At 45.4% G+C, this 118,784-nt stretch overlaps 4 protein-coding genes across 6 annotated transcripts in view; 3 read left to right on the forward strand and 1 right to left on the reverse strand.

Annotated features, from left to right (window-relative positions):
* cpa6 (carboxypeptidase A6) overlaps positions 1-16,645 on the forward strand; it is a gene marked incomplete at both ends in the record, with an annotated part of 21,736 nt that extends 5,091 nt beyond the window's left edge. The window contains 10 exons of the mRNA XM_080855456.1: positions 1,985-2,060; positions 7,232-7,356; positions 8,636-8,750; positions 10,529-10,630; positions 10,943-11,047; positions 12,395-12,505; positions 12,936-13,026; positions 14,765-14,967; positions 15,915-15,999; positions 16,455-16,645. Coding sequence (XP_080711582.1) covers positions 1,985-2,060; positions 7,232-7,356; positions 8,636-8,750; positions 10,529-10,630; positions 10,943-11,047; positions 12,395-12,505; positions 12,936-13,026; positions 14,765-14,967; positions 15,915-15,999; positions 16,455-16,645 — 1,204 coding nt within the window. The remainder of the gene's footprint in view (positions 1-1,984; positions 2,061-7,231; positions 7,357-8,635; positions 8,751-10,528; positions 10,631-10,942; positions 11,048-12,394; positions 12,506-12,935; positions 13,027-14,764; positions 14,968-15,914; positions 16,000-16,454) is intronic.
* Positions 16,646-20,281: 3,636 nt separating this feature from the next.
* arfgef1 (ADP-ribosylation factor guanine nucleotide-exchange factor 1 (brefeldin A-inhibited)) lies at positions 20,282-85,855 on the forward strand. 3 transcript variants are annotated; one of them, XM_080855603.1, is made up of 40 exons: positions 20,282-20,562; positions 38,129-38,159; positions 40,750-40,906; positions 41,354-41,500; positions 42,944-43,123; positions 43,242-43,295; positions 46,174-46,510; positions 47,124-47,240; positions 47,773-48,047; positions 48,866-48,999; positions 51,017-51,251; positions 52,035-52,134; positions 52,242-52,381; positions 52,984-53,092; positions 55,978-56,179; positions 56,741-56,852; positions 57,861-58,066; positions 58,416-58,500; positions 58,764-58,929; positions 60,709-60,860; positions 61,666-61,794; positions 62,854-63,012; positions 63,570-63,714; positions 64,344-64,434; positions 64,551-64,591; positions 65,043-65,212; positions 65,770-65,921; positions 67,612-67,784; positions 68,368-68,528; positions 69,764-69,894; positions 70,780-70,909; positions 71,122-71,257; positions 71,461-71,599; positions 72,380-72,449; positions 77,905-78,064; positions 78,360-78,499; positions 79,600-79,768; positions 80,786-80,924; positions 83,559-83,676; positions 84,422-85,855. In XM_080855603.1, the coding sequence occupies exons 1-40, from the start codon at positions 20,439-20,441 to the stop codon at positions 84,599-84,601; spliced, it is 5,796 nt and encodes a 1,931-aa protein (XP_080711729.1). In that variant the 5' UTR covers positions 20,282-20,438; the 3' UTR covers positions 84,602-85,855. The 3 variants fall into 3 exon arrangements, with proteins under 3 accessions (XP_080711729.1, XP_080711730.1, XP_080711731.1); XM_080855604.1 differs by having other exon boundaries at positions 64,347-64,434; XM_080855605.1 differs by lacking the exon at positions 43,242-43,295.
* Positions 85,856-86,625: 770 nt separating this feature from the next.
* On the reverse strand, positions 86,626-110,762 carry cspp1a (centrosome and spindle pole associated protein 1a; the record flags this gene model as incomplete). Its single annotated transcript, XM_080855628.1, has 29 exons — positions 86,626-87,236; positions 87,653-87,800; positions 88,058-88,161; positions 89,814-89,871; positions 90,021-90,070; positions 90,508-90,642; positions 93,750-93,889; positions 94,469-94,592; positions 94,828-94,894; positions 95,259-95,369; positions 96,217-96,360; positions 97,580-97,729; positions 98,679-98,794; positions 99,141-99,383; positions 100,767-100,914; positions 102,145-102,256; positions 103,420-103,513; positions 103,803-103,921; positions 104,869-105,212; positions 106,011-106,068; positions 106,412-106,508; positions 106,946-107,040; positions 107,682-107,780; positions 108,478-108,854; positions 109,207-109,302; positions 109,757-109,837; positions 110,304-110,407; positions 110,525-110,594; positions 110,682-110,762. The coding sequence occupies 29 exons, from the start codon at positions 110,760-110,762 to the stop codon at positions 87,022-87,024; spliced, it is 3,780 nt and encodes a 1,259-aa protein (XP_080711754.1). The 3' UTR covers positions 86,626-87,021.
* A 1,764-nt stretch (positions 110,763-112,526) lies between these two features.
* Positions 112,527-116,345, forward strand: cops5 (COP9 signalosome subunit 5). Its single transcript, XM_080854733.1, has 8 exons — positions 112,527-112,876; positions 113,179-113,413; positions 113,558-113,686; positions 114,004-114,069; positions 114,270-114,355; positions 114,688-114,799; positions 115,489-115,637; positions 116,120-116,345. The coding sequence occupies exons 1-8, from the start codon at positions 112,740-112,742 to the stop codon at positions 116,208-116,210; spliced, it is 1,005 nt and encodes a 334-aa protein (XP_080710859.1). The 5' UTR covers positions 112,527-112,739; the 3' UTR covers positions 116,211-116,345.
* Positions 116,346-118,784: the final 2,439 nt, after the last annotated feature.

A 118,784-nucleotide genomic window follows, 5' to 3' on the forward strand; every position in this document is an offset into this window, starting at 1 on the left:
TACTAACTAACTAAATGTAACAATATTATAACCGACTATCCAAATGAAATGTTTGTATAAACAGAAATGTAGATTTCTTTGAATCTGACTTCAAAGTTGTCTTCAAAGCAGCTTCTTTTTGTCTGATGCTAATGCATATTTGTATGTGTAGGCGGGCATGTAACTACTGTAAATTGAATTCTGGTAATTCAACACCTACAACTGCGAACTTGGTAGTGGTAGCAGTTCAAACAAAACATAATTTAAGTCGACAACAATAACCCTGTCATGACATAATTATGTTTTAGATTTGTCCCCAGCTAAAAGCTAGGCTTAGAAAGGTCGAGCCTCATTCTACACAATTATCTGTCATTTTCTTTTCAATGCGGGTTGAGTTGCATTAACTGGAGACAGTGGCAGGGCCTCTTTTTTTCTTTTTCTCTCTTTTCTTTCTTTCTTTTCTCCATCTAAGACTATGGCTGTCAGTGACGTGGCCTCCAAATCCCCTACTTATAGCTGGCTCTGCTTTCATCTGGCGGTTTACATTAAGAGCAGACCTCTCTGTCTGTCTGGCTGCAGACATACATCAACAGGGCTAGCATGAGGGTGCCACACCCAAGTCTTTATATCGACAGTGCCCACCTTGCCACACTACACCACACCATAAGCTCATACGTCACCACGGCAACAATGAAGGCAGAAGAGGTGTGGCAGGGTATGCCGGCTTCGGTGTTCACTCCGAGTCTGTGGTCAGGATGACACTGATGCCATCTGGGACACGAAAGCAGGTGGTGTCAATCTGGTGTGTTTCACATGGGATATGTGTCACCCCAAGGGATGTGTGTCACCCCCACACCAGTCCTAAGGGGTAAAAAGAACATCTAACACTTTTGTGGTTTTGCTTGATGCAAATTTGTCATTACCTACAAAGGTATGTTGAAATATACGCGAATGAGAGTAAATTCATACAATGACGTGTCTTTTGGAAAGCATGTTTAGTCTGAGTTGTGTTGACTCATCTAACCTGTAATTCTATCTCCAAATAGTAAGGCAGATACCTAACCAGTATGAATCCTCTCTGTCAATCAAAACCATGTCCTTGGGGTTGCTAGCACCTACCTTAGCCAGTTGCCTTACAGGAATTAGACTGGAATAGTACTTCACCAACCCTATGATCTCTGTATGTCCATATGTATGTTACTGACCTTCACGTGAGTGTCCCTGTCCTGACTGAACAATCCCCAACACCGCATGAGTGCTTCACCAACCCTTTGATCTCTGTATGTCCGTATGTATGTTACTTCACATGAGTGTCCCTGTCCTGACTGAACAATCCCCAACACTGCATGAGTGCCTTGGCCTCCCTGTCAGGTGGAGTCTTATTTAGACAACAAATCTGCAGAAAGGCACTAGCCTGGGACTTTAATGGCTGCCGTTTGTAGCCTCCACCCCATTCATTGACCTGTTTATGTGACCGTGTCTTCTTAACGGTAGTGTAACCATGTTTTATACGTGTTTAGCTAGTCTTTTATAATTTTTTGGCATGTCCACTCCAGTACTTGTAGACGCAGTGAACACCATAGCCTGGACGTCCCTATTAAAATGGTTGAAGCTCTGGGTCGTTTGAAAAAGACGACTGAAAAGAATATCCTCAGAGATTGGTCCTGTAGCCAGCAGGACATATGTCTGCACATTGTTACACATTTTGAATAGACATGTTTGCGAAAAATTTCCATTATTGTGGGTCAACCTATTTTAGCATCTGAACCGTTTACATGTTGCATCTTCAGATCCTCTGACTTTGTTTTAGACATTTGGTCTTTGGGAGTCTTACTATGTGGACTTTTATAGGTTACAGCTTCCCTACCCTTCTCTTCTCTTCCTGAAACACAGTTGGATGCACCACAGAAGTGGCCCTGTTTTGTTTTTAAAATATAATTTTTTTATGTCTTAAGTAAGTACTAATGTTATGTTGTGAACTTACAGCGCTTATTTGCCTTTGCAGCGACAAGGTCTTCAGAATCACACCAGACGGCCACGAAGATGTTGAGCTTCTCCAGAAACTCTTTCAGAATATGACCGTAAGTCCAATCCAATCATTCATATCACAGACATTAAGAATTACTGTAGCTTTTTCATGTTCCCTCTACATTAATTCCCTTCAGATATTACAACGTCAACAACAGGCCTCCAGCATAAAGCTGTAGAAGGCATCCATCTGGTTCATGTTACATGTGATTAGTATGTGATTCTGTGCACTTTACAGCCAGGCTTTAACGGTCTTGTGTTTGAACAATGACATGGTTGCGTGTTTCAGCAATGCGTGTGTGTCTTTGAAGAAGGATAAACACCTTCTTGGCTTCATATTTAATGTGTGCTTTGGGGGGGGGGGTGGCTTTTCATCACAAAAGGTTGCTTTTCCTTTCATCTGCATATTATAATAATAATATATTCAGGGGCCCATATGGGTTAACATGGTATTAAGAACCTTTTTGTAGTACTGCTATGAATGAGATCTCGCTCAGGGCTGAATTCCAATTCACATTAAAACCAAAATATTTCATAAAAAGTATTATTGGTAGTAATAAAACATTAAAATGTAGTGCAATAGTGTGGTGCATTTGATACATGTGTAGGGCTTATCAAGTATGCAGGCTCTGCATTAGATTCTAAGACTGATAGCATTGAATAAAACATAACTGATTCATAACTGGACATTGATTTTTGCAATACTTGCACCAATCTTTTTCAAGCTTTATGATGCTATTTCCTATTAACATAATGAAAAATGCATAAGAACAATTCTGCTAACTAGCAGTTCGACAGCTCTCTAGGACCCTGACCATGGGAGATGGGTACGTTCACCACACAACTAAAGCTGTGTCTTGTGATCAGCGTGTCCGTACTGTGCTGGACATCTTGGACACGTGTTGATGATAAAATGCAGCCTTCATTCAGTTTGTCACACTGAAGGTTCTTAACCAATTTGCTCAGCACTTCACTGATAGCAATAAAACTGATGAATCTGTTATGACAGCGTGCTGAAGGCCCATATCACCAATACCCACATTCCCAATACCCACATTCCCTCCCAACGTGGATGATATGGAGAAGTAGAGTTTATGGAATGAACAGTCCTGGAAACCGTTCTGTTATTGTGGGCATACTTGCAAATCTACTCAATAATATTGTCTTTCCGACCTGGCAATAATTACCCTGCCATGCTACCATGCTACTATGCTATTTTATTGCTTTGGATGAAAACGTCTACTTAATACCGCACCTTTACTATAATTTGCCGTAGCCGTTCGACGCAGGGAGCAGCTCTGCACCGGTGGTGTAAATGCATCAGCACACGGTCCAATGAGGAAAAAAAGAGAAAGTCACCACATTCCTGCCTATACGACTGTGTGAACACCGTGTTACTTTACCACACATTGCTCGAGGACATAATGGCCGGCCATGGCTACTTCAGGGTCAGGTTGGAAAGTGTGAGAAGTCAAAGCTGAAGGTCTTGTCTGTGGTCTTGCCCCCTGAGGGACACACAGCTCTGTTTGGACAGCTGCCGCTCCCTGTTTCCATTTGCACAGGCGCGGCTCCCTCGCAGCCCCCGGCACACTCCTCGCCCACTGGGTGTCACGGACGGCTCCCGGAATGCCGTCTATGTTTTCCCAGACTGTTACATCACCAATCTCAAAAGGCCGCTGACATTTTATTGGGGTTCTCTTTTATGTCTGTCAAGTCCTCAACTCTCCGAAGTGATTATAGTGGAAAGAGCAGTCCTCGTGTTTGGCGATGGAGGGTGGGGAGAGGTTATCTTCCAAAAAGCTGATAATTCTGTGACCTTGCAAATATCCCAGTGTCACATATTGAGTGCAACGTCAATATGACAGTTTTTAAGAATAGAAGAGTGACAGAGATACAGTTCAAACAGAGTATAGGAGCATGGAAACATGGCAAGCCCGAGCACACAATGAGCATCACTCCTCGTGAGCCGAAATGGAAAAGGCAGGTGCGTCGCTGGACTGTCCAGCCGACAGATGGTGACATCTGACATAGCCTGGCAGACTATCAACTGTCCACACCTTTTGACTTACCCTATCCAAACAGGCTTAAAAGCCTAAAATATGAAGTCTGACCATTCCTAAAGTCTTAAATTCATGAGTATTCACAATGGGTTGAGCTTAAGTTTTCGTTCTTCACATCTCAGATGTCTGTTTAAATGGAAAAGTGAGAAACACAATGTTAATCCTCCATGACGTGGCACGAAACACTCTAGAGACACAAAGACAACCATCAACAGACAACAGCCACATAGTGTATTTATACGGTTAGGTTATATAAATAAACATATAGAAATAAGAATATAGAAAGAAATAAACATAATGTTCTAACCCTCCAAACCTGCACAGTCCCTAAGAACAAAACAGGTGCACCCTAACACTCCCCTCTGCACTGAACAGTCGCTCTGAGAACCAGATGAGCTGAAACTGAACTGAGCTCAAATGAGCTCCTCCTAATCTTTATGTTGGTTGAGACTATGCCAACTATATGGAGCACCCAGCTGGGAACTGAGTTGAGTTCTCTGGGTCATATACAATCCATAGCTCCACATGCTCCCACCCTCTGCAAGCCATTAAAGCAGTTCATTAAGAAGCATGTGGGCCAGTCGATAGTACAGCTCCTACACTCTAGAATGAGATCCAGCTGGAAGTGAACGTGGGCTTATAGAGTGGACTCACACACACACACTCACACTCACACTCACACTCACACTCACACTCACACTCACACACACACACACACACACACACACACACACACACACACACCCAAGTACATGTGTGCATACATTTATACACATGTAGATGCAACTAACGCCTTTACATATGTGCACACACACACACACACACACACACACACACACACACACACACACACACCCAAGTACATGTGTGCATACATTTATACACATGTAGATGCAACTAACGCCTTTACATATGTGCACACAGACACACACACACACACACACACACACACACACACACACACACACACACCCAAGTACATGTGTGCATACATTTATACACATGTAGATGCAACTAACGCCTTTACATACGTATATGCACACACACACACACACACACACACACACACTGATAACTGCTATCTTTGAAAACCAAAATGTCCGTTCATCCAGATGTTTTCTCACCTTCTTCATGTCTTAACCTCACATCCAGCACCCTGCACACTGAAGCCTTTAAATACAAGTTCAAATGCAAAGTCTTCAATATTGAAAATATGATCATATTTTGCATTCCTTTTATTTAAAAACTTCATAATATCTTAAATACAACACTGCTTAATGTACTTATGGAAGGAACAGAGAGAGCTTTTACCCAGACAGAGAGGGAGGAGAGAGAGAAAGAAGAGAAGAGAGAGTGAGAGAGAGAGAGAGTAAGGGAGTGAGAGAGAGAGTGAGTGAGAGAGAGAGTAAGCCTTGGCAGTCAGATCCATCTCTGTCTCATGTGGAACACTGCCCCACTAGTATCAGGCCTGTGTGCTGTTTGCACAGTCTGGCACTCAGCACCATGTTGCCCGCATTACTAACCACGACCCAGAAGCTTTAAACTGCACAGGGGCTTGAGTGTTTACACAGGCCTTCGGTTTACTGGGGTGTGTTCGGGTTGTTATGGCTTGCCTCCGTTTGATCATCACACTCACAGCATGCAAGTGTGTGTGTGTGTTTCTGTGTATGTTTGTATGTGTGTTTGTGTGTGTGTGTGTCCACTGATAGAGCAAAGTCTCACTAACACCATGGTCTTGGGTTTGATGCGCAGAAACCACACACACTGATATAAATGTATACCGTGTCTGTTCTCGTGAAGCATCAGCAAGTCTGTGTATTATTTCCACATTTCCGCTGGTCTCATGCGGAGAAAATGGGTTCAGTTTAAATACTTTACTTCTTCTTCAATGCTTTTTAAGAGCTTAATACGCTTTATCAAGAAATATAATATCCCCATTAAAATATAATATGATCCCCATGAAAATATAATATCCCTATTAAAATACAACATAATATAATTTCTGCAGAAGCACTGTGTGGTGCAAAATGAATTAAAATTCAGAAATTGAGGGGGGGGGGGGGGGGGGGGGGGGGGGATTCTGCACTATCTACGCAACACTGTGAGTCAAGTGTCAGTAACGATCTCTGAATCCCAACTAATTAGCTTTTAGTGAAAGACAACAAGCGAAGACCGTCATAAGAAAGTAAAGGAGTTGGGCCGCCACAAACAACCAAATCAGCAACGGCTTTCAATGTTTAACAGTTCTTTTCTCTGTTGCATCTCTATTCCCAATGTTTTCAGTTAGATCTTGCAGTACTAGGACAGCATAAAACCCAGCATCATCAATAACTGCTGAAACTACCCGTGCTGCACCAACACCACAAACCAGCCCTTTACTCTCATGCCTAATTGCCTCGTTAATACGACCAAAACCAACAAAAGCGCAATCTTTTGGCAGGCTCTAAAAGAGCAGCCTCGAGCTGGAAGCCAGAGGTTAGAGTCTGGGGCTTGTGTGATGTGGGAGCCCTCAAGGCCTTTGGTGTCTGTGCTTGTGTATCTGGTCTGGGTTTTTCTGGGTCATTAGCATTAGCGCTAAGGCTGCCTGCCTCCACAGCCCTGCGGTCCAAACAGACAGAATTCCCACAGAGCTGGAGACTGACGGCTGCTCTGAGCTGTCTGAAAAATATTGATCTTTTCACCAGGTGTAGAATCAGTCCGAATCCCATCCTATCCCATCCCAATGAAGCTTGAGGCCAATGTGGAATAAGGTTCAGAGACAAAAACTTTTTTGTGCGTTGCATCCCAAGATGTCTTTGAAACATGATTTAGAGGGTTTAATCTAAAAGGTCTTGACAGACAGACCGCTTAACCATTTGAAAGAGATGTGCTGAGATGGGTTCATGGCCCTAAAGAGAGCAAAATGAACCTTTTTTTTGTTCAAAGAGAAACATTACATTTGAACTCACTTTTTAATAAATGTGCTCATGAATCAACGTTTCTTGAGAAGAGGTAGCTGTTAACTGATATTATATGTCCACTGGTTAAATGAAGAACAGATTTAGGGAACAACACTTAAGTTTTGATTTAACATATCATGAAAATGTCACGGGCACAGAGGGAAGACCTATAAACGCCCTTTCAGACAGTGTGTGTGTGTGTGTGTGTGTGTGTTGTGCTTGCAGGTAGACCTGTGGCAACCCAACAGTGCCTCTCTGATCCAGAAGGGCAATGCAGTGGACGTCCATGTGGGTCGGAATCTCACTCAAGGTCTGCACCTGCATCTCCAGCAGAAGCACATCCAGCATAAGTAATGAGTCCTCCAGTTTCCCATCTCCCACCTCTCCTGTAGGCTGATGACCTTGGTTCTTATTCCTCATTTTCTTCCTCACCTCTTCTTCTCCTCCTTTCTTGACATTATCTTCTCCTTTTTCTTTCTGGGATTGTAGCCCATATGCGCCTTCCAGATACCATATGATTTGCAATGGTATCAATGCAATAAACCAGTCTCTCCCCCTCCCCCTCCCCCTCTCCAACTCCACCCCTCCGCCAGTCAACAGGATCAGCTGAAACGATGTAGTTTATCTCACACACACACACACACACACACACACACACACACTCACACTCACACTCACACTCACACTCACACTCACACTCACACTCACACTCACCACCAACCCTACTCCTCTCTCTGCCAAAACGATGTACTTTATTTCACTCACACACACACACACACACACACACACACACACACACACACACACACACACACACACAGAGCGAGAGAGAGAGAAAGTGAGAATCATACACACACAGTCACACCTACACACAGATCTACACACTCTGATTGTAAATTTTAGCCCCTTGGGATATTTTCCCTGTCTCCCTCCCTATCCCTGTCTCTCCTTTGATTTCTCTCCTAGTATAGGTATCTAAACAAACCTGACACGCTGATGGGTTTCGGCCTAGCCAGTAACTAAAGGCTTTGAAATACGAGCCGTGTGAATGCATACAAGAGGAAGAACAGTTTGTGAATGTTGTGCCTTGCTTATCCTTGGTGGTCTGCTGTGTAGGTGACTTTGCTCTGATTTTGGAAGATGTTTTTGTGAGAATAGCCCTTGGAATTTAACTTAATGAGAACCCTCTTTTTTGCCCTCTTGCATTGTTTTGTAACCTTTAATGTATTTAAAACCGCCAATGTATTTATTTCCTCACATTTGACACAGGGCATAGTACACATCAAATCCATTTGAGTCCGAAATTTGCCACGGCTGTCACTGAACATCTGAAGATCAATACATCTGACAGAAACCATAACTCATCTTTTTATAGCTGCCCAACAATAAAACGTTGTCAAGTAAATAGTGATCACTTCAGAGTTCTGTTTTGGAAGTTGGAATGACCTCTTGAAGAGACTGGAGTGGTGGAAAGAAAAGAGATTATCTCCATGTGCTTTCACAAATGCATCATCCCCACATTAAAGGACAGGCCGGGCTGTCTTTTAATGTGCTGTGATACTCTGTGATAAACTGCCTGCTGTCGACACAGAACATCTGCTTTCAACTCGACCCCAATGTGGTTCGCAGGGTGCTCATCGCCAACCTTCAAAAGGAAATGGAAAAGCAGACAGGATATCGGTCCTCCAGAAGGCGCCGCTCGGTGCTGCAGTACGATTACGAGGTCTATCACTCCCTGGAAGAGGTAGGTGCTCCTGTCCCCTAACACACCTCTCAGACATCCACTCTCATTGTTCCAGATGTCCACTCCCAGACGTCCACTCTCATTGTCTCTGAAGATCAGAGAGTGGCAACTTTCAATTTCAGTCTGAAGCCGCACCTGAAATCATCCATGTTGAGCACAGATGTCTAGTGCTCTCTTGATCATGCATTCATTGTGATTATTTGACACAGTTCGGGCCCCTGTTTATAATTAGTGTCTGTAAGTACTACGTACTTAATATTTAGTTAGATAAGTGCACTGTATTTGTTGTATTACTATATAACAAGATGCCCCTATGTTTCTGTTTGGCTTCCGGTTAACATACATAACATGCATACACATGAGATAATAATATGCATTTGCCTGAGAATAAGATAGAAGTATTATTGACCTATTTAAAGATATCATAAAAAGGACGCTTAATATGAGGTGGGACCAAGTTTTGTTTCTTGGGACCCAGGAGACATGGCCCAGATATGGCGTGGGTCTGCGGTGGATCTGCACTGGGACAGGGACAGGTCTGTCCTGGGGGATATCCGCCACCTGTTATGGTTCCTTTCCTCCTCTGGTCCAGTCTTTGAGGTGCCCGTGACGAAGTGCACTCTGATGGGGCATCAGACGCAGCCGGCGGCTCTGCTGACGGTCACAGTCACACAGGATTGTGGCGTGCCCAATCATTTCCGAGTGACAGGGCAGCTTCAAAAGCCACCCATCCCTCCCCCTCTATCTCATTCCCAGGCTCTGAGCGTCACAGCCTAAACGTGCCTTCAGACTGTGTCTGTTCTACCAGCTAGCCGCTCGCTTGCAGTCCCCCAGAGAAGATCTTTAGCATTCAGCCTCTCTAAATCATGAACATACTAAGACGAGGCCACAAATGCATTCCATTCTCAACCAAACAACAGGTTTCAGGTCTATTTTGAGTCTATTTTGAACTCCGCTAACACATCATTAGCCGGGACAGGTTCTCTTTTGCACTGAAGCTGGGGTGCCAGTTTCTAATGCGTGCAAGCTGAGATCCTCTGCCTTTCTGCCTGGTTCAGTCATTTTCAGTCAAGATGGATGTCTTGATGAATGGCCAATGGCTCGGGTCGGACTATAAAGTAGGTGTCTACCATTCGACACCTCATATAACACACCTTGCATCTTACATACCCGTGGCCCAGATTTCACAGCAAGCATAGGATGGCTTTTGAAAGTATCAGAAATGCAATTGTTGAAACTCATTTCAGATGTTTTAAAATGAGAGAAACAGCTTGAAATCTTGATGGATATAACACACATTCAGTGCTCCAAGGACACACATGTAGTTAGTATCCTGCCTCATTGAAACCACGGTATTTAACAAGACCAGGCATCTGTATGATGCTTTTGTGGAGCAAATAAGTAGCTGTGAAAACGCAGCAAAGGGATGAAAAAGGACTTCTTTTTCATCTGTGCTTTGCCACCACACTGGGAAATATGTGCAGAGACTTAAAACTGAATTCATGACAGCTGAAATGAATGGGCCGCGGCTTCAGTGTGCGAAATGACTTAATATCTCCTAGCTCAGATCTCAGCTCTGCGTTGTGGCTGTGTTTGACAGCGTCCCTCTGATCGGGCCCTTCAATTCAAATTCAGGCCAGGATTTTATGGCTTGTTATTTTTCAAAATAATGAATTGGAATTGGCCAGATTCAGCTGATACACACTCACACTTACTCAGCTGTTAACATTTGTTCGTTAGTTTGTCTGTTTGATTTTCTCCCTTTTTTCATCCCTCAGATCCAGAGCTGGATGTTTGAGATGAACAGGACCCACTCACATCTGCTGGACATGTTCTCAGTGGGTAGATCCTATGAGGGTCGGCCTCTCTATGTGCTTCAGGTAGGAGGTGAGGGTATATGCATGCTGGGATTTGTAGTTCAGTTAGTAGAGACTGTTCAGTGTATTTATGTCCTGACAGACCAGAGGTTTGATATTGAAGTTAATATCCCCCCCCCCTCCCAAAAAAAAGAATAACATGCAACTTCACAACATGAAGAGCCCCAAGACACTGTCAACCATTAACATTTTAAGAAATTCTAATCCACTCTTGAACGTGGACTTATAGCTGTAACCTTATAGCTGGACTCTTAACATGACCTCTGAACATGACCCCTGACCCCTGGCATTGACCTGTGTGCTGTGTCCCCTCAGCTGGGGAAGAGAGGGCGGCCCTACAGGAAGGCGGTGTGGATCGACTGTGGGGTCCACGCTCGTGAGTGGATTGGGCCAGCGTTCTGCCAGTGGTTTGTTAAAGAGGTACATGTGTGTGTGTTTGTGTATGTTTGTGTGTGTGTGTGTGTGTGTGTGTGTGTGGGCCCCCTCGTTGAGCGGGGCAGACTTCTCATCCCGTTCAGGAAAGCACTGCTGACTGAGCACCATAGCTCACACTGAGCAGGTGGTTTATGCGTGTGTGTGTGTGTCAATGTGTGTGTGTGGGTGTGTTTGTGAGCATGCATGTGCGTGTGTGTATTTCCCAATGTGCGTACGCATGTGTGTATGTGTGCGTTTGCTTACTAGGGCAGTCACTATGGCTTACACCCTGGGGCAAGCCACCCAGGGAACCTGAAGCGGAAGACAACACAGAACAAATACCACCCGGGACTCCATCAGGCCCAATCCACTGTAACTACCCTGAAATGACAAAGCGCTCACACCACACACCCATAACATCTCAAGCTTGTCGGTGTAGGTCAGTGAGCTAGCCTGCTGATGCAGGAAAATAATGTTAAAAGGAGTGCACTGAGTCTTAGTAGTGTGCTGTACAGTAGCACAGTACCAGCAGTTCTAGTGGAAGAAAGAGGAAAGTAATTTGTGTATCGCAGTTTTCAGTACCTCTAATGCACCACTGTGTGGCAGAGCACAGACACGTTTCAGCAGAGAGATAGATTAACCTTGACTTGATCCTGATTACAAGTCTAGCCTTACCCCTGGCAGCCAAATCTCTCTCTACAAATCCTGTTCGCCTGCGTTGCATAACCCACGGCTTAATTAATCTTCTGCAGATATGAAAGCAGTGTGTGTGTGTGAGTGTGTGTGTGTGTGTGTGTGTGTGTGTGTGTGTGTGTTTGTCGCTTTCTCTGAAGTTAGAGCATACACAAGCACAGGTGCGGGGAGCTTCTAATACTCTGGAGCAACTGGTAACAAGCTGCAGACCGTGCACTCATGGGGCTTCAGAGGCCTCTTGTTTATGTTGGATGCACTGGAGCCTCTCACAGAAGGGCATACACTAGCACAGATCCATTTGTGCTATGTCATCCTAAACCATTTAATGCCTTATGAACGAACTGCCTTAACAAAACAACAACCTTTGAAAGATCATTGTGCTGAGTCATTTGATATGGTTGCATTAATAGATTTTATGCATCCTTTCACTGTCGAGATAGCTAAACAAACAGCTATCAAGCTATCCTTGATTATTGTACTAAGTTGTAGTACTCATGCACATCAATAATGCAAATCTATTTATTAGAAGTCATCATTTGATATTGATTATCATTTGATTTAATATTCATCATTTTGTTGCATCGTTGCTTTCCGCTTTCTGAGTGAATCTTTCTCTGTGTCCTCTGTTCAGTCCTGACTCTGTTTACTATTTTTAACCAGGCCCTGAACTCGTATCAGCATGACTCAACCATGAGACGTCTGATGAATCAGCTCGCCTTCTACATCATGCCTGTGCTCAACGTAGATGGCTACCACTACAGCTGGACAACCGTGAGTGACCTCAGCTCCCTTGTGCTTCCTTCAGGTTACTAACAACAGGACAGTTCTTGCTGTACATAAAGATCTTTAATGATCCTCTTATGACATGCGGTGGATAAGGATTATATAACATAACGGTGAAATAGTCTTTTGAAATAGTCTTTTTGCCTTGTACTAGGCTCACATACAATCCCGTATAGATAGCATGCAGGTTATTATCTCTAAGGCATCGTTAAACTTTATTTGATACAGTAAAACAAGAATGCAGGTCATGATTATGATTGACAGATGCCATGGTGAACAGTAAATGGTGATCGATCTGTTGATATTCTATAATATATTGAGAATGTGTTATGGGTGATGCTTTTAGGTTCATGCATGACACTTAAGTCATGGTTTGTCATCATGTGTAAGTAATTCCCTGATTTGAATTCATTTCCAGGATCGATTCTGGAGGAAAACGCGCTCCAAAAATCACAAGTATCACTGCCGTGGAGTGGATGCCAACAGGAACTGGAAAGTAAAGTGGTGTGGTAGGCTCAGTAGCTTCAGATCATGACATCTTTCTCACAGTGTCATCTAATTGCTCCAGTCTGCCACAAAGCAGATGGTGTGTTTATGTGGGAGCACCCATATAAAGTCTGACTCATCCTCCTCCCCATTGTTTTTGCGTGAAACGAGCATCACAGAGAAGTAAAGAAAAAAATTCAGAAATAGAATGAAATATTCAGAGCCTTCCATGAACCCGGGGCTGCTCCGTCTCCATTTTGCCCTTTAAAAGCAGATTCGCTTTGCGAGGTGTCTCTGGCTCACGTGTTCCCTTTTCTCTTACCTTTGCTTTCAGATACATCTCCCGATGCTCTGTGTGTGTATGTGTGTGTGTGTGTGTGTGTGTGTGTATGGCGCATACTGTAATTAGCGTAAGCTGCAGATTAAACGTTTGCGTGAGGATGACTCCTTCCTTTTGATGTGATATTCGGTTAGAAGACAGGGGGGGGGGGGGGGGGGGGGGGGGGGGGTGATGGTGCAGGGAGATGGGGAGGTTAGGGTGGTGGGGGGTTACAAGGTCTTTGCTCTGCCGTCTGCTAAGTCATCATGCAAAAAGGAAGCCGACTTTGCTTGTGGTAATTGGAATCCAAAACGAGAAGAGCAAATTAATATTTATAGGGAATATGGAAAGGAGGCGTATGACATTGGTTATATCCTTGGCTTTATTTTATTTCTAGTGTTTGGTGGCTCTGAATCATACACCTTATTCATATATTTTAACTATTTCCATTTTTGTTATGGTTGTTCCCAGGGATATCATGGGAATTTTCAGGAAATTCATAAATTGTCCTTGTCACTTATCAGAAGAATTGTTCAGATGTGCCTTCTGGGGGACCATGTTAAATATCCCCATTAAAGAAAACAAATAGTTCTCACCGTGGCCATGGATTAAGGAATATGAGTCAGGGAATGTCTATTATTCGTTTCTGCTAGCAGACTGTCTAGTCCACAGTGTTTCTGGAAAGACAACAGGAATTCAATGGAAACCTAATTGGTTGAAGATTTAGCATTTTCCTATGACATTATTTAGCTTGAGCTTAAGTTAGATTTTTGTTTCAGTGAGACACCACAACACTATATTTTCGGTTATAGCCATTTAATTTAGCATTCTATATTTAACCTACTCATTTAATTTCCTCTTAATTAGTGTGGGATATTGTTTATCTCAGTTGGAGTTAATTTCCCTCTGGATGGCAAGTGTGAATATTCATTAACTGCTTCTAATTTCATCGCTTTTGTGGACAGAGCACATTGCACATGTCAGGCTAATGTGGATAGCGTTATTTACTACAGCACTACATCAGAATGACACTGTTTGGTTCTCAGTATGGACTGCACGTACAAACAGCAATCTGTGCAAGATTGGGCGGTTGAGACTCACCATCCATGTTGATTTTCATTTAGATATTGGATGCAAATTACTGTACTACTATAGTATTCATGATGTTATATGCGTGGCTATGGGAGAACATATTAACGAGTGAATGAAGGAATCTTGTTCCCTCTGTACTTAATCTGTTTATTCTCTGTAATCTACAACCTGGATTAATGCATCCTGTAAATCTAGAGCATGAACTCTTGTACTCTCTATAATCTAAAACCTGGACACAAATACTAACTGTGATTCAGAACCTGGACATACATACTTTCTGTGTTCTGGAACCTTATCCCATGTGTTCTCTATAATCTAGAACCCGGTCTCATGTGTTTGTCTCCCCCCAGAGGAAGGAGCCTCCTCCCATCCCTGTGATGAAACGTACTGCGGGCCTAGCCCCGAGTCGGAACCAGAGGTGAAGGCCGTGGCCAAGTTCTTGCGCAAGCGTCGGAAGCAGGTCAAGGCCTACATCTCCATCCACGCCTACGCCCAGATGCTGCTCTACCCCTACTCCTACAAATACGCCACAATCCCAAACTTCAACTGTGTGGTGCGTCTGCCTGCATCTCATGTTTCTGTAAATACATTTGCTGTCACAATTAGGTGTTTGCTTTCAGTACACAGATCAATACTTCTGCTGGCTTTGTCCTCTCATGACCCAAGTATTACTATAGTATACGTTTTCATTCGATGATTCTGCACTGTCGATCTTGGAGGGAAAGGTGGCTACAAGTCAAGAGGCCTCACATTTTCACAGAGCACAAGGGATTGCCTTAATTAAAAGGGCAGTCTGTTATTGTAATCCAATATACTTTTGTCATATTCATCGAACCGCTCTTCGTTGTCCTCTAACTGCGTTTGGTGTGTGGACTCAAACAATCTCTGTTCGTAACAAAGAGCTGGTTCATGCTGGGCACAAAAAGCCATTGTCTCAAAGGGTCCATAGCAGTATTTTTAATAGGTTCCAGATCTTCCTAGCTACTCTACTTATTGGAGCAGTACACAACCACAGATGAGGACAGAATAATCTTTTTCAGTACTTTTTCATCGTCCCCTTCATCTAAATACTACGTACAGACATTCTGGGCTATCAATAGCACTGGATCAATTAGCCTTGCCTTAATCGATGAGACCGCTGAGAGATCATCGCAGGGATGAATATGGAATTGAGAGTCATGTCTGAGCGTTCCATGTCTTTGGCTAGGGTTCTGTTCCCAGAATACATGGGCAATTAATTACTCAGATTTGGAACATTAAGACCATTTCAAATGTCAGTCCACTTGGGAAGGAAGAGTTTCCATCAGAACTTGTTTTGCTGTTTTTCAGTTACTCATTTTCCTGAAGTGACATTCAATTAATCCGACTCAAACACTTATAACTGGACAAACTAAACACAGACATTTCAGATGTTTTTCTCAACAGACCTTTTTTTATAAACTAATTAAATGATAAGTGGTATTTCATGCCTGTTATTTCCCTCTGTTTGTCTTTAATTAGGAATCTGCAGCTCACAATGCAGTAACAGCGCTGTACTCGGCTTACGGAGTACGATACAGATACGGGCCTGCCTCCACTACTTTGTGTAAGTCTCTCACGTCTGGGTAAAGGTTGATGTGCTTCGCACTTCTCTTTTCCTTACTCGGAAAAAGTGTTGAGTCACTGGCTCATTTTGATTTGTCTCAGCCATAGAATAGAGCCAGACCACTAACAAGGAAATGAAGTCATGAGCTAGTTTAAAAATGTATATAATGTTCTCCACTGGGCTACAGTTTATGCCCATTTACAATGTTAACCATAGAATAGTGTTGGACCACCAAGAACGAGGATAATAATGTCATAATTTTTTTTTCTACTGGACTAAAACCAATGAATAGTCATTATGTTATGCAAACAGAATCAGTGTTCTCAACAGCTGTTTTAAAGACAGCTCCCATATAGATGGGTATTGAAGTCTATCAAGACAGAAATGCAAAATATCAAAACCCTACAAAATGACATCCAGGAGGTTACCCTGACAGGAGTCGTTTCTCCACACAGATGTAAGTTCTGGGAGCTCCATGGACTGGGCCTACAAGAATGGGATACCATACGCCTTCGCATTCGAGCTGCGTGACACAGGCTACTTCGGCTTCCTTCTGCCCGAGGCGCAGATCAACCCCACCTGCACCGAGACAATGAGGGCTGTGAAGGCTATCGCCTCGGGGCTTCTCAAGAAGTGCACTGGATGAGGACCAGGGGGATGCTGGAAATCACATTTAAGATTTTCACCCTACTAAAGAAGGCAAAAGTAACAGTTTTTGGGGGGGGGGGGGGGGGGGGGGGGGGAGTTTAATTTGTTTTACACATGGTATACTCTTTTAACTTTGTTGTACTGTTGACGTACCGTGTATAATAATTTACCCCCCCCCCCCCCCCAATTGCATTGCATAATTCACACCCTGATCAAGGGGAAGACCTTCTTACTGCTTGACTCTCTTCAGCACCCCCTGGGCCCCTCTCACACTCCTTAAGACAGTTTAACTATGAATGGCCAATCTGAGGGAATGGGTAACGGAGCCTGGGGCTTAATTGGCGTTCACCAGTTGATAGGAAATCAATGCTGTGTCAGTAAAAAAGATGCCTAACATGTGCAAGATCGGCAGCCCAGCCACACTCTGCTCATTATAATGGCCATGAGTGAGAGGATGGTAACCAAGGGGGCTGTCTGGAGTAATTACTTACAGGTCATCTTGAACCACAACATTCAAGTCATGCCAATCCATCAAACACAACTGCAGTCAAGGACAATGTCAGGAAGTTGTTTTTTTGGTGTCCACGAGAAGGAAAAGAGCTGTTATTAGAATTTCTACCTTACAGAAGCCTTTGGGGGATTTGTTTTCACGGATATGCAAATGTAGGTTTAGAGAACACTTTTTGTACTTACAAATGGTATCTATGTGTCAAAAATGGCTCTTCATAAACCTTCAGCTATTTGAACATTACACAACCTTTTTTTATAATAATGTATAATATGCCAAAGCAAAAACAGTGATGGTTTCAGCACATTGAGATTATTCTGGGTTACAGCACTTTTATTCTCTTTGGATTGTCTTGATTTTTGTTTATGCTGCAAACAACAGTAAGCTAAGTGTGTATTGTGTAAATAATGTATACTTACTTATATTTATGTAAAACATCAAGGCAAATTTTCAGGGACAGCTGAATGTTTCTCACATGATATAGGAATTACATGAATATTGTACAAGATTCAATTATATTCTCACTGTGTTTCTCATGTTAACTTTGATGACTGCCATATCATACTAGCAAACTAGTATTAGTGAACCTGAATACTGACTTAAAACTAGTTAAAACGAGTTGTACATCTGTGACACAAAAAGTTTGAGTTTGACGGATGACTGATCAGTCAGCAACTGCTGGAACTGCATGAAAAGAAGCCTGGATGTACTGACTGACTGGGTTAAAAAAGATGACTAGCAAATATTTCTCCAAAGTGCAATTTGGACTGTCATTGTAAATACTACATAAACACTCTGTTTGTCAGAGGATGTTTTGTAATCGAGAGGAACCTGTTTTGACTGTAAAACAGCAGTGTTTACATCAGTTGAGAAAGCGACACTCAGTGAGCACTCACTTGGAACAATAATGGCAAAGTGTCTTCTCAAAACAATTTTGTAATAAATGTATTTTATTCTTTTATACATGTGGTGTTATGGAATTTCATTAACATTCCCGTGTCTACAACCTTACAGTGTCTTTAACATTCGTTTTTAAACTGGAGGTTGGTTGTCATCACAATTCTCTTGGAGCAACTGAGCTCTTGTGTTGTGGAGAATGTGGAAATGAATATGCGATGAAGCACATTCCCGTACACACTCATGCTCCTTTTAATTTTAAAATCATATTTTTTCCAGAGTTCTTTGGGAAGGCCATTGTTGCATACAGCTCAACACAAAATCAGTCTCAGGCCAGCTCTTGTTTTTGTCAGTCTTATACATATTTTTCTCCATTTGCAACAAAAGATTGGCTCTGGTCCTTTGAATTCTAGATCTGGTTTTAATAACTTCTCCTTCCCCAGGCCTCTGTCTCAGTTTTCTGTATCTTGATACAACTCAACACCAAATCAGTCTTCGGACAGCTCTTGTTTCTGTCAGTTTAGTATATATTTTTTTTCTCCCTTTGCAACAAATGTGAATCCCTGTATTTCTGTCAGGCAACTCCTTCACTGACCTGTTACCTGACTAATGATGCAAACCATACTGTCACCTCCACTACAACAGCGAGTGGACGGTGTGCATGATTGCTGGATTATTCATGAATTCCCCAATTAAACATGTATGTTGTATTTCAGACAACTGATTGTAATTCAGTTTAACTTTCGATAGTAGTTAGAGCTCCAGATAACTTGTGGGTCATGGGTTTGAGTTCCCTTGGGGAACACTGCAAGACACTTTTAATAAACAAGTGCATAAATATGAAAATGATCCTGAGGACACAAACTTGTTGAGCTACATGTCACAATATCATCAGGCCACTGGCTTTACAAGGTTTTGTATCCAAAGTGCATTTCTAAAAGAGCACTCCAGATAATTTAAATTATAAATTAAAAGTTATCTACTCAGTGGTTGTTTTCATGTAAACTAGAACATTCTAAATGAAAATGCCAACAGGAAAATAATATTGGTGTTTTGTATCATTTCAAAAAATGTGTATTTGCCTCTTTCTGCATGCTAACTCCACTTGATTAAAAATTGCAAAGCGTAGCATTGCAGCAGTCAGGTCTGGTTGTCTGGTTCTAAATTACTGATTTTCTTTTTGGCAACATTCAGTAACTCCTTTACACACTAGCAATATGATATACAAGTCAGTCCTATTAATACCGTAACCCTTGTGTTTTAAAGGAGTTAAGAAAGTCCACCTCCTAAGGTAAGAATATAGGTGACCTTTCCCGCAACAGTAGGGGGCCTGTTCCTGCCCTGCTTTAAGGGGTGAAAATGTCAAAACCCTGGAAGACCGGGATCCTCTTATCTTCAAAAAATCCACTTTGAGACCCATGGAGTAAGGTTTGCATTCAATCCTGAAAACATGCATTGCGTGCAGTAATGCTTTTATTTTGTGTATGAGTCCACACTTTGCAGAACAGTGGAATTTACCTAAACACTGTCTGATGGGGATGGCTTACTAAATACTGCAAATTCAGTAAACTATGCCAGGGCGATTACATAATTTCAGTGAACTACCCAGAGTGTCTGAGGGAGAGGCCGTATTATTAGAAAATGCTTAACAGCTCTCGCTAAATCACAACAAAACATGGAGGTTAAGCCTCTGTGCTCTGATGCAGAGCCCGTGCAATGTCTGTGCCAGAGGTGTTCAATTTACTACCAAAGAGTTGTCAAAATGTTTACAGCATCAGGCTTTATCGTCCTGTGAATATCATACTTACATACATAGGCTTATCAATACCAACATTCACAGTGTTTATTTCATATAATCTGTTATATAATAATACTTCAATGTTGTATTTTGTAGAAACAGAGCAAGGAAGAAAATATCTTAAAGTTTTTCTAATTGAGTGCCTTTATTATGGGGTAGTCACTAATATAGTTAAAAGCTCGGGAGCAATCCCAACATTGTACTTTATTTTATAGCCACTAGCAAATATTTTCATGTTAAGAAAAATAAACAGCAGCCCATCAATGTTTCTGATTTCCATCCTCTCTTTCACGCTCACTCTCTCTCTCTCTCTCGCTCTCGCTCTCTCTCTTTCCCTCCCTCCCTCCTTCAACCTCTGCTTGACTCACCCTGCCTCACTGCGGCCGTTTTTAACGTGCGTGACGTCGTTTCCTTCCAACATGGCGCAGGCAGGTCGCTGATGGAAAACTAAGGGATTTACCCCACCTTCTGGGTTTATTTATGTTTGTCTACCAAGGCCAGAATCGGTGTAGTTTTTAAAGGAATACATACATTTGAAGAGTATTTCGCCTTTGGGACAGGTCCTCCTCGCCCCAGTTGCAGCGCGTCATGTATGAAGGCAAAAAAACGAAAAACATGTTTTTAACCCGAGCTTTGGAAAAGATCTTAGCCGACAAGGAGGTTAAAAAGGCTCACCATTCCCAACTGCGCAAAGCTTGTGAGGTGGCATTAGGTGAGTTTAATTTCATAAATCATCGTAGGGTTAGTCCTAGATTTGCACACGTCATGCATATCGCTAATCTTACCGGCAAGGTGTTGGGTTCCTACATTGTTGCAAAAATGTACTGCTAGCTATAATTTAGCCTGCAAGATTTACAAGCCTTTGCGGAAGTTATTATTTAATTTGCAAAACTAACACGACTAGACTGAAGGTGTTTACAACTGACTGTTATGTGGACATTCAAATCAATATGTTTGCAAAAGAAGCTATTTGTATGATGATCATGTGTGAGCAGACGTGAGAAATAAGGAAATGTGCAGTCTGTCAGGGCTACCTTCCTGGTCTTTTGAAACCACTAATGCCTGCTAAGTAGCCTACACATCCCACCAAATAGACAATAAACTCGTTTTTGGAACACGATTATAACATGATAAATGCACCAGAAAAGAGAGGTTGCTATTTTCACTTTTCTATAGAATCATTTTGCCGTCAACCCGTAACGTTATAGCCTATCGCAGAGTGTAGCCTATCGTAAATGAAGGTGGCACACGGTACATTCTTTTTAATCAGACTGTTTTATGTCGGGTTAAACGTTACAATATTCCAATACATGTCGGATCTTTAGTCGAATCCTGTGAGGTTCTGTTTTTTGCTTGTTAGGATTGGATGTCTGTCCGCCCCCCAGTTCCTCCCTAGCATAAACAACAATGACTTGGCTTAATGGTGAAATCTAGCTCTCGAATCTACTGCCCCACACGACCGGTGGGGAGTGGTGTCTGATATGCCACTGTGGAGGTTGCCTTGCAGTTGATGTCTGTTTCAGGAGCGATGGCCTCGCTACCACTAGCCCTGAGAATAAGCGAGGGACTGTCACATAAGTTAAGGAAGTGTCAGCCGTGATAAGTGTACTTTTGCCAGCACGTACCATCTCCAGGATACGTTTTAATTCTTGCACTTGGCAGCCCTCTCGTCCTGCCAAACCGCAGAGAAACCTTACTAGCTGATGCCTAATTGTTACCCCTAACACCTGAAATGCAGGGTATTGTTTTAAAAACTGCTCAGCAACTTCATATAATGCTGTGGTTTTACTCTAGTAGACTTAAAAAACGCTACTGAATTGTACATCCCATTCTAGACCATACCCAGTGTATTTTCCCATGTTGTCAGTGCTAGCAGATATAGGCTAAGGCCCAGACATAAGGTAGCCTGCCACATTCTGTGTTGTATTTATAGTGAGAAGCCTATCAGCCTATCATTCAAAACTGACCTAGTTTGTCAATTGGTCAAACTTGTGTATATTTGTCAATGTGTACGTATGAGGGGCGGGTGAGTGATAATTCACCTCCCACAGAAACGCACTGTCCAATGAAGCACCTTCATTCAAAATGCATTCACAAACTCATAGAACAATGACCGCTGAGCCAAGTGCTACTTCAGGTTTGCAAGCCAAGAGTCAGGGAAGGTTAGTTACAAACTTGTTTAAGTTAATACTGATGGAACCGAATATTGCTATTCTACTGTTATTTTGTATCTTCTGATTCTGTAACCCTGATGTGTACTAGGTCTCACTGAGACCTGAACCTTTAGCAACTGAACCCGTCCCCCCAGATAGGCTTCTTACTGCACACTTACTGCAATCTGTTTTGAGCTGTAAACTAAATTTCTCTCCCCACCCTCAGTCCTTTGCATAATTTTTATTATTTTTCAGAATTATGCAGAGGATGGATTTAGGCTCAGAGGTGGGGTGGGGGGTAGGCTCAGAGGTGGGGGAGATACTTTAATATCATAATGGAGTTCCTCAACCACAAATAGTTGCACAATGTTCAATGTCTGATGTCACCTTCCGCCTAAAGAGGAAGTGCATATAGAATTTCATCAGTGCAGAGGAAGATGGCGATAAGGTTCCTGATCCTGGGTTGTAGGCTAATTGTCAGTGCATAAAGGCCACCATTCTCTTAAGTGCTCTTAATGGGTTCTTATGAAAGGGTAGAGGTACTGCAAGGAACCCCCTAGCACATTCAGAGGGATTTACTGTCCAATAGGTTTGCAAGTCACAATCGATATTCAATATGATCCGTGTACTGTCTCATATCTCGCATGGGGTATTATCACCTGATTGACAACCCACTCTTAAGGTCTTCATTGGACATTTAGAGCATTGTCATCTGTATCCCAAGCTATTTGAAATGCCTAACATGAATCTAATCTATCTGCTGAGTCTGAACCTCTCCCTGGGAAACCTTAAGTGGCCGGTCTGAGCGTGTTTAGGCCACCCTGGGAAGGTGAGGTGAGGTGAGCTTTAATCTATTTATATGCAGGCCACAAGCTGACTTCCTTTTTGTGTGAAATCTTGGGTTTGAAGATGACTAAGTGTTTTCATTCAGAGAAATTAAGGTTATAAATCCACATTAAAAATGGAATTTCTGTTCCAGCTGAGGACTTGGCTGGTTTGGTAGTTAATAATTAGAGTTGGCTATCAAATTGAGACAGAATTTGCATTTCATAAAAGTGTGCATTAATCAGCGTGGAGAATGTTGACTTAAAATGCTGATGAAAACGTTTTGGTTTGCTGTGTGGCTTCAGAGGTTAATTTTCTCTAAGCGCAGAGACCCACTGCATGAGGCCAGTTCATTTCCCCAGCTCATTACTCTCTTTATCACCGTCGTTTATAGCAGGGGTTGGAGGCTCTGCAACCTCTTCAGCCATTTCCTGCTATAAGCCTAACTTTCTGTACCTAACAGTAGGTGCACTGTGTATGCACACAACAATGGTTGAAATCGGTGTAGCTCTTGAAGTTGTGCGTGTGCATGTGACCTTGGTGAAAAGTGCTGTTGGTATTTGTAGATGGAAAGGTTTTAGCTTTTAGCTCCTGGTATCCAACCAGGCCTGGGGCTCCTTTGAAGCCCTCTCTCTTGTGAAAGCAGCCAGAAGGCCTCATAGACCAAAGCTCTGTCGCAAAGCATGGTCACTACAAAACAGAACCCCTTCATTTACACCTTAAATTATCCTTGAAAGTAATTTTTTCAGTGGGAAAATTAAGAGAGCACGTTTGCAAATTAAGAACCACTTAATATAAATGAAGGGCTTTGGCATAGTTTCAGAGGTAAAACAAGGGAATGTAAGTGTATTTGAAGTGGTTTATATTTTGTAGTGGGTATTCTTCATCTCCTCATGTCAGCAGCCAACCCTGAAAAGCGTCCGGCCAGGATGCTTCCCAAACCTGGCTCAGGTCTGGCCCAGCCTCGTCTCGGCTGGATCGGATCTAGTCAGCTGTTGTAGGGGACATTTCTCTCATTCCACAGTTTTCCGCTCGCCAAGCTCACAGCTGCATGTGAGGGTATTTTGTGAGCCGCTTGTCATTTCTAAGTCGGGCTGCTGCAGCCGTTTATCGGAATGTAAGGAGTTTTTCTCATGTCTCCCAAGGAGTGGAATGTTGCTTTGGTGCTTAAAGATAAGAACGCTGGAGCAGATTTGATTCCCAGTAGAACTCAGTTCAAACTTTTTTCAAGGCAGTCTATGGTAATTGTACACACTGCTCATTGTTGCTCCTTCAACAGTAGAGTTCTGTTCTTGTGCCCTTAGTAGCAGTTAGCTACCCTTACAAATCCCTTAACAACTGAAACACAATACCCAATACATTAGTGACCAGTTGTGCCTCAACGTTTGACCGACAATTCTGGGATATTTGCAGGTGGATTGATGTGATCTAATATAGTGGATATTAGCTTGCCTTTACCCAAAATGTTGCTCATATTGAACTTGTTCAGGAGCTTTTCCTTAACCTTTGTTTTTAAATGTGTGGTAGCTATGCCTGCCTGTTACTACCATCCTTTGTTTTACGGGTCACCTTAGGCGGTGGTGAAATAGACCCATCATTGTGCTGACTACAAAGCAAAATGGTTATTTTGTAAATTAGCCTTTCAGGGTGTAGGAATAAACGAAACATCCTCATTACTGTATATTAAAACTGTACTCTCAATTTAAAAAAAATGTAATATGCTCTTTAATTAAGGATGCCTATATTATGTTATTTTGGAACTACTTCAACCATGTGTTTTTCCATCAAAGAGCAACATAAGGTGCATTAGGAGTCATTAGGCCTGCTGTGAGAATTGGGACAAAGTGGTCACAGGGAAGCGGTCACACAAGGTCATTTACTACACATATGTGTACAATTTGTCATATGGGTGTTTTTTCCAGGTCTTTATTGATGAAAATCACACATAGACGGTCACTGAAAACATTTTAATTAATTGTGTTGCTCTTAACCACTGCACAATAGGTGCACCACTGAATTGACCAAGCTATTGATGTGTAATCTGGTTTTTGCAATCAGTGACCAATTTGCTTCCGAGCTTTGCTTGAAGCTGTCGTGGGGTAAATATCTCTACCAGTGCCAAGGTACCCTCCACGATTCAAATCTAATACACCTTTTTTATCACATTCAGTGAATTGCTCCGCATGGTCCTCTAGCTGTCTGTTCTGTGTGTGTCTTCAACAAACTCTGGTGTTTATGCACAGCCCAGGCTCTAGATGGGAAACAAACAAATTGGCTCGGACTGAGCCATACACAATTCCAGCTAATCGTGATGTTGCTTCAGCAGCATGAAGGTGATGGGTGTAATTTGATTGGCTGTCAAACTCAAATATCAACAAATCGTGGACTGCACTTTAAATTGGAAATGGACAAACACAGAATATTTGTCAGTATAGAACTAGAACATTACAGAACCCTAGGTCCTAGAACTCCTGAGAGCACACAGCATTCTCCCTGGTCATCACTATCTATTATTCAGCAGTCACCTGATCGCTGCTTCTCTTCTCCATTACCGTAGTCTACCCCAAACTACATGCTTACTCAGAATAGCATGTTTTCCACAACCACAAGTTTGTTCGTTTGTCACCATAGCTGCCAGATGTCTTTATTACACATGTCACGGGCAGCCGGGCTCCCTGCATTTGATAAATGCTACCCTGGATACAGTCAGTCATGTCATGATTCTTGAGACATGCTGGGGGACTTTCTGATGGAGATGGGGTGAACACGTATTGGAGGTATAGTTAGAGTGCAGAGAGCTAGGAAAGGTTTTTATTTTCTTTATTGTTATTCAGGAAGTTATGTTCTATCTGAAATGGACTGTTTTTCTGGTGGTTCAAAGTCTTCACTCAAACTCACACAAACTGTTGGGTAGTTTCCATACTCTCTGACACACCATGCAATAGTATCAGTAAACTTCAGAGAACTTAAAGCTTGGTGGAAAGGGTCACTCACTCACTCGCGCACACACACACACACACACACACACACACACACACACACACACACACACACACACACACAAACTCATTCAGTCATATTTACACACAAAGAGAGTAATTGAAAGAGCTGAAATGAAATGAAATGATAGTGCGGGTAGAAGGGAATAGAGCCTGGCTAGGAGCCTAGACCCACTATTGGGGCATAGTTGTGGTCCCACTGTGAACATGGTAAATTAAATTTCATTCACTGGATGCAGCCTCGTTATACCTCTGGGGACTCTCAACCACCCCCCCCCCCCCCACCCCCCACCCCCTGCGCAGGTGTGGCAGCGCGGCTGAAGATGACTTCAGCTGCGCTGGTGTCTGGGTAAGCTGCCACCAATGTGAAAAGACAGCAGGTCCCAAAACAGCTTTCTGAGCTCAGGCGAGGTTCCTTCATTTGGGGGAGAAAGTCAGTGCTTCACAAAAATAAACGAGGAAGTACAGAAGTTTAAGAAAATGAGTGTACACGAGAAACGAGAGAAACTAGAAAATCAACACTTATCTAAGCGATCGGATTTGAATGGGGAAAGGGTAGCATGACCGTGACCATAGCAGAGCCTGACAACCTCACAGCAGGTATTTGGTTGCGCCGTTGAATAATCCATCGCCGCCTTGTGCCAGTGTTCCATCCAGTCTAAAACCAACGGATGAACTAATTAGGGCTGGAACACTGGCCTCACAGGCCTTTCTCTGGAACGTCTTTGTTTTCATGGATACTGCCATGCAGCAGGGTTATTATCCCAAACCTAAAGCGTTTCGTTTTTTTGTAAACTAAAAATCCTGGAGAGATGGACAACTAAAGTAAACTAATAATGATTGCTAAAATTACCAAAAAAATATATTTTTAATTGAATACTGAAAGCGGCACGAACAAATGCGTGGTAAATTCATGTAACAGCTTCTGTGGTGAAGAAATCAAAGGGAAAAATCCCACAAAGTTACCACTGATGGGAATTCACTTACATACATCCATGGGAAACAGGGAGTGGGGGGATGAACGTAATGTTTTTAACAACCTGTAAGTTCCCATGTGAGTTCTTTAGGGGTTTCTAGTTAACTATACTGGTGGGGTCAACCGTGAAACTCTATGTCATTTCGTTTGTCTGAAGTAAATGGTTGAAATATTGAATCTTTATGTGTATTAAAGGTCTGGTCTGCGATTCTGATCCCTATACACTTTTTGTCAAATTCAGTAAATTGCTCCTCACGGTCCTCTAGCTGTACCTGTCCGTGTTTGCATTCAAAAGAACTATGGTGATCGTCCACAGTCCTGACTGTAAGTGGGAAACAAACATAATGGCTTGGACCGAGCTATAAACAATCCCAGCCAATCAACATGGTGCTTCAGGAGCACAGAAGGGAGGGGTGTAATTTGATTGGCTGTTGAGCACAAATATCAGCAACCCTTCGTGGAACCGAAACCAAATCTCTCACTGCATTTTTAACAGCCTTTCAGTCTATTGTATTTGTTGAAACGTTGATATCTTCAGTGATGAGCAGATTATTTTTCACATGAAATTCCGATTAAACTTCAACTAATGAATCCTCTTGTGAAACTAACTAAAACTAAACACAAATTCACCATGTCATGCAGAAGGACGGCCTGCTACTATCCAAACAGGGCTTCCTGCTGATTTAGTTCTGGCGAAGGGAGGAGAGAAGAGAACAGACACCTGTAACAAATGCGTAGAACTGCTGGCTTCAGTCCAAACACAGATGATGAGGAGCATTCATGTTCACTCTTTCCTTGCACTGTTATTCATTCTTCAGACTGAAGACTTGTATTGGATAAATATATGAACCGAGAATGGATTGGAACCACACTCAGAATGCCATGTAGAGATGCGCTCAGAACATGTTCAATATGTTCAGTATATTTGCATATGTAGACATGTATATGTCAGTGTGTAGGGCCTGATATGTATGGATGCTGTCAAGCAGCCATAGGCACCAATCTGTACAGTTGTGTCCCTTAAGGCCCAGTCTCCTCTGAAGTCTGTCAGCAGTGAGATGAAGGGTGGCACAAAATGAGTGTTCGTACTGCGCCACAAACGGGGTGGAGATAAGTGCTGAAACACATAATCCTTGTGAAATTGGGCAACACAGGTGTAGGCTGACGACAGAACATGCATGGCGTCGAAGTCTCAGACACTGTCTCTCATGTATTCCCCGCCTAGGCGGTAGGTACTGTGCTGGCGGCCACATTCAGTCGTCTTTATTTAATTTGGCTTGGGCTCTGTGGCTACAGTATTCCTCAGGATACAAACAGAGTCCATGGCACAGCCCCGGGCTCTTCCTGAGTTGTTTAGCTATTCGTCTTTAGCACTGATGCAACGCTCCCTCAGGCCTGACAAATTGATAATGAGCTTGAGAGTAATGTGACTGCCGAGTACTGTGCTGTTGTGAGCAGCCATGTTTTTTAGTGAACTCGCTGTGTTGGTTAGCAGTATTCCGGCGCGGTGCCTTAAACAGTAACCAGCCTTCCAGCAAATGAAACAGCCGTGTCTTAAATCAGTTGGCACGGCGATGCTCTGATTAGTGGGGGTGTAAACAGAACCCATCCGTGACGTCGTCAGGGCAACCCTCTGCAACACTTCCTGATCTGCCTCCAAATGTAATTACGGCTGGGCAACCTTTGCTTTCACCTCGCACAATGGAAATGTCAGGAGACTGGTTTCACCACCTCCACCACCTCACTTCTCTCCACCTCCACCTTCACCATGGAAGCAGAAGGGGCTGCAGTAGCAGCTGCTGACGTGTGTGAGTGTGTTTTCAGGCAGAGGAGATCAGTTGAGCTGTCTTCGTCAGACTTGGGCGGATGTGTAATGTGCATGTGGCGTCAGGCATTGAACCCGCCACCTCCTGCTGTTGTGTCTTCTCGTGTGTGTGTGTGTGTGTGTGTGCGTGTGTGCGTGTGGATACGGCTTGTTTAGATTTCTTGCGTTGGAGTTAGAGACCAACTTTCTTTGTATGTTTTAATCATAACAAAAATGACAGCCTCCATAATGACTGTTTTGAAATCATCTGGTTAGCTGGCTCTATTCTAGCTTCTCTATTCGACAAACCTTATCTGGGCCCTCTTTGTCTCTAAACAAAAACTAACATTTGAATGTGGTCTGTTCACCAGTCAACCAATCAAGAAACTTCCATTGAAATGGGCATCCCTGCCATCCAGTCCTTCTGTGTACACAAGTGCACTTCACATTCTAGGCAGGGATGGCTTCCTGTGAAGGCTAAATCAGGAGACGTGACGTGGCTAAGCATGTTTGGCTGCATAGGTGAGCCCCAGACCGTCTGGCGTCTTGTGCCTTTTGAGACGCGTGCTTCGGGGTCACCTGCACTAGTCCACTGAAACAATTTGGTGATCATCTGCAAGAGAAAGACCACATGAGCCAGATAGTCAACAGGAGTTTAGGTTGAAGTGTATTGCAGAGAGAAGGCTATACATTTGTCTTCTCACACCTACACAGTATTGATTGATCGTGCTCAGATGTGCTTTCAGGTGTTCTGTAAGATGTTGCAAAGGGTAGCTTTGTTTATGGTTTAATTTGTGACGTTCAGATTCTAGTGTATGAGATGGGGTTGCGGTAGGCTTGTTTATTAACTGGCTGTGCAGATGCTTGAGTTTAGGTGGTCAGCTGTCGTCTTTTTTCCCTTTTTTATTTTAGTTTTTTTTAAAGGCAGTGTGTGTGTGTGTGTGTGTGTGTGTGTGTGTGTGTGTGTGTGTGTGTGTGTGTTTGTAACTGATGTAATACCATTAAATGCTTAACTTCTATGTCCCTGTTGTTTACTGTTTTTTGCATGTTTGTCTCTTTTTGTTGTGAGGAAATTGAAGTTCACCACACACATTAATTGTCACCAACACCGGCACTTTGAGGATGCCAATTTTACCCCGAGGAGGGTGGAAAGAAGTCATCGGTCTTATAAGGCGAAACAAGCCTCAGTCGGAATCAACGTTGCATTTAAATCTGGCTAGTCTTTTGAAATGGTAATATCTCAGCACGGTAGAGGAACGAGACGCTTGGATGTGCTCCTGTCAGGTGAAAGGGGATTGGGTTGCTAACTCGACCCGATCTGGGGACTCGTGAACCAGGGGTGTGAAGTGAAAGAAAGTAACCCCGGGCTACGGATGGAGCAGGGCTCTAGAGAAGGCCCAAGGTGGAATGGGGATTATGGAGTCTTCCAGGAGAGAGGGAGGGAAAGGCGGGGGATGAGGGAGAGTGAGAGAGGGAGAAAAAAAAGAGAGTGAGGGAGTGAGGGAGGGAGGGAGTGAGGGAGGGAGGGAGGGAGGGAGGGAGGGAGAGATAGTGAGTGAGAGATGGAGGATGCAAGAGAAGGAGAGAGGGAGGGAGGGAGGGAGGGAGAAAAAGGAAATAGTGAGAGATGGAACATGCTAGAGATAGAGAGAGGGATAGAGGGAGAGAGTGAGATAGAGGGAGGGAGTGAGAGAGAGAGAGGAGGGAAGAGGGCCTGGAGTCTTGCCTCATGAAAGGAATTCTCCGGAGGCACGCTGCGCTTTGGCCCACAGCCTCACTGCAGAATGACTTCACACAGGGAGACACACACACACACACACACACACACACACACACACACACACACACACACACACACACACATACTCACATACACCCACTAATATGCAGACACACACAAGCATAAATTGATATCGCTGAATTACTCATAGATGGAGAGCCCCGGGTCACACACACACACACACACACACACACACACACACACACACACACACACACACACACACACAGATTGATACATCTCAATGTGTTCACACACACACACACACACACACAGACGGGCTGGCTGGATCTCCAGCAGTGTTTACAGCATCTCCAGCACTCTCCCTTAGTCTCTCAGTCTCAGCCTTAGTCACGTGAGGTCACTGCTGAGGTCTTAGGGTCCTCTCCTCTTCTCCTGTTCTCCCCTCCTCTCCTCTCCTGTTCCCTTAACTGTCTGTTCTATTGTTCACCTCTGCTGTTCTCCTTTTCTCTTCTTCTCTTCTCCTCTCATGTTCTCTCCTCTCCTCTCCTCTCATCTCCCCTCTTCTCCTGTCATCTCTTCTCCTCTCATCTCATCTCCTCTCTTCTCATCTCCTCTCATCTCCTCTTCTCTCTTCTCCTCTCCTCTCATCTGCCCATCTTTTCTCCTCCCCCTGTAGACAGAGAAGCCCAGGCCTTGTTGTGTTTATGCCAGAACAGGCCACTGCTTGTCACACACCAGCAGATTGGTGCTTAATTGGTGTAATACTGTTTTTTTCATAATGTGTGTGAGTTCATGTGTGTGTGTGTGTGTGTGTGTGTGTGTGTGTCTGTGTGTCTGTGTGTCTGTGTGTGTCTGCCAGACCGAGTGGATATTGAATTAGCGCTGTGGGCTTCAACAGCCCGGAGTCAGCAGGATTGGCTTATCCAGCTGAGGGCTTCCTGGTGGAGTTGTTTCAGCGTCTCCACAAATGGGCTGCACTGTTCACACAAACATACAACTGCACATTGCTGCTGTAACTTCAGGGAAGAGGACGATTTAAAGAGGCTTTAAGCTTCATCAGAAGACCCACAGAGTAAATGGATTAGCACATATAGCTTCAGCGCCACTGATTTAATTGTGAGGGCTTTAAACACAAGCTGGGCATCAGACGTGACCAGTGTTGGTAAGAGTGGGGGAGGGCTGTGTGAAAGTGGACCGCGCGGCTTGAGGTCTTTATTTCAGATAGATGTTCCCCACACATGCACTCCGGCACTGGCCCTTTGCAGCTGGGTGGCTGTGAATGTCACGTCAAAGGGCCGGTCCTCACCCCGAGAGAGAGAGAGAGAGAGAGAGTGATGTGTGAGAGAGAGAGAGAGAGAGAGAGGGAGAGTGATGTGTGTGAGAGAGAGAGAGAGAGGGAGAGTGATGTGTGTGTGAGAGAGAGAGAGAGAGAGAGAGAGAGATAGAGAGAGAGATAGATAGAGAGAGAGAGAGAGAGAGAGAGAGAGAGAGAGAGAGAGATAGAGAGAGAGAGAGGGAGTAATGTGAAAGAGACAGGGGGGAATGATTAGAGAGAGACAGGGGGGAATGATTTGAGAGAGACAGAGGGGAATGATTTGAGAGATACTGGTCGGAGAGACAGAAAGATGGACATTACACTTACGGCCCACTTGCTGTCTGTCCCCAGCTGCTGCTGTGGTCACACACACCCAATCCCACACCCTCAACCACACACACCCTCACACACACCCAGACCCACACCCACACCCACACCCACTCCTGTCCTCAGACGGCTGCCATGTCAGCAGTGGTGTCAAAACAACCATCAAAATCACTCAGTGAATCACACACACTTGCAGACAGGCCGACACGTACACATCACACAAACAACCACACATTTACACACAACATAGACATACACTCACACACACACAGACTCTCTCTCTCTCTCTCTCTCTCTCTCAATCCCACAAGCACGAACGCGTTCACACACACACACACACACACACACACACACACACACACACACACACACACACACACACACACAGGACTGAACCCTTTTGGAGAAGACTGATGCCGTGGCTGAGACCTTGGCTTTGTTCTAGCCGGCTTTATGCTGCGTCACGACAGCAGCCCCGGCGACAGCAGGCTGTAACGACTCCTGAGTCAAGGCTGCGGAGGGCTTTCTGTCGTGAGCCGAGACCTCGGCGGCAGCGGCGGCTGTAGATTTAACAACAGAGTCCTTGTAGAAAGCATTGGATCAGCAAGGTCAAGGACTGTGCAGCTTATTTTCCCCACTGCGCACTGGGTTGAGTTAGATAGCGCTATGACACTATTTATCTAACAGATTTGCTCCAGTTGTTATTACAGTCTCAGTGTCTCGGTACTGTCTGTGACCGCATTCCACTCATTGAGCCTATTCTTCCGTGACACTGCACTCAGTGCTAAATGTAAATAATGCCTAAACTTTTCGCTATCGTCTCTCTTTAATTCCATTCGCAAGTTTGGCTAGGCTGTAATCTGTGTGCTGGTTGTGCTGTGTTTGTGTAAGCTGGTAAAGCAGCCCCTGAAAAGTCCCTGTGTTTGTTCTAAACATGGGACTATGCTGGTAACGTTCATTTCCACTACTCTGGCTCTGTTTGGATGCCAACCAGGTTACGTGACGTGACGTGACGTGTGGGCAGACTGCCTGAAAGCTGCACTTCGACATCAGCCGGGTTTCTGTTTCAACCACCTGGGCAAGAACAAAGGCTATTGCCCATGCTATCAGTTACCAAAGCTGCACAAACACATACTGCACTCTTGGTGCGTGCGTGCACGTGTTTTTGCCTGTTTGTGTATGCCTGTCAGTATCCCGCTGTGCATGTCCCACAGTTGTATGTTGTCTGGGTGTTTTTTCTTCCAAAACTTTAGAGTTTTTTTGAAACCACCAAGCCAGCGGTACACCGTGTTGGGAGTGTCAGGACAAGGAGGGGGGCTTTTAATAGGCTCATACACCAGAGCTGCCAGCCAGAGGCTACTGTTTTTTTGTGGTTTCAGCATATGGATACACACACACACACACACACACAAACACACACACACACACACACACACACACACACAGGCAGAGAGAGACACGCATACACACTAAGATACACGCACGCACGAAAGCACGCACGCACGCACGCACGCACGCACGCACTCACTCACTCACTCACTCACTCACTCACTCACTCACTCAGAGACACACACACACACAAACACACACTCGTAGATGACAGTAGTATAGGGACGGATGGCAGACGTAGTGAATAACACACACGGTTGCCTATTTGGGTTGATCTATTCTCTCACGCCCATGTGGAATGCTGGAGCTCCGAGCTCCTGGTGAGACTCTGAGCTAGAGCAAAATGTAGCGCGACTCAGTGAGACTTAGCGAGACTGAGTGAGACACTGTGCTGCGTTGGACACACAAGGGCCTCCATTGATGTTGCTGCGATGTAACCGGCACTGGCTTCAATAATATTTAAGATGGGGTCTTTGGCATCCACGTCCTAGTGGGTGTTAAACTTAAAGTAGCCACGAATGTGTGTGTGTGTGTGTGTGTTTGTCACTTTCGTGTTTGTTTTTAATGGTTGTTTTTAATCATTTTTATCTGAGGTTTAATTTTTCAATGGAGCTTGAGCATTCATTTTTAATAAGGTGTAATTAGCATGTCTTTGCTTCTAGGAGGAATGTGTTTTGGTGTCCCAATGTGCTTTTGCCCCATACACTGCCAGAGCTGATTGAAAGAGGGAGTGGAATGTGGATTTGAAATGCATCCTTTGGTGAATGTGGGAGTATTTCCAGGTCATCTAGTGTGCGTGTGTGTGTGTGTCGCATGCATACATTCTAAAGTGAGTGATTAAGCTGCATAGTTCTTTGATGTAAACTTATTATCTCCATCAACAACGGGTGATTATTTGCTGTGATGGGTGATTATTTGCAGCTAAGCCTGGTAATCATGAATAGTTTATTTTAGTGTGTGTGTGTGTGTGTTTGTAGTGTGTGTGTGTGGTGTTTGTTTGTGTGTGTGTGTGTGTGTGTGTGTGTGTGTGTGTGTGTGTGTGTGTGTGTAGGGGGTCTTTTGATTTCTTTGCAGTAAGAGTGTTTTCAAGGTCAGAATCCAGAGCATGACTCAGGCCTGAGAATATCTCTGCAGTCCTTAGTGAGGTGCAAACTAAATATAACAAGCTTAGAGTACGTCAAATTTGATTTTATCTTATCAGTTGAAATGGCATTATCAGCAAAAATGATTTGTGTACGTGCGTGTGTGTGTGTGCGCGCGTCCGTGTGCGCGTGTGTCCGTGTGCGCGTGTCCGTGTGCGCGTGTCCGTGTGTGCCCGTGCGTGTTCAGGTGAGCTGAATTAGGCATGGCAGTCAGCAGGTCTCCGGAATGTTGAACACAAAACAGCTTCTCCACGGTAGATGTCAGCTCAATTGTTGCGTTGCCATGGTATCAGATCTCCACTTAGTAACTGATAGTGCTGGAAAAGTTGTATTTCCTGCTCCGGGCAGCGAATGGCATTACAGTGTACACCTGCGCTCACTTCAGATAAGACACATGGACTTGATGGGTAATAAAGGTCAGCATTTAACCAGAGCCAAGATACCAAGCGGTTCAAAGAGAATATTTTATGTTATGAAACCGTTCAAACCTCTAAATGATAGAAATATATGGTTATGATGTAAAGGCACTTTTATTTCTGACAGCCAAAACTACCAGTGTGGGTTTTACTTTGGTTTGTCAACATTTCCTGTCACAGTCCATAAAGGAAGTAGTGTTGGTTCCTTATGTACACAGTCATGCCCCTCCCCCTCAGCGTGTTGTTCCTTTTCACTTTATATCCAGGTTCACTGGCCTCTTCCACAGTATGACCAGACTTGTGAATGAATGATCATGTCTCGTGTTTGCTAAGTATTTGACAATATGTTGTGAAGAAGGAACTTCATTGGAGTGGACAGACATCTCTGAAATGCTGTAGCCTACTACATGCATGCATCTTGTTTGGTAGTGCTCTGTCCAGAAGCACTGCCTGTGGCATTGTTGGTTTGAAACAGGTAGCACAGGTCAACCACCAGACCTTTATGAACTTCACACAACAGTGTGTGTGTGTGTGTGTGTGTGTGTGTGTGTGTGTGTGTGTGTGTGTGTGTGTGTGTGTGTGTGTGTGTGTGTGTGTGTGTGTGTGTGTGTGTGTGTGTGTGTGTGTGTGTGTGTGTGTGTGTGTGTGTGTTTCAGCAGTGTTGTAGGGGTGGGAGGCCTCTGTCCATCTGTCCATCTTTCACTCTCAATCTCTCTCCATCTCTCTCTCTCTGTCTCGTTCCTTCTCTCTCTTTCTCCCTCCCCCTGACGGAGGTGTGGAGGGGTTTAGCTCTGCCCCTCTCTTTATTGTTTCACAGCTCAGAAAAGGAGAGGAGGACTCTCTTTATCGTTCTCTTCCCTTTCTTTCCTCCTCTCTTTTTCCCCCCATCACCCCCCTCATCATTGCTTATGGCCCATAGAGAGAGGGGGTTATCTGGTCCCCCACTCTCTTTATCGCTTCTTTCTTCCTCTTTCTCTCTCGCTCTGCCTCTTCCTCTTTCTCTCTCGTTTCTCTCTTTCTTTATCTATCGCTCTCTCTCTCTCGCTCTCTCTCTTTTTTCCTCCCTCCACACTCATCATTGTTCACAGTCCTGGTAGTGAGAGAGGGGCTGCCTGGACCCTCACTCTCTTCATACATCTCACTTCTTTCATTCTTTCTTTCTCTCTCTCTCTCACCACCCCACTTATCATTGCTTATAACCCGGAGAGAGAGAGAGAGAGAGAGAAAGAGAGAGAGAGGTAGAGCGAGAGAGAACGAAAGAAGAAAAACATAAAGAGAGTGATGGTCCAGGCATCTCCTCTCTCCCAGGACTTTGAACAATGATGAGAGAGAGAGAGAGAGAGAGAGAGAGAAATGCTCACTGCCTCATTGTAAAGAATGATGACAGAGAGAGGGGGGTAGAGAGAGAGAAAGAGAGGGAGGGGTGGGAGGGAAACACAGAGAGAGAGGGAGAGAGAGAGAGAGGGGGAGAGAGAGACTGAAAGAGACAGATAGAGGGGGAGAGAAACACAGAGAGAGAGGGAGAGAGAGAGAGAGGGGGAGAGAGAGGGGGAGAGAGAGACTGAAAGAGACAGATAGAGGGGGAGAGAAACACAGAGAGAGAGGGAGAGAGAGACCCTCACTGCCTCATTGTTTCCCAGAGTAGCACTTAGTCATCCATGACCGGCGCAGCACCATGGGAACGGCCCATTAAACGGAGAGGAACTACAGGAACTTTTCTTTGTTTGTTCAGTTGATTTGTTTACATTTCTGATTTCCTCACACAATGACTAGAGTGCATTGTTAGGCTCTGTCTACAAGCTAAATAAATTCCTCTAGCTTTTTTCTCCCTCTTCATTACCTTCTATTTCTTTTGAAATGAGTTTATTAAAGGCTCAGAGAGGATATTAGAGTTCCTATGGCTCACTTTTACTGAGGCCCACTTTTATTTGCACTAGTGGACACAATGTCTAGTTCCCTTTTAGGAAGCAAGATAAGCCTGTACCTATATCATTAAACCCCAGTAAGGCCCGCATAAGACCCATCTAAACACAGAAATGACTGGGCTGTTAGCTCATAGAAGTCATCTTACCGCAAGCCAGGTAACATATGTCAGTGCCGTCACCAGTTAGACAAACAGAGAGGAGAGAAGTTTGGGCAAGTTTCTCAGGGACTGCTTTAGCAGGACGACTCTCATTAGCCTCTTGAATACTTGATGCTCTTGCAGCTGTGGTGGAGCGAGTATCTTAGGCTGTGCTGTGCTTAGGGTCAGAGGTGCTTAGGGCAGCTGTGCTTAGGGTCAGAGGTTGCCCTTGCTAATGGTCCCCTAGCAGGAGAGGCTTTTGGTTAGTACCAGTGTGCTGGAGTTGCTGTCCTGTGAGAGTTGGATGAACGGTCTTAGGAGAGACCTGTATTTGAATGGGGAGGCTAAGCAATGGCCAGTAGCAGTTCAATAATAAAGCTTTTCATTTTCAAGCACCAGCTATTTCTGTCTTAATAATAACTGAGTACTGAAATGGGCCCTGTTGATATGTGAGCAGTGTGTGTGAGTGTGTGAGAGACAGTGTGCTTGTGTGTGTGTGTGTGTGTGTGTGTGTGTGTGTGTTCGCATCACATCCTTTTCAGGCCTTGCTCTCTCTGCAGTGGAAGTTGGCAGGCTCTTCCCCCAACACTCTGAGTCACTCCCTGGCGCAGTGATGGGTGTGTGTGTGTGTGTGTGTGTGCTATGGTATCTGCGAGGGCAACACAGCTGGCATGGTCGCTGACGGCTTCCCAGACACCCTTAGCAGACTGGCGCTGATCGAATACTTATTCTGTTTAGACTCTAAGCGATATGATGTGATCATCCGGATCTGTCGTCAAATAAAAACAAAAAGACTTCCGCATTGGCTGGAGAAATTGACTGCATGCATTATGAAATGATATCCTCCTACAGAGGATCACATTGTAGAAAATTCCGGTCTGAGGGGCTCCCCAGCTGAATAACAGCACCTCCTCTGAACCCTTCAGCAGGCTTGTGTGTGGAGCACAGGTCCTTGGGTCCCAGGAGGAGGCTCTCACAGATAAGGGTGTGGGTGTGCTGCTGTTTATGCGGAGGTGCTCCGTCAGCAACTCTGTCTCCCGTATGCTGTTATTGTGTGGTTATTGATGAACCTGGATCACTCGCTTATCTGTCACTTATCTCTCTCTCTTTTCTCTCTCTTTTTCAGAGGAAATAAAGGAAGAGTCGGAGAAGTTAAGGTAAGTCAATTTCCTCAGACAGCTGCGCTTCTGCAGTGTACCCAGTGATTTAGTCAGACAGAAAGAAAATAACGGAGAGGGAAGTTAAGAGAAGGAGAGAGTGTGTGTGTTTGTTTGTGCGTTTGTTTGTTTGTGTGAGTGTGTGTGTGTGTGTGTGTGTGTGTGTGTGTGTGTGTGTGTGTGTGTGTGTGTGTGTGTGTGTGTGTGTGTGTGTTGCCTCTCTTAGTTCTTAAAAGCCCCTCTCAGTGTATTTAATGGCAGTGTGTGTGGCGGGGGGAGGAGTGCGGCTGTCCCTCCGCTGCTGGGCAACCATGGCAGAGGAATGAAACACACACGGTGCTCTCACTCACTCACCCTCAACTGCAGGCACATCAGAATACCCTTTCCCTCTTGCTGTGTGCGTGTGTGTGTGCGTGTGTGTGTGTGTGTGTGTGTGTGTGTGTGTGTGTGTGTGTGTGTGTGTGTGTGTGTGTGTGTGTGTGTGTGTGTGTGTGTCCACTGCCCAGCCCTCTGGGCATTAGTGAGCACTCAGGAAAACCTGACGCATGCACACACGCGCAAACAACATGCACCATCCGGAGCTCAAAACAAAGTCACTTCTTCAGTTTCCTGTCCCTTAGGTTAATCCTCCCTTTCCACACTCATATACACATTTGCACTTTCTCTATGCCGTCTTCTATCTCAGCAGGCTTTCAAGCAACCCAGCAACTCGTCCCAGCCACACACACACACACACACACACACACACACACACACACACACACACACACACACACACACACACACACACACAGACACACACACACACACACACACACACACACACACCTCAGTCTTATGTCCCAGAGGATTCTTTTGAGCAGCCTCAAGTTTAGCCCTCTATGACTCAATGACCTGGTTCCTATTCTCTCCCAGAGCCCAAATTGATGTGTATCTTGACCCCTGCTTTAAATACTCACAGCACACTTATTACCATCACAACCCTCCTATGACCACTTCCTGAAAGAAACACGGGTTGCTCCGAGGGCTGGGCTGGCAGGATGGCCTCACTGATAAAGCCTGTAATCTACGCGAGGACCCCCAAATTCTTGTCCCGTGGGCTTTAGGCTGCAGCCAAATTTATGTCAATTAAAAACATGACCAGGCTAATCCGCACTGCTTCCAGATCAGTGAGAGGGAAAGGAGCAGGCAGTGGAGGGTGGAGAGCAGGTGGGCCAGCCAGGGCTCCTGTCTGACAGCCAGCGTGGAACACAGAACAAGGCTGCCTGCATACCTACACACATGCACACAGACACATGCACAAATGCACACAGACACACACACACACGCGCACACACACACACACACCCACACAGACATTCTCTCTCTCATGCTCTCTCACTCTCTCTCTCTCACTGTCTCACTTAGAAACGCATGCATACTTTCCGACTGTCTCACACTCACACATATGCAGATGCACACAAAGACTGGGTCACACTCACACACACACACACACACACACACACACACACACACACACACACACACACACACACACACACACACATACACACACTCCCACATATATTGCTTCATTGTGTTACAAGTCAGCCTGGTTGATAATTAAATTAATAGTAGATGTAATGCGCATGTAAAACAAAGGTGAGTCTTGTCAAACATTGCATGACAGCATCGCAAGACTACCCCACACATACACACACGCGCTACACACATGCGCATACATACATACACACACATACTCTCTCTCACTCCCTCACATCCCCACCCACCCACCACTGCCTGTGTTCCACTGCTCTCACTGAGGTCATCTCGCTGAAGGAACTAGAACTCTCCGTCACATCAGCCAAGGCACAAACAAAGCACTTAAGCACGGCTGGGCTTCAGCCCACATGAAGGCAGCCTGGGCTAGTTCACATTCGTGGGCTGGGGATGTGGGGAAGAGAATGGACAAGTCAAGCAGAAGGGACAGTGGCTCTGCAATGAAATGATGTAACATAACCACTCTTAAAGGTGCAAACCTCGATTATTATAATAAAGTACACTGTCAAATTCAACCAATTCTACTCGCTATCCTTTAGCCTACCATTCTGTGTGTGTGTGTGTGTGTGTGTGTGTGTGTGTGTGTGTGTGTGTGTGTGTGTGTGTGTGTGTGTGTGTGTGTGTGTGTGTGTGCTCAAATACACTCTGTATACAGTCCTGGCTCTGTAAATCAGAAACAAATAAAGTGGCTTGCACTAAGCAAAAGACTATTTCAGCCAATCAACAGGTTTGCCTCAGGAGCACTGAAATGAGGGGTGCATTCATTGGCTGTTTAGGTAAAATATCAGCAATCTTTGTACCTGTTGATCAAGTACCTGATGATCAAGAATCTGTTTATTCCAAATGCAATGTTTTGTTTGTGGAGTTTTCTGGTGTGTGTGTGTGTGTGTGTGTGTGTTGGTCTGTGTGTCTGTGGGTCTGTGTGTCTGTGTGTCTGTGTGTCTGTGTGTCTGTGTGTCTATGTCTGTTTCTGTGTCTGTGTTTAGTGAATGGTTTTGATGGATGGCCTTGGAGTTGGTTGACCAATGCTGCAATCCCCTCTTTTTTGCAGTTCGCCCACGGAAGACAGCAAATCAAGTTCCAGCACTTTGCCGCCAATCAAATCTAAGACCAACTTTGTTGAGGCAGATAAGTACTTCTTGCCGTTTGAGTTGGCCTGTCAGTCCAAATGTCCACGCATCGTAAGCACATCACTAGACTGTTTACAGGTCAGTGGCTGGGATGAAATTCCCTAAAAACTATCACTGTGTGTGCGTGCGTGCGTGTGCGTGTGCGTGTGCGTGTGCGTGCGCGTGCGTGTGTGTGTATCTGTTTAACAATGTTTTATACAGTTTATTCAGTAATTACCTTTCTATGTATAGTTCAGCTATATAATTTAAAATGCAGTTTAACACATTTGCATTTACTGTACTACATTCTACAACCTCAGTTTATTGATGAAAACCACTTTTTTATCATACTGCTCATTCAGTAACCTTGAATACACTAAAAATCCACAATTGCTATGTGGATACTATAGTTGTATTTTTATTTCAGATTAACATTAACTCTAACAATGGTCTTATCCATTAAAACCCCAGTTTGTATTGTGTGTATATGCTGTGTGCTCCTGTGGTCTGTTGTTTACACACTGCCCTTGTCTCTTGGTTGGACAGAAACTGATTGCATATGGCCACCTGACGGGGAGCGCCCCGGACAGCACGGCCCCGGGCAAGAAGCTCATCGACAGGATCATCGAGACCATATGCGGCTGCTTCCAGGGCCCCCAGACAGACGAGGGCGTCCAGCTCCAGATCATTAAGGTTGGTTAGACCGTGAGAACCCCATGACACCCCCGTGCTCCCAGGCTGGTGCGGAGATGTTTGACGAAAATCAGTATGCGGATCTACTAATACCAACACTGGCACTTATATCCCAGTACCAGTACCTGCATCTGGTTAATGTTAGCCATCACTGAGTTCCAATCCAGCACCAGTGCATTGCTTTAACTTCAGTTAAAAACCTTAACGTGTAGGGCTTAATAGTGTGGTACTGATTATGATCATTCTTCTTTGCACATCTCAATTGAGTTTGTGCAAATTGCATTATTGTTGAAGATTAATAATAGGTTTTATAAAGATCTGGGGCCTAACCAGAGGCCCTATTTGATGGTGTAGATGCACCCTGTACATCTCAATCTCTCCAGATTTTTGGACTTTTCCACTGAAACATGATGTCATGATATAAAGACAGAAGAGTAGGAGTGTTTATATGCTTTAAGTGTGTACCTTCCTTTTATAATGTAATTTATTAAGGATACCATGCAAATTAATTGTGTACTTCAGACCTTGAGTGCTCTCAGCTTATCTGATAAGATGACAATCATGCAGGCTTGGAATAGCTACTTCATCGTGTTTAATAGCTACCATGTTGCATGGAACCCCACTCCTGTGCCACTTCACGGCTGCTGAGCCACACCAAGAGAACTGAGTAAATAAAATGTATTTGGTTAGGCTATATTAGCCTGGGTTGCCATGGCGAAGAGAACGATGTGAAGGGGGCCTGCCGTGGCTTCTCTGAAGGGGAAGTTCTTTTGTTGACCTGTCACATCTTATGAAACCCGAGTCGTCGGCGCCACCGCCGGTTCGTGCTTGACTGGGTCAAGTGCAGGTGTACAAGCCCTACTTTCTGAATGTGGAGCAACTGCCCAACCCAGAGTCTGTTTTCCCACTGCCCTGTCAAGTTAGACCATCATTGTTTACCCCCCGGTACTGTTGTGTAAGACTGGCTGGGAATGTTCTGGAAGAAAGTCCACTGGATTTAGAGCATGTGGGCTGGACTCAGTAGCTCTGTGTCATCACATCCCAGAGCACGGTGCTAGTGGTGTAAAACCACTTAAGGTGAAAGTGTAGGTTTAGGAGAATACTGACAAGTCGGCAAGGCAAAGATTTTTTAACTTGACCCTTGTCCTTCCTGTGTGCGAAGATTATTGTAAGATTATTATATACTCACTCTCTTGTATGGAATCTGTGCTGGTTTCGAAACAACATGGACTGGGTTATACTGAAGACTTCTTCATTTTGAAAGTACATTTCCCAGTCTCCCAGCTCACTTCTGGTAGAGTAGGGATTTAGAGCTTGGGTATTTACCATACTTGTTTTTACGAGTGATAGAAACTGAATTGAATTGAGATGGAGCATAATGGCTAGCATTGTATTGCAGTTTATTAAATTTGCCCTAATTGCACGCTCTCTCTCCTTTGTCAGGCCTTGCTCACTGCAGTAACATCCCAGAACATCGAGATCCATGAGGGCACCGTGCTTCAGGCTGTGCGGACATGCTACAACATCTATCTGGCCAGCAAAAACCTCATCAACCAGACCACCGCCAAGGCCACTCTCACCCAGATGCTGAATGTCATATTCGCCCGAATGGAGAACCAAGCAGTAAGTCCCCTCCGCACGTCTCAATCAGCAATACAGGGGGAGAAGAAACGCTTGTTCTAACCTATCTTTTTTTCTTCTTGACTTGAACTTCTCCCTTCCCCTCCTTCTTGAAATATAGCTTACAAATCACAAGATTACTTGGGCTTTGGCTTCCAGGAAGCGTGATCGTCAGGTAAAGAGTAGAGGACTGCCTTGAATTATTGCTTGATCTGAACTCCTCTGGTTTTGTGCTTTGGCTTCATCCATCAGTACCTTATTCTACAGTAGTCCTCTTACCTGATGTTGTGTTTTAAAATGTGCTTGCCGTGGCTTCAGTTCTTTTGCCTGCAACTTTGTTTCCACATCCAGTGTCATCCAGTTCTCTCTCAATATATAAGTGTGTGTATGAACGTTATTTCCATCCTTTTGAGTTGACAGAGTGTGTGTGTGTGTGTGTGTGTGTGCGCGTGTGGTGTGTGATGAACAACAGAACAAAGGCATGTTGGTGAGATCGAATTATAGCACAGTTACCACAGTTTACGAGGTTTCAACAGATCCACCACTTTCTGAAGCTCAAAACTGGCGACCTCAGTCTTCTGTTAACCTGATAGGTTAACCAAGCGCTCAAAATCTTAGCCCATGCAGCCAAATGGATGGAGCCAGTCTAGATGGCGAAAAGATGCAAGATGCAGCAGAATGAATAATGAGTTCTACAAATCAGCTTGAAAGCTTTTAACAGAAGGGATATATTTGGATATAGCCCCTTTGTAATCACCAACATTTTGAGTAGTAATTGTAATTTAATGATGCATTCTATTCTCAGTAACTGTAAATTCAATAATTTGTTAATCTAACTACATAACTTAGTTACATGTAACTAGTTACTCCTCAACCCTGGTTGTGGATTACATGGCTTTGTGCACATAGCGTGCAAAGACAAGCCGTTTGCCAGCAAGTTGGGCTTGCATAGTCTGGCTGTGAAACAAAGAACATTGATCCTCCATCCCTTGGCACTCTGGTCTTGGTATGGGAGAGACGCCATTGTGGGCCCTTGCTGTGTTTCATCTGATGTGGCTAAACTTGAGAGGTGATCGACATAGACTTGTGACCCTCATTAATTAGCCCCCTCTGCAGTATTGACGGGCCTTTGACGGGAGTTCCGTGCCTGAGCGGTTGATGCACGCCACGTCAGATCGCCATGTGATAATTGCGCGACAGGTCTGTGCCATGTTCATTAGGACAGATTAAAATGCAGAGAGTGTGTCTGAAACGCTTCCAGGGGAGTGTATTCATGAGCTGCATACTAAATGTGCCAGTGTGGGCTGTTCGCGGGCCTGCAGTTCAAAACCCTTTAGCAGCTTCACCCGCGATGCTTTGAAGGAACAGATATCCAAGGGCTGGAATCCAACTCTCTGTCTTGGCAGCCCCTGTGCCCCCACTACACCTACGCATGTAATCGGAGTGCGTACGATAACTCTGGATTTAATGTGCCAAGGCGGTGATGTGCTTGGCTGATCTCTTTGCTTAATGCATAAATATATTTCTTTAGTGAGGAACGGAAACAAAGGTTATTTCTGGTGTCTCTCTGAGCCTGGGTAGCTTTGGTGTTAACCGTGATAAATTGAACATCTGATATCTTTTCATTGGATTTATGCTTTGAGAAAACTTCCTTGACTTCCTTGTTTTTTTATCACAGGAGTGGGTCAGCATCTCAATTAGTTCATTCTTATTTGAAAACATATTTAGATCCCCTTTGTATTAATTCAGTAATGTGTCTGTAATGTATTAATTCAGTACTTTGTACCCACGGCCACCAAATCCCAATAATAGTTAAGTCTTAGTTAAGCTCATTTCAAGCCTGACTATGGTTACATACATGAATGCATATAGTACAAGGAATTTGTTTGCAAGACAAGAGACATTGTATCAAGGGTCACACAGGTTCATGCAAGGAGACTAGACAGGCTCCAGGCTAACAGACCACTTAGCTTCCTCTCAAAGAGCAACTCAGCGAGCCAGATAAGCAGTGTTGCATAGCCATTATGTTCTGTATAAATCTGTGACATGGGCTATGGACATTTTCTTTCATATCAACATAGCACAAGCCTTTCCCCGTCAGGTGCATAATATCTAATTATATGTCTGATCAGGACCACATGCACAAACCCTCTCAGACAGCCTTCTAATCACACACTGCTAATGGTGTGAAAGGGTTTGAAATGTTTAACCTTTAATAGTGTTTGCCATCTGTTGACTTGTGAAGGCAGGTGTGTTTATGCTTTTACTGTTTCTCCAAGACCTAACCATGCTTATAGGAAAAAGATACCATAAGGGAATCACATACATAAGTCTACTGTTGAGTTATACCATATAGGAATCACATACATAAGTCTACTGTTGAGTTATACCATTCTTTTACAGCCCAGCACAAGTGCATCAGTTGATGACGCCAAGCATGGATGCTTTGCTTTTGCATTACAACGGATCATTACTTCATATGCATGTCCTTTGGTTTCCATGTAACAATGCATTTTTTGACAAAAACAAGACTTAGATGATTGAAGTGTGTTGTCTCTCTGTTCCTCGGAGCTTTGAGTTCGGGGGCAGCTGTGTGTTACCTGGGCCCCCAGAGTCACCCCAGATTGAAGTGGGGGTGTCGGCTGTGCTAACAAGTCTGTAATTACAGGGGGATGTGAGGTGATGGATGCTTTCTCTGCGTTAAACTATAGTAATCTTCTGCTTTTGTTTGTGTGTTTTCTCTGTGTGTATTTTTGTGTGTGTGTGTGTGTGTGTGTGTGTGCGCGTGTGTGTGTGCGCGTGTGTGTGTGCGCGCGTGTGTGTGTGTGTGTGTGTGTGTGTGTGTGTGTGTGTGTGTGTGTGTGTGTGTGTGTGTGTGTGTGTGCGTGTGGGTGTGCACGTCTGTCCATGTGTCCGTGTGTGTGTGTGTTTGTTTGTGTGTGTGTGTGTGTGTGTGTGTGTGTGTGTGTGTGTGTGTGTGTGTGTGTGTGTGTGTGTGTGTGTGTGTGTGTGTGTGTGTGTGTGTGTGTGAATCCCTACCCCCCTCACCCCAGCTCCAGGAGGCGAAGCAGATGGAGCGCGAGCGGCACCGGCAGCACTCCCCCCTCAGCCAGCAGGAACCGGACTCCCCCCAGCAGCAGCCCCAGCCACAGCCACAGCAGCCCCAACCCCAGCAGCAGCACGCCGGTACCCCCCCAGCCAAGGCCCCCCCACCCCGGCCGCCACCGCCCCAGGAGCCCAGCGAGGGAGGGGGGAAGACCGAAGAGGGCGAGAGGGGCTCCTCCCCCTCCTCGCCCCCTTACGAGAATCCTGAGCCTGAGAACGGTTCCGAGTTCTGTGCCGCAGAGAATGAGCAGACTGAAGCCGACCAGGCCACAGCCGCGGCGCAGAGTAAGTAACGTGCACACGCAAACCGATCTGATCTCGAAACAAACACACATACCACACACACATATGTGTGCACACACTGAAGCACTGTGGAGAAAACACAGAGAACTTGGGCTGAAGAGAAACACACTTTCAGACATGCAGTGATGTGTGTACACACATATGGATAGACCAGGTAGAGCAGAACACAGGTAGAAGATGCAGACAAGTGTGTGTTTCTAACCACCTTACACAAGACCCCATCTCATCCCACCCCACCACAACCCATCAAACCCCACCCCACCCCATCCCAATTAAAGAAGATTGAAGATTTTTTTTCTCGCAGAGCAAGTTGGCCTTGACATTTTCCTGTGTTCTCTTAGGCGAATTATCAGAGAAGCGACTCGTCTCTGTTGCGTAAGACACCAGTGGTGCCTCTCTGTCTCAGTGCATTACATTAGTGAGGCGGCTATAACCTTCACTCGCTAAATGTTCTCATTACAGACCAAATTAGAAAATTCATGGAGACAGAGGGACTAGAACAGTCATATTCAGGATTGGCCAAGGACCTTAAATCATCATTTTAATCAGTTTAGTCAAATTTTTATATATATATTTTTTATATATTTCCTCTCAGGTGCAGCACAGCACAAAATGGATGCGATGGAGGGAGAAGGGACTCCGAACTACGAGGAGAAGGCTCAGGAGATTGTGCAGAGCATACTGCAGGAGGTGGTCAACACTGTGGCAGGAGGTGGGTTTGCTGTCTTGCACTGGGCCGGTCAGGGGTACTGCCAAAGTAATAGTCAGCTGTGTGTGTGTGTGTGTGTGTGTGTGTGTGTGAGAGACTGCATCTGTGAGGGCTGATGACACCTACACCCTGCCAGCTGTTTCAGTTTTCTTGTCAGCGTTTGTGGTATCACACCCGAGTAAATTACCTAAAAACAATGTGTTGCGCCCAACATCAGTACAGAAAAACCGTAAATGTTTACCACTGTTAAAGGTGATGGGTGACAAAGCAACATCATATAGAAAACACACAAAGTGACTGTAGCACAATGGTTAAACGCATTCAGTCTGTTATTTAGACTTGTATGCACTAGATATAGATGTGCACTAAATGGCAAAATCACACTTATGACTGAGAAATAGGAGGACTTCTATGTACCTTCTATGACCTTCTATGAACCTGACTTACCACCATAACTCCTAACCCTGGCAAGCACTTGAACGTGGTCCTTGCAGTTGGTGCAGTTTTTACACATGTATTTTCAACCACCCCAAAGGGACCTGCCTGGACCCTGTTCATCTGTGTTCAGATGCTAAGGAGGGTCCTGGGGAGGCCGAGCCCGAGCCTGAACCTGAGCCCGAGCCTGAGCCCGAGCCCGAGCCCGAGCCTGAGCCGGCCGAGAGCACGCCCAACTCGCTGGAGGACGAGGGGGCACTGGGGAGCGACAGCGAGAACGTGCACGCCAACGGCATCCCCGGCACGCCCATCTCGGCCAGCTTCACTCCGTCCCTGCCTGACGACAGGCTCTCCGTCTCCTCCAACGACACTCAGGTGAGACTCAAACCGGCTGTGGGGCGTATCCGGAGGAACAAGGTAAGGAGCAGCACACGGTTGAATCTCCCAAGTCATTTATTGCAACGATTCGAGGACCATCCTTCAGGATCGAAACGTTATTATAAATCCTCTTGGGAGATTCGCCCGTGTGCCGCTCCTTGCCTTGTTCCTTTGTTTGCCACTTTGAATGTGAACCTTTTTAATGTGTTTCTTTGGATGTGGGTCAGAACCCTACCATAGCAGGCTGGCGTGGAGTTGTAGCTTTCCCACTCCAGCTGTTGTGCCGGGTCCCAGTGGAGGTGTGCCACGCTGCAGGTTTTAGTTAGAACCGTAATCAAATGCACCTGGCTGTAAGGCGGTAATACCCCTTCCCTCAGGGCCAGTTTTGGCTGCATTAGGCCTGTTAGACTGAGCCAGACTCTGTGGTAGGCCTCCAGATGCAGGCTATTGCAGCCAGCAGTTAAAGTAATGGTTTCTTTTTTTTACTGGAGGAGTGGAAGATGGCTGTACTGCGGAGTGTCTTCAGGGCTGGGATGCTGCTGCAGATGTTTAACCCGCTGACGTCAGTCTGGAGTAGGCTAATGACCGAATGTGTGTGTGTGTGGCCAAGTGATTTATCAGGTGTCTTATGTTCACAAAATCATGCAGTTTATTTGGATTACAGGAGCCAGGTTTGATGAAGAGCTTGGTCGACAAGATTCTGACAATCCTAAACCACTGAAGTCGTTCAACGACAACAACAAAAAGTGTTTGCAGGATCTTTCAGCTTCATATTTGTTCTTTAATATTCAACTTCTCTTCTTTATTTGTTGTAGGAATCGGGAACTACTACAGGACCTGCACCTGGTGCTAAGTTCTCCCACATTCTGCAAAAGGATGCCTTCTTAGTGTTCCGCTCTCTCTGCAAGCTGTCTATGAAGCCCCTATCCGACGGACCCCCAGATCCAAAGTAAGCGTCCTTCCCCTGAATAGAACTCCCCTAGAAAATACAGCATGACACATGCAACTCGTACTGTTTATATTCCCCTGCTGAACATAACAAGAGGACCTAATCAGATCTGGGATGGGTTCAATACAATTTGAGAATGCTGCAGTTGTATTCACAGAGGACTGCACGTTTTCCAAATCTGATTGGCATGTTTGCGTAACTGGATTTTCCGAATCTGGTTTGTGTATGTAATTCAATCCAAGATGGCTGGTGTCCTGCATAATGTTGATGTGGAGCCGTATGGCTGTGGCCCAGAATGCATAGGGAGAAGAGACAAGGTGACAGAGGAAAGGTGCTTGCAGTTGGTGTCAGGAATAGTCCTTTCCCAGAAGAGCGTTTCTCTCTCTCTGTGTGTGTGTGTGTGTGTGTGTGTGTGTGTGTGTGTGTGTGTGTGTGTGTGTGTGTGTGAGAGTGAGAGAAAGAAACAAAGAAAGAAAGAAAGACTGTCTAATTGTGTGCATGTGTGTGCCTGTGTGACAGTGAGTGTCCATTGGTGTTTGCGTGTGTGCATGGGAGGAAGCGATGTTTCCCACAGACAAAGGCATTTAGAGAGCAGCCATTCATTTCCATCAGTCACGCATGGCAATGAAGAGCAGGCCTGCTTGTAGTGTTGCTGCAGTATTGATCTTTCTGTGTGGCAGAGAGGCCAAGGCCTTCCTCACCACCACCCCTGCCCCTCCCTCACCCACCCCCCAGGAGATTTACCTCACGACTATTTCAGCTGATAACTTTGAAAGCAGATCGCTACAGAGATAGATTTTCTGTCATAAAAGGCTATCTGAGGGCGGGGCCACAGAGTGGCCGTAGTGGGAGTGGCGTGGTCTTTGTAGTTTTTCTCATGAAAGAACCAGGGTGGTGGCTCTTTCAGATGATGGTGTAAATAGAAGTGCACAATGCTGACATACCATTTACCAGAGGCTCAAAAACAGCGATATTTATTCACAGACACTCCTCACTTTATGCCTTTATTGGTCCATCAACTTAAACGTATTAGTTGTCCATAAGGGCGAATAGTCACCTGTTGTTAAGCTGGTGCTGTGGTGTTGTTCCTGTTTGTTCCTGTTTGTTCCTGTTGGTTCGTACCACCCGCACACTGAACAGTAGCAGTGATTCAGCAGCTTGACATCCACCATATCGATTGCTCAGGGAGGGCTGGCGTGGCCGGTCTCAAAATGAGAAATAGTGTTGCACCTCAAGAATACTCATTTCAGGCTCCCAGAATGGCCTCCGAGCTCCGTGTGTTTGTCATTTATGGCTGAATTATTGTGTGTTTGGTAGATGCATGCCACAAAGTGCTGACTCATTTGTAAACTGATGAACGCATATTTCAGTCGACAGAACCGGCACGGGCATGATTAAGTAGTAATATCAGCTCTGTCATGCTTCCAGAAAACCAGCTTTTATTATGTTACTAATATTATGTCATTTGTTGTCAAATCTGGTTTAATCCAATTCTGTGGTGGGCAGTGTACAGGAAAGCATTAAATCTCCAGCCATTGTCTGCTGGGCCTGTTTGGCTTAGCACACACTGTCCCACATTGACCACATGCCATGCAAATCACTCCATCCCTATTCAAACACTCTGGTAGAATACTCTAGGCTTGGCACAAGAGCAAAGTCATGCATTCACTTACCCTAACCAATCATGTTTGTAGTAACATGGATGTAAGATCAGCCAGTTAAACCTGTACAACTATATATTTTACACTTTTATATAAACACATACAAGAAAGTATTTTTGAAGTTGGTTTTATTTTAAAAAGTATGTAAATATACATTGAATAAGGCTTGCTATCTTGAAGGACAGTGTCCTATTATTAATGTGACTGGGCCTCTTCTGTCCACCTGCTCTCACGATGACCCCAGCAGTGTAAACAACAACCAATTAAGCTTCATGCGTCCTCCATCTGCTGTGTTGGTCCTGATGCCTCGTGCCAGCGCTGAACTTTGACCTGTCTAACCCTGTCACGCCCCACAGGTCCCATGAGCTGAGGTCAAAGGTCCTGTCTCTGCAGCTGCTGCTGTCCATCCTGCAGAATGCGGGGCCCATCTTCAAGACCAACGAGATGTTCATCAACGCCATCAAGCAGTATCTGTGCGTGGCGCTCTCCAAGAACGGCGTCTCGTCCGTCCCCGAGGTCTTCGAGCTGTCGCTCTCCATCTTCCTCACGCTGCTGTCCAACTTCAAGACCCATCTGAAGATGCAAATTGAGGTGCTTTATTCCCCCCCCACACACACACACCACCACAACTGCCGCCACCATCCATTAGACATGTACTTTTTCTCTGCCTTCATAAACCACACACACTTCCACACGTCCACATCAGTCAGCTGAGCAGCTTGCTGACAGGGGGGGGAGTAGGCAGAGACGGCCAGGGATGAAGTCCTGTAATAGCACTCAACTGCAGCAGTGCAATCTCTCACTCTCCCTCCTGCTGTCTCTCTCTGTCTCTCTCCTACTCTCCCTCCTGCTGTCTCTCTCTGTCTCTCTCTCATTCTCTCTCTGTCTCTCTCTCTTTCTCAAGCTCTCTCTCTTCTCTCTTCTTTGGCACTCTGCCTGTCCCTGTATCTCCCTTTCCCTCTCCTACTGCCTCTCTCTCTCTGTCTCTATCACTTACACACACACACACACACACACACACACACACACACACACCCCCCCTCAATGCCTCAGCCCATCTCACTCCTCATCCTTGCCTCACTCCCCCTCTCTTTCCCTCACTCCCCCTCTCTTTAGCCCATTGGTGGGGATCTGCTATACTGCTAGTGTTCAGGGCGTTTAGGATGCATGTTCTCCCCACCAGGACGCCAGTTAATCTGCCACATGTTTCCATCTCAAACTCCCCCTGTTTCAGCCATTACTCCTCCTGATGATGCTGCATCTTAGCTCCCCAGACCTCTCCTGCGCTTTAATGCAGAGTGTTCTTTAAGCTGAAGTCCCTCAAGGTGCTCTTGTGTGTATAATTACTCATGTGTCGCTTGTTTTTCTCCTCAGGTGTTTTTCAAGGAGATTTTTCTGTACATTCTAGAGACGTCCACTAGCTCCTATGACCACAAGTGGATGGTCATTCAGACTCTTACCAGAATATGTGCTGGTGGGTGTCCTTGAAAGTGTCCCTCACCTAAAAAAAATAACTGTCCTTCGTTTCCGTGTGTCGTGTGTTTCCGTGTTGACTGTGTTTCTCCTTGTCTGTGCTTTCAGATGCCCAGAGTGTGGTGGACATTTATGTGAACTATGATTGTGACTTGAATGCTGCTAATATATTCGAAAGGCTCGTCAATGACCTTTCCAAGATTGCACAGGGTCGAGCGGGCCATGAGTGTGGCACGACCCCCTTACAGGTGAGAACCCCCCCCTCGGACTGTACAACTCCCTGGATGTGATATGTTGCAGCCTGGCTGAATAAAAAAAACTGTGATACTTTATTTCGGCAAAGTTTCTGTTTTCACTCCTGTTCTCTGCGTCGTCAGCCTCTACATTGCAACAGTATCTGCTTACTATCTGCTGTATTCCTAGAAATCGTTTGAAAACTTTTTATATATCTGTGGCAGAATCCTAAAATAATCTACTTTGTAAGCGAAGGGAAAGTTCTGCAAAAGGTGCTGTGTGGCAAGAAAAGTCATAGAAAAGGTTCCATATGGACTTTTCTTGCCAGAAAAGAAAGTTTCAACACAGACTTTTTCTGGGGAATAAATCCTCCAATGCAGTGGCCCTAAGCAGAATAAAAAAAAAAAAACATCAGATTAGCATATGAAGAAGTGGTATAATTTCATTTCCTGCTTCGAAACGGTTCTTTTTTTAAGACTCCTAACTCCTAATCCAGATCATCCTCAAATATTAACAACTTTTGTAATTTCTTTGCATTGTTGTGTATTTTTGAAACATGTACCTACAGTATGTGTCCTAATGTGAACCTGTGCCTGTGCCTGTACCTGTGCCACAGGAGCTGACCCTGAGGAAGAAAGGGCTGGAATGTTTGGTTTCCATCCTCAAGTGCATGGTGGAGTGGAGCAAGGAAGTATACGTCAACCCCAACTCCCAGACCAGCCTTGGTGAGAGCCGACAAAACACCACATCACTCCTAATGGCCTCTAGCTCTCACACACAGACACACACACACACATTGATTGGTTTAGCTGTGATAAAGGCTTTGACGGCTAACAGCAATGTTGGTCGCCAGAGCAACAGCCTGTGTTCCACTCTGCTGATCTGTGAGAAACGGATGAAGGCCACAGTGGAGTAACATCAGTCAAGCTCTTCTGCACTGTGGGCCGTAGACGGGGGAACACAGACCGCACTGTAGTCTTACTGACACATCCTCTGGGTCTCATGGATAAGCAGCGCTCAGAGACGCTGCACTGGTGATGGAGGCAACCACCGTTTGGGGGCGAGGCAGTTCTGGCAGGACTTTAATCTTAATTAAACAGGCTCCGGGCAGCCCTACATCAACAGTGTCACAAGCTGGGACTCCTGGGATGAAGACTGGGGTGGAGGCTGGGGGGCGGGGGGGCTGCAGTCTCCAGGAGGTGGATTAGAGGGGGGTGGGGGGGAGGGGGCCTCGGAGATGTGGATTGTGGGAAGGTTAGTGGAGACCCTGGGCCTGTAATCCTCCGGTCCTGCAGCCTGCCTAGGATCAAACAGCAGCCACGTCAGGCATGGCTGCTCCCCCAGCCCCAGTGTGCGGGCGAGGCTAATACCTCACAAAACCTTAGGCTCGAGGAGAGTTTAGCGCGGTTAAACCAGGGCATTACACGTGGAAGCCACTGAAAGCATTTCCCCACTACTCACTGCGGACCAGAGCGGTGCAAGAGGAAGCCGCTAAACGAATCTAAAGTGTTTAATGTTGTCTCCACTGTCGGGTCTTCCTACTGGCAACAAGGGCGTTTAAGTTGATATGGGAGTCACAGAGAGAATTAAGTGGTTGTTTCACCATGTTAGTAAAAAGGAAGCACTCTGGGGAACTGAATAAAATAGTGCTTCCTAACCAGGTCTTTCAGTTCCAGAGTGTCTGGGCTTTCTCTTTCACCGTTTACCATCCCAAGGCTCAGGTACTCCCCTCCATGAGTATCTAAAACTCAGGCAACCGTGACTTCGCCCCCCTCCCCTGCTGATTACTACCTCCTCTTCCTACCGCCACATCGGGGCCACTTCATTAGTTACAGCGCTAAGACGAGATCTGAGCGCCACAGCCCCTGCGGTGGTCATGAAATATAGCGCCGTGCCAGAAGATTCGACTGCTCGCCCGAGTGAGACGGAGTGCATTTCCCAAGTTTGGCTTTCTCCCAAGCCAATGTACATGCAAATTAAAAACCACACACACACACACACACACACACACACACACACACACACACACACACACACACTGTAGGTATCACACAATGCCGGCTTCCTCTGTGAGTCAGCTAATGGCTGTCATTTGTGCTTGTTTGGAAACATTTAGTGCTCGGCTATGCTAGCAGAGCCACTCTGACCTTGTTTGTTCTTTGTCTTTGGGGCCGACATCAAAGCGAGAGCAGGTAATCTTCCTGGCTAGTGTCTTGTGTATTTGCTAGACCAGACGTCATAGTGACCGTAGAACTGATTAAAGGGGGGTTCCATTAAGGCTGGAATGGAGCTCTCATTAGATCCCTCCCTGACGTAGGTCACCCAGTCCGCTGTCCTCTGTGCCTCTCTGTTTGCCTAGTCTCAGGTTTCTGGCCTTGATTCTGCAGAGTGTATGTGTGTGTGTGTGTGTGTGTATGTGTGTGGGGTGGGGTTTGCCTGTATGTGTTTGCTGTGTGTCCTTTGGCCCAAGTCTTTCCACTGTAAAAAGTCATGCCTATAATAGCCATGCTTGGCTGTATTTTATGCTGGTGTAGGAATAGTCTCCCGTCCCTTCTGTATTATGGAGTAAGTGAGCTGTGCAGTCTAGCCAGGCTACCTCCCTCTCTCTCTATTTCTCTTTCCCTCCCTCCCACCCTCCCGCTCTCTCTCTCGCTCTCTCTCTTTCTCTCTCTCTCTCTCCTTCCTCCCTCCCTCCCACTCTCTCTCTCCCTCCCGCTCTCTCTCTCTCCCTCTCTCTCTCTTTCTCTTTCTCCTTCCCTCCCTCCCTCCCTCCCTCCCCGCTTCATTATCTGAAATGCAGTTCTTGAAACGAGTAGCCTGGCTGCCATCTCTGATTTCCCCCTGTGGTGATGCACTGAATGTTTTAGCGAGTTTCCGATCCGTAATAAGTCTCCTATTTCACTTTGCAAGTAGTAGCTGTCTGCTACGCCCAGCCACCCGTTTGTTTTTACAGTGGTGTTCTTATCATCCCCCAGGCTTGGCACCGTAGGGCTGCAACCGGCCACCTCCGCACCCACTGAACCAGAGCGCTGGCTTTATGGGAGGCCAAAGTCTTTATTGGAGCAATGGCCTTCTTTAGTGTGCTCTGAACACTGACTATCTCACACACACACACACACACATACACGCACACGCGCACGCTCATGCGCGCATGCACACGCACACACACACGCGCACACACCCACACACACACACACACACACACACACACACACACACACACACACACACACACACACACACACACACACATACACACAGTGTGGCACTGCTGAGAAGCGACTGAAACCCCGGGCAGTTTTCACCCCCTAGCAATACCATTAATGAATCGTTTTGCTGTATCACTAGCTAGCTACCCTAGCTGCAGACTCTACCATTTGAATTGGCCTTTAAATCTCATCTCAGTTCCTATTCCTCTTTTTTGTGGTGTGTGTGCGTGTGTGTGTGTGTGTGTGTGTGTGTGTGTGTGTGTGTGTGTGTGTGTGTGTGTGTGTGTGTGTGTGTGTGTGTGTGTGTGTGTGTGTGTGTGTGTGTGTGTGTGTGTGTGTGTGTGTGTGTGTGTGTGTGTGTGTGTGTGTGTGTGTGTGTGTGTGTGTCTGACTCACCGCAGGCCAAGAGAAGCCTTCTGAGCTCGACACCAATGACAGCAAGCACCCGGAGACCATTAACCGCTACGGGAGCATCAACTCGCTGGACTCCACGGCCTCCTCGGGCATCGGGAGCTACAGCACACAGATGTCAGGCACAGACAACCCCGAGCAGTTTGAGGTCCTCAAGCAGCAGAAAGAGATCATAGAGCAAGGGATTGACCTGTAAGCTTGCCCTCTCCCCTGCCTGACTCAAACACCTGGGTCATATTACACCCTACTGTTCCTCACACGTGTAGGATGATGGCTCTGGAGATGGAGAAGTCCGCTCATTAAAACAAAAACACATTGTTTATAGTTCAGTTCAGATATAGTAGTTATAGTTTAATTCTTATCAGATCACTTCAGTTATAGTACAGTTATAGTTTAATGCAGATCAGTTCAGTTCAGTTCAGTTCAGTTATAGTACAGTTATAGTTTAATTCAGATCAGTTCAGTTCAGTTATAGTCCAGTTATAGTTTAACTCAGATCAGCTCAGTTCAGTTATAGTATAATTATAGTTTAATTCAGAGCAGTTCAGTTTAGTTATAATACAGTTATAGTTTAATTTAGAGCAGTTCATTTTAAGGAATGGGTAGAACTCCAGGTGTCCTAGACAGGTATAATGTCAGATGAGCTCACACCACTTGAAGAATGGTTCTTTGAGGGTATTAAATAGCAGTGTCCACAGTTGTGCTAACCGCTACATTAAAACGCCATCTTGTCTTGTCTGGCCATTTGCTTAGGTTCAACAAGAAACCAAAGAGGGGCATCCAGTACCTGCAGGAGCAAGGCATGCTGGGAACCACCCCGGAGGACATCGCCCAGTTTTTACACCAAGAAGAGAGGCTTGATTCTGTAAGCCGCCCTAACTCTCAGTCTGTATTTGTCTGTTAAATCAGTGCTGAGCAGGTACTCAGGAGTTGTATAGCAACTATCTCAAACCTCCAAGAGCCAGCTTATGACAACAATCGCTTCACAGTTACTCAAAAAATATATGCCATTGTGTATATATCATTATGTCAGAAATCTGATTTAGTTTGTAATGGGTAAATATGCATGGCTGGGTAAATATGGCACCTGACTGAAGAGTAGATCCTACTGTAAGCACTAGTTCTGAAGTGTGTGTGTGTGTGTGTGTGTGTGTGTGTGTGTGTGTGTGTGTGTGTGTGTGTGTGTGTGTGTGTGTGTGTGTGTGTGTGTGTGTGTGTGTAACTCTGCACTCTGTAGATTGTCAGCCCCTCAAGGGCAACGTCATGCAGTCTGTCTAAAATAATATTCATAACATCTATACACACACACATACATAAACACACACAGACCCACTGACACACTGGAGTAAGGGCTCCTCAGGGCTAATCTGACAGCTGGGTGAAGTGACATGAAATGTGTATTTACCACATTAGTGTCGTTTAGGGGAAAATGGAGGAGCACTGTACTCCACTGTGCCTCACTCTCGCTGACTACAGTCTGGATAAGGACGCACACACACACACACACACACACACACACACACACACACACACACACACACACACACACACACACAGGATGAGCACGCCAAAGGCCTCCTTATTGTATTGTGACACACAGGAAAGGCTGCTGCTGCTGATGTGTAGTGCACGGAAAGCTGTGCATCTATTAGATTCACGCAGACCTTGACTCTCTTTCTATCTTTCACTTTTTTCTCTTTCTCTTTCTCTCTCTATCCATCTATCTGTTTATCTGTCTGCCTGTCCGTCCATCTCTCTCTTCTCCTCGCTCCACTTCTTTATCTGTGTCTGCTTCTCTCTCTCTCTCTCTCTCCCTCTCTCTCTCTCTCTCTCTCTCTCTTTCTCACTTTGTCTTTTTTTTGACTCCCTGCAGACTCAGGTTGGAGAGCTTCTTGGGGACAACGATCGCTTGAACAAAGAGGTCATGTACGCCTTCGTGGACCAGATGGACTTCCAGGGCAAGGACTTTGTGTCGGCGCTCCGTTTGTTCCTTGAGGGCTTCCGTCTCCCCGGGGAGGCGCAGAAGATCGATCGTCTGATGGAGAAGTTCGCTGCTAGATACTTAGAATGCAACCAGGGGTGAGTGCTCCCGCCCGCCCACGCCATCATCAGACAACGCCTCCCACTGGGGCGGGCGACAGTCCCGTCATGCTGGTGGAGGAAAATGTTCTGCCTCAGTTCAACATCAATCTGTTCCTCTGTCTTCCTTTCAATCTCTCTCTATCTATCTCTTTATCGCTCTGTCTTTCTATCTCTGTATCTCTGTCTATCCATCTCTCTCCCCTCTCTCCCTTAAATTCTGTCTTTAAGTCAAATAAGCTTTATTGACATGACCAATTCAGAAAGTGTTACCAAAGCAAAACAAAATATGCAACATACATGTCCTACATTATTTACATTATATTTCTTTCTCTGTCTTTTTTGCCAGACAAACGGAGTTTGCCAGTGCAGACACGGCATATGTCCTGGCCTACTCAATCATCATGTTGACAACAGACCTGCACAGCCCACAGGTAATGTCACATCACAGTCACATCCGAGGCTTGTGGACTTAATGCATTCTGCTGGCACGCTCAGATATCACTCCAGACTCCAGAAACACTGAGAGTGTGTATCAGCCTCATCATGAAGGCGCTTATGAAAGTCACACTGAGAGGCTTTGATACGTCATATCTTAAAGTTCAAATCTGATTCACTGATTGTCTGAGGATTTTCTGAAAAGAAAGCCTTTTTCTTTATTGAAGTCTTTATCGTATCCGTGTCTTCCTTTTCACAGGTAAAAAATAAAATGACAAAAGAGCAGTACATCAAGATGAACAGAGGGATTAACGACAGCAAAGACCTGCCTGAGGAGTATCTGTCTGCCATCTACGACGAGATCGCTGGCAAGAAGATCGCCATGAAGGAGACGAAGGAATTAACCATCAAATCCAATAAACAGAGTGAGTTCTCTCCTCTCCTCTCCTCTCCTCTCCTCTCCTCTCCTCCTCTCCTCTCCTCCTCCTGTGAGCAGAGAACCGTTATTTTGATGATGTCTGATTGGGGTTGTCAGAGCTGATGTTACAGGCAGCGCAGCTGAATGACTGTTTGATGGAGTAGTGAGTCAACCGTCTGAGTCATCGGCTGTAGGTTTCATCTCCCGCTGCGTGACTCGGCAGACTGATTTAGCAGGAGCGTTTTGATACGGAGGGAATGTCGGTCTGCGCGAGATGAATGAGTGTGCTGGATTCGGGCATTAACACGATGCTCTAGGTGGCTATTACGATTAGCCCTGAGTGTTTGCCAGGATTGGGTTTGTTTTTAGGTGTGGGTTGGCTTAAAGGCACCCAGTGCAACTTTCAATTTCTAGTCTTTTTTACACGTAGTAAGTTTCAATAACTCCATACCATTACATATCGACATTCAAGGAGCAAAGATTAGACGTCGTTGTGTGGTGAGAACTGATAGAAAATCGATAAGAACAACAATCGCCGCCATTTTCTTTATTTTTTGTAACCTACAATAAATAAAGCAGGATTCCAGTCAATGGAAAAATGGCCTCTCCCCACCGGCGATTGTTGTTGTTTACGATTTTCTATCAGTTCTCACCACACAACGACGTCTCATCTTTGCTCCTTGAATGTCGATATGTAATGGTATGGAGTTATTGAAACTTACTACGTGTAAAAAAGACTAGAAATTGAATGTTTATTTTTCATTGAATGTTTATATAAAGTTGCACTGGGTGCCTTTAATGTTATTGGGGATCGGCTATGGTCAGAGAGAAGCATTAAGTGCTAAAATTGTGTTTGATTTGAATCTAGGCTCTAATTCCTTTTATCAGTAGGAAAGATACCTTCCAGTGTTAAGCACCACACAGATCATGTTAAGTGAGGATGTGTCACTGTAACATTAACAGCATTATGATGATGATAAGGAATTGATCACTTCAGGTGTGTGGAGTGTGTAGGTTGTAGCGTTTGGGACTACAGAAATGCTGTTGTACCTGGCCCAGGTGTGTCCAGCGAGAAACAAACTCCTGCTGTATAACATGTAAAGCATTAAAGTATCTTCCTCATGATGGAAGGAGTCGGTCTAAAAGGTGTAGATGTAGTAAAGATGAGGTGTGAGACATGTTTTCATTAATCCTAGATTACTAAATTGCCCCTGGTGCCCCTGGGAAAGATTGTCCCCGGTGTGGCCAGTGAGAAACACAGTGCCTGCAGTGTAACTCATGAAGCCACATAACATCTAGAGCTTTAGAAGAGTAAGCAATACTACTGAAAGTGAGGCAGAAATTGTAGGATTTTGAGTTATGCATCACTAGGCCTACAGTCCGTGTCCCAGCGTGGTTCGTGACATCCATCTGCTGTGTAATAAAGCATTATGCCATATAGGTATTTGGGAGCATAAGGGTGGCAGAGCTCTGTATGTTCTAATACAGGTCTATATTTTAATACTGGTGTATGTTCTAGTACAGGTGTATGTCTGTTAATGCGGTGTGTGTGTGTTTATACTGTGTGTGTATGTGTGTTAATGCGGTGTGTGTGTGTGTGTGTGTGTGTGTGTGTGTGTGTGTGTGTGTGTGTGTGTTAATGCGGTGTATGTGTGTGTGTGTGTGTGTGTGTGTGTGTTTATACGGTGTGTGTGTGTGTGTGTGTGTGTGTATTAAGTGGGTTGTGTGTGTTAATGTGGTGTGTGTATTTGTGTTAATGCTGTGTGTGTGTGTGTGTACTGCATAGGCGTGGCCAGTGAAAAGCAGAGGAGGCTGCTGTATAATGTGGAGATGGAGCAGATGGCCAAGACGGCCAAAGCCCTGATGGAGGCGGTCAGTCACGTCCAGGCCCCCTTCACCAGCGCCACACACCTGGAGCACGTCAGGCCCATGTTTAAGGTAGGGTTCACACACACAGAGGCACACACACACACACACACACACACACACACACACACACACACACACACACACACACACACACACACACACACACACACCTGGAGCATGTCAGGCCCATGTTTAAGGTAGGGTTCACACACACACACACACACACACACACACACACACACACATACATGCTTCTCATATTTCAAGGCATATCTCACCCATAGTAACACCACTGTATAAACCCACACGCGTTGCCCGCAGAAACACCATATTTATGGGTCAAGGTTTTAAACCCTTAAGACACCTTTAAAATCAGTTTAAACTACACCACAGAAGGACTCTTGTGAAAGTAGCGATAGAATACCGTATTAAGTCAAGAGATGTTATTCCTTTTGGGTATTCTCATAGTTGTTTCTGATATGTGGCTTTGACATTTCACCCCAGTTATGGATGCTCACTCAGTGGTGGTGTTTCATTATTGATTTGTTCATTGATTTGTTAATTGATGTTTTTCTCCTTGATTTGTTCACTGATTTCTTGATTTGTTCACTGATTTTATCATTGAAGTTTTTCTCCTTGATTTGTTCACTGATTTCATCACTGATGTTTTTCTCCTTGTTCTGATAACTGATTTACGCAGTACTGTTGTTTTTCTCAGTGATTCCCTCACCCTTTCTCTCTGACTCAGCTCAGGAGAGTTTGGAGGCTAGTTTAGTGCTCCGTGTAGTTTGATGACTCACTCCATAAAGGCCAAACTCACTTGTCTCCTCTCCTTCCTCCTCGTCTTCCTCATCTTCCTCCTCCTCCTTTGTAGCTGGCGTGGACGCCCTTCCTGGCTGCGTTCAGTGTGGGCTTGCAGGACTGTGACGACACGGAGGTGGCATCGCTCTGTCTGGAGGGCATCCGCTGTGCCATCAGGATAGCTTGCATCTTCACCATCCAGGTAACTTCATACCATCCCAGCCCAGCCCAGCCCAGTCCCAGCCCAGTCCAGCCCAGCCCAGTCCAAGCCTAGTCCCAGCCCAGTCCCAGCATAGTCCCAGCCTAGTCCCAGCCCAGTCCCAGCCCAGTCCCAGCATAGTCCCAGCCTAGTCCCAGCCCAGCCCAGTCCCAGCCTAGCCCAGCCCGTCCCAGCCCAGTCCCAGCCTAGTCCCAGCCCAGTCCCAGTCTTGTCCCAGCCCAGCCCATCCCAGCGCAGCCCAGTCTCGACAGATAGACCTCACCCAGGTCCCAGTAAGCAGCAGCTGTTTGGCCTGTGATCAAACTGTGTATGTTTGGTAGGGGGTGTCTATACAGGCTAGCGCATTTTGTAGCATTGCGCAGAGTTGTTGTCATCTAGATATCTTCATGACCAATTCCTGTGAAACCAGAACACGGCTAATTTGAGCATGGCGTATAAAACCCAACACCTAATCAAAGGGAAATGAGTTTAGAGCCGCTCAAAAGTGGTCTGTTAGTGTTAATGGTTAGTGTCATCTCCGGCCAGTCAGCAGTGATAAGATGTGACGGCCTGTCACTCAACGGTGGGAGCAGCAGGAATACGAGGCCTTAATTCACTTAATAACCAGCCCAGAAATTTGCAGAGGTTGCAGAGGCTGTGGGCGGGGTTATCATGTGTGATGGGTTCAAAGATTAAAGACACCTCTGGCAGAACTGGCATTAGCTGATAATGGGACAGCATCATTTTAAATACATTAGAAATGAAATGTGGTTTAGCGCCGTTGTTTAGTGTTGTCTAAACCTCTCTCGAAAAATGTTATGTGAAATATGATTATTAATGACGTAATCGTGATCAGTGCCTTCTCTCATTCTGTGAACCTAAGTTACATTGGGAATAACACACCCGAATACAAATCAGTATTCACTTAGCACTTACTTCTCTGATGAATATCCAAGCTAAATATGTTATTGAACTGGGTTTCTACTGGTGTACTCCCCTCTCCCCCCTCTCTCTGTCTTCCCTCTCTCCCTCTCTCTCTCCCCTCTCTCTCCCCTCCTGTAGTTGGAGCGTGATGCGTACGTCCAGGCTCTGGCCCGCTTCACCCTGCTGACGGCCAGTTCGGGCATCACAGAGATGAAGCAGAAGAACATCGACACAATCAAGACCCTCATCACCGTCGCTCACACCGACGGAAACTACCTGGGCAACTCATGGCTCGAGGTCAGCCGAGGCAGTCACTTTAGCCTTGCCCTTCAACATTTCAAACCAGCTCTCTGCTCTGGAGTGTCAGAAATATAGACCGTATGGTGGTATTTGTTGGTAGTCAATTGTCTCAGTGATTTAATGTTATTTAAACACTGGAACAAGTGGCTAATGAAAAAGTAAACTTTGCACTCCACATAGAACACAAAACCTAAAAAAAGATATAATACATATTGGATATTGGATTTTCTATCTCCCTTTGGTATACAGAGACATGGAAGCTCATTTACTTGATATTAGGGGATGCTTTAGCATAGGGATGGTAGTGCTGTTACTAATAGTTAATACTGCACACATCAGCCTCAAGAACCATTAAGTCTAGAACCTTGATTCGAGTTGAGTGTCAAGTGCAGATCCTGCAGTGTGTCAGTCAGCTTTGTGTGTGTGTGTGTGTGTGTGTGTGTGTGTGTGTGTGTGTGTGTGTGTGTGTGTTCCTGTTCTGAGTTGAGTCTAAAGTTTGGTTCTATGTGTTCTGAGTTGAGTCTAAAGTACTGTTCTCCTGGCGTTCCCTGTAGATCCTGAAGTGTATCAGTCAGCTGGAGCTGGCCCAGCTCATCGGTACTGGGGTGAAGGCTCGCTACATCTCAGGAACGGTGCGGGGGAAAGAGGGCTTCATCACCAGCACCAAGGAACAGAACTCCGACGAATACCTGGGGCTAGGTTAGTGTCGGACACACACACACACACACACACACACACACACACACACACACACACACACACACACACAATATGACACGCCAGCGCCAAGGAACACAGCTCTGACGAATACCCGGGGCTGGGTAAGTGTCGGACACATACAGAAACACACCATACACAAACCACCAAAAACATGCTTACATGCACACAAATATACTTACAAGACATACACACACACACACACAGTTCACTCAAATACACACCACACAGTTCACAGCATGGAACATGCAAACAGATGCAGTGCAGCATGTGGACATACAGCACACTGCATAAGTATCCCAGTATACAGTTAGGTGACCTGTAGGTTTTATAAGTCTTTGGTGATTTGGATACGAAAGTAAGTTAGTCATTTTGATTTTGCCCTGTTAAGTATGGCATCCATGTAAGACTGTGTAAAACAGGGCTCCATGGTGTTAGCACTTTATCAAAGGGAGAGTTCAGAGCGAGTGAACATTCCTCCTCCACTTTGATGCAGCAGCCCTGCTTTCCCTCTCTCATCCCTCACAGAGGGGGGTGTGTGCTAGATGTCTGATACCATGGCGACTTAATGACTCTGCTCTCATCTGCCTGACTTGTCGTTTGGTCCCCAGTAGGAGGGAATGTGGACCGCAAGCAGATCGCCTGCATCCAGGAGTCCATCGGAGAGACCAGCTCCCAGAGCGTGGTGGTGGCTGTTGACAGGTATGGAGACTGTGCAGTGGCTCACACATGACTGATTTCTGCTGCACGTACTGTACAGCTTTGGCTAACTGTTGTTAATTAACACTGACACATTTTTTGGGCTGGTCTCGTTGTAGGATATTTACGGGCTCCACCAGACTGGACGGAAACGCAATTGGTAAGAGCATAACAGTTTGTGTATTACACCACTTTGCAGCATGGTACATTACACTGTATGACTTTTACAGAAGAAATTAAACCAAAGCAAATTCCACTACCCATGAGAAATTATCAGTTTGATTACATTTATTTAATAATCATTGATGACGTGCGGAAATTGTAAGGATGGCAGTGGACATGGAAGTGTCTGTATGAATGTGCACAAATGTAACAAAAGTGTTAGAACTGTTTAGTAATATTCCACAACACATGACATTTGATCGTCTGAATCCAGATGAGTTTTACTTTATTTAACAATCCTTCATAGAGATGTAATGGGCCCTCAATGGAATCTATGTGTGAATATGAATGTATAAAAGAACCACATAAGCCATTCAGTAGTGTTCACTTTCACACGCCACGCAGTCATCAGAACCAATATGACGTGATTGGGCTTCCCCTCTCCCTAGTGGACTTTGTGCGTTGGCTGTGCGCCGTGTCCATGGATGAGCTGGCCTCGCCTACACACCCCCGCATGTTCAGCTTGCAGAAGATCGTGGAGATCTCCTACTACAACATGGGCCGCATCCGCCTGCAGTGGTCCAGGATCTGGGAAGTCATCGGAGACCATTTTAACAGGGTAACAGTCCTCTCTGTTCCCCGCTGCTTAGATCCTGAGTGCCTGTCTCAATAGTAGAACAGGGGGAAAAAGGTTGGATGTGTTTGCGTATTCTTCTGGTGGTGAGTGTGGTGGTGCTCAGAGGAGCAGAGGCATCTTTTATTCAGCTAGGGTTTGTTTCAGAGCTGTGTGTGTGTGTGTGTGTGTGTGTGTGTGTGTGTGTGTGTGTGTGTGTGTGTCTGTGTGTGTCTGTGTGTGTGAGAGAGAGAGAGCAGGTTTGTTTCAGAGCTGTGTGTGTGTGTGTGTGTGTGTGTGTGTGTGTGAGAGAGCGGGTTTGTTTCAGAGCTGTGTGTGTGTGTGTGTGTGTGTGTGTGAGAGATAGCAGGTTTGTTTCAGAGCAGTGTGAGTATGTCTTTATAAGGTGTGTGTGAGAGAAAGACAGAGATAGAGTGAACAAGTGGTGAAAGTGAGCGATTAAGAGGAAGTGTTTGACAAGCCCAGACGTGAGTGATGTGTTAAAGAGAATAAAAACAAGATTTGTGTTAATGTGTCTCATCTCTCTCTATCCCTCTCCTCAGGTTGGTTGTAATCCCAATGAGGATGTGGCCATCTTTGCTGTGGACTCTCTCAGGCAGCTGTCCATGAAGTTTCTAGAGAAGGGGGAGCTGGCCAACTTCCGCTTCCAGAAGGACTTCCTGCGGCCGTTTGAGCACATCATGAAGAAGAACAGGTGAAAGACAAAAACAAGAGAGAGACCCAGAGATGCATTACTCTCTAATAAATAAAACATGCACCCTAGAGAAGGAGAGAGAGAGAGAGAGAGAGAGAGAGAGAGAGACTAAGAAATACGCCACTTTTTGAAGCATGTTGTTATAAGCTACTACATTCTTTAAATAGATTTTCCTGGCATATGGTCACAGTGGCATAAGGTAGTTACGACCGGCTCAGGTGCAAGCTTTTATAATGGGGCCTAGTGAACTCTACTTACTATCGTGGCGTTCCCTTCTCCCGCCCCCGCTTAAAAAAAAAACGCTAAATAAAGATGTTTGTTATCGATGTAGCAGTAGCAGTAGCAGTAGCTTATAACGACATGCTTCAAAAAGTGGCAAATTGGCAGCAGCGCCAACCATGAACAGGCCCACGGGGACCTGGGTTCGAGTCCGACCCGCGGTCATTTCCCGATCCCACTCCTTACATCTTTTCTCAAGCTCATTTCCTGTCACCCTTGAAAGCCCAAAATAAATCTTTAAAGAAAAAAGTGGCAAATTGTTGCATACAGTCTAGGTTCAGTAGTTTACTAAACTAAACTTAAAGGACAGCAGTCTTTTTATGTACCGTCGGCTAACTCCTTTAAGGACAGTGCCCATGTGGGATTGGGTGAGTCAGCTGCTGTTGTGGCTGTAGGGGCTACAGATGTGTTAGCACGGAAGCTTAGCCCAGTGTGTGAAGTCAGCAGGAGCCCAGTCACGCTCCTGAGCTCAGAGGCACCGCCAGACAGCAAGACACCATCTGAAGGCAAACACCTCATCAGACACTGCAGTCTTTAACACACACACACACACACTCACTTAGACAAACACACACTCACTTAGACAAACACACACACACACACACACACACACTCACACACACCCACACACACTCACTTAGACAAACACACACCCACACACAGACATGCACTCCCTTTGGTTGCGGCTTCAAAAGAGATGATTTAGTGTGAGCAGGGCCGGGATGTTTGAATAGAAACGTGTACAGAATAACTGCACTTACTGTAGAGTGTGTGAGTGAGTGAGGCAGAGATGGGGAGAGAGGAGGATGGAGGTAGAGAGAGAGGGAGGGAGAGGGAGGCGGAGATGGCGAGAGAGAATGGGAGATAAAAAGAGATTGTGTATGGAGAGTGAGGGGTGGTGTGAGGTCAGTCAGGCCTCGCAGTGTGTGTTTGTGAGGTCAGTCAGGCCCCTGCAGTTTGTGTGTGTGTGTGTGTGTGTGTGTGTGGTGTGTGTGGTGTGTTTGGGTTTGGCTAGGTTGTGTGAGCTCTCTGAACTGCCAGGCCTCTATTTATCAGAGCTCTTGAGAAATAATCAAGCAAGCCCCGCCATTCTCCTCAGCCTTTCTGTCACCTGTATGGCTTTCTCTCCCCAGTATTCTTTTGCCCCCCTCTTTCTGTTCTATTCCCTCTCTCTTCTACCCCCACCTCCCCCCCCATCTGTTTTATCCCCCCCTCTTTCTGTTCTATCCCCTTTCTCCCTCTCTTGATCTTTCTCTGTCATCAAACTGTCTGTAGCCATCATATAGAGACAGACACATTCCCATGAGCTCCTCAGTAGAAAAGAGAGCTTCTCATCTTAAGAGATGACATGTCAGCACTGACCCCTCTCCCTCTCTCTCCTCCTCACCCCCCATCCCCCTCTCTCCCTCAGATCTCCCACCATCAGGGACATGGTGGTGCGCTGCATCGCTCAGATGGTGAACTCCCAGGCCGGCAACATCCGCTCCGGCTGGAAGAACATCTTCTCCGTGTTCCACCTGGCCGCCTCCGACCAGGACGAGAGCATCGTGGAGCTGGCCTTCCAGACCACCGGCCACATCGTCAGTGAGTAGAGCACAGACAATGTACATAGGCAACGTTCTTCTGTATAAATAATGTCCACTATGCTGGAAACCTCAATGAACTTATTAGTGTATACTGCTAAGTAATCTGTGTCGACAGGGCAAGATTGCATCCATAGAGTCTGGTACCATGTGAGACAACTTGCGTGCACACACTGATGCTCACACACTGATAATATTTGAGCTATCCGTGCACGTTGAATGTCTTTAGATATGTGTGATCTGAATCAGTAAATGAGAACATATATTCATCAGAGATTTAGTTCAGTTACATCCCTCTGCCTTCCCTACAGCGCTGCATGCTTTTATCCCAACTAGTAAGAGTAATGTTCGAGCATGCAGGCTTAAAGTGATGTGTTGGTGTGGTTCATATACTTTATGGTTTCCTTTAATGCTTGATCGTTATGACGTACAATTTCACATGCTGTTTGTAGAGTATTTCTCTTTGATGTAAGTCCTTCGGGGCGGAAGTACTGGTTGAAAAGAACCTCTTTCACTTTGATGTTTCTGTGCGTGGCAGCGCGTGGCTGCCTAAACTACCCAGTAACTGACTTTTCCGTCAACAGCGAATGTATTTGAGAAGCACTTCCTGGCCACCATCGACTCCTTCCAGGACGCTGTGAAGTGCCTGTCTGAGTTCGCCTGCAACGCCTCCTTCCCCGACACCAGCATGGAGGCCATCCGCCTGATCCGGCACTGCGCCAAATATGTGTCCGACCGACCGCAGGTCAGTGCTGCAGGGACTGGGAGTGCTGGAATTACCACCTTTACTGATCTCAGAGCAGCTTAATTGTTAGCGCTGGGAGGCTACCAGGGAGCTTATTGCGTCCTTTTGACTCTCCCTGTACGGCGCTATTGGATTGTGTTCTCTACTGAGATTATGTTTCTGATCATGTTTAATAAGTAAGTAGATGCATGAATAATTATCATCAAGATTACTGACTCGAGTCCATCCTCTATTAGAGCTACTCTAAAATCTAAATTAAAAGCAGCGTCAGAAAACAAAAAAAATGAAAACATTTGAGCTTAATTAAATTGACATAGCACCTCAGGGAAATTGAGGGACCATGTTCGAATAGGAAATAGTAGCCAGCCTTGCAGCATGTTAAACTATGTCTCAGTCTGTGACTTGGCTGGGCTGTGCTGTGCTACGCTACGCAGTGCTGTGACTGGGCTGTGCCATGCTACGCTATGCAGTGCTGTGACTATGCTGTGCTGTGCTACACTACGCGTTGCTGTGACTGGGCTCTGCTGTGACACGCTGCGCATTGATGTGACTGGGCTGTGCTACGCTACACAGTGTTGTGACTGGGCTGTGATGTGCTCACAGTTTTCGATTGGACTGCTGTAGCAGCTAGCGGGAATGGGCTGATTTGGTGTGCTTTAGCGTGCTTTAGAAGGCAGCCCTGTCGCATGGTTGATGCTTCTGAGTGGGGATTAGGGATTTCAGCCATAGAAGGCTACTGCTACTGCTGGTGTGATAGAGGGCTGTGTGTGTTTGTGTGTGTGAGAGAGTGAGAGTGTATGCGTGGGCTGGCTGGCCAGATTGAGTGGAAACCTCCAGTGATCTGTAAATACGGCTTAGTGTGGGTTTCTCTCCATTTATTTACTTATTCACTCCACCCTCTGCATCATTTGGAGGGATCTTCTCTCTCTCTCTCTCTCTCTCTCTCTCTCTCTCTCTCTCTCTCTCTCTCTCTCTCTTATACTCTTTCTCTTACTTTCACTCACCCACACCCTATCTTTGCCCACTCTCATCCTTATTTGTCATCCTCTTATTTTCTTCCTTCCTTCCTCTGATCTTTCTATCCTTCTTTCTTTCCTTCTTTCTTTCTTTTTTTCTTTGAGGCTACCTTTATTTCTTTCCGCTTCTCTTTCATCCTCCATTCTCCCTCCTTCTCTCTCCCTCCCACCCTCCCTCCCTCCGTTCATCTCCTCTCTCTCTCTCTGTTTCTCTGACAGTCGTTCAAAGACTACACCAGTGATGACATGAATGTGGCCCCTGAGGACCGGGTGTGGGTGCGGGGCTGGTTCCCCATCCTCTTCGAGCTCTCCTGCATCATCAACAGGTGCAAGCTGGACGTCAGAACCAGGTAATGAGAGAGCACCCCTCCACCGTATCTAAGTGCTCACACTCACACACTGCAATTTACCCCATTACACATCATCACCACAAGTGCTCCCTCATGCAGTGTTATAAAAAAAACCTGCACTCTAATTTTAGGATTGAAACATGATGTTGGGTGTACTCAGTATCCCACTGGGTATGAGGTGTAATAACAGTCCCATTCACGCATCTATTTTAGGACGCTTTGTAAAAGTGCTGTCTGTTATTCAATTTGAGTGGGTGAGCTGGGTGGGAGGCCACTTGTGTATTTTGATAGACACAGGTGAGAGTGAAATAAAATATGGAGATGGAAATAACACAGTACTACCCCGAAGAACTCCAACAGAGTGTTTCAGAATTGGCGTACATAGGCAACGTTCTTCTTAATAAATAATGTACACTATGCTGGGAACCTCAATGACATTAGCTTATTACTGTGTAGTGCTTAAATGCATCTAATGCATATCATTTATTTAATCAATAATCAATGTCCCTATCGGTTTCAAATTCTATGGTTTCACACCCAAAGCTTAGATGAATATTTGTCTGAAAAAAATAAAACGCTACCCACTCAATACAGACACAGAGGCTTTTCAAGACAGATAATCACATAAGCACTACATCTAAGCTGTACTGCAGGATGTGAGCACCAGCCAGGCTTTGTCTCCTCTTGTCCTTTTGCATGTTTAGTCTGTCAGGTTTTAAACAGGAACTCTTCTGCTCTTTATGGCTTTGTGAACAGCTGGGTTTTAAATGAACCCATAAAATCAGATGTGCTAAAACATCCAGTTTGTGGAGCCCCTCTGGGATGTTTATAAGGGGGACGTTTTACCATCATGTCATACATGGTTTGTCTATGTTTGATGCACAGGGGCTTGACCGTGATGTTTGAGATCATGAAGACCTACGGACACACCTTCGAGAAGCACTGGTGGCAGGACCTGTTCAGGATAGTCTTCAGGATCTTTGACAACATGAAGTTACCCGAGCAGCAAACAGAGGCTAGTGATTGGAGATTTTAGCTCCGCATTGCACACAAATCAGTCAGACACAAATAAAGCTCACAAACAAGAAGGAAGCGTTGATGCATGCAATGTCGAGCAAGAGAGAGAGTATAGTTCATTGATTCAAATTGATTCAGCTTTTTAAGTTAAAAAGAATGTACATTTAATTCTGTCATTTTAAAATGCATCCTGTTTGTCTGCACCTATAGAAGGCAGAGTGGATGACCACGACCTGCAACCATGCACTGTATGCCATCTGTGACGTGTTCACGCAGTACTTCGAGTCCCTCAGCAACGTCCTCTTCGATGACATCCTTGCCCAGCTCTACTGGTGTGTCCAGCAAGGTGAGCAGAATATATATGTTCACTCCCTGGGTATCAAATGCATGACCTTGGGTATGAAACGCATGACCTTGGTATTGTCAGCACCTTATTCTACCCGTTAAGCCTCTGGAGCAGATCAGATCATCATCTTGTGCGGTCATGGGTAACCATGGTTTTGGAGACTCCATCTCACAGGTCTTGCATCTGCTCTGGTTCCATTGCAGATAACGAGCAGCTGGCTAGATCAGGCACCAACTGTCTGGAGAATGTGGTTATCCTGAACGGGGAGAAGTTCAGTCTCGAGACCTGGGACAAGACCTGCAACTGCATGCTGGACATCTTCAAGACCACCATCCCGCACGCGTAAGAGTTCATCCAATGCTTCTCAACTGGCCTGGCCCGGAGATCCACCATTTTCCATGGTTATTAAGTTTCGACCCAATTTTTATGGCCTAGAATTAAAGTCCCGAGGCAACACACACTCTCTGGGACCCGTTCAGAATGATTCACCAGTTGAGAAACAGAGTTAAACAACAGGGCCGATTCAGCCATACATTCAAGTCAAGGGCTCAAGTGCTATGCCCTTTGTATTGAGTGAAGTACTGAGTTTAAGTCAGCCCTTTCCTGCCATGTAAACTGACTCTAAGGCTCGTAACAGGGAGGCTTAAATAAACCCTTAAAATCAGACGGCCAAAACATTGAGTGAGTGAAGTCCTATGCGTCCAAGGGCAGATCAGGCAGATCCTATGCGTCCAAGGGCAGATCACGCAGACAGAAGTCCTGTCCGTCCAACTGCAGATCACTCAATCCTGTAGGTCCAAGGATGATGACCCAGATCCTATGCGTCCAAGGGCAGATTACGTAGACAGAGGTCCTGTCCGTCCAAGGGCAGATCCTTGAGTGAGTGAAGTCCGAGGGCAGATCCTGTAGGTCCAAGGGCAGATCATTGAGTGAGTGAAGTCCAAGGGCAGATCATTGAGTGAGTGAAGTCCTGTATGTCACATCACATCACATAACGCAGACAGAAATCCACTGAGACGTCCATCAGTGCCACAAATGCTTGTCTTTGTTGTCGACTGTTTAAGGTCTTATGTTGACTATCACAATCCAAGTAATTTCTTTTCTGTTTTCTCAAATTCTCAGGCTCTTAACATGGAGGCCAGTCGGAGCTGAAGGCGATCATATCACACATCTGGACTCTGACAAGCAGCTGGTACGTCAAGAAATATCAAATCTTTTTCATAAAATGTCTTCACGTGAAGTATATACTGGCCTGGTTATATTTCTGTAACCAAGTAACAGAGAATGGTGCATTGCAAAGTAGTTAAACCAAGCAGAGCTTAGGTAAGGCAAGTCTATTTCTACAGCACATTTAATACACAGACGCAATTCAATGTGATATGCATATGATATGAAGGTTTTGTTTATAGAGCTCATAGTGGATTTGAAGTTTAGTTTTTCTTCATTTGCGTTCAGCTTTCCTGCAATCTCTTTTCAAGGCTTTTACTGTCAGGGTGTTTCTCCATGGGGCTTTCTCTTTGCTCAAAGTTTTGTTGACTTTTACCGGTGCAACAACATCCATGACACTACACAAATATTCCAGCTGAAGTTATCCAGGAGCACATCTATGCAGTCACGGTTGGCCATGGCCTCCATAAACTGAGCACTAGAACTATCGTTTACAGAACTTATTTGAAAACCTCCGGAGTGATCAGTAAGTCAAAGAAGACACTGAAATGATCAGAAAGGGTCAAGTCCTTAATCATAACAAAAAAATGTCAAGGTTCAAATGTGTGTGTGTGTGTGTGTGTGTGTGTGTGTGTGTGTGTGTGTGTGTGTGTGTGTGTGTGTTTCAAAAGAAGCAATTTCTCCTCCTTCTTCGGCACGTATTCATAACACCAAAATGTCTTCTTGTCAGGGGCTGCTCAGGGATGAGACCTGAGTTGCTGGATTTGGGGAACCAGCGCTTAACCCAGTGGGCTACAGACAGGACCCAGTTGCAGGATGTCGTTTGGAGTTTAGTTTCCTTTTATTTTCAAAAAACACAAGATTCCTCGAAAGAAGAAACTACAAAAACACAGAAAATCAAGAACAGGGCAAAAGGCCATAAACTAAATACTACTAATGTGCTTGAGAGCACTACAAAACAATGTGCTTGAGAGCACTACAAAACAATGTGCTTGAGAGCACTACAAAACTATGGCGCTTGAGAGCACTTCTCTCAACCATGGGGAACAAAGACAATACAACGACCAGAGACAGAGCAGGGAAACTAACCAGGTATTTAAAGGTGAGGGCACATAGTTAGAGGAGGGCACACAATGGGAAACAGGTGAGGGCACACAATTGGGAACAGGTGAGGGCACATAACGAGAAACAAAGGCACATGTGAACACAAACATAAAGTAAAATGTCCTTTTGGCCACTAGATGCCGTCAATTTGCCAAATTACGGCAATCGCCGCCCAAAGTCCTGACAGAACCCCCCCTCTAAGGGTCGGCTTCCAGACGACCCAAAGAAAACTCTAGAAGTCCATACCGGGTGGGTGGGGGGGGTCCAGGGTAAGGAGCCAGGACGGCGGGGACTCAGCAGGGTCAGAGTGTCTGGTGGGCGGCCGGGCGGGCGGCCAAGCAAGGGCAAAGTGTCTGGTGGGCGGCCGTGCGGGCGTCCACATCGAGGCAGTGTGTCTGGTGGGCGGCCGTGCGGGCGTCCACATCGAGGCAGTGTGTCTGGTGGGCGGCCGTGCGGGCGTCCACATCGAGGCAGTGTGTCTGGTGGGCGGCCGTGCGGGCGTCCACATCGAGGCAGTGTGTCTGGTGGCCGGCCGGGCGGATGGCCACAGCGAGGCAGAATCTTGTCGGGTGGACGACCAGGACGAGGCAAACGGTCTGACAGGCGACTGGAAGCCTTGATGGAGCTGAGGAGACCAAGATGCCTCTCCTTGGCCAGGAACTGGAAGACCCCGTCAGAGGATGAGGTCAGGGTTGTAGCACCTGCGGTGGCTGGGGTTGCAGGACCAGTCGCTGGGGTTGCAGGACCAGTCGCTGGGGTTGCAGGACCAGTCGCTGGGGTTGCCTCGGCACCGGGACAGCCAGGTTCACCGAGGCTGGCAGCACTGGATACTGGGACTGTGGAACCTAGGACAGAGGAGACAGGGGCAAGGGTGCCTGGGACGGGGCCAGGAGCGCCTGGGGCAGTCCCAGCACATGGACTGCCTGGTTCACTTGGGCTGGCGGCATCGGGGCTGCCTTCTTCGCCGGGGCTGGCGGCATCGGGGCTGCCTTCTTCGCCGGGGCTGGCGGCATCGGGGCTGCCTTCTTCGCCGGGGCTGGCGGCATCGGGGCTGCCTTCTTCGCCGGGGCTGGCGGCATCGGGGCTGCCTTCTTCGCCGGGGCTGGCGGCATCGGGGCTGCCTTCTTCGCCGGGGCTGGCGGCATCGGGGCTGCATTCTTCGCCGGGGCTGCCTTCTTCGCCGGGGCTGGCAGCATTGGGGCTGCCTTTTTCGCCGGGGCTGGCGGCATCGGGGCTGCATTCTTCGCCGGGGCTGGCAGCATCGGGGCTGCCTTCTTCGCCGGGGCTGGCAGCATCGGGGCTGCCTTTTTCGCCGGGGCTAGCGGCGTCGGGGCTGCATTCTTCGCCGGGGCTGGCGGCATCGGGGCTGCATTCTTCGCCGGGGCTGCCTTCTTCGCCGGGGCTGGCGGCATCGGGGCTGCATTCTTCGCCGGGGCTGGCAGCATCGGGGCTGCCTTCTTCGCCGGGGCTGGCAGCATCGGGGCTGCCTTTTTCGCTGGGGCTAGCGGCATCGGGGCTGCATTCTTCGCCGGGGCTGGCGGCATCGGGGCTGCATTCTTCGCCGGGGCTGCCTTCTTCGCCGGGGCTGGCAGCATCGGGGCTGCCTTTTTCGCCGGGGCTGGCGGCATCGGGGCTGCATTCTTCGCCGGGGCTGGCAGCATCGGGGCTGCATTCTTCGCCGGGGCTGGCAGCATCGGGGCTGCATTCTTCGCCGGGGTTGCCTTCTTCGCCGGGGCTGGCGGCATCGGGGCTGCCTTCTTCGCCGGGGCTGGCGGCATCAGGAACGGCAGCAGCCATCATCCGGAGAGCAGGGTTACGGGCAGCATCTCTCTCCAGAGCAGCAGCAATGGCGGCCTCAAAGCTGTCCATTGAAACACGGTCGTAGACCCACAACATCACCGCCTGAAAAGCCCTGAGGCTGGAGCACTCCGGGCCTTGCTTCTGCCACATTGCGGTTGCCAATGCCAAAGCCTTGCCTGAGAGCAGGATTATCATATAGGCAATTCGAGACCGGTCGGAGGAGAGGGTGATGGGCCGGCAGCTGCACTCCAGATTGAACTTGAGGAGAAAACCTCTGCAGCCACCTGGATTGCCATCGTAGGGTGGGAACCGAACTGAAGGTGGTTGGTCCAGTTGTTGTTTCCGATGGTCCAGTTGTTGCTGGTGGCGAGCTAAATCTTCCTGATGGCGGTCGAGATCCTTCTGCCGCTGCACCAAGACCTGCTCGTGCTGACGCAGCGCTTCCATCGCCTGCGCCAACCTCATGTATTCCTGTTGGGCACTACCTGCTGGGTCCATGTTGCTCTGGTCGTTCTGTCAGGGGCTGCTCAGGGATGAGACCTGAGTTGCTGGATTTGGGGAACCAGCGCTTAACCCAGTGGGCTACAGACAGGACCCAGTTGCAGGATGTCGTTTGGAGTTTAGTTTCCTTTTATTTTCAAAAAACACAAGATTCCTCGAAAGAAGAAACTACAAAAACACAGAAAATCAAGAACAGGGCAAAAGGCCATAAACTAAATACTACTAATGTGCTTGAGAGCACTACAAAACAATGTGCTTGAGAGCACTACAAAACAATGTGCTTGAGAGCACTACAAAACTATGGCGCTTGAGAGCACTTCTCTCAACCATGGGGAACAAAGACAATACAACGACCAGAGACAGAGCAGGGAAACTAACCAGGTATTTAAAGGTGAGGGCACATAGTTAGAGGAGGGCACACAATGGGAAACAGGTGAGGGCACACAATTGGGAACAGGTGAGGGCACATAACGAGAAACAAAGGCACATGTGAACACAAACATAAAGTAAAATGTCCTTTTGGCCACTAGATGCCGTCAATTTGCCAAATTACGGCAATCGCCGCCCAAAGTCCTGACACTTCTGCTATCCACGTCTCAGTAAGAGACAGAAAACCACCGTCCTAAGACACACTATGATGTCATTAAGTAAAAATGATGTATTGGCTGTAGTAGAGGGAGCTCTGTAGAGATAATAGGGGTCCTGGGGCAGTCTGCGGTTGGCGTGATACAGGTAACAGACAAGACTGGTTTACCCCATCAACTGAATGCACTCGATTCCTTTTATTTCTAATTAACACCGGAATAAGGAACATTCTAGGCATACTGGGTCCCAGCTTGTTCTCATAACAGCTGTCAGTGTCGCTGCCAAATGTGAGTCCCTGCCTGATGTGAGTCCGCATGCGCAAACACAAACGGTTCACGCATAATGTGGGTTTATTCACTAGTATATTTAATTGTGTTGTAAACGGTGACAAGCGCATTTGTTTACGTTTGAAATCCACCAAGGTTTATGATGTTACGCTTCAAGTTTATTTAATTATTAGTTAAGCAGTGCATTCATTACTAGTAACAGTAATACAACATAGCCCCATATGTTGACGTTGAGCCTTTTGCTGTTAACCGTTTACAACACAATTAAATATAACATTAAATGTAACGGTATTATGCGTTAAAACCAGCCCCATATGTTGACGGTGAGCCTTAGCTGGTCACCGTTTACAACACAATTAAATATACCAGTAAATAAACCCACATTATGCGTGAACCGTTTGTGTTTGCGCATGCAGACTCACATCAGGCAGCGGACTCACATTTGGCAGCGACAGTCAGTACCATCTTTACTGTAGCAGGGACCCTGAACACATGACGCAATGCTATCATTGCTTTGTACCCTGCCGCTGCTATCAGTAGTGCTCACAGAACATTTTGTGCGCTGTGCTGCCAGCCGAGCTGAAGGACAAGGCTGATGCTGACGCTGTTAAAGTGGCCTGAGAGAGAGAGAGAGAGTGTGTGTGTGTGTGTGTGTGTGTGTGTGTGTGTGTGTTTCAAAAGAAGCAATTTCAAAAGAAACATAATGACCGAAGTGTAATCTCTTTGCATTGCAATGCATCTTAAATAAAACAGCTCCTCCTTCTTCGGCACGTATTCATAACACCGAAATGTCTTCTGCCATCCACGTCTCAGTAAGAGACAGAAAATCACCGTCCTAAGTCATTTACTAAAAATGATGTATTGGCTGTAGTAGAGGGAGCTCTGTAGAGATAATAGGGGTCCTGGGGCAGTCTGTGGATGGCGTAATACAAGTAACAGACAAGACTGGTTTACCCCATCAACTGAATGGACTCGATTCCTTCTTTTTCTAATCAACCCCGGAATAAGGAACATTCTAGGCATACTAAGCTAAGCCTTAATTGGATAAGATATCATATCATGAGTGCATCACCGTTACACAATCCTTTAAGCAATGATGTAGACTTGACACTCTGCAGTTGCTGAATAGTCATTTCACTGAAGATATGACATTAGCCTACAGTAGTAATGTCTGTTTAATACTCAATTCAATACTCCATTCAGGACTCTATTTCCCAGAAGTCAATAGACATCCAATCACGCACAGAAGACCAGCAGTCCATTAACAGTGTGGAGAAGGTCCCTATGGACAACAGAAGACAGAGTCAGTTCAGCACGGTCTCAGGCATGAATGAGGACGGTCCCAGAGCGAGGACCCCTACCAGTAAGTTCTCTATTCAGGGTCTGCATCTGTAGTATTTGTTGACTGTTGCAAATGTTCGTTAACGAAATCAGATCTGTTGTAAAGCCATGAGTTTGCCCTTGGAGAAAACGTTAACTGCTCTTGAGCAAGCAAAGTTTGGTACAAATTGGACACATTTACATGAACTACTTGATGAAAGTTTCCAACCCTTGTGGTCATCCTCTGACTTTGTCTGTCTGTCTGTATCTGTGTCTCTCTCTCTCGTGTGTGTGTGTGTGTGTGTGTGTGTGTGTGTGTGTGTGTATATGATGTGCAGAAGTCCAGGAGCAAAGGTTATTCGCTGCTCTACTTATCAAATGTGTGGTCCAGCTGGAGCTCATTCAGACCATCGACAACATCGTCTTCTTCCCCGCCACCAGTAAGAAGGAGGACGCAGAGAACCTCGCAGCTGCTCAGGTGACTCCTCCACCAGTATCTTTCTGCAGCATTTAATGTGTCACCTTTACATCATATTATCTTCTTAATTTCATAATTTAAATGTATTCATTCATTGATTTTAATTAATTTAATCGACAACAGTCATACCCAGTCAATTGAAAGCTACAGCTATAGTTCTCCCATTCAATCGTGCCTTTGTGTAATGTACATCTATACTCCGCATATGTAATGTACATTTATACTAAGCGTACGCGGTAAAATAGCAGGTGCCAGCTCCACATCCCGCACTGATCCGCTGTACAGTAAATACATCATCTTGTTCTTTTGTACATTCTCCCTGGGAATGTCTGACCTTCAAGCTGTTAGTATCGTGCTTCGCAAACTATGTCAGGGGATCCAGTGTTCTGGTGTCTGCGCCTCGTTTTAAATGGCCTCCAGGGCCGATCTATTTCTGGGCCACATTTGCATCCTCAGAAGACCGAGTGATTTCAATCGTGACAAATTGCAATGATGCGGCTGGCAGATGTTCCCTCCTATGGCGCACACACAGTAGGAGCAGAAGCGCTGCTTGAGAACTGCAAGTGTCTGTCTGAGAGCGACAGTGCTGCCTTCCTTCAGAGAGCTCTGACCTCCTGGCTCTCGGCTCTCCTGTGAAAGCCTTGTTATTGGCACCTCAGGGGTCCCTAGAACAGCCAGCCCAGGTCTGAGCGCGCCAGTGCTGTACTCCATCAGAGAACCCTCCCCCTGGAGACTTATCGATGGCGACACGCCTGCTTGTTGGCATCTCTGTCAGTTTCTCACTCTTAGTAATGTTTGTGTCGGACTCTGCAGTGGTTCTGAAGCTGCTTCTCTAAGTGTTGCTGTAGCTCCTCTGCTACAACAAGACTGAGATTCCGTGCTTAATCCTTAAGGAGGCATTGGTATACAAATGGATTGGATTGATGAGTTTGATGGAGGTGTCAGTGAATAAGTGAATAACGTTCTAAGTGTGTGTGTGTGTGTGTGTGTGTGTGTGTGTGTGTGTGTGTGTGTGTGTGTGTGTCTGTGTGTGTGTGTCTGTGTGTGTGTGTCTGTGTGTGTGTGTGTGTGTGTGTGTGTGTCTGTGTGTCCACCTGTAGAGGGACGCGCTGGATGCGGACGTCCCCGTGGAAACGCAGGACCAGGGCATGTATAGCTACCTGACCTCAGAGCAGCTCTTCAAGCTGCTGGACTGCCTGCTGGAGTCGCACCGCTTCGCCAAGGCCTTCAACTCCAACAACGAGCAGAGGACCGCTCTCTGGAAGGCCGGTGGGTGGCTAGGCTCTAACACAGACAAGGCACAGCTCCGTGCTGCTAAAACCAGCACACAAACCGGCACTTCACAGCTCTTATTCACGGCAAAGTAGCCACGCTCCTGTAGTCACAGTAATGATCCCTAGAAAACAGGACAGCTTCTACTATGAGCTTACAGACCTTTGTTGGGTAGTGCAACGCTTGATGAATATAACCTGGCTTGTTGTTTGTTAAATTAATTAAGCAGAACAATGTTTACTTCATGTAAATTTGGAAGTGCAAATTGTGTGTCTGTTGAAGAAATATAATTATGAGAAAATATGTGTAAATGGGGTTGCACCCATTAAGATAACATTAAGATGTGGAGTGTACATTAGTAATAATATATATATATAAACCTATACAATGTATATATATATATATATATATATACATATACATAGAGAGAGAGAGAGAGAGATAGATAGTAAGGGGAGTTGTGTAATCCTACTCAAACTAGGAACTGACAGACGCTTGCATAACACCCTTTTATCCATGAACAACAAAAGGGACATAAAGGCTAAAAAGCTTCGCATCAGTTGAGGAGAATCTTTCTCTGCGGTGGGCAGGATGTCACTGTGGGACTGACTGTTGCCGTGGCGCCCACACAAGCACTGACAGGGTCCCCAGATCACTTTTTAAAGGCCAACATTTGTTGAAGGGGGACACAGGCAACTGCCCTTGTTGAACAGAGAGATTCTCTACTGTGACCAGAATGAGACAGTGGGATTGTGTGAGCACATGTGAGGCAGTCACCACATGTCCTTAGATGAACCCCCAGACTGGCCAGACATCAATGGTCTTTACCACAGGAAATAATAAAAAAAAAACTTATAGTTTAAACCACTTTGATAAGAACGGCAGGACAGACATTCTATGTTATGTTTATGAGTTATGGTGCCATAGTGTTATGATGAGGACAGTGGACTCGAGCATTAGTGTGTGTTGGTCAGTGTAATGCAGTGTGTGTGTGTGTGTGTGTGTGTACTGCAGGTTTCAAGGGGAAGTCCAAGCCCAACCTGCTGAAGCAGGAGACCAGCAGCCTGGCATGTGGCCTGCGTATCCTCTTCCGCATGTATACCGACCCCTCACGCCGGGACGCCTGGGAGGAGGTGCAGCAACGCCTGCTCAAGTAAGTCAACGCTCCTGTGTGTGTGTGTGTGTGTGTGTGTGTGTGTGTGTGTGTGTGTGTGTGTGTGTGTGTGTGTGTGTGTGTGTGTGTGTGTGTGTGTGTGTGTGTGTGTGTGTGTGTGTGTGTGTGTGTGTGTGTGTGTGTGTGTGTGTGTGTGTGTGTGTGTGTGTGTGTGTGTGTGTGTGTGTGTGTGTGTGTGTGTGTCCAGAACACGCTCAAGTAAAACGTTGCCGGCCTGTTAGCTCACATATTGCTGCTTGATTAGGTCCCCAGTGTGGACAGGAAGTGATTCCCTTGCCACTCTCTGGTAGATGCTGGTTCCTGCTCATGTTGAAAGGACTTATAACGGGCTGCTCATGGCTGTCCACTCAACACTGCTAATCGTAGTATAGCATGGCCCACACGTCTGCCTGCACTGCTACAGACTGCTTCTCTAACGGCGCTCTCCGCCATCCCAGTTTGAAACGCATCCGTGGTTCTCCCCCTGGGTGAGACTTCAGAGGCTAAAAGCTGACTATTGGAACCAGCCCTGATGTGCGCAGAGTCGAGCCTCCATTGCCGCTGGTATCGCAGCTTGTGGCCGAGTTAATACAAGAGAGTATCTTTTCAACCCTCTGTTTTTCAATCAGCTTAATGTGCTTTAATGCTCCTCGGCTGAAAGTCTCTCAGGTATTCAAGGCTGCTTCCCACCTCTCCTCCATCTCAGTTCTCTAATGAGCTGCTTTGACTTCAATGATTGCTTAGCTGCCTAGAGTTTTACAGTGTTTGGATGGACAACATGCACCAGTGCAGTTTTTAGTTATGGACCTCTGTGGGCCTCAAAGGAACACGCTGCCCATTATAATGCTAATGACCAATCATTTAGTTTAATGTGGTCACAGTCTTGAAATGCAAACACAAGGTGAAATGTTACCCCAATGTCAACCTTTGTGTGTGTGGGGGGGGGGGGGGGGGGGGGACCAGGGGTGGTGCTAGGCTATAGGATCCTGTGCTAACAGACCTACTGCATAAACACGTTTTAATTTCTCTAACAAGAGGCAAGGGGCACGTTTGTTTATTTTTCTCGCCGGGAGTGTGCATCAATCGGATGAATGGGATGGCACAGAGACCTCGGCTGTGTGTAGGAACACACACGCACGTACACACACACACACACATACACACACACACACACACACACACACACACACACACACACACACACACACACACACACACACACACACACACACACACACACACACACAAATATACACAAAATCCCTCTCTCACTCAGACATATACACGGACACACATGCAGAGACATACATCTACACACACACACACACACTCTCTCTTAGACACAAATAGACAACCACACACACACGGGTGAAACCTTTGCATGTCACTAGAGGGCTGAAGCAGATTCTCTACCTCCTACGTTATCAGTCGATATCTCCAGAGTCAGACGCCATGCTGGTTTGCTCTCTGCGTGTGGAGGCCAGGGTTGAGGACCGCAGCGCTCTGCTCTGGCAGGGAGTCTGTCCTCAGCTGCTCTTTAATAAAGCCTCTGACTCCAGCCCTCCGTTTACTGTAAAAGACACAGATAAGCAGAGCGCTCTCAGGCACAGAACAGAGTGGGTGCAGAGACATGGGTGGGAAGGAGAGGGAGGGAGAGAGAAAGAAATAGATGGTGGGAGGGAGGGAAAGAGAGACAGAAGAAGAGGGATAGAGGAAAGAGAGGAGAGTGGAAGAAAACGAGAGCCAGAGAGAAAATGTGTGTGTGTGTGTGTGTGTGTGTGTCTGTGTGTGTGTGTGTGTGACAGGGATAGAATAACTGAAAGAGAGAGCTGACTCCGTGACAGTGGTGTCTGTCTGTGAAGGCCAGACTGCATAATCTATAGAGGGTAGACTGCAAGGCATTTTCCAGCTGGTAGGCAGGTGTGTGTGTGCGTGTGCGTGTGTGCGCGCGCGTGCGCACGCTTGCGTATACATTTAAGAGGGTAGTTCTCAGACTGGCATGGTTGACTGGTTGGCTAGTTCTCAGACTGGCATGGAGGTGGGCTGGTCTGGGCTGGGAGGATGAGAGGAGATTTGGGAAAGTGATTAAGTCACAGGGGCTGTTGGAGACGGGGCAGATGGTGCTTATGTAACGGGCAGAGCGCCCTCGGGCCGAAGGCAGCTGGAATAACAGCAGGGGCAACCATAACAGTGGGCAGACTCAACACTTAAAGGTGCTGCCTCTCGGTGCAGGGCTGTGTGTCATCTAATATGCTCGCAATGGCAATGTAATGGTGTTTCGTTGTCTAAATTTAAAGAAATATACATATGAAAGTTTAAACCCCATGTAACAGTACTTCAAAGTATTTCCCATACTTAATGAAACAGAATCATCTGATATACTAACATTAATGTACGAAGCATACAGGAATATGCTACAATGCACTAGTTTGGAACATTAGCTAAATGATATTTACCATCTACTATATCGACACATTTATTCACATTTTTATACATTCATGACTTGAGCGTAGACCATCGTTAACCTTGACATGTGCTGGAGGCGCTGGTCTGTACCACCCTAACTCTCTCCTCCTCTATGCTCCTCTCTCCTCCTCTCTGCTCCTCTCTGCTCCCCTCTGTCTCCCTGCTCAGTGTGTGCAGTGACGCTGTGGCCTACTTCCTCACCCTGACCTCGGAGAGCCACCGGGAGGCCTGGACCAACCTGCTGCTCCTCTTCCTCACCAGGGTCCTAAAGATCAGCGACGATAGGGTGAGAGTTCACACAACAACGCACTTAAGCCAACTTTAAAGCACCAGTGAGCCCAGTCTGAGCCCAAGTCAGAGCCCACCGAACATACTTAATCTAGCTTTAAAACATGGATTTAAAATAAGAGCCCACACCGAAAGTGTCTGGCTTTAAAACAAAAGTGAAAGTCAGTAGAGCGTCCAAGCCCCCGGTATCCCCTCACCTGCATCCCTGAGGTTTCTCCATCAGCAGCACTGATACACCAAGAGAAGGATAGGGTGTTATTTTTAGGGTGTTAACCAATGCGGTCTATGAGAGATCTCTGTTGGGATCACGAGATGTTTTCAGGGCACTGATGCTGAGTTGCAGGGAGGAGAGAGGAAGCCTCTCTGAGGACACAAGATCATTTTTGTGTCTCTGCGGGGGCGTTCCTGCTTCCCTCCTTGGCGGCTCAGAAGTGCCACCGTACACAAATATCATCACTGAGTAATCAACTGCTCTTTCCAATCAAGCTCTTATCAAGCTCAATTAGACTGCTAATGAAGTACCGGGCTCACGCATAGCAGCAAGAATATTTTTCTCACCGACGTTGTGAGAGGTCGACAAACGTGACATGACAGATTTAATTATACCTGCACAAGAATAATGTCTAAATTTTGAATTTAAATGAATGCTGATTTTCGTTATGGGGTGTGTGACGTGTGTATGTGTGTGATGTGTGTGATGTGTGTGATGTGTGTGTGTGTGTGTGTGTGTGTGTTTTCCACAGTTCAAAGCCCATGCCAGTCGGTACTACCCCCTGCTGTGTGAAATCATGCAGTTTGACCTGATTCCGGAGATTCGGGCCGTGCTGCGGAAGTTCTTCTTGAGAATTGGAATGGTGTTCCAAATTGCCCAGCTGCCTAAAGCTGCGCAGGGAACAACTGAGGACGCCACCCAAGAGGTCTAGAACCTTCTACAGACATCAGAGGAGCCCCCACCCCCAGAACTCCTACACAGAAAACCTATTATAAACCAAACCACAACCCGCTTCGATCTACCCGTCCAAACGGTTCTTGTCGTTTCTTTCCCCCAACCACTGGAGGGCGCTAAGGAGCCCCTACCAGATTGGACTTCATCCACTGCCTGCACCCCCTCTTCATCACTCAGCAGTTCTCCAGCAAACCTTCTAGAACGTATCGGAATTTCCCTGGAGTCTTTGCCTCGAGAATATCACAGAATCTGGGTCGGGGAGACACATCCCCTTGGCTGAACTAATGGTCACGCTTTGTACAGTAGCATATATCATCTAAAGGATCATACCGATGAATATAATGACAACTATTCAAATTACATGATTTATGAAACACTTCAGAAGGCTGGCATATTAAAACAGAGGTGTTTCTTGCTATGTCTTGACATTATCTTAAAAAAAGTTATCCTGAATGAAAAAGGTTTCAAACATCAAGCAAATTATCAATGATTAGTTCCAACAAGTAACGTTTGTTACTTGACGATCCTAATTTTTGTTTTGCATCGCTAATGGGTAACATTAGCATTGATAGCTCCTTGGATGAAACTAGTTGTACAGAAATGCAGCTTTGTAAAATAATCTCATAACACTAGATTTTATTTCTGTAATTTTTTGTTTTGGTTTCTCAGAATTTTTGCTGCACTTGTTTTCTTTATCAAAATGCACTGGAGATTTTTACTTTTGTGATAATTTATTTAACTATGCCATTTCTCCCCGATTGTCCAATGATATTTCTAATTGATTGCTACGATATAAACTGATCAGTTAAATTATTCCATTTTATATATACTGACACTTTTTTAAGTAAGAGAAAATGTCCTTAAGTCCGCATCTGGGATTCTCTTGAAAACTGGAACTTCGGAAAAACAACAAAGAGCTGAAGTGTGTGAACTGCATCTGATTTCACTGGTATGTATCCCTGTTTGAAGTAGGTTTCACTGTATGTGTACAAATTAAGAAAAAATTTAATATATTTAAATCTTCTGTTTTTTTTGGTTTTGGGGGTGGGTTGTATGTATAGAACATATGAAATGTTAGCTGCGCTTCAAGCATTTGATGATGGTGACGTGTGGATCTGAAGCATTCCTGGTTTGGGTGAACTGAAGAAATGTATAATGGTACAGCACTGTAAAGTTTTCTATGTGGAAAAAAATAAGCCTGTACAACATTCTGTACAAAGCTGGTTATCATCCGAAGCATTCTAATCAGGTCATAGGTCAATAAAGTTTTTGAACTTGGTTTATTTGTGCTGTTGTAATGGATTACTTTAACATGTGTGGATTTTATGGTTTGTCTTTACCATAGTCTGTTGATCCGTCTCAGTTACGCTTTCAATCTAACGGTCTTCCTCTGTAAACCTAGTGATAAAATGAGACTTTTGCCGAACAGTAATGCCAAAATAAATCAAAGTCCCCCAAGTCAGTGGAGAAAAAGTATACACAAACACGTATCGCTCTAGTGTGAGACACTGTCAACAGACCTAAGCATCGGATATAAAGAAGCATGCCTCTGTGCATTAAAATCCAACTTGCTGCCCTTTTCATAATAACTCCAGTTGTTCACATTCTCAGGGGTTAGCCAGTGACATGCCAGCAACAACTGGGTGTGTTAGATAAAAGCGTCTGATAAATGACAATGTAAATGTTATCAGAGCAGTGGTTGAAAACAGCAGTACTTAGGTCACTTTATAACCATTCATATAATTGTCATAATAATTACCAATGACTCAATCTCAAAAAACATTATTAAAAATAGGCTTTTATTTCATCTAATAAACATCTGAATAGATTAATGTTGATTCTTTTCCTAAAAACATGAAAATCACATTAAAAAACCCACAAAATTGGTCTGTAAAATATTCTTCATGACAGTCGTGCAGTAGAAGAGGCACCAACAATAGAGAGAGGGAACAAGAACAATGTTTTGCACACAGGCACACGAACAAACAAAAGCACAGGAGGTTGAGGTGAATGATTTGTACTGAAGGCCACACACACTAGCTGATGCTATTCCTGTTGCCAGTGGACCAGGGGCATCAACCTGCTTAGGCTACGAGTGTCAGTCCATTTTAGCACACATGAGAAAAACTAATTAAATTACCAGCAACAGGCATATTTAAAAGAGAAAGTGAACAGACAAAACAGACAGATATATAAAGACTGGTTTCTGGACGTTAAATAATAACAGTGTTCTTTGGCTCTTAGGTTATGCTCAACAGGGTCAATGGCTCATAAATACAGTGCAAACTCTACTGGCCTATAGAGGTCTCAGGCTCCTGTGCAAGTGATCTGGGGCCAGCCTTGGTAGGCGGCAGGCCTCAGGCACCTGGGTGAAAGGTTAGGGTGGCTGTTCTGGGGTCATCCGTGGTACGTGGAGGGACCCTCCCAGTCCTCAGTCACGGGTTCCTTGCTGAGCGGTCTTCGCCCCGCCAGGAAATTCTTCAGGGTTTCCGTGGTGCTGGGTCTCAGCCAAGGCTCTGTTGCAACCGTATCCACGGAGACACGCCTGTCCAGAGCCGGGGGAGGGGAAGGCGGCTCCCAGAACTCGTCATCCTCGTCAGCGAACAACTCACCTGTGAAAATAATATCAGTCACAACGTTAAAGCCTCACTCTCAGGTGGCCATACAAATGCACATACACCAAGCTTGGCTCAGTCAAATGGCACCAGGACAACTGTTAGTAATTTGTATACTCTTTTTAAAAGATGATTTATGGTGATTATGATAACAATTTTGTGTGTATATATATATATATAAAATCAAACATGATGAAGTAAAGGAAGGTGCATGTAAAAGTGTCGTAAATGTCACATCCTTATCACTGAAGAACACTGCCAAGTTAAACCAAATAAGTCCTATTAACAAACGTGAACAGATAACAAAAACAACAACAATTAACCACTCTAGAAACCAAACCAACAAAAAATAAATAAACAAACACAGTCAGTAGTCTGTCAGTCTATCCCCTCTATCTCCCCTTCCTCCTGACCTGATTGGGCGCTCTGCTTGCTCATGCCCTCCAGTCGTGTCATCCTCTGCTGGTTACGCTCCCTCACCCTTTCCACGTTCAGGCTGCGGAGAGACTCCGTGTCCGTCTGTCTGTCTGCCTCACGCTGCCCAGGCAGAGCATCCAGATCCTGCACACACAGGACAGGACAGTGTGAGGACTTACACACATAATTTAGCTCACTTGTTCCCATAGTTTTCATGGCGAAAAACATCTTTCTACTACTTATTTTACTTATAAATAATTGCACTCCACAAGGATATATAATAGGACCAAACATGCATGTCACAGCAGACAGGACCTGGAGTGAGAGAGTTATGCCTTGGTAGAGTAATGGAACCCAGTAACGCAATGCTTTAGACTGACTTAGAGAGGAGACGGTCTTACTTCCTCAAACTCCATCCTCCGAGCCAATCGCCTCCTCTCCCGTGCTGAGCTCTGCCTCTCTCGCCGCTCCGCTCGGGACTCTAGGAACTCGCCCTCATGGGAGTCTGAAGAGGGAAACATTCAGGTCAGTCAGAGTCACTCACACACACGCACACAGACACAGACAGACACACAGACACAGAGAAAAGAGACGTCAGCCATCTGCATCTCACTCTGACCAGCCACGTCCATCCTGAAGTGACCCCCACCCGTGCCCTCTGGCTGACAGCTCTATGCCCATCACGTCTTCCATCATCTCTGGAGTCTGTATGCCACGGGCTCCCTGGTGCCACTGTGGACTGCTGCCATGTCTTATTGACAAGGCTCTTAGCAGGAGGGCCACACACAATCACGATCACAAACACACGCACAATCACACAATCATACACACACATACCTAAATCCATTTCAGGGCTGGTAGGAGATGAAGGTGTCAGCTTCTGTTTTACATAATAATCCTATGGAGTAGACCGTGTTTTCACAAACGTCCTGAGGGCTTTTTGTTCAACAGTCACAGGCTTTTTTTTTCTGCAGCTCAGTACATATTTTTCAGTTGAAAATCAGTTCAAATTCATAGGGGAAAAAAAACTTGTTTCCCATAACAACCACCAAACATGGAAAAGGTAGCGGAGTGGAGAAACGTATGCATATGCACCATATGTCTGTGTGTGTGTTTGAATGTTCCTCAATTTCTGTGTGTCTGTTCAACTCAAGAGCACAGTGAACTGCAGTTAAACTGTATTACCTATAATTGCCATTCAGGAGTTTCTGGTTAGTGTTAACTCTAGATAAGCACTCTAGATAAATTGTTATGTAATAAAAGACGCTGTCAACTACATTTTGGAACAGCGTTTCTTTCCAACATGAAACAGCGCTCTGGACAGTGTTACATCTGAACACAGCGCTACTTGTGAACACAGCGCTACTGTGTGATTAAATCACACTCATCATTTTCTTGGTTTCACCCTCTTCCCCACCCCTCTCCTATTAGATGCCATTTGCCCTCTCATGCACTGCCTGTTTAACATGTCAGAGTGGAAGTGGAAACTGCACCACGGGTTCCTGAATTCCCCTTGCAGAGCACTCTAGTCATCAGATCCATCAGAGCCAGAGGAAGCTTAATGAGTGAAGGGGTGGTGAGTGGAATCAGGGTCTTGATGAGTGAAGGGGTGGTGAGTGGAATCAGGGTCTTGATGAGTGAAGGGGTGGTGAGTGGAATCAGGGTCTTGATGAGTGAAGGGGTGGTGAGTGGAATCAGGGTCTTGATGAGTGAAGGGGTGGTGAGTGGAATCAGGGTCTTGATGAGTGAAGGGGTGGTGAGTGGAATCAGGGTCTTGATGAGTGAAGGGGTGGTGAGTGGAATCAGGGTCTTGATGAGTGAAGGGGTGGTGAGTGGAATCAGGGGCTAATACTGACCCTTCTTACTCCTCCATTTAAAACAGCAGCTCTCCTCTCACCTCTCAGTTTCAACTCATCTCCAGAGTTGGTTGTTTCAAAACACCGGCACCACACTCCCACAACCACACAGACTCACACAAACAGTCTCACACACACACACACACACACACACACACACACACACACACAACCACACAAACAGAGAGTCTCACACACACAACCACACAGACTCACACAAACAGTCACACACACAACAACACAGACTGCAGGCGTTGGTGTTCACACACCCCCATCCACAAACACACACACACTTGCTCACCAATAAAGGCACTCTCTGACTGAAGTGCAAGTCTGGAGCCATCTTGAACAGCCTCCACCTACACAAAACACATCAGTGAAAGTATCATGTCAGCAACACACTCTTCCTCAGAGGGGGGGGGGGGGGGGGGGTTGTCTGGAAGAGGTAGCCAACACAGGACAGGAAGGATGGGGCGATAAAATAAGGCTACACAGGGATGTGGGTCCCGCTTACCTGACGACGGGGCGGCTTGAATGGAGTGGAGAGATTGAAGTAATCTGCAGAGAGGAGAGGGGCAGGTGAATGAGTGACCAGTGCAGGTGTGTATGGGTTGTGTGCGTGTGTGTGTAAGAATGAACAAATTCAGTCAGAAATAATAATATGAATAATGAAAAAGAAATGAAAAACAATGACTTTAACTATTTAAATAATAAATAGTATATATGAAGATCTATGCATGTATGAATATGAAACAGAGACACAAAGAGAAACATAGAAAGAGGGACTACTTAGTAAAAAAACAGACAAAGGCAAAGACTGTGTGTGTGTGTGTGTGTGTGTGTGTGTGTGTGTGTGTGTTTCAGTGTAGAAAAGAAACAAAAGAGCAGCATGTGTGAAGTGCCCAGAGCACGTCATTCAGGTAGTCATATTATAGGAAGGATATTTTAGTGTGTGAGTGTGTGAGAGTGTGTGTATGTGTGTGTGTGTCTCTAACCTGTTTTCTCTTTCCTTATGTTGTTGATCTTGCGTTGTTGCTGGCGTAGCAGAGCCTGTTGCTGGAGCTCCAGGCTGGGATCATCACACGGGGGGTCTGGGTACGCCTGACGCACCTCCTCACGGGACGCACTGTCTACAGCACGCACACACACACACACACACACACACACACACACACACACACACACACAGAAATACAGTCAGACAGAAATAAAGTCACAGACACTCTATGGGCTACAGATACACACACGCTTGCGTGTTCATACTTGCAGACACAAAGATGGGCACAATCACCAACAGTCATACTCTCCCTCTCTCACACACACACCCTGCTGACACAGTCACACATGGCTGAGTTATGAACCAGGCATCAGCGGCTCACATCAACAGAGTTCTGCCGCTGGGTACAGAAAAGTCCAGCCAATCAGAGAGGACTTCCTCCTTTCAGCCAGCCAATGAGCCAGCATGGCAGCTGTTGAGCGGGGTGCTCTGAGGACAGACGGGAGCCCTCATCAGCACCCAGAGCAGGGTGGCCTGAGCCAATGATTAGAGCAGGACTGAGGCACTGAGATTTCACTGGGCTGCCTGCCTGCCTTCCTGCCTGCCTGCTTGCTTGGCCCTCTGCTGGAGTCAGAGCATGACTCAGCACTTTTAACGCCTGAGGCGGCGATGATGAGAGAGGGAGATAGAGGGAGAGAGATATGGAGAGAGAAGGGGGGGGGGGGGGGGGGGGGGTGTAGGATAGACCAAGAGTTAGACAGTTGGAGAGAAAAAGGTTATAAAAAAAAGAGAATTAGAAGGATAAATAATAGAAAGATAAAGGAGAAGGAAGGAGGGACAGCAAACGGGCAGGAGTGACAGAGAGAAAAAAGAGAGAGGGGTGGAGAGTTAGGCTGAAGGACAGCGACATGACTGAGTATGGAGCGCTGGCTTATGTGTTATTTGTCACCACACCACTGACGGACATGGGCCGAAAGATGTCCTTGTGAGAGAGAAGATGGACAGTGTGGCAATCATTAGTTTCCTCTCTCTCTCTCTCTCTCTCTCTCTCTCTCTCTCTCTCTCTCTCTCTCTCTCTCTCTCTCTCTCTCTCTCTCTCTCTCTCTCTCTCTCTCTCTCTCTCTCTCTCTCTCTCTCTCTCTCTCTCTCTCTCTCTCTCTCTCTCTCTCTCTCTCTCTCTCTCTCTCTCTCTCTCTCTCTCTCTCTCTCTCTCTCTCTCTCTCTCTCTCTCTCTCTCTCTCTCTCTCTCTCTCTCTCTCTCTCTCTCTCTCTCTCTCTTTCCCCTCACGCTTGAAAGACTCTCTGAATCTAAATGAAGCCTGACAGCGCTGTCACTCACAGCCATCTTTCCTCCTTCACCATGCCAACGGCCCTACCATCTCCCTCTCTGCCGTCCGGTCTGCCGTAAGACGGCACAATCACTTCCTGCCCGGTCACTCATTCCCAGGCCCATTAGCTCCCATGTCAGGCAGGCAGGCGCACACACACCCATGAGATTGCTTAGGCCAGGGTTTCCAAAAGGGTGGCGCACACGCACACACACACACACACACACACACACACACACACACACACACACACACACACATCATCTCTGTGTGCAGAGAGGCAGACCCACTCGTCAAGTGAATAGCATAGTTTCAAAAGTTAGGGAACCGCTGCCTCAGTCCAAACTCATGTGCCTACACAGACTGGGGGGTTGGGGGTGCTTAGCTCCTTGGTCAGGGGGAAGAGATCTGCACCCAATTACTGGTTCTACAACCAATACAATGAATGCTGACTATTTCAAATATACGGTATACCTTCTTTTATGTTTCCTGGAAACATCTATGAATCATGTCCATATGCCGCACGTGTGCAATGTGTTTCATCCTCTGATACGTATATGAATCCACCTGCTTGCTCCTGATTCTCTCTTCTTTTCTCCTCCCTCCCCTCCCCACCTCTTCTATCACTATCTCAATCTCTTTATCCAGCGGAGCCCCAAGCAGATGGGTCCCCCCTTTGAGCTGAGGTTCTGCCTAGAGGTTCTACCTGTTAAAAGGGAGTTTTTCCTTGCCCCAGTCGCCTTAGTGCTTGCCCTAAGTGTTTCAGGCCCTAGGCTCTGTAAAGCGCCTACAGACAGTTTCGATTATTATTGGTGCTGTATCAATACAATTGAATTGAACTGAACTAAGTTGAAGAGGCGTGGGAGCCGTACAGAAAAGGAGAGAGCCTGGCCTACTGTCTGACCCGTTTCAAGACAATTGTATTGTTATGGCGCTATATAAACAAAATTGAATTGAATGTGAGAGAGAACAGAGCTGATAGATGCAGAGAGAGTGATGGCCCAACATACACATAGGCGCAGGCGCGCACACACACACACACACACGGTAGTGTGTGCTGGCGGTATTAGGAGTGTAGGTGTCTGCTTGAGACACACACACATGCACGCACACAGGCATGCACGCGCACAACCCTCTGACTCTGAGCCCAGAAACACAGTAAAAGTGTAATTTGGTTAAGAGTTTTCAGAGCAGATGGTGGGTGTGATGAACGGCCTCACTTGGCAGCAGTCCATTTCAAGAAATATAGCAGTGTTTGGATCTCTGTGTGTATGCTTGTGTGTGAGCACGAGTGTGTGTGTGTGTGTGTGTGTGTGTGTGTGTGTGTGTGTGTGTGTGTGTAAAGCTGCTAGGGGTCGGTGGGAAGGGGTCAATTGAGTCGGCGAATGGCTTTGGCTGGGTTCCAACCTCAGAGAGTGGCATATCATAAGAGTGCAGAATAATGCATAGATGAGAGGAGAGGAGAGGAGAGGAGAGGAGAGGAGAGGCTACAGACACGCCATTAACACACTTATGATGCACGCTACACCAACACCACAACTGGGATGGGCTGAGATATGGACATTCAGAACCCTAGACCATGCTGATTGTAAACCTATTGCAAAAATGTCAGACATTCTCGTGGGTGTGTGTGTTTAATGTATATTTAAATGTGTAAAGAGAGAGAGTCCAAGTCAGTTGTGTATGTGTTTTGAGACTACGATGTGTGTGTGTCTGTATTTATGTGTGTGTGTGTGTGTGTGTGTGTGTGTGTGTCTGTGTATCTATGTGTGTGTGTGTGTGTGTATGTCTGTATCTGTGTGTGTGTGTGTGTGTGTGTGTGTGTGTGTGTGAATGTCTGTGTATCTATGTGTGTGTGTGTGTGTGTATGTCTGTGTATCTGTGTGTGTGTGTGTGTGTGGACTGGCAATACCTCTGTACTTGAGCTTGTTAAAGTCGTGGATGTTCTGGACGTTAACTGGCCCCTGTGTTCTGGAGGACTGCACCTTGGCTGACACTTGCATGCGGAGTCGCGCCATATCAAACACGTCCACCGGAGGGCGCTCTCTATGCCTGAGAGCAAAAATCCAGACAGTCACACTAAAACACTCTCTGAACTGACAAAAACACACATTGTGACTCACTGCAGGGAAACCTCTTCATGACAAATATACTAACAGAAAAAAAAAGATACTCTGCAGCCATGACTAGTGAGAAGTGAAGTGTATTGGGATGGGCTGTAGTCTGTAGTCTTTGTGCTGTAGGAGGAGAGAGGGAGACACCTCAGGGCTTTATCAGTCAGGATGAGAGGAGGGTTGGGGTCCACAGCATAAGCTGCTTACAGTCTCTGACAAGCAGCCAGACATGCAGTGGTCATTGTACAGCTCATTTATACATTAATGGCGTTTATGTGGAAGAGAACCTTTGTGTATCATGCACATGTTGATATGTGACTGTGCTCTGGATGGGCTCTGTATGTGCATGTGTGTTCCTTATATGTGTGTGTGTGTGTGTGTGTATATATATATATATCTCTCTGTAATGGTCTTCTTTCTCGGCCTGCAGAAGCTGTGAATGTCTGTTTGTGTTCATGTGTATGTTTGCTCTCCGCAGTGTGTGTGTGTGTGTGTGTGTGTGTGTGTGTGTGTGTACCTATCGTGTGGAGTGAACATGTCTTCTCTCTCCGTCTGAAGTCTCTGTCTCTCCAGCCTTCTCTGCTCATTGCGTAACTGCCTGCTCAGTGCAGACAGCTCACTGATCACAGACTGCTTCTCCTCTGAAACACAAACAGGCACACAAATATAACAACACCAATACAACACCCTTATATATATATATGCAATAAGCATACTGTATATGCAGTTCATCTTACATTTTAGGAAGAAAACAAAGACACAGACATTTTTTCTTACCGACACAGACATTATCAGAGGAACACAAACACACAGACGATGTCTCTTACACACATTACAGTATCTAGTTTGATCTCGGATCATTGTGCCTTTGTTTACCTTTGGCTCTGAGCTGATTCCGCCGAGCAGGCACAGGTGGGGAGTGGGGGGCAGAGAGGGAACAAACCTGGGGGGGGGGACCACACACACACACAAGTCAGTCATCATGATATGACAATCACTGCATTAATCCTTACAGTCATATACAGCTCAGACACAACTGTCAATTCCACTTCCTCCAAACACGGTGTAATATTAAATCAAAAGTGAGTGGGAATAAGTTTAACCGAGCCCAGACCAATGAAGTGGAGCTGGTGCTACAAGCAATGGTGTAGAAGTCAGGATGAGAGTTTTAGGACTTGGGCCTGTTGGTGTTTGTTTGAGATTTTGGAGGGGAATAGTGGCAAGCGTTCGTAAACACAAAGTTCTTCTTGACTGACAGGTGCCAGTGCTCTGAGGCCTGGGGTCTGGTACGGTGACGAGCAGCTTACAGTGGAGGCGCTCACTGAGTGACGGCTGTCTGCGGAGGGGGGTCTGGAGGTACGCTGGTGTCCCAATTTCTTCTGCAGGGCTGGGATGGGAGGAGACGGTTCCCTCTTCACCTTCAGAGGGAAGGTTGGGGGGGAAGAGAGATATTGTGAGAGAGAGAGAAAGAAAGAAAGAAAGAAAGAAAGAAAGAGAGAGGGAGAGAGAGAGAGAGAGAGAGAGACAGAGGGAGAGAGAGATGTGTGTGAGTGTTAGAAAAACCACAACAACAATTACTCAAGCACTGAGTGACTCATTGGGGTGGCAAACCCTATCTATGCTGATGTAATTACATTACATTTCTATTTATTCCATTCATAAAACAGATGCTTTTCCCCAAATTGACGTATAATATAGGGAGCACATCTATTTACTCTCCCTCTTTCCCCTTGAGAGCACCTATCTCTTTAGTTACATAGTGTTATTCTCTTATTCTCCCTTTAGTGTTAGCATAGCGTTATTCTCCCTTTAGTGTTAGCATAGTGTTATTCTCCCTTTAGTGTTAGCATAGTGTTATTCTCCCTTTAGTGATAGCATAGTGTTATTCTCCCTTTAGTGATAGCATAGTGTTATTCTCCCTTTAGTGATAGCATAGTGTTATTCTCTTATTCCCTTTATAGTGTTATTCTATTCCCTCCTTAGTGTTGGCATAGTGTTATTCTCTTATTCTCCCAGTTGAACTCTCAGAACGTTTTTTTTACTCATGCCTGAAGGCTGAATGAGATGGCATATGAATGGGGCTGCCTTTCTGGCTTATCTTTATGAATGTGAAGATCATCTCATGCAGAGAGGGTAATCAGTGTCTGTGTGCATCATCTGTGTAGCTGGCTGGGGTCCATGTGGAAGCTGTTTGCTTGATTCATCTGAAGCGATAACAGCCGCACTCGTTTGCACACTTGTTCCCTTGTTCTTTTACTCGTTTACCTCGTCCTGTCGGGTCTGTCTCTCTCGCTCGTACTGCGACCTCAGGGACTCGCTCTCTCGGTCATCCTCCTCCTTGCTCTTCCTCTCCGCCTCTTTTCTCCTCTCCTCCGCCTGCCGCACCAGCTCCTCATTCTTGGCCATTTGCTGCAGAGGAGGAGGTGGAGGAGGAGGAGAGAAAGAGGAGGAGGAGAGAAAGACATGGAGAGAAAGAGGAGGAGGAGAAGTAGGAGAAAGAGGAGAAGGAGGAGGACAAGGAGGGGGAGAGAAAGATGACTGAACGACCTTAAAAGGTCACAGGAATGACCAAAAAAACTAAACAAAAAACATAACAGCCTCCTATGCCTATGTTAAAAGGGGGATCAACTTGGGGGCGTAGCGCTTTCACTCCTATTGGTGGTCACCGGGTGATGTCGCTCAGTATCTGCATCAAATAGACCTCTAGCCTATTTTCACTTGCCTAATTGGCGATGCAAAGGCCACTTGTCTCTTATCGGTATAAATCACCAACTCCCTCCAAAAATGACCGGCAGCTGGTGGCTTTGTCTCTCTCCTGCGTCGCCCCTGTGCCCAAGGGGTTAGGCCGTAAACTGTGAGTGCCACCGGTGCTGCTCTTGACAGGACATAAAAGCACGTGTCTCATGCCAAAAGCGTGAGAGTTGGCAAGCGTGTAATCTGTGAGTGGAGCCCGTGCTGACGTGAGCCTGATCAACCAGATCTGAGCCAGGACGGGGCCGGACCAGAGCCACGTCCCCACCGCTGCAATCTTCTGCCTGGAGACCAGGAGCACATCTAATCTCACGGAGGCCATCCATCTGCATCAGAGCAGCCAAAGGTTGAGTGATGATCCGGGATGAGTCTATGTCCTTTCTCTAACCTTATTCTCTAAAAGGGACGTCCACTGCCTTTAACCACTAGCTGACTGCTCTGACTAATGACCAAATGGAGTGACAATGAAGAGCTCTACCAGGGCTTTTAGTCTCTCTCATATGGTCAGAGTTTGCCTACCAATCCATATTCATAGGTGTTAGAGAAGTGCTTTTATATAATGTGTACACTAGACATAATGTTAAAACCTAAAATATATAAAAAAAGAAAACTAAAAATGCACCCTCCCTTCCTGCCTCAAAAAGACATTAGGCTAATTCAACTAAGCTCCATGTCAGGTGTAAGATGGATCCCCCCAGATATTCGAACCCTTACATATGCACTAACAGAATGAATAACAAAACCCAGAAAAAAATATTTATCTAAAAAAAAACTAAAAAAAACTTAATTTCCTTTTCACTGCTTAAAGGCTGATAAGTGGGCATGCCAGTAGTCAGTGGCATGAGTGACAAGTGACCAGTGGACTCTGTGACCTCACCTCCATCTCCTTGCGTTTCTTCTTGCCCTGCTCCTCCTCGTACTCCCTCTGGATCTGGGCCCTCTGCTCCTCCAGCTTCTTCTCCTCCCTCTCGTCCTCCAAACGCTGGCGCTCCCGCTCATCTGCATCCTTATTCCTCTTCTCCGCAATCTGTTCACAAATTAAATATATTAAATATAATTTTACACACACACACAAACACATATATGTTTTGTGTATGTGTGTCGTGTGTCATACATATGTGTGTGTGTGTGTGTGTGTGTTTATATATATATATATGTGTGTGTGTGTGTGTATAAAATTGTATACATACATACACACACATACACACACCATCATCATCATCATCATCATCATCAATCATGTACAAACTGCCATTTTCCACTTTTAAAGTCACAGCACCGGTGTACGGATAATGAAAACTCCCCTTTGCAGATCTCTATCTTTACGTCCCTAGGTAGGCCCTATTCTACCCCACCTGCTCCTGCCACTGCTACTCCGTGTCTTAATCTAGTGAGATGTAGACACTGATTTATAGTCTGTCTGAGAAATGTCATGCCACACATGAAAACGCATTAAAAGGGTTAGCACGAAGCAGAGTGCCTTTGGGTATTTACTCTTGTGAGCCACTGAAAACCAGTCTCAGGACAGAATGAATCATCTCCACTGCAAATTCAGAGACTCCCAGCAAGCAAGCCAGCTGAAGGCTAAACACATAAGCTAATTACAGAGAACAGCATGCATTGTGCTTGATCCGGTCGCATGATCAGCGCGAGTGACTAAAAAGTTCGAACGGCTGTGGCATTTCAGATTTTGGCTTCTAACCAACTCCATCTGTGCCATCCCAGCAGAGGCAAGTCATGATGTAATTCTTTTTGAGTGATATTTGTCTGCTCATCTCGAAATTGGCCAACAGGCTTGTAAACAAACTCTGCAGGAAGCTGTTACATCATCAAAAACCAGAGGATCAGACTGCCAGGCCATTGGCGAGATGTGCAAATCGCAGGGGCCCTTCAGCTTAATCTTGTGTTTCCTGTCCAGCACCAGCCCTGCTGTGGCTATGGTTGTGGTTGTGACCCCTGGACTCTCAGGAGCTCACCTGCTGCCTCAGGTACTCCTTGTACTGGTCCTGCTGGTGCAGCTGCTGTAGTGTCGGCGCGTCGTCCCTGAACACGTTGCCCCGGGCGTGAGATGTGGCCTGACCATGAAGATAACCTGCAGGAGAGACGGCATAAACACAGGCTTTACAGAGAAGCTCCTAAACACAAACACTGTTAGAGAGTATGTGCTGAGCCTACTCCTGTCACTGTGGGTTTACATCAAGACTCAGAGGTGGGGAGAAGGACAGGGCGCATCTCATGAAATATTCTACATTTTGGGCACCGCAGGGCATCGTCTGCCCAAGGCTACTCAAAAGGTCACTCCAAAAAACCACATATACACACACAGAGAGACAGACACAGACAGACAGACAGACACAGACAGACAGACAGACACACAGGCAGAGACACACAGACACTCTAGATTGTGTGGAGATTGGGAAGAAGGCATTTGGTATTACCTGCCATCATGGGGGGAGAGGCGACCCTAGCCTCCCGTGGCGTCGGGTCGTTCCTGCCCTCCCGTGGCGTCGGGTCGTTCCTGCCCTCCCGTGGTGTCGGGTCGTTCCTGCCCTCTCGTGGTGTCGGGTCGTTCCTGCCCTCTCGTGGAGTCGGGTCGTTCCTGCCCGTGGTGCCCGCCCCCTTGCGGGATTCTCTGTTCAAGTAGGCCTCCTCGTTGGACTGGTGCATACGCTTCAAGTCACCTACAAGACGTAAGGGTAAGGGCATCACAGACAGGACACCTTTATTTTATTTTGCATCACTTCCATACTGATATACAGTGGAGAATCACCAACAAGACACCAGGAAGTACTTAGATCACATACATGATGAGGAAGTACAACACACACAAGAGAAGTGAATACATCACATACAAGACACTATTCTGCAGCACCTCCATACTGGTGTAAATCTGTGAGACAGAGTGTTTCATGTTTCACCTCATGTGCATGTGGATGTGGATGAAATCTAACGAGCATGCCAAACTCGAACAATAAATGCAAGCAGACGCAGCCAGGATTATGGAGTTTATTTCAGCTTGGAGACACACTCCAAGCATGTTGCTCAGAGAATTGCCTATTTGAAACAAGAAGGTGTTGGCATTTATACCAGTCAGCCACATGTGATGAAACAACATGACAGGGTGTGGTATAGGCTAGGTGCACGAAATACTCAGTGTGGGCTGTTTGTTTCCTGTTTAGCCAGGTGTGTTTGAACCTGCCACTATTCTGAATGTAATTAGTGTCTACACGTCCTTCTTTATCGTAACACTGATTCACTAGGTGCAACACCTAACCAGGTCCGTGTAGACGCTAATTACATTCAGAATAGCGGCAGGTTCAAATACACCTGGCTAAACAGTAAACAAACTGCCCACACTGAGTATTTCGTGCACCTAGCCTATATGTTTATGGCAGCCATTTGGATGCTAATGCACCTGGTGTCTCAGCCTTCTGCCCTTACAAGGACTAAGCAAATGAACAGGAACATGGGTTACAGAGTAAGGTAAAACTAATATAAATCCGTTTATATGTGACACAACAGGCAATATTCAGCTCCATCAATGTTGTGTTGCACTTTACGCTCACTTGTGTTCGTTGTTTTGATATTCTTCACCCTTCCTCCTATCCATTAGCGTCCTATTCTGCTCATTCCTTTCCCCCCCTCTCCTCCTTCCAAGGTCCCCTTGGTCGCTCACAGGCCAGCCTCTGGCAAATGTTTCCATCTCTTAGTTTACAGCGTTTCCAAGCCACAGTGTTGTTGCTGTTGCCATAGGCTTCCTCTCAGGGGTTCAGCCTTTAGTTACAACACACAGTGCTTTGCCATAATGCTCACAGTCATTGGGCCCTGTAATGAAAGTATCGATCGGCAAGGACTGAACAGGCCTTTTAAAATGGAAACAGCTCAGAGCTTTGGGCCCTCTGATGAGGCACGGCTCTTGTGCCGCGTGCATTGATAAGGTGTGGGTTTGAGTGTGTGGCATGTATGGTTATCTAGTCTGTTATGCTCCATGTGTGTATAGTCCGGTTAATAGAAGTAGTACTAGTAGTATAGTATAGTGTACTGCGTAGCATGATGTGACGTACTGATGAGGTTGCCGTGGTTGTCCTTGAGGGGGGCTCCCCCACCTCCCCGTCCCCAGGGGTCGTAGTTCTTCATGTCGGCCTCCAGTTTGGCGTCGTGGCGCTCCCGTTCCTCTTGCTCGTGCATCTTACGCTCCTGCCGCTCACGGATCTGTCGCCACAGAGACAAGTTAGTGTTGAAGGGGAACCACCTCACATTCACAAAATATCCCCTCTACACACACACACCACACACACACACACATTAGGATTGTTAGGATAATGGAGATTTCATTACAGGACACACCCTATCAACACTACAGTATTACAACTTAAAGGAGGTAAACTGGTTCTAGTCTACAATGCACTTTCATAAAATCTAAACTTCATTTGAACTATTTAAACACATCAACTGTGTACAGTGAAGTAACAGACTTAAATGGGCCATGTGAAGTTTCTGAATTTCACTTTACCTTTTCAAAATGCTGACTCCACTCTGCCCTGAACTCTTCCTGTCAAAACATGGCATGCTGTCACTACTCTGCCTCGCTGGCCTCAGCTGTGTTCAAACTCAAAGCATCTGTGGCCACAGCCGTAAGCGTTAGCGGTAGCCTGCCTTCCACCCTTTCCTTTACACAGCTACAGTCACAACACCTTACTCACTCACTGCACTGAATGCAGTCAAGGGGCTCCTTAGTGAAAATGGTACAGTTAAGCACAGCGGTCGACATTTAAAAGGGTCGCCTACGCCAGTGTACTTAAACTCAGAGCTGCAGTCAGAGGTACAAGGTCTTCCTGCTTACTGTGGCTAAACATAGCCAGCAGAGGAATCCCCTCCTCCTCCTTTCAATGTGTTTCAGGACATCTAAAATAATTGGCAGGTAGAGATGGCCTTTCTTTAGAGAAAGACATTTTCTCCCCCCAGAGCATCCAGGATTAGTGATGTCTATAAGGGTGTAAAGACAGCTTATATAGGACTGCATTCTTGAAGCAGTATAAATAACAGCAGCTTTACATTTCATATGCTTTGATCTGGTGTGATGTATAATAAAGAAAACGTATACATTTTACTCATCATTAATCATTATCATTGTATGACATTTTACATTTGATCAGTATATGAACTCTACGCCCTTTTTAATTCAGGCCCATGGCATTTGGAGTCACCTTCTTTAAATAAATCATTCAATGAATATACAAATGGAAAGCCAGCCCAGCCTCACGTCTCTTCTCCCATGCTTGTTCTGGGTGTGTGTGTGTGTGTGTGTGTGTGTGTGTGTGTATGTGTGTGTTTGTATGCGTGTGTGTGTGTGTATGTGTGTGTGTGTGTGCAAGGCGGTGGACGATTGGAAGGTAAAGTGGGGGCGAGAGGGAGACCCTGTTATGGGGTTTAAGCGGGTACCTGCTGTTTGAGCGCGTCCTGGTAGCTCAACGCGTTCTCCTTGGATTGTTTGGATCTGTCCACAGCAAAGACACCAAGCCCAGCAGGGGTCATGCCAAGCTGACTAGGCACACTACAGAGAGAGAGAGAGAGACAGAGAAAGAGAGAAAAAAAGACAGAACAAAAGAAAGAGAGAGAGAGAGAGAGAGAGAAATGCCAGTGGTATGACATTTACATTTATGTTTCCAGGGCCTTATTTCAAAAGGAATGGACAAAAGGAAGCCCGCACATCCAAAAGATAGGAAGAAAAGCATAAAGAATCAAAGTGCAGAATCAAAATGAAAAGGTCAGCTTATGTGGGGTTATGCATTGGACTCTTTGGTAGGGGAAGGTGCCCTGTGCCTGCTGTTGGAGTAATGCATACTGACATATTCGGTTTGTCACTGAAGTGTCTGAGCTTTCGTACTACAAGGGTGATTGCTTTTTTTGTGTTAATATAGAAGAACACTGGTGAGGGTGAAATGTGCTTGTAATAACAACCTCCTTATGGGCGCATGCTGGTGTGCCGACAGCTATGCTATTTTCTCTGTGGACTATCTGTACCTCTGTTCAGTCCAATGAGCCCCATGCAGATACACACACAGAGCAATACAGACACAAAGAAAGACATGAGCAGGCAACATGAAGCAGAGAGTGACAAGAGGGTGAGCCAGAGAGACAACAAAAATAAATATTTGGCTGAGGTTACTGCATTTATGACTCAGACAGAATGACGTGAGTGTGTGTGTGTGTGTGTGTGTGTGTGTGCAGTGAGATGCACTGTACTGCAGAGAAGAGCACACACAGACAAACACACACAACAGCACCACCTTGTGGTAAACACCCTTCTCTAAAAAAAAAAAACGGTTGGAAGAATGGGTTACTTGTGAATGAAAAAGGTTATTAGTTAATTACTGAAGAGCACTCAGAAAAGTTCAAAGCATCATTAAAGGTTCTTTTTTCTTTTTATTAATTTAAAAAATACTTAATTCCAAAAAGACAAGTCAGGCCACATTACACACCATATTAGACAAACAAGCCTTCTGACAGCAGCACACATGGATGCCACAGATCAAGCAAAGCAATTGAGCAGTGTGAGATGGAATAAAACAAGTGGCTTCACACAGAAAAGCCAGAGATTGCATGGAGCTGATATAGATATATCAAAACCGGATTTAAAACAAAAATGATTCATATAAACAATCAAACAAACTAAAACACAACAGAGTATTGATAGCGAGAGGAAGGAAGACCTACTGTGTGAGATATGCTGACTGGCCAGACTTCAAAGACTGGGGCATCCCCAGGGGTAGGTGAGGGTAAGAAGGCATTCCAACAGCTCCAGCCCCATCTGAAAACACACACACACACACACACACACACACACACACACACACACACACACGATCAAACCCCTGAATGCTAAATAGTTCATTATCATCCAAGCAACTGGGATCAATTGAACCAATGCAGTGATTTGCAAAGTACAAAACTGTTTATTGGATGCTTAGGGTTACACTGCATTGGATGCCAAACTGCACTGCATAAAATCAGTGATGTGTCTGCCAGAGATGTGTGACTATGTATTCCTTTCAAGGTATTGAAAGTGTAATGAGTGGCACGAAGGTGCAGTGCCTTACAGTAGGCCAGATTGGGGTCTAGCGGGTTCCTGGCTCCGTAATAGTAGTAGGCGTCATCATAGGGGGTGCGGTAGGCATCGGCCAGCGTGGGCGGAACAGGAGGAGGGCCAGTGGTGATCCTGAGGAAGGAATACATAGTCACACATCTCTGGCAGACACATCACTACTTTTATTAGCATCACTGTGGCCGCCATTCCGACTTACAGCACCAAGATGAATTGCACGGATTAAAGTGTTTAGAGAGAAAGAGAAAGATAGATAGATAGAAAGAAAGAGAGAGAGAATTTTCAGTCTACACATATTCTACCTTGACCTAAACATGAGACTTGCAAGCCATAAAGGAAGTTAAGCGCTTTGGGTGGAACAACCCCAAAACCTGTGCGTTTCTTATGGAAACACCATTTACGCATATTCTGAGTTTGAGTGTCAATTTTGGCTTTAAACTACTGAAATAATGTAACTTTTTTGCCATTATATGAAACATAAGGTAACGCAGTGCATTCAGTGATTTTAACTTCACCATGAAGACATAATCCACTACACTTGTGCAGACGCCTGGATGATTAACTTTCAACCACATTCTGTTTGTCCTCCAAAATAATGAGTGTTCTGTCTGACCTTGCATCTGGTTCACTTCATAGGGTGGGTGGCTGGTATGATGCACAATTCACATTGTCATTTTCAGTCATCGATGGGAAGGTGTTTGGTTACTTTTAATAATAGGCTATTCAACATGATCCCAGGCTGGGATGTACCCTACCTTCTTTTCTCAACAGTGATTTTTTTTTTAAATCATGAATCTCCACCTCAAACACCCTATAAACTGGCGAAAAAAGGATTGGGACGAATGGGAGAATCATGTCCTCACTGAACGAATGAATCAGGGAAGCAACTAAAGCATGCAGAGATAGTGAGAGCACGAGAGAAAGAATTAGAAATAATATTTATTATTGAAACTAATAAATGAAAACGATATAGAAACCAACTGAATGAATGAATACATAAATTAATTAATTAATTCATGTAATGAATGAATGAATGAATGAATGAATGAATGGCTACACACCTAGGTGCTATCATCTCTCCCAGCGTGCCCGAGAGGTTCCTGTGAAACTCCATGTTGATGGGGGCCACCATGCCCCCCCCGGCCTCCATCCTTCTCCCCCCAGCCGCAGCCAGCTGGGCCAGGCTGGTGCTGTAGTCCACCAGCGGGGGGGACTGGAAGGCCACACGGGGCCTCTCAGGAGGCACCCGCTCCTCCATGCCCACAGCAGGCCACTCCTCTGGGGGCTTCCTGGCTGAGTCGCCCCCCAGGGAGTCCAGCGCATGGCCTGGCCGATAGGGAACGTCCCTCCGCCGCTTGCCCTCGTACTCCCGGTTCACAGCCCCGAACTGCTTGATCCGGTCAGGCTGGAAGATATCAGGGTTACGGGGTGAGGGACCTGGGGTTGTTTCTTAACACAGAGTGCTTTACCAAAGTTCAGCTAGTACCGCTTATAACTCAGTAACTTAAGAGTTTTCACCTCTAACCCAATCAGTTGATGATGATGATGATGAGGTGATTGTTTTGTTAAAAAAGTCTACTATTGAACTGAAACTATTGAAAAGGCCAAACAGTGAAGATGTTTTTTTTAAAAAAAGCATGTCAACATATAGAAATAACCACATTTCACACAGCAGTGCTATCCCTCAATGTTGTGTAAATATATTGGATTGACTTTCACGTAATTTCTACGTCTCCTAAATCCGACCGCAAGGAGTTCAATTTATCCTTACAAAAGGTTATTTCATGTCAACATTGTGACGGCTACAAGCCAAACCATTGAGAGCCACTGTCTCTAATGGCTATGAACAGGATCAATATTTCAGGCTATGTCCGGTCATACTTAACTTGTAGAAAAGAGTGAAAAGAAAAAGGCTTGAAAGCTTTGAAAACTTGAAACAATGCACTTGTGAAAATCATCATGGGTGACAGGGAAGTTAAAGTAGCTATGGCTATACACGCTCAGTGCAGGTCCATCCCCTACAGTGAGGAAACCCAAGAATTTAGCTGCGTATGACTTTCAAATTGAAAAGCAGATTAGGCCTAGTGACGTTACATGGGAACAGTTTACATTTTTCATGAGCTTCAAAGGGGCCTTGAGCACCTTTAAGGGATTGTTTAAGTGGTTCTGACCTGTAACTGTCCGACACATTCAGCCGTGTTACCTGTTTTTCTGGGTCTACAGCTCCTGTTGCAGCAACTCGGAGTTCTAGTTCTTTTTCCCTATTGTGGGGGGAAAAAAACTGAACGTCATGAACTGTAAGTAATGGTCTCACAGGGCCAGACATATTTTACGATTGGTCTCTGAGAACCATTCATAGGGACATCACAGGGTAGCTGCGATGTTGACTTAAAGCAGAAACAACAAGGGTGACGTGTGCTTCCCTCAAGGTGAGGGCCAGTTTAAGAGGTCAAGCGGACAAATCTGTGATTCATTTTGGTACAATAAAACACCAATATTTCACTGTCCATCATGAAGCACCACAATCTATGTAAGGAGAGGGTCAACCCAACGGTCTTGGATTACATGCAACTCCTGATGACTCTGAAGACAGAGGGGACTCACTTCTTCTTGTTGTTCTGCTGTTCGGCCATCTGCTCCAGCAGCTCCTGTCTGTAGCGCTCCTTCCTCCTCTGTTGGGCCACATCCCCCTCCGCCGTCCCTGGTGACATCACAGCGCGTCAGAGGTAACACACACACACACACACACACACACACACACTCGACGGACAGTTCACTAGACATCGCGTCACTTACTACGTGAAGCGCCCTACCCTGGGGGATTGGCTCTAACAGCCCACACAACACCTATCAGCCAAGTTTTCTTGTTTAGTTATTAGTTACAATTTAAAGTAGATAGGTAAACACACTCTCAGTCTCCATTCTAATAATTTCACCCTTGGCAGTTAGATTACAGCCCCAATATGGAATCGTTAGGTCTAAGTAACAAAGAAACACAGGAGAAACGAGCCTTCCCACACGTCTAGGGGGGAAGGCCACAACACGCATCATCTTGTCTGATTCATCAGGAAGAGTTTGTATGTGTGTGTATATGCGTGTGTGTGTGTGTGTGTGTGTGTGTGTGTGGGGTGATCCTACCTATGTTGAGCCCTGTGGAGAACTCGGCCATGTTCTTGTTGGCAACCGATCTGGACCTCACGCTGCTCTTCGCTGGCGCTGGTTCTGCTTGCAGACTACAGACCAGAACAGAACAGACAGAACAGCTCAGCACGAGCACAAGCCAGCCCATAAACCACTGGCCCCCTTCTCGTCACTTCGCATCATTAAACGATCGATGCCCGTCAGGCTGGGAGTGCAGCCCGGAAGAGGCCGGGCCGGGCCGGGCCTTACCATCACCACACGTCGGGGCAAAACAGATCAAAGTGCTGCACTGTGCTGTGAAGCGCTACGCCTCACTGCAACACAGGCAGATACACACACAGACAGGCCACGCCGGGATCGATGAGGCCAGCTGTACTGGCAGATTTGTGATCAGACTCTAACCTGGCCGACTCTGCTGTCTCTGATCAGGGCATGGACACTCTCACAAAGCCGCAGGATAACACATATCGGAAATAATCTCACCATAAAAAGCAATCATTAACTAATCAAACACTGAAAAGATTAAGGTAAAGGAATTTTTTTTTTTTTCAATGTATTCCTGCCCAGTTCACAGCACGGGCACCAATCAATAAAGAGGATTTATTACCCTCTGCTGAAAACACCAGACTCATCAACCCCCTAAACCACTGCTGCTCCCCTGCAAACAGAAGTGGTGAGCTTCAAAGCAGAAGGGGGGGGAAATCTAATTAGTGTAATTGAAGCAGATAGGTACTTAGGGTTTAGTACGGCTGACAGCATCCGCTTGCTCTCCTCAAAGTGTTCTTCCGCTCGGAGGATGGGGGCTTGCACCTCCCGCCTCTCCTGGACAACTCTGCAGAGAAATCACCACAACTTCTGTTGGTAACCATTAACATTAATACATATTTTACATACTGTTACACTGACAAAATTGTTACATATTAAAGACACAGTCCATGATTTTGGCGAAAGGTTTACTGTCTAGAAATAGTGGTGCGACCACACATGAACCGCACACTTCTGCCCCATGTTTGCAACCACTAGCGTACCCAAACAGACATGGTTTGCAAACACACACAACACACATACTACTGATTACACTAACTTCAACCATGTTCAAACCATTTATTTAAATGGACACAGTTGGTGCACCAGCTGTGGGTCACTGAAAAAATACTTGGATTACCAACTTGTTGAGTTTGTGCCATCTGCTAGCTGGTCGGTCCGACATGAAGAAGCGCCACCGGAAACCTATGTTTATGTCTCAGAGTCTGTCTTGTCATTGTGTATTGTTTAGTTTTTGTGTCTACCCCTGTGTGTAGCAATGGTGCTGGCCACCATGTATTTATGTTCATTGTTCTGTCTAGGTTGGTTAGTCTTGACGTCAGGTATGTGCATTTATGTTGACCCTGTTTTGACTGCTGATTGTGGTCCTCTCTTTAGGTGAGGCTTAGCAGGTATTTTTAATAGATTTGTACTAATGCTACATTTGTCCTCTACTACTCTGCAGGTTTAAGAGGGGAGCCATGTGTGCAGTTCGGAAGACAAACCTGTCCGGTCTGTGGCGATGGACTCTCCTCTCCCTCTTCCCCGAGTAACCAACCAGCTCTCTAGGCCTGGGTCTCCTCCTGGACACGTAATCTAGATCTTCCTCCTCGTACTCCTCCTCTTCCTCCCCATAGCTCAGGTCCTCGTCTGAGTTGTAGTAATAGTACCTGAGCCGCCGGGGATTCCTGTCGAAGCGCACAGGGGGGGCCCCCCCTCGTCTGGGGGCCGCGGGGTCCTCTGTTCGGAGGTCTGTGAGGGTCGTGGCGTCTCTTCTGGAAGACAGCCTCTCTACGAGAGGACCCCTCTGGTCACTGAGTGGGGGCGAGCTGACCGGGTTAGGTTTTGGAAGGGGAGGTGAAGGGGGGTCTTGATGTTGTACCTAGCCACAGAGCAAAGGGTAAGACATACACAAGGGAACTATGAAATACAAAAACCACAAGTCTTTTAAATGTATGTGAGTAATGAATCACTGGAAATACTTCTATTGCAATAATTAACATCAAAAACAGTCCCGGCTGGGTTTTAAGTAGTACTGTATATCACAGTATAGATACTTAATTTTTTTGTATTTCACCCCCCATTTAAGTATGTTTTGGGCAGAGGTTGCTAGTCCAATCATGGAAGCAGAATTCCAAGCCAGCATTATTGCAGTCCCAGGTTACGATAAATAAATGGTAATCGCATGATCAAGCTCTGTGAAGAACTCTGTGCTATAACTATGCTAGCTGTACCTTCCAGGAATCTGGCAATGTTCTGGTTACTGCCTGTGTTCCTTTGTGTATAAGAAAGGCATTGTACTCTTTGTTCCGCTCATCTCTTAGCCGTGCCTAAAAAGAAGTAGATCAACTCAAGGTGCATGCTCATAGTAAAGCCATTTAACATCTTTTAAAACTGTTGAATTTCAAGTCAAGGAAGGCTACAAAGTAGTCTTAACAAAGTCCTAAAATAGGAAACATAAAACTTTGTACGCTTACCTTCACTGTTGTATATCAGTGAACAGTTATTACTCATTTTATATTTAATTCCCAAAATGTCTGTTAACCTACCTACACTGGAATGAGCCCACTGGAGAGCTTAAGGTAAGACCCACAGCTCTACTGTCAACTCAAACTGTTGCTCTGAGACACCAAGTCATGCTTAATCGAGATTAGGCAGCAACTGTGTTCAAACCATAAATCACAGCCAACATCAGAGTTGTGCCTATCAGTGGGATTGACTGTCTCCGTTACTTTTTTCCCCTGCCCATGATACTGCACACACAAACACCAGGAAGATGGTTACCTTGGCAGACCTCCTTTCTCTAATAGGGAGAGAAAGTTCCTGTGGGGCAGCAATCGCCTCTGCAGAGTGAAAGTCCTTTTTCTTCACATAAAAATATAGAATAGAAGAAATAAAAGAAGCATCTCTGAATACAATAATCAAATTAGGCAGCACTTAGTGTATACTTGTCCAAGAAGATTCTAAAACAGTAAGAGACTCATTGTATCCAATAGATAAGGCTGAAGTGCCATTCAACAAACAGACTTGATGACTAATGGAGCGAGACAAATTAGGCATGACAGTTTTATTTACCATTTACAGGAAATTTGTCAATAGCTATGAGTGAAAGCTGAGATTTTGGCTGATCCAACTTAATACTGGATTATTAGTTATGGCAATGCTGGTAGAACTCTTGACCCAAAGGTTTACTACAGCATTGCCAATAGTAAGACTTGTCAGACTACATCCTTACTTCATCAAAACAAATTCCTGGAAACTGTAATACTATTGCAACCATGGCAACACTAGGGCATGTAGGCTCCAACAAATGAGGAGTACATTGGCATACCTGCGACACATATTGTCTGTAGTCCATACGAAGCTCTTGTTTAAGCCTCTGCTTCTTCCTCTCGTACTCTTGGCCTAAAGGCAAACTAAGACCAACGCTGTCGTCTGTCAAGAGATATACCAAACAAACTTTAAGTAACACAATCATGTGTACAGCTTTACTATACAAGGACAAGCTCTTCTAAGTCACTGAATGAACACAAACAGATAGATTCGAGGTACCTTTGTGCAGCATCGATTGAGATGATGTCTCCACGGGCACGTTTTCCTTTGAAGAATCGTCTGGTCTAGTCTGTCCCTTTAAAATTCAAAATAATTAGCTGTAATGCTAACTCACAAGAAAAAAATCTGTATGTGACCATCAAGTAGTCTACTTTACCCTCATTTCCAAATAAGGCACACCATCGTCCAAAGCCATTTTCTCAGAATGTTGGTGCTTTCTACCCACCTCCGGTAACATTAAATCGCCAATATTCGCCTCCACCACTGGATTACGGGGCTTACCATGAAAGTACGAGATGTCAAAGTCAGAACTGAACTGATGTATGGAAATAATCACAATTTTAAGACTAGCTGGCGCTAGCTATCGTAATTTGCCAAACGTTACTCCAAAGCAAATGGAAAATATGGGCAAAGCAAACTTCCCTCTCAAACAATAACACTTCTCTAATGTTAACGATAGTACAGCTCATGATCTCACGTACACACGTCTTAGATGCCCAATAAACAAAAACGTTAGTCTTTATGAGAAATCTGGTTAACAGGATAGATAGGTACAATAATAGCACGGATAATGTACGTTAGCGGTGACTAGGAGGGACCCTGCATATAAGAAGGTTGTTAGGCAACCAACTCATACACATGGCTAGCTGATAGTTGGCTGGCTAAATATGTAACGTTAACGTATGATAACTTTCATGAATGGTATGTGAAATCGGTTACTTTAAAACATTGTTTTGCGACACACCAGTAGTAAAAGCTTCTCCCAAGTATTTTAACATTAGCTGTCTGCAAACAACAGAAACTTTAGGTTAGCTTGATAATTAACAGTTACCACTAGCTCTCTTTCCCAAATGAATGGGCGAATGAAGGCAGCGAACTGCTTTTTTAAACGATACATAAACTCAATCAGATCAGATCACATTAAATCTATCAGGGTGGTAATTTACAGAATAGTGGTTTATACGTTTACCATATTAAGTTCTCTGCAAATGGGTCTGGTAAGCAAACAAACCAGTTTGCACAGCTGTTAAAAAAAGTAGGCGGGAACGTAATTGATGACGCAGAGACGTCTTTAGAAAAGAAATATCTCGGTCCACATCAAAACGTTAGTTGAATGGCTTCCATGATACATGCTCTTAGATCAACTGCATTGATTCTGATTATCATAATTAATTTTCACACACAATTTGAATTGTTTCGATTTTTTTTTTTGTAACGAGGTGATAAAGAACTACAACGAAAATTACGTGTCGATGATGTCATCAGTTTGCGCGCCTCTGCTTGGCTGGCTGAATAGTAGTTGTTGTCATAAAAATGCATACCGCATGGTAATAATTATTATGTCAGGGTAGAGCAGTGCCACCATAGACATCATATAGACACCTATACATGTCTATGAGTGCCACTACTCACATGGAGTGCTAACAGGTTGTGTCAGGGCTAGCTTTAACTGTGAAGGACAAGTTATATGCAGAGCACCTGACTTGAGTTGTAGCCGTTTATGAAACGAAAGGAGCTATTCCAAAACTTTGAAAGAGTGAACTGAAATTTTCATCCATTTCCAACATAAGGTTCAGCTTTCCCCCTATATTGTTACTGGATACATATTTAAACTGTGGTCATGAGATGATGAAAGAAAAAAAAATCTAAATATAAATTACAGTATAAATATATTCAACCTATTATGTTAAATACAATATTTACAGTTTTATATTAAGTTATTTACTTCGTGTTTATTCATTGGTGAAAATAAGAAAAGTTGTAATGCTCTCTGTCCGGCAGGTGGCAAAATAACCATTACACTTTTCGGAATTTCGGGACGGAGCATTGGATCAAACCAAGTTTGAAAGGGGTTGCTATACTTAAGTTTATTAAAACATCACTCTCATATTAAAATACAACATTCAGATAACTGAAGTTTAATTCCAGGGTTGTTGAATGCTTAATTATCGTAGATCCCACAATAAAACAGTTAAGACAAAATTATTTGAATGTCCTATGCTCTTATGTATATGCTCTTGGTCTAATCCAGTGTCATGGCGTTCTAACACAGCTTTCTGTGGTTTTAATGGAAATGCTTCTGTGCTTGTCATAGTTATCTCTGTCCATTGCTTTGATGAAGTGAATCTTTCAAAGTTTATACTACTACTACTACCAATCGTTACAAACATAGTTGTTCTTTTAGGCATAGAAGAGTGAAGGTTTTGTTAGCAATATGGCTGGAGGCAGTATTGCTCAGAAGACATGGGAGCTAACAAATAGCATGTCGGAAGTGCAGAGTATTGATGAAATTTATAAGTATGACAAAAAACAGCAACAAGAAATTCTAGCGGCGAAACCCTGGACAAAAGAGTAAGTGTTGACCGTCCTATGTATTGCATATTCGATTATTAAAAACATGTTATTAACTGTTAGGAATGCCAGAGTATGCGATGTAGCTGGGATAGCAATAGCCGTTTGGCTAGCTGAATTGACTTAGCATAACAACATTCATATCAGTTATCCATAATGTGACATTGTTAGCCGGCTGGTTAGATGTCATCAGCATGTGCGAGTCGTTATCTTACATACCAACGTAACAGTGTGAAGACAGGTGTACCCAAATTGCTGGCTGGGTGAAAATCTGAGTTAATTCGTTTTAAATGTTGATTCAGCCATCACTACTTCAAATACTGCAAGATCTCAGCTTTGGCCTTGCTGAAGATGGTGATGCACGCCCGATCAGGGGGTAACCTGGAGGTGATGGGGCTGATGTTGGGAAAGGTGGACGGAGAGACGATGATAATCATGGACAGCTTCGCTCTGCCAGTGGAGGGTACAGAGACTCGGGTGAACGCACAAGCTGCAGCCTACGAATACATGGCTGCATACATAGAGAACGCCAAACAGGTAAGGGAACAAGAAACTGTAATCTTAGCTCTCTCTCTCTTTTTCCATTCAAAGAAAATTTGTAATTCTCTATCGTTATCAGCCTTTTGGACACAACATGTCTGGAACAACGTCATGATGGGCTTCATGTGACCCATTAATTAGGTTGGGCGCTTGGAGAACGCTATTGGATGGTACCACAGTCACCCGGGTTATGGATGCTGGCTGTCAGGTATCGATGTCAGCACTCAGATGCTCAACCAGCAATTTCAGGAGCCTTTTGTCGCTGTCGTGGTAAGACGTCTACATTATACATTAAGTACTTTAAAGTGTATCTGCTCTAAAAGAGTTTTTGACACGATCACCTTTATAGTTAACAAACTAAATTGACACTGCTAGCCATTATTTTAAAACTGAGCTTTTGTAACTCTATCTGGTGTTTACTCTGCTATTTTCAGACTGCTGCAAGGCATAGAGCTAGGACTAGTTAAATGTTCACATTGCAAACTTTGTTTATTTATGTTACAAATTCCAAGGATTGGTCCCACTGCACCAAAGTCTGACTACAGAGTTGACTAGATTAACGTACATTTTTATTTATTGTTTTACAGATTGACCCAACTCGCACCATATCTGCTGGAAAAGTAAATCTAGGAGCTTTCAGGACTTATCCCAAGGTATATTTTTTACCATGAGAGAGTGAGAGCCCGTCAGTCGGGTGCGCAAACATTGTCACAGAAAAACGGCACTACAGCATTTCATCTTTCAAATTATCCTGAAAAATGTTCATTGCAAGCATTGTAAATTCACAGCTTTAAAAATAATAATGTCCAGTTCAATTCATGTTAAAATCACCCTCTTTTCATTGTGTACATAGGGCTACAAACCACCCGATGAAGGACCGTCGGAGTACCAAACAATCCCCTTGAATAAGATTGAAGACTTTGGGGTGCATTGCAAACAGTAAGTCAAACTAACAACATTCTTGTTTTTAAGTTGGCTGAACAACATAGTGATATGTGTCAAATGTTACATATTGGTACATAGCGATGAATTTATATTTTTGATCTAGTGAATACTTCATGTTAGTGTGTATGAAAAGTAAGAATTCCCCTGATGACAGTTGTTAGTAAGCGTTGATTGGTGTGTGCATCAATAAAATGAAAATGTCAATTTATCGTTTAATTGATTCATTTGGCTGCTAATACATGCAGAATAATTTTATCAAGCATGCAGGCTTGACTCAGTGAGCAGAGAAGCTGATGTTCTCATTCATCCATCCTTGCCTTGCACAGGTATTACGCATTGGAAGTGACCTACTTTAAATCTTCTCTTGACCGCAAACTATTGGAGCTTCTGTGGAATAAATACTGGGTCAACACTCTAAGTTCATCAAGTCTTCTAACAGTAAGTAGATCGTTTTTCTGTATACTCATAATTTTATTTTAATTACGATAATTTAATATAACATAAAATCATTAATTTTTTTGGTATATGCATTTGTTATATGGAAAATATTTGAACTGACTGTTACGACAAATGTTTTGACAAAAAGAATAGCTACACTGATGGTCCCCATGCTACTGTTGCACGCCATAGATCATTCCCCTGCATCAGGGCCGCTGAGTGACAGGGGCTGAAGCCCACTAGCATCGGGTGCACCATCAGTCTGTCTCGGGCTGTGCTTAACACTTTCAAAAGGCTGCAGACTATCTAAACACTGGGGGGCTCGGTGCCTGGGGAAGAAGACGAATTGACTAGTTGTCAAGAGAAGAGAAGAGAAGAGGGGAGGAACTTTTGTCAGTAATTATTTTGTCACCCCAGACTGAGGCTTCATGTCATTGTGTTCAGGGTCGCCTTTGCCCACCCCCCCTCTCGCTGCCTCACCTTCGGCAAACGTCTGCGGCCTCCAATGGGGTGTTTTGGCAAACATACTAAGCTCATAACAGCTCAAACTTTTTTTCTGTGACATATTGTGAAGGTTTGAAGTATTGTTTTGAAGGTGTGTGTGTGACCCAGGTTGACTATGTGCATGACCCAGTTAGACTTTGACTTAGTTGGGGGTTTGGCTGATTTTGTGGAACTGTGCCCTGCAGAACTCGGACTACACCACAGGACAGGTGTTCGACTTGTCAGAGAAGCTGGAGCAGTCTGAGGCTCAGCTGGGCAGAGGCAGTTTCATGCTGGGCTTGGACACGCACGACAGAAAGTCCGAGGACAAACTAGCCAAGGCAACCCGAGACAGGTACCGCCTTTGAGTTTGTTTTGTGATTTAGTTGGTGTTTGTTTTATCGTTTTTGTAGCAACTAGTTTGGAAGCTCTTTAAAACACTCTTTAATCTATGACTTGATCATCATACAGCTCACTGATGAATTAAAAGCAAATTGATTTGTTTAAATGCACCAATGTGCAACTTGTCTTTAGAAAAAAATAAGCACAATGCATATATTGACCAATAGAATTGCAGAATTTCACTGCCCGTTGTGCAGTCAATGTGTTCTCGTTTTGTTTGTCTGGGGTCACGGATGATTGGTGGTTTGTCTTGGTGGGAGGTCTCAAGCATTTCACTGTGGCATGACTGAACAATTGCAGTGATTGCTTGAGTTTCTTCTGAAAGTGCGGTATCTGTTTATTCATCTTCTCTCTGACTTGTAGATGTCCTGCCAGTTACCCGATGCGTCTGGCGCACCCAGACACTTACCCCTTTATTTCTCCTGTCTGTTTTAGCTGCAAGACGACTATTGAGGCTATTCATGGCTTGATGTCCCAAGTCATTAAAGACAAGCTCTTCAACCAAGTCAACACTTCTGCCAATTAACAGCTCATACAAAAAGTGCATTTGGTTTGTTTGAAAGGTATTCTGTATTTAGTTTTTTTGTGTTTATCAGTTGGATTCTGAATGGTATTAGGGTAAATGTAGCCCTGTTCTTGCTATCTGAATAAAAAAAACATGAATATCTTTAATAGTCATTGTTTTTGTGAAGTACAAGCCTGTATTAATAATGATTTCACCCAATCTCATTTTACCTCACACAATTTTTACAATGTGAAGCTAAAACTTTGATTATTTTGTTTTCATCTATATGTGTCCAAACTGCTCAAGTCATGGCTAGTCTCCATATGGTCACACCAAGCCAGTAACTTCTGACTTTCTCCATACATCTGTGAGGAAACCCAATCACATTAAATACTTGTGAACTTCTTTTGCCCCACATTTCCTACCTCTGTTCAGTGCCGTCACTCCATGTTTTTTTTTGTGCAAATACAGTCATGAAGCCCTTACCAGTATGTCCGAATCACCCTAGGGTTCCTGTAATATATTTTTCTTCACCGTGAATACCAGCAGACTCTTGAAAGGTATTCTCCTTGGGGTTTAGTGTAACATAGTACTCTGACATTTCCATCTACCATGACTTTCTGGCTTTGGCTAGATCTTTCTCCTGGAACACCATGCAACAGGAGTTTAACACTTTAACAAAGACCATGGGTGGATTTCTCCACAACAAAAAAAAACCCACCACCAGTCATTTCAGTACCAGCCAGTCATAGCATTACATAATGGAATAACAAACTCTACCGGGCATGTCGGACTCAAAGGTAAACACGGGCTCCTGCGCATGGGACGTCTCGACAGAGAAAGCTGCGGCGCAGGTTGTCTCTGTTTGGTACACAATCCTTCAGGATCTCGAGTCATGACGCTGTGGTGTGTCAACGATGCATCACAGAAACAGCAGCTCAGCACACAGGAGCCTATTCAGCCCTTGTGTCTGCACTGCATCGCCACGGACACTGGATGTGTCTGCATTTTCTTACGAATAGCAGCTCTGGCACCAATTAGCATAATGATTTTTTCCACATTATAATGCTGTATTTTTAATGCCTTGTTTTAGAAAGAAAAGGCTTATTGAGTTAGCTCTAATGCAATTTGTGTTTATTGTGGGGGTGAACCAGAAAGTGTAAGGAATTCTTTTTAGAACCACCAAACACCATTGAGCCTAGTTGTGTAATGCAACATACACACTACTCACATTCAGGGTCTTCTAATATAATCAAGAAAATAATTATACAACAACTCCATTTTGTACTAATGAGGCCTGTGATTATCACCAGATGAACATCAACATGCTTATTATATATTTATATAAACAGACAAACATACAAAAAAAACATTAGGCCCACTTTTCACACAACAAAACTGACATTGGCACAGTATATTAATTGCACTTTCAGTGTGTTTCTCATTATAGAAAGGCCTTGTGAAATTACACAGGAATTCCACTCCATTTACAGAATTCAAAGAAAATGAAGTAGAATAATAAATAAGCATTGTTTCATTTGATACATTTTTTCAATAGCAGTGGGTTTTTTAGAGTTCAGTGGAGTGATAAGTATAACTTGACGAATGGTTATTTACCACCGGCCACCTATTAAGATTCCAGCCTGGGGAACGACTGGCCTCTGCCGAGGGCTGAAGATATTTGGTAGCAATGGTGTTTACTTTGGATCTCCAAATAATCTCAACAAGCGTGGTAGTGAGAGGTTGAAACATGCTCTGGGCCCCACGGGGGACGCCCTGGAAAAGAAGAAGAAGAAGAGGGGGTGGGGGGGGCGAGCCCCAGTGCTCAATTTCCTCCCTGCCAAGTACTCTGCATGCATAAATGGAGTCAAGTCACTCACTCTCAGGAAGCTCGTTCCCTGACGTTATATAACAATGCACGGGTCACTGCTGTGACTCGCACACCTACAACCTCCACGGGTCCCACATGTTGCCAGAAGGAATGATACGGATTATTATGGAACTTGATCTTGGACTCAAGATTGGGGGGGAGAAAGGGGACGACTACGTTCAAAATGTTTAAACCGATAAACATGAGCTCTGATTACAGCATGTGAATGTCTGGAGGAGCTCGGTGCTCATGGCCCTTAGGAGTATATCTACAGGTCACGAGTCAACGTTTAACAAGGTTTAATCGTGTTGTTGTTTGTTTTGGTGGGGGGGAGGGGTGCCCCCTTCAAATTGGTGCAAGAGGTGCAAAAAAGATCCTTGTTTCTGCTTTGACCTTCCCAGTTAGTGCTTGTGGAAATGACATTTGGCACACAGCAGATATTATGTAGACCAGTTGCAGAGTGCTGGTTCCATATCATATTCCCCACCAAATTAATGTATTGGAAAACAAATGGATTAGCCATTCCATGCATGATTTATTACATTTCAGTGCCATTCCAACTTTTTGAATAAGAAAGAAACAAAATGGTATTTTACTGAGTGATTCTGTCCTCATCAGTATTTTCCTCCTCAAATTAAGTGCCAGTTAAGCCATTTTCCTCTGAATAAATCTAGTCAGCCAAAACCAACATTTGTTTTCTTACAAAGAGTGTGTGGAAAACATGG

This window comes from Sprattus sprattus, assembly GCF_963457725.1.
Source record: "Sprattus sprattus genome assembly, chromosome: 17".
In the NCBI taxonomy this organism is placed as follows: domain Eukaryota; kingdom Metazoa; phylum Chordata; class Actinopteri; order Clupeiformes; family Clupeidae; genus Sprattus; species Sprattus sprattus.

Coding starts and splice junctions, on each gene's coding strand:
- cops5 (XM_080854733.1), top strand. CDS start 112,740: ATGGCTGGAGGCAGTATTGCTCAGAAGACATGGGAGCTAACAAATAGC. Junction 113,414..113,557: donor ACATAGAGAACGCCAAACAG/GTAAGGGAACAA, acceptor CCCATTAATTAG/GTTGGGCGCTTGGAGAACGC. Junction 115,638..116,119: donor GCCAAGGCAACCCGAGACAG/GTACCGCCTTTG, acceptor TGTCTGTTTTAG/CTGCAAGACGACTATTGAGG.
- arfgef1 (XM_080855603.1), top strand. CDS start 20,439: ATGTATGAAGGCAAAAAAACGAAAAACATGTTTTTAACCCGAGCTTTG. Junction 46,511..47,123: donor GGCCACAGCCGCGGCGCAGA/GTAAGTAACGTG, acceptor ATTTCCTCTCAG/GTGCAGCACAGCACAAAATG. Junction 49,000..51,016: donor GACGGACCCCCAGATCCAAA/GTAAGCGTCCTT, acceptor CACGCCCCACAG/GTCCCATGAGCTGAGGTCAA.